Source organism: Monodelphis domestica, chromosome 1 (genome assembly GCF_027887165.1).
Source record: "Monodelphis domestica isolate mMonDom1 chromosome 1, mMonDom1.pri, whole genome shotgun sequence".
Classification (NCBI taxonomy): domain Eukaryota; kingdom Metazoa; phylum Chordata; class Mammalia; order Didelphimorphia; family Didelphidae; genus Monodelphis; species Monodelphis domestica.
In genome coordinates, this window is record NC_077227.1 from 392,861,896 (window position 1) to 393,006,074 (window position 144,179).

General features: G+C 40.8%; 2 protein-coding genes and 2 long non-coding RNA genes across 20 annotated transcripts; 1 reads left to right on the plus strand and 3 right to left on the minus strand.

Moving 5' to 3' along the window:
• The first annotated feature begins 6,898 nt into the window (after positions 1-6,898).
• On the plus strand, positions 6,899-86,090 carry LOC130456408 (uncharacterized). Of its 4 annotated transcripts, XR_008915204.1 has the most exons (9): positions 6,899-6,980; positions 8,651-19,862; positions 21,043-21,123; positions 25,558-25,685; positions 27,407-27,461; positions 28,878-28,966; positions 52,099-52,208; positions 81,769-81,820; positions 84,807-86,090. It is a non-coding gene; the product is annotated as an uncharacterized LOC130456408 (long non-coding RNA). The 4 variants fall into 4 exon arrangements; XR_008915205.1 differs by lacking the exon at positions 27,407-27,461; XR_008915206.1 differs by lacking the exons at positions 25,558-25,685; positions 27,407-27,461.
• Positions 13,716-89,307, minus strand: L3MBTL1 (L3MBTL histone methyl-lysine binding protein 1). 14 transcript variants are annotated; one of them, XM_056811738.1, is made up of 24 exons: positions 89,265-89,307; positions 86,086-86,181; positions 82,983-83,071; positions 82,720-82,873; positions 81,997-82,211; positions 81,089-81,200; positions 80,617-80,740; positions 80,041-80,164; positions 78,679-78,760; positions 52,161-52,252; positions 51,599-51,703; positions 48,027-48,162; positions 47,650-47,741; positions 46,076-46,227; positions 44,497-44,573; positions 43,672-43,757; positions 40,589-40,699; positions 37,264-37,378; positions 36,848-36,947; positions 35,086-35,283; positions 34,852-34,901; positions 25,100-25,206; positions 24,418-24,480; positions 13,716-18,596 (listed from the first exon to the last, which is right to left on the minus strand). In XM_056811738.1, the coding sequence occupies exons 3-24, from the start codon at positions 83,067-83,069 to the stop codon at positions 18,462-18,464; spliced, it is 2,517 nt and encodes an 838-aa protein (XP_056667716.1). In that variant the 5' UTR covers positions 83,070-83,071; positions 86,086-86,181; positions 89,265-89,307; the 3' UTR covers positions 13,716-18,461. The 14 variants fall into 14 exon arrangements, with proteins under 14 accessions (XP_056667716.1, XP_056667714.1, XP_056667715.1 ...); XM_056811736.1 differs by having other exon boundaries at positions 25,100-25,257; XM_056811737.1 differs by having other exon boundaries at positions 81,083-81,200.
• A 6,630-nt stretch (positions 89,308-95,937) lies between these two features.
• Positions 95,938-102,695, minus strand: LOC103101993 (uncharacterized). Its single transcript, XR_457954.2, has 3 exons — positions 102,614-102,695; positions 96,921-97,029; positions 95,938-96,041 (listed from the first exon to the last, which is right to left on the minus strand). It is a non-coding gene; the product is annotated as an uncharacterized LOC103101993 (long non-coding RNA).
• Positions 102,696-135,204: 32,509 nt separating this feature from the next.
• On the minus strand, positions 135,205-141,564 carry SRSF6 (serine and arginine rich splicing factor 6). Its single transcript, XM_007474192.3, has 6 exons — positions 141,208-141,564; positions 140,798-140,946; positions 139,209-139,336; positions 138,871-139,079; positions 138,338-138,421; positions 135,205-138,230 (listed from the first exon to the last, which is right to left on the minus strand). Exons 1-6 carry the CDS (start codon positions 141,312-141,314, stop codon positions 137,882-137,884), a joined length of 1,026 nt encoding a protein of 341 aa, XP_007474254.1. The 5' UTR covers positions 141,315-141,564; the 3' UTR covers positions 135,205-137,881.
• Between the last annotated feature and the right edge of the window lie 2,615 nt (positions 141,565-144,179).

The following is a 144,179-nucleotide window of genomic DNA, read 5'->3' on the forward strand; positions in this document are numbered from 1 at the left end:
ATCTTATGTTTTAATAAATATCAGGGCCAGATGGGAGGATTAATCCTAACTATTTCTTGTTATATGCTTAATTAAGATTTAAGAACATTAAGGCAGAAAAATGGTAGTGAATGAACTAAGGTCTATAAATGGAGAGGAGTTTGGACCAGAAGGATTCTATCTTGGCTTCGATCTTGAACCAAAAGAATAAGAATGTTGATACTGATTTTTTTTTTAAACTAATTTTATAAATTCCCCAAGGGGAAGTAACAACCCACATGAATTGAATCTAGCTCTCATAATTCCTTTGGGGTACAAATGTATTAGAGAAAGAAGTCTGGTGATCAAGAGAACACAAGCCAGATTCACATTCCCCCCTGCTCTGATGACCCAGTCCTACTCCTGAGTACAGCCCGCCATAGTACAAACATTGATGAAGGGCAGGTTGAAAAGAGAAGTTGGGAAAGGGAAGTTCTATATGCATGAGTCGGGGGAACACCAAGAGGGAGAGACTTGATTTCTGGTCATCTATATTAATTTAATTAAATTTACCAGAGATTTTGCTTATAACAGGATGATATTGTCCTATATATATCTTTCTACCTTTCCCCTAAACTCTTTGCGATGGCTATCTACAATCAATATCTTCCTCTACTTTCTTTCCTGTTACTCTTTTCTTAATTTTCTTATGTTTGTTTTCTAAACTCATTCAAATGAATTTGAGTTATACTCTGTGTTGTTCCTGTAGCAACTTCTATTAATATTTGACTCTTCATCATCATCATCATCATACTGATGATAGTATCATAATAATGAATGACAATAACTTTAAAGTTTAATTTACAAAACCCTTTATAGATATTATTTTATTTTAGTCTCATGATATCTTTAAAGATAGGTATTATGGGTTATTTTCTCATTCATTAAGAAAATGAGGTTCAAAGCCATCAATGAACTCCCAAGAAAAATTCCACAGAGAGCTAGATGGATTCACAAATGAATTCTATCAAACATTTAAAGAACAATTAATCCTAATACCATACAAATTATTTGACAAAATAAGCAAAGAAAAAGTCTGATCAAATTCTTTTTATGACCCAAATATGGTTCTGATAGATAAGCCAGGAAGACCAAAAACAGAGAAAGAAAATTATAGACCAATCTCCTTAATGAACATAAATGCAAAAATCTTAAATAAAATACTTAACAAAAAGACTAAGACTACAGCAATATATCACAATATATCACAAGGATGTGATGACTATGACTAGGTGGGATTTATACCAGGAATGCAAGGCTGGTTTAATATTAGGAAAACCATCAGCATAATTGACCACACCAATAATTAAACTAACAGAAATCACATGATTATCTCAATAGAAGCAGAAAATGTCTTTGACAAAATCCAACATCTATTTCCATTAAAAACACCAGAAAGGGAGGCAGCTGGGTAGCTCAATGGGTTGAGAGCCAGGCCCAGAGACAGGAGGTCCTGGGTTCAAATCTGGCCTCAGACATTTCCCAGCTGTGTGACCCTGGGCAAGTCACTTAATACCCATTCCCTTACCACTCTTCTGCCTTGGAACCAATACACAGTATTGATTCCAAGGTGGAAGGTAAGGGTTTATTTAAAAAAAACAAACAAACTAGAAAGCACTAGAATAAAAGGACCTTTCCTCAAAAGAATAAGTAGTATCTATTTAAAATCATCAGCAAGTATCATCTGTAATGGGGATAAATTAGAAGCCTTCTCAAAAAGAAAAGGAGTGAAGCAAGGATGTCCATTATCACCACTACTATTTAATATTGTACTAGAAATGCTAGTGGTAGCAATTGGAGAAGAAAAAGAAATTGAAGGAATTACAGTAGGCAATGAGGAAACGAAACTATCGTTATTTACAGATGATATGATGGTATGCTTAGAGGATCCTAGAAAATCAATTAAAAAGCTGGTGGAAATAATTTTAGCAAAGTTGCAGGATACAAAATAAACCCATATAAATAAGCATTTCTATATATTTCCAACAAAAATCAACAGCAAGAGTTAGAAAGAGAAACTGAGGGTCAGAGAGCTTAAGTGGTTAGCTCAAGATCACACAGATAGTATTAAGGGATTCTTAATCTGGAGTTTGTGGGAGCCTTGTGGGAAAATTTCATCCACCAGCTGGGTCTACAGGTAATTAATAATTTCAAAGATGGGCTGAAATATTCAAAGCTTAAAATATTTTAGGATTATATTTTCCTGAAAAATGACTCTTTGAACAAAGATTTGGTGTGGCTTTGCAGATCTTGTTCTCTAAGGCTCATCCTTTCCCCTATACAAAGATTATACAGCCAAAACTGCAAAAGACAGAAAACAATTAGGGCAAATGTAGCATACCAGGCATGTTAGCATCTTGGAAGTATGATTGATGTATTGATATTGTATCCTATATATTCATTTACCAGACTCATGGTCAGATCACTTAATGATCATTGTATGAAAAGCAACAGTCCAAAGGACAAGCGAATTCCTGGGCGGGGTGTTGCCAGCCACAGTGTCCTAGCTCATGCCTTGTGGGACCACATTCCTTTATAAAGCGCCTGTTGGATTAATCTCCTCCTCTTTGATTTCATGATTATCAAATCAACCAATGTTAAAACCTATGTCATGTCATGTATTCATTAATCGCCTCCCACTTCACATTCCTAAAATCTCCAATAAAAGTTGGGGAACATGTGTGAGCCTCTCTCTTAAATCTCTTGCCTTGCCTCTCTTGTCCTTGTTCTCGCTCTTACCTCTTACATCTCTTGATCTTGGTCTTGCCTATATTACTCCTCATGTCTGATTGATTCGCCCAACACAGTTGCCCCACATATCTCCCATTAATCTTTTGGCCGTCTGGTCCATGGGAGGTATCCAGGAGATGTCAGCTCCCCACATGTTCTCTTTTTTCTCGTACTTATAATTTCTTCACTTCTTATCTTCTTCTAGAGAGGTATTAACAGAGCTCACGACTCCCCAAGTGTTTTAACTTGTTATCTCTGAGTCTTTATTCCTACGTCTCTCCCTCTATCACCATTATCCATATTCCTCTACCCTCCATTCCCCTTCTCAGATCACCACCCGCAGGTTCATTATATAGGAACTGCTGGCAGTCCCTATAGTAAAGATATCCATCTAAAGGGATCCATAAGGCTCTCTATCCCTGGACCAATAGAGTAAAGGTTTTGACTGAGAGTGTTTTGATTTTCTTTTCTACGTTAGTGTTCCAGATAGGATTTGAACCCAAGTCCTGAACTCTACTGTGCTACAACAGGAATTTAAAAATATTTCTGTGAAGATTAAAATTAACTCTCCCCTGATTATGAAGATTAAAACTGTAATCCCTGCCTATTTTTAGAACACCCTACTTAAAGTTGAGTGGGAAGATCTGCCTATTTTTTATATCTAATCACCAAAAGTGTAAACATCCCCCTTATCATTAAGTGGGAGGTCTGTGAACCACGTGTGCCATAGTGGGTGACAAATCAGAATTAAACTAACTGCCCCTGGGCAGTCCTAAAGCAGGACTTCAACTATGATTGGTAGACATAGAATCAGGGGAAGGCACAGGAAGTAATGCAAGAGAACGAGTCTTTAAAAGTGAGTTACAACTTCCTGAATGTAGTTCCACTTGGAGTGGAGGCTGAAGAAAAATCTGCTGACTGGACCCAAGACCCTGTTCCTGGTGAGGCTGTTCTAAAATCTCTTCCTTTGAACTGACATGTAATGAGTGAAAAGTTGACTCTTAACTACTGGATTTTTATGAAAAAACTAACCTCAGGAGAGACTTACCTCTTGAGAGAGATGTCCCCAGGCCTAAGAGAGTAAATTACTTAGTGCTTAAGCTAGATATCTTACCCTATCCTCTCTCTGATTTTACTTCACTCTTTCTACATTATAAATAAATTGTAAATAAATCTCTTTCGAATAAATTAAATTCCTGGTGACCATACTCTTAAATAATCCAGTCCAACCCTTTAAAAATAACCCCTTTTCCCACTTACATTTCTTTACCTCTCTAAGTGTACCTTGTTTCCCCACTAGTTGCATATAAGCTCTTTGAGGGTGGAGTTGGAGACTTTTTTGTTGTTTATGCATTCTAAGCTCCTGGAATAATTGGGGATAGAGTAGAGATAACCTGGGCAGCTAGGTGACACAGCAGATAAGAGTGCCAGGACCTGATGTCAGGAAGACTCTTCCTGAGTTCAACTCTGGTCTCAGACATTTTGTTAGCTGTGTGATACTGGGCAGATCACCTATCCCTGTTTACCTCAGTTTCCTAACTTGCAAAATGAGTTAGAGAAGGAAATGGCAAATCACTCCAGTATCTTTGCCAAGAAAACTCTAAATGGAGTCACCAGGGGTCAGAAATGAACAAAAACCTGGATGGATTTATACTAGTCTGGTATAGAGTGGGAAACGGAGGCTTTGGTTGAGCAGAAAGAGTAGAAAAAAATAACTATAGCAACAGGGGAAAATCCTCAGTGTTGAGGGTGAGGGCTGAAGGCACAAAGAATGGAAAATTTTAAATAACCTTAAGGCATTCTTATTGCAGAAGCATTCCTCCTTCTTTAAGCAGTTTTCTGGCTGTGTTTTTCCCCCCCTGAGGGTTGAATGAATAGCAAACAGAATAGGCCCGAGCAAAATTTAAGAGGCTGCCCAAGGTATTAACAATATCAAGATAGACCTATTTCATTTGCCAATATCATTGGATCATAGACTTAGAACTAAAAGGACCCTTAAAAACCATCTAGGTCACCATTTTACAGATGAGCTAATGAGTCTCAGAGGTGTTAAATAATTTGTTAAGGTCCCATCACTAGTGTCAGAGGTGAGATTTGAACTCAGACTTCCTGATGTCAGCACTATCCACTGTGTTGTGCCCAAAACCCCTGTAAAGAGTGATTCAAACTTTCCTTGTCTATCAATCAGCAATTTTTAAATTAATCAGTCAAAAACTTAAACACCTCAACTTAACACTAAGTAAGATAGTTCACAAGTCACTTACTAAAGTGGGTGACAACTCCAGAGGCCACTGCTCTGCCCCTGGGCAGTGCTAGGCAAACTGAAAGACTGCAATTGGTCCCCACAATGTGGAGGAAGGGGACAGGAAGTGATGGGGAAAAGGACTATAAAAAGCCCTGAACTTTTGTCAACAAACCTTTAAGCTTTGAATTTGGATCTTAGACCTTGGATCTTCACCTTGGACCTTCGACCTTGCCACTGGGACTGCTTCTTGGAGGACTGCTCCGGGATCTTCTTTGGACTTCAGTGTTGGAGAACTTCACCTTGGGATTTGACCTTCTGTCTTCTCCTTTGGAGTTCATCTTGGGTGGGTAAATAGCTGACCTTCCTTTCCTGGCTTCTGGAGAGATTAGTTCTGGAGATTCCTGCTTTGGCTTTGGAGGGGGATGCCTTGGTAGAACTGTAGCTGAAGACACTACTGGATATGGGGTTGTGTGGGGCTGTGTGGGCTGAGCCTCACTTCACTGGAGAAGGAATAGTAGGCTTGTTAAAACCTGTCGCTTTAGCTACCTTTTCCCATTTTCACTCATTCTACATCTTTAAATAAAACTACTAAAAGCCATTTTTACCTTAAGTTATATCTTTAAATCAGAGACTACACTATTACTGTAGAATTCTCATATTTAACATAAAACCTAAATCTATATTCTTTTTTTTTAAATACTTACCTTCTGTCTTGGAGTCAATACTGTGTAATGGGGGGGTTAAGTGACTTGCCAAGGATCACACAGCTGGGAAGTATCTGAGGCCAGATTTGAACTTAGGACCTCCCTCTCTAGGCCTGGCTCTCAACCCACTGAACCACCCAGCTGCCCCCCTAAATTTATATTCTTACATACCTAAGAGACCTAGAGAAGGAAAGTAACTAAACAGCCAAAAGTGATACTGAAAGAGCCCAGATTTGATATAGACCTAGGTACCAATGCTACCTTATTCAACATCCAAGGGCTTTACTATAATAGTAGTGGATACCAGAGTGGGGGGAAATTAACCCCTCACTTCCCGAAAACCAGGGTAGTAGTACTGTCATATCAAATGAAAAAGCAAATGAGTCAGCTAAGAGTAGTGGCTACCATTGAAGGAGTCAAATTATCAAAGTTCCTAAATTTTGCATATGGGCAAATAAGATGTTTCCCAAACGAATTCAGGATTTTTAAGTCAAGAGGGAGCCTCTGACAAGGGCTACTATTATCTAGGTCTCTCTGGGAATGAGGAAGAGATTTTAACGGGAATTGTGTGGCTGGGTACACTTTATTGATCAGTGCGCTGGTCTTCAGACCTTAACTCTCCTCTCATTCGTTACATTTTGTCACAATCCTGTCTTAGGGTGGTAGGAATGATGCATTAAAGTCAAGAGATCACAATGACATCATATAATACCAAGTCATAAAAGCTAACCTGGGACGTTCAACCTTGGATATGGGGAGTCAGGGAGGAAATGGTTTCCTAGGATTTGTAGAGTCCTCTCTATCTAAAAGGGGTATCTTTTCGGTGGTGGTCGGGTGAGGGAAAGCGATCCTTTTATTTCTGGAGAAACAGAGACGTCTCCACCATATGACTTCCTCTCCATCCCATCATCCTCACATCTCTAGTCCTCTCTAGACATTTCTACTCCCTGTTTTTCTCTTCTTTGCGGCTACTTTGTGGTTTGTTTCCCTGCTTTGTAAAGGAGGAACGTTTTTTTTATGTTGTTCTTTTTTTGTCATTTTGATGGGATGATAAAATTCTCTTAATTTGTTTGATCCCAGGAAAGCTACTTTTCTACCCAGATCCACAACAAGGGGGTGTACGGAAAGGCGAGAGGTGTGGTCACATAAGCGGGAGGGGAAGAGAGACAGCAGGAAGGAAGAAAGGGAAGGCACCGGAATGGGCGGGGTCACAGCGAGGGGCGTGGCCATGGCCAGGGGACTGGGCAAATGCCTTGGAAGAGAGTGGGGAAACTCATAGAAAGGTGAGGAAGGGTCAAAACTAGAGGCGAGGCTTAGAGAGGAGGAGTAACCGGAAGGGGCAAGGAATAGAGAGAGAAGCTGAGAGGGAGGTATCGTAAAAAGGAATGGGAGGTTGGAGGGGAAAGGCTGGGCCACCGGAAAGGGCGGGGAAAAAAGGCCCGCAAAGAAGCGGGGAGGTTGTTGTGAAAAGGAGTCACAGGAAAGGGCGTGGTCACGACCGAGGTGGTGGTGGGGGTGCTGCTGAGGGGGAGGCCCCGCACCTCGAAGAAGTTTAGAGACTGGTTCGGTCCTCAGGAAAGGGCGGGGCCGGGGCTCATCTTAGCCTCTTTTCCAGGCAGAGCCCAGTGATTGGTAATTTTGCATCTGGTACCTTAGGACTCTGCCCAATTCTATGCATATGGAGAAAGGGAATATCAATCACTTTAATAAAAAAGAATAATCTTTTTTTCCTTATAAAAGAGAATAAAAAAAATCACAATGCCCTTATTTTTTTAATACTCAAGAAGAGAAGGGGAACCTCCAAACGTAAAAAAAAGACACCACTAATCAACTAACTGGGGTTGGGGTTCAAGGCAAAATTTGACAGAGGAAAGAGGGGCTCAATCATAAAAGCTTATAAAGTGCCTTGACATCCCAGTATGGGCTTCTCGTCTCTCAGAATGATAACAATAACTAGCATTTATAGAGCTCTTTAATGTTTGCAAAGTGTTTTACAAATATCCACAAAACAAACCTTTTAGGGGCAGCCAGGTGGCCCAGTGAATAGAAAGCCAGGCGTGGAGAGGGGAGATCCTGCCTTCAAATACGGGATCTGACACTTTCTAGCTGGGTGACCCTGGTCAAATCATTTAACCCCCATTGCCTAGCCCTTACTGCTTTTCTACCTTAGAACTGTTAACAGTACAGAAGGTAAAGGTAAAACAAATCCTGTAAGGTAGATACTATTATTATCACCATTTCACAGAAGAAGAAATAAGCTTAAAGAGGTTATATTTCTTCAGGGCTCCAGGGCTAGTGAGGTCATGTAACCTCAGGACTTTCATACTCCCAAGTCTAGGATTCTATCCACTATGTCTGTACCCCCAAAGAGAACATAGAAAGAGGAAAAGAATACACACACACACACACACACATATTTATAATAGCTCTTTTTGTGGTGGCAAAGAATTGGAAACTAAGAGGTTATCCATAAAATAGAAAATGGTTGAAGAAATTGTGGTATTTGAAGTTTTCCAATGATAATATCAGAGAAACCTATGAAGATTTGAAGGAATTGAGGCAGAGCAAAGGGAGAAAAACCAGGAGAATAATTTGTACAATAGCAACAAATTATAAAGATGAATAACTATGAAAGAATTAGTAACTAATAAACACAATGACTAACCATAATTCCAAGGGATTATTGATGAAAATGCTACCAGCTCATTACAGAGAGGTGATGATCTCGGAGTATAGATTAAGATGAATTTTTGGACACAGCCAATGAGGGAATTTATATTGTATGTATTTATATATATGAATAATGTATAAAAATATATACATACACATTATATATGCATACACACATTCTTGTTCCTATTCAGTTCTTTCAGTTGTGTCCCACACTTTGCCACTCCATTGTGGGTTTTCTTGGTAAAGATACTGTGGTGATTTTCCATTTCTTTCTTCTCAGCTCATTTTACAGATGAGAAAATTGAAGCAAACAGTTAAGTGACATGCCCAAGGTCACAGAGCTAGTAAGTATCTGAGGCTGGATTTGAACTTGGGTTTTCTTGATTCTAGATTTAGCAAAATATCTACTGAACCACCTAGTTACCCACATATACATATATATTTATGCATATTTGTTACAAGGGATTTGCCTTTCTTTTTCAATGGAGGGGTGAAGGTAGGGCAAATAGGAGAGGAAAAGATAGATTTTGGTTAATTTTTAAAAAATAGTTTCCAGGAGAATTATTTTCCATGATTCTAGACTCTACCTACTCTAACACATTCTAGAAGAGCTTTTTGGATAATTTGGTAAACACTGCCTTTATACACCATGCCCTTCAGGACTCAGTAGTGGCTTCCCATTGTCTAAAAGATGAACTCTAAACACTCATAGTGAATGAATATCCATCAAATGGCCTGACCCCATCTTCAAAACTCTTCTTTGAAAATTGAACCAAGATGTTTGTTTCTTTTACATCCTTTTCTTTTTTTTTTAAACCCTTACCTTCTGTCTTAGAACCAATACTTGGTTTGAACCAATACTGAGATTTGATTTGAACCCAGGTCTTTTTGACTCCAGGCCTGATGTTCTATCCACAGATCCACCAAGGTACCCCATTTCCTTTGTGTCTTGAAAGTTTGTAGAGCAGCCAGACCCTATAAGGGTTCTATGATTCTCTGAAGACCATTTCCAGGCAGTGATTGGACTGAAGTGGTGCCATAGTAAGTGATTTCCCCCTCCTCCACATTCTAAGTTAATCCAAATTCACTTTAAATATATATAGATATAAATGCTATGCCAAGTGCAAACCTGTTGTGTTATAATTTGAAATTCATGATGAAATAAGCATATTTGACAACGTTTCTCATGCTATTTTGGATAAGATAGGGAAATGTAGGCTGAATGAATGAATGTATGAATGAATGTTAAAGCATTTATTAAGTCCTTACTCTGTGCCAGGCACTGCACTAAACCCTGTGGATATAAAAACAAAAGCAAACAGTGCTTGCCCTCAAGGAGTTTAAATTCTATCAGGGGAAAACAATATATATGGGGAAGTAGTGGCCAGTGAAGGATATTTTAATTTGTAAAGTTATAGGAACACAAGTAAAGCCATTGAGAATAGATTGACATATATTTCCAAAAGCAATGGAAGTACTAATTTGATTATAACTCTAGAACTAGACAGTATAGGAGTGGGTAGGGCAGGTTTGTGGAAATCAGGAAGCTGTCAAGAAGATGGTGAAGGAATAAAGTGAATCGTGCCTCAAGTAGCAGGCCCGAATCACCCATATAGGACCTTGGGAGCTCCAGGGTAGGAATTTTAGAGCTAGAACAATGAAAATATTGTAAAGTATGTTTCTGACCTTAGTGGCAAAATGGCTGGACATAAGATGGCAGGGGAGTAAGTAAAATGATGGAGCAGCTATGTGGCACAGTAGATAGAATACCAAGCCTCAAGTCAGGAATATGCCTTTTCCTGAGTTCAAATATGTCCTCAGATACTTATTAGCTAAGGGACTCTGGGCAAGTCACTTAACCCTGTTTGCCTGAGTTTCCTCATCTGTAAAATGAGTTGAAGAAGGAAATGATTTGCCATTTGGGTAAAATGATAATACAGTTAACTAGATTTAGAATAAATTGAATGAGTGGTCCCAAAGACTAATCACAGATGATAAATTCTATTTGCCTTATCCTTAGCATAATGCCTGGTGCTTAGTAAGTTCTTAATAAATGTTTGGTGACTGACTGAAGGTCAACGTGGAAGGAAGTCTCTTTCCAGTGATGTACCTCAGGGATCTCTTTGGCTCTCTTTAATTAATGATCAGTCAATAGCATTTATCAAGTGCCTATTAAGTACCAAGCACTGTGTTAGGTTTTAAGGATATAAAGGAGGGGAAAATGAACCAATTCCTGTTAAAAATGTAGATTACATTCGATCAAAGGATACAATATATGAATAAAAATGTTCACAGAGCATACACAAAATCCATTCAAGGTAATTTGGGGGAACAAAGGCCCTAGGAGCTGGGAGCAATCAGGGAAGGTTTCATGTAGAAGGTGGTGCTTGATTTGAATCTTAAAGGAAATAAGGGAATCTAAGAGGCAGAGAAGAGGATGTGTGTACCAGGCAGGGGGTGCCACCTATACAAAAAGCCCAAAGATAGGAGATGGGGTGTTATGTGTAAAGAATAGCAAGAAGGTGTTTGGCTGAACTATAGAGGAGAGGAAGTAGAGTAGTTATAATAGAATAGAGACATAGATAGAGCCAGGTCACAGTAAACATAATAAGTAATAATTAATAATTGCCTATTGATTGCCTAATTTGTAATATAATATTTATATTGAGAGGCAATGTGGTATACTGGATGGGGAGATAGCCTCAGAGTCTGAGTTCAAGTCTGCATACTAGCTGTGTGACTCTGGACAAGGTATTCTTCTCTCTCTCTCTCTCTCTCTCTCTCTCTCTCTCTCTCTCTCTCTCTCTCTCTCTCTTTCTAAATTAGTATAATGTGTTTTCTTATAAGGACTCCTCTACATCAGTGGAAAAAAAGTCAAGATATGGTAAATGGTCAAATCGGCTTTATTGTGTACATCTAACAGCAATTGGAAACAGTATTTCATGGGACACAAGTTCATCTTATATTAAAGTTCTTACTTTAAATATTTAATTAATGAAAACAAAATAAATAAAACAATCCCATGAAAATAATTGCAACTTAAATGCTAACATCAAATGAGATATTTGTAGAGTACTTGCAGATTGTATATATTAGGAAGTAGGTGCTATATAAATGCTTATTTCTTTCTTTTCTCCCCAATACCACTTGCAGAAGATGAGGCAGTAGAGAGATTCTATGTAGAACTTGATAAGAGCCTACAAATTAAATCAGCCTATATTTAATAGAGGCAGATAGTTGGCTCATGGATTAGAGTGAAAGTCCTGGAGTCAGGACAGATCTGAGTTCAAATCCAGTTTCAGACACTTGCTTGCTGCGTTATCCTGGAAAAGTCACATAACTTCTGTTTGCCTTATTCCACTAGAAAATGAAATGCGAAATCACTCCAGTATCTTTGCCAAACAACTCCCCCCCACCCCAAGGGACAGTATTAGTGTGCTATGATCCATGGAGTTATGAAGAGTCAGATGTAACTGAACAATAATACTTTAATAATGGGTATAATATAATAATAATCCTAAGGTGGTTATGGGAATGACACTGAAGAACTTGTTGGGAAATAGAGTTTAGTTATAAGCAAATAGATACCAAAGGCTTATATATATTATATAGGAGCTTCACACCTATATATCATGAATACTTTCTTTGGGAAAAGAACCATTAGGTACTGTTAATGTTAAAAACTGTAAATGCCAAACTGTACAGGTTTTGGCCAAACTGTAAAGGATAATTTTAGTGTTTGACTTAAAATCTAAAAATAAGTGGTCGCCATGGGAAAATTCCCAAATATGAAAATACCCAAGTCAGCTGGGTTTTATGGAGATTTTAATTAATATAAATGAAGGAATTAAGGAAAGGGGAGAGAGAGAGACAATAGCCAAGCAGTAGAAAATAGCCTAGGCCAAAATGGCCTAGGCCTGAGCCTAAGGGAGAGCAAGTCATTCTTTATCACTCACCACAAGATTGTCTCCAAGCAAGTTCTTTCCCTCCGAACTGAAAATCTTCACCAAACTGAATTCATTTGTGAACTCAATTCAAATGCCCCTCACTTCAACTCCAAACTCCAACTCTGAACTCCCACTCAAATTCAATAAGCCCTTCCTTTTAAAGAAATTTTCTCTTATGTCACTTCCCCTAAAATTTCAGGTCTACCAATCACAGTAGACACTTTTTTCCAGGACTACCCATTCTTAGTTCTCATCTTCTTTGGTTCTCACCTTCTCTGGTTAGATAAAATGCTCTGAGTACTTCATACTTCTTTTGTTAAGCTTGCCTTTTGTAAGTTGCTTGACCTTTTAGATACTAATTTAACCTTTATAGGTGCTTAGCATCCTTTTGTATTAGCCAGCAGGGGTTCTCAAGAATGCTTTTTATCTTGATTAGTGACTAAGAAAGGGGTCATTCACTTTGATGGTTGTAACATGGTTGTTTCCAAGGAACTGATATCACTTTATCCATGGTCCACTTTGCTCTGCAAGGCTTTACTCATGGTTCACTCTGCCTGCTCAGGGGAACAAACCACAATGTAAACAGGATGCTAATGATATGTTAAATACCCTGGGGGAAACTTTTGATCAAGTTTTGCTTTTTTTCTGCATAGATGTAAGGAGGGGCAGTGAGTGTGGAAACTGAGCATTGTGACTGGGAAACTGACCATTCAGAGACCCCCAACCAAGGGCCTAGGTTATGTCTAAAGACTGATGTAAAGAATTTTCTCATAATTGTGAATCTAAGCAACCCATATGTCTTCTCTGAAAATGACCCTATGCTAATCAACTAGTTATTTTTGAATGTGTACAGCTACTTGGCAGCCACACTAGGGGGGAGGGCACTCTATCTAGGCATGGAGGGGATGGCCAGGGCCAAGATGATATTGAAGAATAACAAGTGACAAAGGAGGAACTTAGGGAATCATAAATCATAGGACCACAGATTTAGAAGAAAATTGGGGCCCAAAGAGGAAGTGACTTTTACATGGTCATCCTAGTCTTGGATTCCAGGTGTCCCATATTCTTTATGCAACATTAGAGCTGCCTCTGCTCTTATTAGCCAAGAACCTTTGACCCCAGAGTATCCTCCTTTCAGGCTGAGTTTTGAGGAAATGTACACAGAGCTAACTTCTCTGCTACACAGTCAGAACTTTCTCACTACCAAAGTAGTATGTAGTGCATGGTAGTAACATCTATCTCTTGGTCCCTCCCCTTTTTTCATTTAGAAAATTTTTGTCTCATGTAAGGATTATATAAAGTACCTCAAAGCCTTATGGGAAGCAGGTGAAGTGTGAATAAACATTGGGAAGCAAGTGGAATATGAATAAACATGGAGAGAATCAAGCCTAGGCATTATTTGATTCAGCTATTCACATTTATTTACTGGTAATTTCAAAACACTGACAAACACATCACACTTTGCTTGTAACTCCCCCCCACCCCACCCCCATTTAGACTTCTGTATACTTGGGACATAAAGCTTCAGATTTGCTGTATCCACTTGAACCAGAGTATTTTCTTCATGAAAACACAAAAAATGGTGCAAATATCAAAAACGTGCCCAAAAAATGTGCAAAAGAACAAAAGTGCAAAAGTTTCCTTTGTTGTTATCACCACAATCATCCCCACCACCCCCAAATGCCAAACTTAAACAGAAAGGGCCTCTCCCCTCTCCAGGCCAGGGCTAGGCTGGGGCCAAAGGGAGGCATCTCTCCATCCCTCAGGAACCACCAGCATGATGGTGGTGTGTGTGTGTGTGGTATGAGGAGAGGAGTAAAAGAAGCTAGGCCAGAAACAGTTTTCAAACTCCCTCCTGCCATTATCTCCATCCTCACCTCTGGTCCCCCATATCCAAGTGCAAAGATTTCATTCTGGAGGGATATAAGGCAATGACAGAATTTTCTCCCCTTCTGTGATTTTTCTTCTATTCCAAAGTGTTTGACATTGATGCAGAAAGTATGGATGCTTCCAGGTTTGAAGAGGCCTCTTCCTCCAAGAGTTCCTGGCCCCTCTTACTTTCTCCACAACCAAACAACACAAGTCTTTGTTGGCAGATTCATTCCTCCCAGGAAACAAAATACTGCCTTAGCACCTCACTTAGGGGGTCCTTGAAAGGCTAACCTAGCACCAGTCATTTTGTCTCATAGCAAAAGGTGAAAAAGCATTTCTCTCCATTTAACACAGAGGCATGACTAGGAAAAAAAATGCCAGGCCCAAGAAAGAGGATTAGAGGTGGGTCAGTCAGATGCCTTGCCTTCTTTGTGGCAGTTTGGCCTGGACAAACTCAACCCTATCAACCACCAAAGGACTTGCCAGCCATGCCCTCTTGAAATGAGTCACCTATCTTTCGGTTTTGGGTTTTGAGGTATCTCCTCACTAGATAATGTGGAGGCAAAGGGTATGATTAATTCAACTGGCACAAGCCCTAGATAGCTGAATGCAGAAAAGTGGGGGTGTAGAGCAGGCAGGACAATGAAAAAACAAGATACCCCCCCCAACAAGGCACCAAACTGCCTCATCAACAGGGGAGTAGCTTAACCACCAAAGAGGAAACCCCAGAAACAGGGACTCCTGCCAGGTCCTTTAAGTCCCAAGTCATTCTGGGAAAGCTGTTGCAGCTGGTTTTCCAGCCTTTTCACCTCATCCCCAAATGCCTTTGGCTTTAGAGTCCCTGGTCAAGAGAAGCAGTAGTCACTGTAGCACCATAGTCAAAGACAACAGCAAGTTCTCATCCTCCTGAGGGAGTGATATAGGTGGCACTAGGATACCCTTTCCCATAGTTCCCTAGGACTTGCTCCATTTGTACCGGGATACTTTCCTCCCAGCCCCAAGAAAGAGTCCTCGGTGACTCCAGAGGTTCTATTCCCAACCTTCCACCCTACACAGCCACTAGACTGTCTTCCTACCCTGTTCTGCTCAGTAGTTTTCAGACTGAGGACCCAGGGCTTCTCATTCCAGCTTCCTCAGATCCAAATGAACAGTAGCAGGGTCTACCTTGGTGGATCATGGGGTGGGAGTGGGCAGTGCTTTGGGTTTGTCTTTGTTTTGTTTTGAAAGAAAAAAAATGCAAATTGTAACAGTAAATAGCCCTTAACTTTCTCCCTAAGCCCTGACCTTGTCCTGGGCAAATGGCCTTTCAGGTCAGCACCTATGGTCAGGGCTCCCTACACCCAAGATATTCCTCAGCTCCACATGCTCCTAGTATTTTCTCCATACCACACACATGACCACAGCAGCCCCTCACACATACATCTCTCTTTGCTGTATCATATCTTGCTTTTTTCCTATACCACACACAGACTCGACACCTTCTTCATCCCCACAACATATCCCCAATTCATAAATTCCGCCTCTACCCATAGATGCATATGCCCTTCCATCATCCTCTTTGCCCCTCCCCTATATGCCATCCATTTTCACAATGCATTCTTCCATATGGCCTTCAAAGTACATCTGATCATGCACATTTCACATCCTTCCAAAGGCACGCTCACACTCGTAATGTATAGAGATAATAAATATTGCTCTCAAAGGTAGTCAACACTCATATACTTCTCCATCCACACATGAGCACTCACACGCACACAGGATGCCCAACTACCAGTCACATTTCAGCTAATGTGTTCACACCATGCAGACAGACTTAACTTCACAGATACTATATATAGGTACCTACACACAGACAGCACACCCCCAAGTCATATCCCCATCTCCCCCACATTCACATCATGCATAATTTCATACTCATATACTTCTCTTACACATACATGATCCTCCCTTCCCTACCCTCCCAACATGCTCATCACACACACACACACACACATCCACTTTCTCTGGACTACTTCATCTAGGCTTTAGTCCTGCAGAATTACACAGTGAACAAATTTATAGGGCAGAGCCTGAGCAGATCCAGGGGCCAGAGCAGAGCTGGTCTGCTTAAGTTGGGGCTTTTGCCACTGGGTGGGGAAATCAACCTAACTGAAACTCAGCCCTAGGACCTCTTCCCACTAGGCTACTAGCTCCAGACTAAAGCCTGTAAGCCGGGAAGGGACAAGGCTGGTGCTCTATGGACAAATTCATACCTTCTGGTCTTGGGTTTGCCTTTGTTCTTGGAGGCTGTGGGTTCTCAGAATGGAAGAAATGGTGTCCCTCCTCTACCTTTCCCATGAAGTACAAGGTAGATAGACACAGGGCTTTCTCTGTTCAGGGGTCTGTCTCCCTCGGCAAAGAGCTCCCAGTCCCTGAAGGGGTGGGACCACAAGGAGGATTCATGGTAAGGATTTGGACCCAAGAAGATCTTTCTTGCCCATTCTCTAAATTCCTCACCCATTGAGACAAAAGAATCCCACCACTTCAGCCCAGTCCCCTTCTCAGGAAGATGGTGGGTGCCACTTAGGTCTAAGGGCAGATTTGGCAGTGACTACTCAGGATGGGGGTCCTCCTCCTGTCCCCACTCCCCTACCCCCAAGCAGAGGTGGGCTAGGGTCCCAGGAGTCCCCACTCTTGTAGGAAACAGTTTGGCAGTGGCAGAGAGGAAGGATAGTTATGAGAAAGGGAGGGATGCCAGAGAACTCATTACAAAAGATAGAAAAGTTCACCTACATGCGCCCCCATACACACACACTCACAGCCTTCCCCCCACCCCAACATCTCTTATTTTTAAAAATTTCTCATGAAGAGCAAGCAGCAAACATGTAAATGACAGGTCAGATGTGACCTCACATACTCAGTAGTAAAGAGTCAAAAATGCAACATTTCCATGGGAAGCCTAGCATGAGTTTGACCCACACACCAAAGTGTATTGTAGACATGTAGCAGTGAAGACAGGTTGCTGGTGTTCCATGATGAGAGTGCCCATCCCCATCCTTGGGGGGCAGGGAGGGGCAGTGATTGCGGAAATGGGAACCTGACCCTTCCCCTGGCCCCATGAGCCGCTCAGGGATTTAGAAGAGATTGTCCTGCAGGAGCTGGGCCAACCTCTCTCTCACTAGCAGTCACTCCCAAGCTCCTTTGCTTGGGGGTGGGGGTGGGGTTGGGGGAGACTTTAGCCAATGAGAAGAGAGCATGTTGGAAAAGCAAAGGAGTGGTCTAAAAATATTACCCAAACCTTTGTTTGCCTTGAAAGAGACTTTAGACTGTCTCCCAAACCCTGGGGCTGGGACCTTGGCACTGGACTTTGGGACATCATATGGCCCAGGGTTGAAGCTCAAGGCATGTTCGAAGAAGGCATCTTGGCTCAAATTCTGACCTCCTCAGCAATGGGGAGGAAGGCAATGAGGAATTTGCCACAGATCCTCTAAAAACAAGTCTCCCTGTGGATTAGAATATCGGAGGGAATAAAAGAGGAGTTGGGTGGGGCCTGGATGGGCTCTACCAACAGAGGTGGTCTTGCCCAGGGAGCCAGGCCTGAGGTCAGGCAGGGTCACCAATGACAGAAAAGGAGCTTGAGCCTTCACCAAGGATAAGGGAGGAGAGGAAAACTGTAGTCTAAGGGTGAGCTAACGGAACAGAATAGGAAATCTGAAGAGGAGACAAAAATGGTTGAAGACTTCAGAAAAATTGTGTCAGAAGAAGATGCTTCCTCTTGGATGCTTCTCATTCTGCCAAGCTTTTAAAGCTTTTGAAAAGTTGCTCTTGACTGCTCTGAAAAAGTCCAGTTGCCAATAAAGTCCCCAGGAGGAGTTATTGTGAGATTTGAGGGACCCTACGATTACAGCCACTCCAGGTATTCCCTGATCTGAAATCCTGCCCCTACACCCCACCCCAGCACCCAATAATACCCACAACAATTTTAGAATGTGTGGGCACAAAGCTGGACCCAAGATACTATCTTGGAAGGAAGGCCTATCTCCAGGCCATGCTCTGCCTTTGCTGGGACCTCAGGAGAAAACTTGGCTTCTGGAGTTGGGGACTGCACTTTCTCCAAAGTCCCTCCATACCCACTCCCTAGGGACCAACCCCAGAAACATGGAGACCAAACCTGGGATGGAAACGAACAAGACAGAGAGAGGATGGGGATGTAGGTTTGGGGAGCTGGGGCCAGAAGATGTTAGCAGGAGGGGAAGGACCCCGATGATTGGGAGTCCTGGCCCAGGGAAACAGTCACTTTAAGGTATCGTCGGCATTTCTGAACATGAGAATGGCATTATAGATCTTCAGGGCTGGGCCCAGCTTAATACACATGATCTTCACGATGTCCGCCTGGGTCAGCAAAAGGAAGGCCTCGCCATCAATCTTCTGGGGTTGGGGTGATGGGGACAGGAAAAAGTGGTGAGGAGGGAAGGAAAGAGGGAAGAGAGGAAAATAGAAAAAAAAGAAAGGTAGAAAAGGGAAAACAAGGGGAGACAGAAAGAAAGGAGGAGGGAAGAGATGAAAATGGTAATCAGGAAAAAGACAAAAGGAGGAGAAAAGAAAGGAAGGAGGAAAATAGAGAAGAGAAAGAAATGAAAAGTAAGAAAGGAAAAGAGAAAAAGAAAGGAAAGAGTGACACAAGGGAAGGAAAAGGGGGAACAGGGAAGAAGGAGAAAAATAGGAAGCCAGAAAAGAGGAGGTTGGGGGGGATAAGGAATAAAGGAAGAGGAACAGAGAGATAGGGACCAAGAAGGAAAGAAAGATGTAGTAGCTTCTCTCTATATAAACACACAGGCATTTGCACAGGAACTGATGGTTTAGGTACAAAATGTCTTTGGATTCCATAATAATATCTAAGTTTGGAACACTGGCTTCTGTGGTTTAAAACAGAAATTACAATGAGCCTAAGATTTTTTTCCCCCTTTAGGAACAGTCACCAAAAACTTCCTAAGGAGGACAATGTTTGAGCAAGGGAAAATCTGAGCTGGCTGAAAGGTATGAATGATCCGAGTTTCCGAGCATAATCTTGCCTCTGGTAATTTTACCAAATGGATCAAGGAACCCCCTTGATCAGTCTCCTTTGCGTATACAGATTGGCAGCTATTAATGTGAGTAACAGAACAGGGATGGGAGTCACTGGGGCTGAGGGAGAAATGATGGGGAACTAGGGCTTTAGGATAGAAAGGGAAAAGCCAGAAAGATTCTTTGTGACTCAGGTTGCTTTGGGGCCCAAGGGACTATTGGGGGGTGGGGAGGAAAACAGGGCTTTATTAGATGGTTTCTAGGGTCCTTTCTAGCTCTAAAGCTATGATCTTATGACAGTCCTAGGGTCTTTGCCAAGAAAGCATCAAGGGAGTTGTTGGTACCATTGGGAAGTTAAATGAAGGTTATTAACCTCCTCTACTCCCACCCTTGGGTCCATGAACATCCCTTCTTAGAGGGAATGAATGGCTGAAAACAAAGGGAACCTTTAAGGGGGGAGGTTGCCTAGGCCTGAGGGTCTCATTGTTTATCATGGAAAAGAACAATGCTGTCTTGGTTCTTCCCTGGAATCACATGCTCTGTGGCCACTTATGCCTAGCAACTAGGGGAAAGCAAGCACCCTTTGGACATGGGTCTTTTTTAGACTCTTAAGTCAACAACCAGCAGAAGGTAATGTTAGCATCTCTCAAGATGGAAGATCATCTCTGATATTTGACCTCTTCCAGGTCAGGGTGTCTTCTGTCATATCAGTCTCAAAGAATAAGCCCTTCTCAAACCTGTGCATGCTATTCCCATCCTGTACTACCTTTGGGCTAGTGTGTCCTGGATGGCTACAACCAGTTTGAAAATAGTACAGGAAGTGCTGGGCCAGTTATATGCCCTTGTCACCAATTGGAAAGCTCCAGGGATAGGTGCATCTGTTAATATTGGCGGTCATATCTCTGGTCAGGTAACCAGAAAGGGTATCTGTAATCAAGAATGAAATTATTAAAAAAAAATGAAATTATCATCCCATTTGGCTAAGAATGCTTAGGAGCAGGGGACTCCCTCATCTGCATAATTTCAGTACTGCTTTGATCCACAGGCCTTACTAGTTTATTTTCTAAATTCAACGTTTATTTTTGAAGCAATGGGGCAGCTAGATGATGCAGAGATAGATGGAGTATCAAACCTGAAATCAGGAAGTTTTTGTTTTTTATTTCAAATCTGGCCTCAGACACTTCCTAGCTAGGTGGCTGTGGGCAAGTCTCTTTACTCTGTTTGCATCAGTTTCTTCATTTGTGAAATGAGCTGGAGAAGGAAATGGCAAAACACTCCAGTATTTTTGCCAAGAAAACCCCAAATGGGATCATGAAGAGTCAGACATGATGGAAAAATGTCTGAACAAACTTTGAAGTAAAGACTGAGAAGGCTTTTCTAGTTTAGGAAGTCTGGTTACAAAACGAAGTGGCTTTTCTTGGCACAAGTTCCCTCTCTTTAAGTTCTTTTCTTGCCCACCCTCTTAATTCTGAGACCAACCTTACAAATACCTGGTGTCCAAAATGTCTCTTAATAACATAAGCAGAATTAGTTATGAAATGGGAATATTAAATAGTACTTAATAACTTCAGTAGTTTATTTAATAGTCTAAACCTAAACTAACTTGCTTAGGATAGTCTATATCTATGTAATGGGGGCTGATCAAGGGAATTCCTTGATCCACCAGATAGAATTACTAGGAGGTAAAGCACTGCTTGGAAGCTTGGATTGTTCATATCTTTTTTTTCTTTTAAAATGTATATTTCTCTTTCTTATTTTAAAGCACAGAAACTTCTTAATCCCCCCTTTCCCTAAACCTTCTTCCCTATAGGCTATGGCCAGGCTGCCACAGACATGAAGGGACTCCCACTGAGCCAGAAGCCCTCCCACAAGACTATCTCATGCACTCGAGGTGTGGCAAACACTTTGATCTTTCTTCACTATAATTTCCCTATCTCCTTTTTAACTAAACTCCAGAACCAGAGATAGGGTCTCAGGCATCAGTATGCATCTCCCCAAAGAGCTAGAGAGAGCAAGTTCCACCCATTAGTAGATGCTAACAAATGACTGCTGAATGTTACTGAATTCATTCTTAAAGATGAAGAGACTAATCTCAGCAAGGAACAGTGGTCATATCTTAGCATTGGTAGTAGTGAGGAAAAGGAATCCTGGGATCAGAGATGTACCCAAGATTTGGGAAATGTGAGTTTTAAACACTCAGAAAAAATATAGACATGACCCAAGGACTAAGGATGAAACCATGAAGCAATGAGGTACATTACTGATGAGAATGCTCTTGTCTGGTCTTTAAAATGGAAGTGGAGCAGAAGTCACATATTCTACAGAATTCTCCCTCTCCCCAACCACAGGGATGCAGTGACTTGTACAAAGCTGGACTTTAAAAAAAAGGAATATAGCTTATGGGAGTCTTTTAAAAGGGCAATTTTAACCATAGAGTAGCAAATAGCTGCAATTTGGAAAACAAAGGGGAAGCCTGTAAAGAAACCAACATCTTTCTGATGAGCTCATGTTAAATGGATGTATTCAGAAGATGGAAGAAAGATTGAATGACTCAGGACAAGTACATACAATTAGGGGGATTACTAGTCTTACACACAATGCTAGTGTGTAAGACTAGCATTGTCTTACTACTGTAATGGTAGTACTGTAGGGTGAGCTGAGGTTTCCAAAAAAACTGCTAAGAAAAGGAACTTTTGAAGCCAAGCTTAAGACAAGTAATAGAAAGGGAAAAGTCTGTCACTTGCAGATGTTCACAATTTTAATTTATGGCACAGGAAAGAATGAAGTAGATAGCTATTCTTTTGTTCTGATCATCTCTAGCAATGAGAATGGTCTTCAAACTGGAAAGGGCAGGCCAAAATCAAGAAGAAATTTCATGACTCCTAAGACAATGGAGCATCAGATTGTAAGTTTCTTGAGGCCAAGGGCTGTCTTTTGCCTTCCTGGCTGCTTAGCATAGTGCCTGGCACATAGCCAATACTTAATAAATGTTTACCAATTGATTGATTATAATTGATCGATAATAAGAGAGTTCCTACTCCCTTTACATTAGGTCAGGTTTCCAGGTCCAGATGAATCACAGTTCAGGCTACTTGAAAGAATTTTCTGATATAATTCACCAACTATCCTCTAGTAATCTTTGAGAAATAATGGAGACCAGAAATCCTAGAAGATTAATGATGAGCAAGTGTCTGTTTTCAAAAGGGAAACAGGGTGGATCCTATAAACTACAGAGCACAACTAGCTAGGCAAGATATTAAGCCACAAAATAAAAAAAATGGAACATCAGCCACACAGTTTTTAAATATTTTTTTAAAACGCAATGAACATTAGGAGCTAATGATAGTTGACTCTAAATAAGTCATGCCAAATTAGTTGCCTTTCCTTTCTTTTGAGTAGATTTCCTTTGGGAGTAGGCCAGGGCAATATTGCAGGCATCAAGTGTCTTGATATTAATAGAGCACTTGGTAGAGTCTCTTGTGATATCCTCATGGATAAGATGGTGAAATAAGAATACTACCAGCTGGATTCAATAATTATACCCAAAGTACATGGATTAATGGTTGAATATCCTTTAGAGAAAACTTCAGCAGTTGCTACAGGGCTTCTATCTTTGGTTCTATCTTGTTTAACAATTTTACCAGTGCCTTGGATGAAGATATGGTAGATTTTCTCATCAAATCTGCTGATGAATAGCTAAGACCACTGATGATATAAACAAGATTCAAAGCAATCTCAGGGAAACATCAAATATAGTCTAATCAACTGTCCAAATAGAAGAATAGGGTGAGGGTAGTCCTGGGTAGAGATGACAACAGCTCTGGTGAAAAAGATCTGAGTAGAGGCCAGCTAGGTGGCTCAGAGGATAGTCAAGGCTACAGATGGGAGTTCCTGGGTTCAAATCTGGCCTCAGACACACCCTAGCTGTGTGACCTTGGACAAGTCACATAACCCCCATTGCCTAGCCCATATCACTCTTTTGTCTTAGAATCAATATTTATTTTAAGGCAAAAATAATGATTTTTTAAAAATGAAATAGATCTGGGTCTTTTAATAAAACAGGTCCAATGTGAAATAACAGTGTAATGCAGCTGCTTAAAAAAATTAATAAAGGTCACAATTAGGCTGCACTGGGTAAAAGTCTATTGCCAGAATGAAGTAATAACCCTGCCTTAGTCTACACTGGACAGACCGTATTATAAAAATATAATATATTTAGCTCTGTGTCATTTTTGGGACTCATTCTTTAGGAGGGACCTTGACAAATTAGGGGATGACCATAGGAATAAGGCCTGGATGATGAGACATCTGTAAACCATGCCACAGCAGGAACAGTTGAAGAACTGGTTATGTATAGACTGGTGAAAAGAAGATTTAGGGGATGTAGGATAACTATCTTCAGATATCTGAAGGGCTGACAACCCTGTTTATTCTGTATCAATCCAGAAGAGAACCTTGGACCAATGAGCTGATATTGCAGGAAGGCAGATTTTATCTTAACCTAAGAAAGGCCTTTCTAAAGAGTAAGAGCAACAGGATGGACTGTCTCTTGAGGCAGTGAGAGCTCTAACACTGGAGGTCCATAAGACCACAGAATTAAAAGTCAATAACCATTCGAGGGAGGGAGGGGGTGCTTGTGAAAGAGCTTCTCCACAGCTTGGGTAGTTAGACTACATGGTCTTTGAGGTCCTTTGCAATCCTCAGAGTTTAAATGAATAGTCATGGCTTAGAGATTGTTTTCTACTTCTTTTTAAAAATGATAACCACCTATTAGCTTAAATAAGATTCTGCTTCTTGATTTTAAACATTATGTTTGGGTAAATCTCTATTCTATGAAATGTCATAACTGTGAAATTCAAAAATGTTTCTACCAATTGACAGTTTAGTTCAAATAAACCAAGGCCTAGATTTACAACAGGAGAATAAACAGAACCTGAATTAACTTTATGAGTTTGTTAATTATTATCCTTCCCAAAATCTAGGCAGCATCTTCCTTCCTTCCTTTCTCTTACTAAGACAGAAGAGCAGTAAGGGCTTGGCAAATGGGGTTAAGGGACTAGGAAGTGACGGAGGCTAGATTTGAACCCAGAACCCCCCATCTCCAGGCCTAGTGCTCTATCCACTATGCTACTTAGCTGCCCCAGCCTCCCCATTGCTTTGAAAGCTTTGCCTGGGCGTTTCTTACCTCATCTCTGAAGAGTTTAGCTTGTTCATCACAACCTGTCAGAATCTGGACAAAGCTGAAGACCTTGGAAAACAGGGAAGGGAATTTTGATAAAAAGAGACAGAAGGAAGCAGAGGGGAGAGAAAGAAATGGGAAGTAAGAAAGTAGAATAAACAGGCCAGAAATACCTTCGGGCTTCCCATGAGGCATCCAGAGGACTCCTGTGCCCAAAGTCACCAGAGAAAGCTGACCCCAGGCATGATCTCTGAATGCTGTATTTAGTGACTGCCCTGGAAAGGCAGGCTAGGGAGCAGAGTCTTTGCACCTGAGTGTCCCTAGTGGGAGAATTCCCTCCCCTTGCTAGATTGTACTGGCACCTCCTCCTCTAAAAAGCCTCTAGAAGGCTTTTTAAAAAATTGAAAAATGTCTAGTATAAAAGATTTTCTATTAAAAAATAGAAAATTGAGGCAGCACCATCAGATGAAGGCATCTGAAAGGACCAGGCCTGAACAATTAAGAGTGAGAATATGGGCTGGGTCTTCTTGCAATTGTGACTGGTCACTGGCCTGGCTGAACCAGACTTGGGCAGGGAGAACCTAAAGTTGGGAGTGAGGTGCCTCTGCCAAGCTCTTTTACTAGTGTGGTGTGGAGGCAAGGTGGAGGAAGGCTTCCCATTCCCCAGACCCAAGCAGCACCCTCGTACCTCCTCGATAGTCCATTTGGTCACCGATGCTGCATTGACGCTTGCTATCCCCGGTAGCAGTTTGCAATGTTGCTCCCAGCATGTGGACAAAGAACGACCAGGGTGAGCTGGCAAGGCCGACATGAAGAAGGATTGGTGCGTGTTGTCGGGGGGCAAAGCTGGAAACCAAATGCAAAGCCTGACAGACAAATGGGATGGGGCGCCTGGCCCACTCTGGGCTGTGCATGATGCCCCCCAAGGGCATCTAGAAGCCAGCAGAGAAGTTGTGCCTGGGAGAGGAGAACATGCTTGGGAAGGAATAGGGGGTAGGGGAGTCAGCGGATGTCCGGTTCACCTTGTGGGTGAAGAATTAAGACAGTTCAGTTTCAACCTCTTCATTATCACAATCAAAATGAGTAAATAAATATTCCTGATTCCCAAGAGCCTAAGGAAAACCCCCACTTTTTCCTCTGACACAGGATATCCTCCAAAGGCTCATCCTGATCTCTGTTCCCCTCCCCACAAGATGCAATCCTATGTCTATCATTTATCTTCAGCCGCTTTGTGAGGAAGGCTGGACAGATTTTTCCCCCCAAAAAACCGCAAGGTAAATTTAATTTTAAAATATATATAATTGTCTACAAGATGAAGAGGCAAATAAAATCACTAAAAAAAATTCCTGCATTATGATGATGCTTATATTCATTAGTAGGTTTGATGTCAGAAATCTAAGAATGAACATATGCCAGTCAGATCAAGACTTGTCTGGAAATGAATGCATTTTAAGGGTGGAGCACTCCTTGATTGTTTCTAAATATCAAAAAATATCATGGACTGTTCTTTTGAACACTAGCTTTTCTCGTAGATGCTATTGTCTAGAGACTCCAATTTTCCACATAGGATAAAGCCTTGGCTTCCGCCAGCTCTCAGTGGAGGGGCAACTATCCTTCCAGGTTACACTTGGATGGATGGGTGTAAGCTCATCAATGTGAGTTCTCCCCATGATTGAGGCAGGGTAAGGTAAATGGGTCTTAAGCCAAGAAGATCTAGGTTTGATTCCTGCCTTAGACTCTTTGGCACCAGGAAGTCATTTAATCTTTCTAGATCTCAGTTTTCTCATCCATAAAATGAAGGTGTTAGACAAAATGACCTCAAAGGTATCTTCCAGCTCTAAATTGATGTTTTTATGAGATCCCTCCAGTGATGAGAATGGTAAACCATTCCTGCCTATGTGACTCTTGGCCATGGCCCACATGTTCTCATAAAACCCCCATGGGGCAGCCATTCAACACATCCTCTAAGGCAGTGATAGTCAACCTTTTAGAGATGGAGTGCTAGGGCTCTGCCCTGACCCCACCCCACAGATAGAGTGCCATGCCCATCCCCCTGCAGTGACCTAGTGCTGTCTCCTCTCCCACCAATTGCCAGGCATGCTCTGCCCCACCCTTACGCACACAGGAGAGGGAGGAAGCATTTCCATTGGGCTGCTGGGTGGAGGAGCAGGTGAAGTGAGGAATGTCCTCAATGAATGTAGAGAGGGGGAAGGGAGGGGCCAGAGCTCTCTGCTTCCCTCTAGCTCTGCTGCTGCTGAATGGCCCACCTTACCCTCTGTGTTCTCCCTTTGACTGATAGGCAGAGGGGTGGGGGATGTGAAAAATGTCATCAGGTTTGGTGGAGAGGGGGAGGGGAGCAGTTCTGCCCTAATCCCTCTGCCTTTATAGTAAGGGGGTAGGGTAAGGTAGAGAGTGGGGTGGCTGCATGCCCACAGAGTGCTCTGCGTGCCGTTTTTGGCACCCATGCCATAGGTTCGTCATCACTGCTCTAAGGAATCGTTCTCTAAGTTTCTTGACATTAGGAGGCTCCAAGCAGATTCATATGGATTTTCCGATGATTATCTGTATGAGGTGGGTAGTGTTGGTTGTGACAATTTGAGATAGGGATAAGGGGCTTGCTCAAGGTCACAAGGGTTAAGAAAAGATGGGAGGTGGAGGAGGGGGACAGAGGAAAAGCATTTATTAAGCACCTGCTTTAAGCAAGACACTATATGAAGCACTTTTACAAGTATCATCTCATTTGTGAGATATTTTTTTTAAACCCTTACTTTCTGCCTTAGTAACAACTCTAACTCTGATTCCTAGACAATCAAGGTTAAGTAATGTGCACACAGCTGGGAAGTATGAGGATCTAGATCTGAACCCAAGTCCTCCCAATTCCAGGCCTGGTGCTCTATCTACTATGCCATCTAGCTGCCCTGAAATAACTGGTTTTTATTTATCCTAATAACAACACTGGGAAGTAGGTGCTATTATTATCATTCTCATTTTACAGTTGAGGAAACTGATTGAGGCAGAAGTTAAGTGACTTGCCCAGAATCACAAAGCCAGTAAGTATATGAGGTTGGAATTGAACTCAGCTCTTCTTAACTCCAGGGCCAGTGCTCTATTATTGTGCCACCATTTGCCCTAGAAGAACCCTTCTGATCTAGAAGCACCACACTGCTTCTGGACAAGTAGAGAACACTTGTCCTAGAGGATTTTCTCATATTCTTTCTTCTATTTCAGTTAATTATTTTAAAAATAAAAATAGGACACAAGGTTACCATGTGCCAGGCACTGTGCTAAGTGCAGGGGATACAAAAACATATCCTAGTTCTTTATCAGATTATAAACTCTATGAGGGCAGGGCTCTTATTTAAATTTGAATCTGTGTCAGAAGTAGATTGTATAGTGCTTATAACATATGGCACTTTGGAAATGAACTGAATTTTTTTTGAAACTTACCTTTTCTGTCTTAGAATGAATTCAGACAGAAGAACAGTCAAGGCTAGGCAACTGGGGTTAAGTGACTTGCCCAGAGTCACACAGCTAGGAAGTGCCTGAAGTCATATTTGAACCCATATTCTCCTGACTCTAGGCCTGATGCTCTATCCACTGGGTAACCTAGTTTTCCCTCTCACATCTATAATTTCTATCAACCCTTTTTGAATCTTTATATTTTTTAGCTTTTACCACCCATTGAGGTAAAGTTTAATAAATTTATTAATCATGAAAAATAAATAGAAGATACGGTATAAATGCTTAAGTACTACCTTCTACATAAAGCCTTTCCTAATTACCCAAATGCTAGTGCTCTCCCTTCCAGACTATATTGTGTTCATATTTATCTGTTTGTGCAGGACTTCCCAAAAGTCTTACTGCAGTTTTACAGAAGAGAAACTGAAGCCAAGAGGATTAAGTGACTTGCCCAGGACAGATTTGAACCCATATCCTCTAGGCTCTAGATCTGGCTCTCTACACACTGAGCCACCTAGCTGCTCCTCATGCAGTTTTAATAGCTTAATTAGCTTAAAACAGCCCTATGACTTTTGGGACACTCTGTATCTATTCTGTATAGCCTTAGATATGTTACCCCAGGCAGTATCTAAGTACCTTGCTAGTAAGATTTGTTTCATTCTTTGTAATTTGAATCTCCAGCATCTACCAAATTGCCTAGGGAGTAGGAGCAAATTAATAAATAGTAGATGCTTAACACTTGTTCATGGGGCTTCTAGGTGTTTTAGTGGCTAGAGAGCCAGGCCTAGAGACTGGAAGTCATGGGTTCAAATCTGGCTTCAGAAACTTTCTAGCTGTGTGTCCCTGAGCAAGTCACTTAAGCCCAGTTGCCTAGCCCTGACTGCTCTTCTGCCTTGAAACCCATACTTAGTATTGAAAGTAAGAGTTTTGAAAAATAAATACTTGTTTATTGTTGGTTGATAGAGTGAAGCCCATGTCACATGTTACATTTCTGCTTGATTCACCAGACACCATCTTCCAAGTGAACAAATAATCACGAGTGCTTGTTGTGTGCCTAGCCCTGTGATAAGACAACCATCAGCCCAGAGTTCCTATTGTGAGTCCATTCTGAGTCCTGGCTATGTGTGTAGTGCTTATATGGCTAAGACATAGATGCTATTCTTTTTTTTTTTAAACCCCTACCATCTGTCTTAGAATCAGTACTGTGTATTGGTTCAAAGGCAGAAGAGCAGTAAGGGCTAGGCAAGACTTGCCCAGAGTCCCAAGCTAGGAAGAGTCTGAGGTCAAATTTGAACCCAGGACCTCCCATTTTCAGGCCTGGCTCTCAATTCATTGAGCTGCCCAGCTGCCCCCTATAACAGTCATTTTAAATAATTAGTGCCTACTTGATGCTTAGCAATGTGCTAGGCATTCATAGTCTCCTGTGCCCCAGCACTGTGCTCCATACTTATTTAGGGCCCACTGTTTGCTTGTAAGATCAGGAAGCCTTGGGGTCACATTCTGCCCCTGACACATGCTGGGTGTGAACTTTGGCAAGTTATTTCATTTTTATGTGCCTTCAGGCACCTGCCTAGGCTTTATCTGCTAAGCTAGAGGCTGCTGAGTCCTGCTGTTGGTGGGAGGATCCCCTATAAACTGAAAATCTCAGACCCTCTATGTATTCCTGTCCTGTGACCTCAGGACTGTGTTAAAGGCTGGGGTAAAGCACAACTGGCTCAGATTGGTACCAGCCAAGATTGGCAACTCCTTCCCCAAACCAGAATGTTTTCTCTACCTTGATCTCTGGGACACAGTATGGTATAGAGGAAAGAAGGTTGGAATTGGAGGGGGGACCTGGGTTCAAATACTGATCTGTCATTTATTATCTGTTCATCTTAGGTATGTTACTTCAACTCTCTAGGCCTCAGTTTCCCTGTAAAATGAGAGCATTGGACTAGATGGCCTTTAAGCTGCTTTTCACCTCCTAACCTCTAAATAAAAATAAATTTTATTCTTCTTTACTTTTTTCTGCTTCCTGTCTCCCTTAGCTAGCTAAAGAATTGAAATATGCTTTATATTATTTATTATAGTCTTTATTTCCTGAGCTGAGTTTTATGTTTGATCCTCTTAAGTTAAAAAGTGGAAGCCTAGGATGCTTTATTTTTCTTTTAAAAAAAAGTGACTTTTAAACATATATGGGTCTCTGTCAATTAAAAAAAAAATTGGGGGCAGCTGGGTAGCTCAGTGGATTGAGAATCAGCCCTAGAGACCGGAGGTCCTAGGTTCAAATCTGGCCTCAGACACTTCCTAGCTGTGTGACCCTGGGCAAGTCACTTGACCCCCATTGCCTAGCCCTTACCACTCTTCTGCCTTGGAGCCAATACCCAGTATTGATTCTAAGATGGAAGGTAAGGGTTTAAAAAAAATCCTTACCTTCTGTCTTAGAACCAATCCTATGTATTTGGTCCAAGGTAAAAGAGAAGTATGGGCTAGGCAATTGGGGTTTAAGTGACTTGCCCAGGGTTGCACAGCTATGCATCATCTGAAGTCACATTTGAACCCATGACCTCACTTCTCAGGGTCTAGTTCTCAATTGTTGATTTATTTTTGAGGGTGAATGATCCTAAAAAAAAGGCTCCTGACTTTTGCAGTTAAGGCTTGAGGACACCCCCCTTCTTTTTCTATTGCCAAGAAGCCGGCTTTGGATTCAATGACAGCCTTCTTTCCTTCCTCTTCTTCCCCCTCTGAAGTGCATGGTCTGTATCTCCTGCCTGCAGGATAATTTCTCCAAGCTTCCCATTCATTGCTCTCTCTCTCCTGACCAGGGCCCAACTTTTCCTACCTGCACTGCCTTGTTGCCAGGTCCCTAAGGACCTCCTTTTGGTCAAGCCTGAGGGAGGTAAAAAGTGCCCCTTTACAGATCAGGTTAGCAGGCTCCACTCCCTACAATTGAAAGGGCTTCTGCCTACAAGGTTCTACAGGTCGCCTTCTGTCCTGACAGCTTTGAGAAGTCATCACCTGAAGTGCTATTAGGAGACAGGGCACAGCCTCTTCTCCTAAAACACCACAGAAATGTTCTATCACTTTCTTTCTTCCTAGCAGAACCATAACTGAGAATTTTTCAGTGTGGACAAAGTGGGGAGGGAACAGAGTGGTTTAGGGGGAGCTCTCCTGGGATGTTGCTGCTGGGGGTGGGGGAAGGAAGAATGCCTAGGGCTTGTGCTGTTGGCACCCTCTAAATTTTGATGGCCTAGACAAAGCTCCACTCACTCCGTTCTCATTACAGCTCTGCTTCACAGTAACCCATGCCAGGATTTCACCCACCATAGCCAGCTTCTTCCTCATGTCTACTTGTCATCCCTCTAGTTGCATCTTAAGGCCACTTCTTCTTGCTCTGACCTCAGAGGAAATGGAAAACAGGGGGTCACCCAATTGCTTTCTTTCTAGGGCACCTTTCCAAAGGAAAAATTCTGGAGGTAAATCCATTATAAAAGCTCAATGAAGAATGGATAAGAAACATTGCAATTTGTTTGGACCTTGGAGTCAGGAGATCTGTGTTCTGTTCTCTACTCTTATATTTACTGTGACATGGACAAGTCACTTAAACTCTCTGAATCTCAAGCTTTCTCCTCAGTAAAATGGGGCAAATAACCCCCATACACTTACTCTGTAGGACTGTTGAAAAACAATGTGAATTTTAAAGCACAAGAGATATGGAAGCTTATCATTTACAGAAGATATTAAGAAACCCATTATCATTATCATCAATCGTTCAGCTGGGGAGTCAGAAGCCCTGGGCTCTGCCACTGACTAGTGATATGATGGGCAAATCACTTCACCCCTTGGATCTCTGCAAAATAAGGAGCTGTATCAATGGCGAAAGAAACTGGTAGTCGTGAGATATTCTATACTATATGAAACAATGAATATGAAGAATTCTTAAAAGATGGGGAGATTTCTTTGAACAGCATTAGAGTTAAATAAGCAGAACTGAGGAAACACAATATACACAATGACCACAAATAGGGAAACTAAAACAATAACAAAGAATAAATGGAATTGATTTCCTTGTTTGGAGAGAACTACAGATAAGTGACAGTGCATTAATTCTGGTGATGCAGTAGTTTTGTTCAACATTTTTAAAAAAAATCTTTTATTCTTTATTATGAGAGATTATTCACTGTATGGGTGAGAGGGGAATGGTATATTTGGAAATGTTTGTAGTTATTTCATGACATCAGTAGAGTCTGACTCTTTGTGACCCCATTTGGAGTTTTCTTGGTCAATATACTCTAGTAGTTTGCTATTTCTTTCCTTCTCCATTTCATTTTACAGATAAGGAAATGGAGGTAAATGGGGCTAAGTGACTTGCCCAAAGTCCCACAGCTATTAAGTATTTGGGGTCAGATTTGAGCTCATGAAGATTAGTCTTCCTGACTCCAGGGCTGGCACTCTATCCACATCTACATTTGGAAATGTGGATGATATAAAAATAAAAGAAATTCAATCAATTTAGATAATAAAAATAGTAAATCAAATTAAAGTTTTTTGAATGAAGAGGCTAGACTAGATGATGTTTTCAGAGATGTAATTTCATAAAGAATATATTATTTATTTATTTTTAAATCTTATGCTCTATCATGGAATCAATACTGTGTATTGGTTCCAAGGCAGAATAGTAAGGGCTAGGCCAGTGATGGTGAATCTTTTAGAAACCAAGTGCCCAAAGGACAACCCTCATGCTGCATGCACCCAACCCCCCCTTTAGCCCAGACAAGGGAGGAAGGAAGCACTCCCATTGGACTGCTGGGCAGAGGGGCGGGTCATGGGAGAAACATCCTCAGGCATAGTAGAGAGGGGGAGGGGAGCAGCCCCCTCCAGCATGCTCAGGCACATGAACCATAGCTTTGCTAACATGGAGCTAGGCAATTGGGGTTAAGTGAATTACCCAGGGATATACAACCAGGAAGTATCTGAAGCTAGATAGGAACCCAAGACCTATCCTCTCTAGGCCTGGTTGTCAATTCACTAAGCTACCTCAATGTCTCCAAGAATTAATTATTTATGTTGACCTGTTTCCTTCCCCTTAGTAACTAGAGCAACCTGGGAGGGTTCACCCAGAGCTGACTCCAGGCGAGGAGCTGCTCCCTTCCTATAGGTGCCCACTAAGAGGAATGGGATGAAAATGCAACAAGAGGGCATTAGGGCAGGCAACAAGAAAAACTGCTGGACAAATGGAGAAGGGCTATTCTCAACATATCACAACCTTACACAGTCATTGGGAGAGAAGGAAAGGCAGAAGTCAGATTGGGAGAAGCCCTGGAGAGCACATTACTTACATTGATGGGGAGAGTAAGGGCATAGGTGGGAACTGGGCCTTCATTTTCACTGAAACTCAACCTGAAGACATAACCTGCTTTCTGCATGTTTGGAGCTACGAGGGAAGGTCCTCAAAGGAACTACTCATTTTGGGTGCATTGATGAAGCCAGATGTTAGCTGTTGGCATTATACTTGGAGTCACCCTATCTTTCTGCTTCTTTACCCTATAGTTGTCCTCAGGCTGCTGTGTCTACCTCCTTTCTTCTTCATGCCTCTGTGAGCCTCCAACTTTATTTATTTTATTTTATTTTTTAAACCCTTACCTTCCGTCTTAGAATCAATACTGTGTATTGGCTCCAAGGCAGAAGAGCGGCAAGAGCTAGGCAATGGGGGTCAAGTGACTTGCCCAGGGTTACATAGCTGGGAAGTGTATGAGGCCAGATTGGAACCTAGGACCTCCCGTCTCTGGGCCTGACTCTCAATCCATTGAGCCACCCAGCTGCCCCCTGAGCCTCCAACTTTAACACCCAAAGAGTTGGAACCATGCACTGAAAGCCTTCACTATCCTGTTTCCCACATGGAAAAACATCTGTCTTACTGTCTCAGGCCCATCCTCCAAAAATCAGGCCTATTCTACTTTTCCAAATACATTTCTTGTTACTCCACCAAGAAGTCTTAGATATATAGCCTTTGCATTTTCCATTGAATATAACATATTTGTTTTCAAATTTGCTCATGCAATTAAAAAAATAACAAACCCTTACCTTCCATCTTAGAATGAATATTGTGTATTGGTTCCAAGGCAGAAGAGTTGTAAGAGCCAGTCAATGGAAGTTAAGTGACTTGCCCATGGTTACATAGCTAGGAAGTGTCTGAGGCCAAATTTGAAATTGGGACCTCCCATTTCTAGGCCTGGCTTTTAATCTACCCAGTCACCTGGCTGCCCCTGCTCATGCAATGATTGCCTTGCAAACATGCCCTGGTTTCTCTCCTTATTTCAAATCCTTCTTATCCCATGAGGTTCAGTTTATATCCTGTTTCCTTTGTGAAACCACCCCAAATACACAACTGACTCACAGTGATCACAATTTTATCTAACTCCTGCTGGAATTTATAGATTCTTTCACAGGATTAAAATTTTTTTTTAAATCTTCCTCTCTATCCATTGTTCCCCCTGTAACTATGTTCTGGTTATAGACCAAACAGTCCTCTCTGCCTTTTAGCATCGCTCATAGTCCCTCCATAATGATGAAGTAGGGTAAAACCAGGAAAAGCCCATGTCAGTGAATGGAAGTCTGCACTAGTAGGCTGTGCACTGAAGATCCAGGAGGGTAACAGCCCTAAGCAGCCCCTCTTTGGTTGAATAAATATGGCCTGAGACACCATCTCTCCCTCTCTCAGGAACACAGTGATGGAAAGATCGGAAAAGGGGAGACCATTTGGAAGGGGTTGCAGACAGGCTGAGCAGTTGCCCAGGAAAGAATCCCCCAGTTCCTTCCTGTTTGCTCTGGCTTCATTCACATTATTCATCTAGCAAACATTAATTTAGGGCCTACTGAATGCAGAGTCCTGGGCTAGGTTAAGCAGGGATGGAGGCATCAAGCTGTAGGACAAGCCAAGAAGCTGCTAGAATTGATGGAAAACATGGTCACTCTAGGCCAGGAAAACTCCTGGGCACTTACCCGGGAAGTCATCCTGCTGGATTTTCCGGTACTTTGGAGGACGCCCAATCCTAAGGAGAAACAGAGAAAGACCATGGAAGTTTGGGCCTCAATAGGCTTTTTTGTTTGTTTGTTTGTTTCTGATCTAGATCCCCGTGTTCCCCAGGGCCTTCTTCACTGGACCTGTGGCCCTCCCCCAGAGGAGACACCCCTCACCCAGCCCCCAGCCCTGGGAGCTGGGGGGCCTATTCCTACCGGCCGTGGTGACGGGATTTCTTCCTGGGGGCGAAGCCAATGAGGTTCCTCTTGCGTGCAGAGGCCTCGGTGTCCGACAGCTCCGTTTTCAGTCGGCCCTGGTTCCTCTCGGCCAGTGGGCAGCCAGAGAGGCAATGATGTGCTGTGAACTTTCCGGTGACGTGGCCAGAGCCATCACAGCCAGGTGTGGGGCACTTCCTGGGAAGGGAAAGGAGACACAACCAAAGTGACCGGCAGTCTTGGGACTGGATCCTGCTCTCTGGATGCCCAGGCCTGAGTACCCCTGTTTCCTCTGCGTAGACACAACTCCTGGAAGTCTCTGTGTCCCCTTCCTCTGATTGGTCTTTTCCTCCTGGGACCTCCATTTTTGGGAGGGAGGCCAGTCATGGTCAATCCTTCTTTCCTCTCTGGGCCCCAGGCCTGACTCTCCAGACTTCTTTCTCCAACATGTCCCCTTTCAACTTCTTTTTATGTGTTGCCTTCCCCATTAGGATATAAGTTCCTTGAGGGCAGGGGCAGGCTTTCTTTTTGCTTCTATTTGCATCCCCAGGGTTTAGTACATGTGGTATTTGGCACACAGTAAGCACTTAAATACTTCTTGACTTGATTTCTCATCTGTGGCATCTTCTAGTCCTCTGGAAGATTTCATGCCCATTCATCACTGTGCTCTTTCCCACTAGGCCTGCATGACTAACTCAAACTTCCCACTAGATCCAAATTAGCCAAGACAATCTGAAGAGACCATGGATACCCCGGGATAGATGCTTGGGAGGATAGATGGGTTGACAGAAAAATTTACATGGGCCTCATGCAAACATGTTTATGGCTATTTACAGAGCTCAAAATGACAAAATTTTAGTTAGAAGATTTGGAGAGTACCTAGGCCAACCTCCCATTCCCTATGAGAATCTCATCTACAAATGCCCTAAAAGCCAGTCATTTGGTCTTTGCTTTAATTCTTCTAGAGATGAGGTGCTTCCTCTTTCATGAAGCAGTCCATTTCATTGTTGGTCAGCACTGACTGTTACAAAGTTTTCCCTTAGAGTGAACCAAAATCTGCTTCCTGAAGATTTCTATCCATTGGTCTTAGTTCTAGTCTCAGGTCAAACAGAATTCATTTCATCTCTTTTCCACATGACAATCCTTCAGATATTTGAATACAACATTCTATTATATCTTCCCGAAGTCTCTTCTTCTTGTTAAACATCCCTAGTTCCTTTGATTAATCTTCTTATGTCATGATTTCCAGTCCTCTTTCCATTTTGGTCATCATCTCTGGAAGCTTTAGTTTGTTAATATCATTCATAAAATATGGAGCCCAGAACGAAATCTGACGAGTCTCCCTTCTATAATCTTGTTTTTCTCCAGTGTTTATTTTCAGTAGTTCCCTCTGAGCATTTTCCCCTTCCCCTTGGCTTTTTCAGTTTCAAATCCTCTTCAGGAGCTCATCAACTTCTCTGAAGTTCAAAACTTCTTCCCAATACCCAGGAGATGCCCTCTGTTCCTGGTAAGGGGCCCAGGGAGAAGCTAGCAGCAGGGTTGGGGGAAAAGGAAGACGGGATCACCGTACCCAGCTTAAGTCAGTCTCAGCTGCCCACCCAGTACCCTGGGCAAGCTTGGACTTCTCAGGGTCTATGTGTAGGTGTCCACCACAACTCAGGGAATGTGCCTTATGGCATCTCTCCAGCTGAGATGGTCATCTAGGGCAGGAGGAGGGGAGAAAGGCTTGTTTTCTCACTCATTCATTCACTCACCCACCCACCTGTGGTGAAAACTGTACTTGGAGGTCTTAACATGGGGTGGACTCTTACAGCTGAGTGGGGGGCAGCCCCCAGGAGAAGAAGAGTTGGGTTCTCTGGGTCCTAGAGAAGAGAGAACAGAAAGAGGTCAGCTCAGGTTCCTGGGGTTGCCTTCCCCAGTTTTAAGGTCTCTATGCAGAGGACATATGATTACTTAGTTCCTGAAAGTTCCTGTCCACTCACCCTCACCATTCCTACCACTGCTCCCCAAACCCAGGGAAGGTAAGACTATAGAAGAGAAAGGACTCAATGAAATGAGATCTTCACTAAAGGAGAAAGGTATAGGAGTATCTCGATGGTTTTTTTTCTGGGAAGGGGGATGCATGCACAGAGTTGAGGGTATGTGCCCAGGGGACCCAGGGGGAGGATAGGTACATACTGAGTGGGGGCTGTAGGGGATGGCCAGTCTTGGAGCACCAGCCCACAGGGTGTATGTCAGGATGGTCAGAATCAATCCAAAAGTCATAGGCATGACTCCAGCCATCAAAGTGGAGCTGAGGAAGCAAGATAATCAGACCACTGCCAGGTCCTTGCCCCTCCCCATCTCCCCTACCAGCCTAGATTACAAAGTGAGCAGGGAAAGATAGAGCTAGAAAGGGAGTTTTGCAGCAGGGTCCCAGGGGTCCAGGGGGCAAGCCCACCACCCCCACATGGTAAGAGAGGGTAATTGTAACCCATTTCTCCACATGATTCTTCATCTCCCCTACCAGGACTCACTTTGAGAAGGATGCAGATTATCTTTCTGGGCCTCTGACTTAACCCAGTCAATTTAATGGGAAGATCTGCACAAAGTGTTAGGATAGAGGAGCACCCTGACAAGAGGAGCCCAGAGGTTGAAGGGTCCCCAGGCTGCATCCTTGGCTCTCTCATCTTCTCTCCTTACACTCACTCCCTTGTTGACCTCATTCACTTCCATGCTTTGAACCATCACCTTTATGAAGATGACTTCTAAATCTTTTTCTCCAGCCCTGAACTCTTTTCTGAGCTGCAGAACCCACACCTTCAATTGCACAGAGGGTATCTCCACCTCAATGCCCCACTAGCACATCAAACTCAACCTAGCCCAAGCCAGTGCTATCTTTTCTTCCAAACCTTCTCCCTCTGACCTACCTAGTTCTCCCTGGGACTTCACATGTCTATCATGTTTAAAACCAACCCTCCCAAGGTCCAAACCTACCTTATTCACTGTGTCACTACTGCCTTGGGAGCCCAGGATCTCTGATTTCCTCAATCTCTGATCATCTCAACTATGCACTACCAACCCCACTCCCAATATTACACTATCTACCCAATCCTTCTATGATGCTCTCTGGAATTCCTGCTCTGTGATGAACCAATTCCTTCATTTTAGACTTTTCCCTCTCCTATTCCTTCCATATTCTGACTCACATCCCTGGCCTTACTTTCTAATGCTGGTTGGACCTTCTCACTGAAATCACTTTCTGATACCAATTGGACCTTGTACCTACTCATTGACCTGGAGGTGACATGTGAATATTCCTGGTTCCCCATTGCCACCATCTTACTCTTCCTTGAATGCCAAAATCTCTCAACAACCTCTCTTTTTTCAAGGTTCATTTTATTTAAATTTATCATCTGACTCCCATTTTGGTGACTATCTCTTCTGCCCAGGACATGCTTCCTCCTTTGTCAATGAGCTCAGTGCCTGGCTCCTGGTCTCTCTCTCCACCCCAACTTCCAACATACATACTGATTTCTGCTCAAATTTCCTTCCCTCTCAGTTCCTTGATTGGTCCTACTACCATGACCTTCTCTTCCATTCCACCTCACAGGTCATACTTTTGACTTTGTCATCACCCAAAAATGTTCTACTCAATGATCATGACCTTAGTAATACTTGGATCTGATCACATCTTATCATCCCATCTCTCCTTATGCCATATTCCTCCTAAACCTATCTTTATCCTCCCTATAAAGTGTGATCTCTCCATCCCTGCTCTGGCTACACTATCCTTCCTTCTCAGCTTGACCCACTGCTGATCCAGTTCACCTCTATACTGTCCTCCCTTCTCCAATCCCTTGTTCCCATATCTTATCATCAACCCTAGCTCATGCCCACCTTCTGTGTACTTTGTTCCTATCATAAAGGAAAAAGAAGAGAATAAACATTCACCAAGGGCCTATGATGTGCCAGGCACTGTGCTAAGCACTTTATAAATATTTAAATAAATGTTTGATCAAGCCTGGGAGGTAGGAACTGTTATCATCCCTACTTTACAGTTTAAGAAACTGATAGTCATAGGTTAAGTGGTTTGCCCAGGGTCACACAGACAAGTAAGCATGTGAACCTGGATTTGAACTCGGACCCTTCCTGACTCCAGGCCTGGTGCCCTAGGCACTGTGCCACTTAGCGATCAGACCAAGTAATAGAAAATCTCGTAACCCTGCTGACTGGGTCCACTACAAAATTATGTTATCTAATCTCAATGTAGCCCTTACTGCCCAAATTTCTCTCTTTCACAGTCCCCAATGGTTATTGCAAACCTTTTCTTTTCTCCTTGACAATACCCTCTACCTTCTCACCTGATATCCTTGCCTTATACTTTACCTTTCTCTCCCAAATTTGGGTCAGTCTCTTTGCTCTCCCTCTTTTCCCTTCCTCCTCATCTCATGACTCTTTGAATATCATCCCCGACTATTTCCCCCTTTACTCTAGTTTCCCATGAACCCACTTTCTTCTCATTGAGCCCAAACCCTCTAAATGTATCCTTGATCCCAAACCTTCCTATCTCCTCCAGCATTCTGCTCCAATTGTCACTTTCTCTCTTTAATCACTTCTCATCTTACTGGGTCCCTTCATCCCTGCTAAATTTTGACCTATGCTATCATAAGCCCAGCTCCTTGAAAAAGCTATCTATACTCACTGCTTCCACTTCCTTTTTCACTCTCTCCTAAACTTTCTATAACCTGGCTTCTGATCTCCCCAATGAACTGAAACTTCTCTCTCCAAAGTTACCAGTGAGGAATGGTCAAATCTAATGGCTTCTTCTGAATCTCCCCCTTCCTGAATGCTCTGCAGCATTTGACATTGCTGAGTTAGGAAATGAGAGGATTGTGAGATAATCCAGGTGAAATAAATTCATGATATGAATGAAGAATAAGCGCTTGTCATTCAAGGCCCTCCACAATCTAGATCCAACCTATCCATCCATAAGCTGCTATTTTCCTTCATATAATCTATATTCCAGTCATGTTGAATAAACTCTCTTTTCTTCTATTTGCTGTTCTCATTCTTCTCTTTCTCATACCATATATCTTCCATCTCTATCTGGTCAATCTCTTCTTTTACCTGAAATCCCAACTCAAGCACCATTTCTTTCATGAAGCCTTCCTTAGGCCACCAGATGAAAATTCTGTCTTTCCTCTAATTTCCCAGAATACCTTACTTGTAATTTTCCTTTTTCTGCCTCTCCCTTTCCCCTGATTCAGTTATTTCAGTATATGTCTTTTTTCTGATTCCCTCCTCCCCAAATAGCCTATAAACTATTTGAAAACAGGTCCTATGTTGAATCTTTGTATTTCTAGCATCGGGCACAGTGCCTTGCATATCAGACATTTAATAAATGTTTCTTGACTTTTCTTGTAGGGCGGGCCAAGACAGGGTCTGGGGAACGAAAGGGGGACAAGGTTGACAAAAGTCCCACCCAACCAGCCTATTCTCCTTTCCCAGTCCCTGGGGCCACCTTTATCCTGTGGTCTTCTACATCCTCCACACTGGCCACTCGAATCAGAGCTGGGCTTCTTCGGTCCACAGCTTCAAGCTTCATGTTGATGAGGAAGCCATGGGGTGGTCGCTGCAGGAGGACAGGCCATCAGGCTGAGAGCCCAGCTCGGAAGAGTTCGAGTATGGGGCTCTGATGGAGCTGCTAAACCTCAGGGTATCAGACTGCTCAGCCTGCTCTGCTGTTTCCCCTGATCCCATCCCACCCCTGCTGGTGCTCCAGGGAGACTAGCAAACACAGATGCTCTGAGCATCTCTGAGGATGGGTGCCTTCTCTGTAGTTCTAGGCATAGGCAGCAAGAGAGAGACTGCTGGAGAGGCTAAAGGGTAAATCCAATGCCTGAATCAGTGTCTCAGAACTGTAAAGTCACTCAGACCATATTTTGTCTAACATCCTATGGAGTGAAGGAATTTCTTCTTTAAAATTCTTCTTCTTCTTCTTTTTAATCCTTACTTTCTGTCTTAATTTCAATTCCAAGACAGAAGGGAAAGGGCTAGGCAAATGGAGGTTAAGTGACTTGCCAAAGGACACACAACTAGGAGGTGTCTAAGACACATTTGAACCCAGATCCTACCAACTCCAGTCTGGTACTCTATCCATTGTGCTACCTAGCTGTCCCTGTTTATAATGTTCTTGGCAGATAGTCATGAAGCCTCTGCTTCAACACCATCCTTGGCAAGGAGCCAGAACATTCTACTTTGGGGGCAATTCTAATTATAGGAATTTTTAAAAAATGAGGCAAAATCTGCCTCCCTCTAATTTCTACCCATCAATGCTTATTCCACTACTGGGAGCCAAGCAAGAGAAATATGATCCCTCTTTCGCATAAGAGTGTATATTTTGTGAATATCAGAGGCAATGTAAAAAAGCCTAGTCGAATTATTCTGATTTCTGAGATCATGAAAACATTTTGCTTGTTTTTGTTTTTTTTTAAATTTCTTTTATTTTTCTCTTGGTTGGAGGGTGAGTCATAGTTCGGTATTCCCTAATTAAATATGAATATGGGTGGAACACTTCATATCCCACTAAATAATGAGAAGGCTTCATGGTGGCCTAAGAATAAACCTGTGGTTCTAGAATGGATCATTGGGCTTGGGCTGGAGTACCTCAGTGGCCATGCCAAATGCGGGGGGCAGGGATTCTGAAATAAGAAACTCCATTTTCATGTAATCATTAAACTTGGATTTATAGATGGTCCAGAGAGGTTGTGACTTACTGAAGGCATTATTTATAATAACATTATAAATCAATTTTAAAAGTGAAATTTAAAATTAAACTTTATTTAAATTATTAACTTTAAAAATTAACTCATTTGAGTTTCATAATCATCCTGGGAGGTAAGAAACACAGGTATTACCACCCCATTTTACACAGGATGAAAGTAAAGTTTGGAGAGTTTAATGATTAGTTCATGACCATTCAGTTAATAAGGCTCAGAGATGGGACTCAAATTCAGGTATCTCCACTGCAAATCCAGTATTCCTTTCAGTACCCAGGACTAGGATTCAAACTTAGACCTCCTCACACCAAGACCAGGATCTTCCCCTCTCTTCTATCTTACTTCTCATTGGGATGAATGAATTCTCTAAGAGAGAGAATCCTGTTGGGCCAAGCAAGGCCTGGGGAATTGTCCCCCCAGAAAAGAATTTATTTATTTATTTAAACCCTTATCTTCTGTCTTAGATTCAATATTGTGTATTGGCTCCAAGGCAGAAGAGCAGTAAGGGCTAGGCAATGGGGGTTAAGTGACTTGCCCAGGGTCACACAGCTGGGAAGTGGCTGAGGCCAGATTTGAACCTAGGACTTCCCATCTCTAGGCCTGGCTCTCAATCCACTGAGCCACCCAGATGCATCCCCTGAAAAGAATTTAGAAGTTAAATATTATCAAGTTTGGGATTGGGTAGTTTTATTTACAGTTCTAGCCACCTTACTCTGGTATATTAATTCTGAATTTAGAGTTTTCTCTTTGCACTATTGTGTCTTGAGAGAGTGGAGGGCCAGGGGTAGAAGGGAAAGAAGTAGGTGCCAGAACTGGCCACTAAGATATCTTGGCAATCGCAGCAATATCAGAAGAGGGAGAAGGAGAAAATACAGCTGATCTTCCTTCAAGGTTAGGTGTCACTACATACAGGAAGCCCTCTCTGATCCTCCAACAGGTTAGTGCTGCTTCCCTCGTACTATCCTATATCCAAATTATATCAAGCACCTTATATTCCTTTCTCATTTTCTCACTTCTCACTTTCTCATTTTATATATTGCATCTCCCAGGAGAATGTAAGTTCCATGAGGGCAGGTCATTACCATCTTTGCATACCCGGTGCTTAGAACAATATGGTATACCTATTAAAGTTTTTAATAAGTTCTTGTTGAATTGAATTGGATTTGAATCCAGGTCTGGAAAAATGGAGAGACTAGGTGACCCTTGGATGGGGTTCATTAACTCATCCATTCATTTAACAAACATTTCTTAAGCACCTACTATGTATGGATCCATTAAACTATAAGCTTCTGGGGTGTAGGGACTGTTTTTTGCCTTTCTTCTACCAAGCATATAATAGGTGTTTAATACTTGTTCAGAGACATATTTTGGGTATTTGATGACAAAAATGAACCCCTCCACCTTACTTCTTATGGGAGGAAAATAATAGGTACTCAGAAAAATAGACAAAATATTTCAAAGAAATCCTGAGTGTTTAAAGGTCAAAGCCCTGGGGACAAATGTAAGGGTCACCTAGAACTACTCCAAGAGAATCAAAGATTTAGAGCTTTGAAGGCTGTCTGATCCAACCCTCTCATTTTACCAGTGAGGAAACTGAGGCCCAAAGAGGTTAACTGACTTGTCCAAGGTCACATAGCATTTGAACCCAGGTCTTCCAATTACAAATACAGTGCTCTTTCTGTTGCACCATACCAGGGTCATGGAAATAGTTCAGTTCAATGAGGCCCAACATTCCTCTGTGGAGCCTTCCCATGGCCCTTCAGATCAATGAAAATAGCAGCCATGCCCCTTTGTCAGGCCTTTACTGCTTTCCTATGGCACTCACCACTTTGAAGGCCCAGGAAGGGACGGCAGAGGTTCCAGTTTCTTCTAGGTACTTTTCCCAGCAAAAACTATCAGGATCTGGATAATCTAGAGGTCAAGATGGAGAGCAAGCCTATGGGGTTTGGGTATTGCTTCTTCTGTTTCAGGAGTCCCCAGTCACCAGGGATGAATGAATGAATGAATGAATGAATGAATGGGTCAGGGACTACAGTGAGTAACTCCTGCACAAGGTCATCTTGAGCTTAGCTTCCTTGAGTACCCAAATGAGAAAGGGCTGAAGAACCCCTAGCCAAAGGGGAGAGCAAGCCCCCCCCCAACTTCCATCTCTTGGTTCTAGGGCTCTGAAGCCTTCGGAATCCTGGCCATTGAGGCAGGTGGGCAGTCCTGGGTGGAAGGAGATTGGGAACAGCCTGTTTTATCTATTCAAAAAGCCCAGAGGGGTCATTTCCTTATTTCTTCTAATTTTGAGGCTCTCTCTACTATCCTACTTGTCTCTCTTTCTGGATTTTCCCCTGAAGATACTTGAAAAGCAATGGTGTCCAGGAAAGCCAGAACTACTTGCTCACTGGTAGAGTCAGAACCATGTCCTTTTGGCTGGACTCGTAGGGAGCTGGGAGTTCTGACTTTCCCAATAGTCTCAGAAGTTGCTGAAGGACTCCTGGCTTCTAGGCTGAGATACTTCTCCCGAAACACAAGGTAACAAAGTGGGCAGTGCCCATAGACTGAGAAAGGACATCTCTCCCACTAAGTGAATTGAAAGATGCTTGTTGGAGGAGGGGGATAGGAGGGAAGGAGAGAGCCTGGGGAAGGGGATCAGCCAGGTTACCTTGTGGAGGTGTGAGGGGTTTTCCTTGCTTCTGGCACCAGCCAACAGGGTGGATATAAGGACTGCTGGGGTCACACCTGCAAAACAAGGAGACCTTAATGTCCTGAGTGTAGATCCCAGACTCTGGGCTTCTTTATGATGAGCAAAACTTCTGAGATTAAACAATGCTGGTTTATTTTTTTTAAGTCTCTTTAATGTTAAAAATACTAATAACAGAGTTTTAAAAACAAAATAGATGGTTATGAAAATGAATAGTATAATCTTGTCTTGGTAGAAAGGATGTCTTAAATAATTCATCTTAGCTCGTGGTTCTTTTCAGATTAATTATCTGATTTATTGGGAGTTCTCCTAAATTTTAAAGTAACTTGCGGTGACATTTGATCATTTTTCTTCCTCTAAATTAAAGAAAATATTGATGATGCTCTCTTTTTAAAAAATGTTGGCCAGTAGAGGATGAGGAATATTGAGTTTTGTTTGTGGCCTGACTGGAATCCTAAATAGTGACCCCCTCCACCCTCTTATCCTAGGTTACAAGGTGGAACACCCCTCTCTCAGCCTCCACATTTTCTTCTTTCCATCTTTTTGCCTTGTTTCAGTGAATTTGCCCCTGCCTCCTGTTAGCCCAGCTCTTTTTCAGCCCCCAGGGCCTTGAGTCACTGTGAGAGGCCAGGTCTATTAGAAAAGAGTTAGAAGTCACCTTTGAAGAAAAACAAGAGAGGAACAAGGAGGAATGAGGAAAGAATGGGGTGGAGGAGAGGAAGAAGTAGGGATGAAGGAAAAAGACAAGGAACCTACAGTGGCTTGGCTTTAGAGAGTCTAGTCATCTCCTTGGGACTCTGAAATGAGGAGCAAAAAAAGGGAGGTTCAACACAGTTTGGTCCTGAGAGTATCTCCTTGCCAGCAGTGATCCCAGAGGTGTGATAACCTTGGTAGGAGGGATGATGGTTAGGCTGGAGGTCATAAAGGTGGTGCTGACACTGGTTAAAGGATCAGATTTAGAGCTGTGCAGCTAGATAGTGCAGTGGATAGTGTTAGGGCTGGAGTGAGGATGATCCATCTTCCCAAGTTCAAATCTGGCCTCAGACAATTATTAGCTGTATGACCACGGGCAAGTCACTTCACCCTATTTATCCTAGTTTCCTCATCTGTAAAATGAGCTGGAAAAGGAAATGGCAAACCACTCTAGCATCTCTGCCAAGAAACCCTGATTGGGGTCACAGAAAGTCAAACACAACTAAACAGATTTAGAGTTGGAGGGGATTCTGTATATTAAGATCATAAATTTCAAGCTGGAAGAGGCCTTGGAGTCCTCATTCCACAAGTGAAGAAATTGAGGCCTCAAAAGGACTTGCCCAAAGTCCATAGGTAGAATGTGGTACAGACAGATGGGATTTGAATTTGAGTCCTTTGACACCAGAATTAGCTTTCTCTCCACTTTTCTGAGGTGAACACTGACTGTTGACTTCAGAGTCCCAGACTAAGACTGCACCTGTTTCTTTGTTCTGTCCCCATCCACCCCAAATTCTTGAGTCCAAGGTCCCTGCTCCAACCCTTGCCACACCGGGTCTGCTCCCACTACCAGTAATCATAGGTGTCGTCCCAGTTGTCAAAGTGCACCAAGAAACGACCATTCACCACGTCGGTGACACTGGCCACGCAGATGAGGGAGGGGTTCATGCGGTCCACAGCCTCCAGCTTCATGCCCACCTGGAAGCCTGTGGGCACTGAGCTCTGTAGGGTGACATGTCACAGACCAAACTAAGGCTTCTGCCCTGCCCAAAGCCACTGCCCCACTCTTCAATCCAAAGACAAAAGAAGAGACAGTCACTCCTGGGGAGAGAAGGGGAAGGTTAGGGGAAATGGGGGCAAGTTTGACCCCAAGCCCTCAATCTAATGGAACTAAAAAAAGACCATTTATTGAGTATACTATATAGGGGCAGCTAAGTGGCTCAGTCGATAGAATGCAAGGCCTAGAGATGGGAGGGCCTGGGTTCAAAAATGGCCTCAGATACTTTCTGACCCTGGGCAAGTCACTTAACCCCAACTGCCTAGCCTTTAATTGCTCTTCTGCCTTAGAATGAATACTTAGTATTGATTTGAAGACAGAAAGTAAGGGGTTAAAAAACAAACAAAAAATGATAATGGAGTAACAGGCAAATTTGGCTTTGGCGTACAAAATGAAGTAGGGCAGAGACTAATAAGAATTTTGTCAAGATAACTCACTAGTCATAGATGGAAGGTAAGAGTTAAAAAAAAAAAAGAATCTACTCTATGCCTGGCTAAACTAGGCACTAAAGATATAAAACCCAACCCAGTTCCTGCCTTCAAAGAGCTTGCATTCTACTAGGTTTTTCAACTAGCTTTTTTTTTTTTTTTAAACTCAATTTCTGTCATAGTAACAACTCTAAGACAGAAGGTAAGGGCTCGGCAAATGGGGTTAAGAGACTTGCCCAGGCAATTTTTTTTTCAAATTAAAAACAAACAAACAAAAAACCCTTACCTTTCATCTTAAAATCAATACTGTGTATTGGTTCCAAAGCAGAAGAGTGGTAATGGCTAGGCAATGAGGGTTAAGTGATTTGCCCAGGGTCGTATAGCTAGAAAGTGTTGTCTGAGGCCAAATTTGAACCCAGAATCTCCTGACTTTCAATTCACTGAGTCACCTAACTTTACCTCTCACTTTCAGTCTTGCAAAGTTCCTTCAGAGGGAGCTGGCCTGAGGGACAGAGAGGGATGACCTCTTACATAGTATTCATTGGGGAAACAAGGAAGGATAGGAGAATGCCTAGGGAATGGAGCTAGGAATTTACGTCTGTCCTCCCTACCCAGAATCAGCACGTCTGGCCCCCATCATTTCCCTGAGATCAACAAGCCCACTCCCTGGGGCCGGATCAGGCCAGAGGGCATCCCTTTTGCCTATGTAGTGAGGAGGAATCACTCACTTCCCTGATTTAAGGGAAGGACAGGATTCTTGGCTCAAGAGTCTAGAGTTGGAAGGGCCCTTGAAGGCCATCTAGTCCAAGAAGCTCAGGGAGGGGAAATAACTGTTCAGTCACACAGACTTGGATGGAACTGCCATCTCCCTGGTCTGAAGGACAAGGAAGAGGGAGGCCCTCTCCCGACAGGAGGGGGGATGAGGACTTAGTCACTCACGTTGCTATGGCTGGCAAACAGGTGCTTGGGGGCAGCCTGGGCCTTGGTGCTCCGCAGGTAGTTGCTCCAGCTGAACTCCTCCTCCTTGTAACCTAGTCCCCTCAGGGGGAACAAACAGAGCAGGGTGTGGAAGCTGGGGCATGGCTTGGTCCTTGGGGGGCAGGGGAGCATGAAAGGGACAGACCCTGTGCTAGAGCAGCTGCCAAGTAGGACACCTCTCTCCAGCCCCAGGAGAAGTTCAGGGCCTTCTTCCTGCCCTCCCGCTTCTTCCAGGACTTGGTGGCCATGCAGGGAGTGGGGGGAAGGAGGTGGTGGTCTAAGGAAGGACTGGTGGGGGGGGAGGGCAGACAGATCTACCAGCCTCAGCCAAGCCTTACCTTTTGGGGGCTGTAGCCTGTGTCCAGTCTTCTCAAACCAGCCAGCCGGGTGGATGTTGGGGGAATCAGCATTGAGCCAGAAGTCATGGCACTCAGAGTAGCCATCAAAGTGCAGACGCATTCGGTACCCACAAACCTAGTAGGAAGGGAGACATGAGAGCTCAAGGAAAGAAAGTCTAGTACCAGGCCAGGGATTGAGCCAGGGCTAACACCTCCACCTTGATTTCTTTCCTGTCCCTCTCCTGCCCCATTCTTATATATATATATATATATATATATATATATATATATATATATATATATATATATATATATATATATATATATTTTAAACCCTCACCTTCCATCTTAGAATCAATACTGTGTATTGGTTCCAAGGTAGAAGAGTGGTAAGGGCTAGGCAATGGGAGTTAAGTGACTTGTACAGGGTCACACAGTCTCTCCATTCCTATACTTTTTAAACTTCATGTTCTCTTTGCCCTTCATTCATTCATTCAAGTATTTATTAAACACCTACCATGTGCCAGGCACCATGCTAGATACTGAGGAATACAAAGGCACAGGTATAGTGTTTGGATTGTGCCTGGGCTATGGGGAAATGGGAACAGGAGAACCCTGGGGAACTTGGCTCTGGCCTTCTGTTTTTAATCTTACTTTAAATTCTCTCCTTTGGCAGACTTCTACTCCCAGGGCTTCAAGTATCACCTCTACGGGGGTGATTCTCAACTTTAAATCCCTCTTCTTGACTTCCATCACCACCAGCCCAAGGATAACTCCCACTGGATGCCCACTTGGCATCTCAAGTTCATCATTTCCCAAAATGAGTACAGGATATTCCTCTTCATTCTTCCTGCTAAAAATCTGATCTTTTTCTTGACTCATCCCCATGGCCCGCACACCACTATTCTCCTGAAGAACCATGAAACCTCAAAGCCATCACTGACTCTGCTGGAAGAGGCACTGATTTGTCATTGGACTTGGGTTCAAATCTCACCTTGAATTGCCTCTGTAACCCTGAGCAAGTCACTAAAACTCCCTGGGCTCTTGATCCCATGATCTGATCCTATGAACCCTCTCATTCCTTTCCTTCTACAGCCAGTTAATCAGGCTCCAAGTCCCATGTTTTTCCTTTTCAATAACTCACACATTTAACCCAATTCTCCATCCCCAGTGCAAACCCCTTGGTTCAAGTCCACATTGTGTTTAATTGATATTATTGAAGTAGCCTCTTAGCCAGTTCTCTGTCTCTATCTCTTTCTCGTTCTAATTATTCTTCTAAGATTCTCTACTTCCCTTCAAAGTCAGCTCAAGAACTCCCCCTTCTATATGAAGTTTTTCTCGACTCCCCTAGCTGCCACTACCCTTCCCTCCCATTTGTTATTGTTCAGTTGTTTCAGGCTTGTGTGATTCTTTGTGACCCCATTAGGAGGTTTTTTTTGGCAAAGTTACTAATTTGCCATTTCCTTCTTCTGCTTATTTTACAGATGAGTAAACTGAGGCAAACAGGGTTAAGTGACCTGCCTAGGGGCACAGGCAGCCCCTTCGCATGAATTCCTTAGGACAGGGATTTAGAAGGTGTCCACAGGCCACCAGAGAGATATCAAATCTTTACTTTTCCATCCCTAAGCTACTCAGAAACCTTCCTTGGCTCCCCACCACCTGGAAAGCACATTTCATGGTCTTTCTTTAGCTTGGCTGTTAGGTACTCCCTGGATCCCCCTTTTCTACCTTTCCAGGGAAGGGGTACTATTTGCCTTCACTAGACAACTCAGGCCCTTCTCCTTTGAGGGCAGGTGGGGGCATGTCGAGGAGACTCAACCTCCTGGCCTATCTAAGCATTGTTGGGACATTTAAGAAAAAGCCAACAGGAAATGATGCTGCAGGAAAAATCAGGAGAGAGTGAGGGCTCCTCCTGGCCTCAGAGGGTGAGGCACCCCAGCAGGATCCCAGTGCTGGACCAGCCCCTCTTATTGCTCATTCTCTGCCTGGGGTCCCAACTCCCAGCTGCCCAGCTTCTGACCCAGTGTCTCAATCCACTGCTGTTTAGTCTCTGCCCGGGTTCCTGATCCCACTGTTTCCCACTTTCTGCCTTGCTCCCTAGTTCTCTATTGCCCAAACCCTGCTCTCTGCCTGGGTTTCTGACCCTCTCCCTCCAGTCTACTTATCCAAATGCTATAGCACACTGTCCATACTTTTCCTATGTGCTGGCTGGTCATCTGCTCTGTCATTGACTCTCACTTAATTAATTTATTTTTGACAGTCAAAAAATGTGCCACTTTGTACTAGACTGAGTCAGGTACCACAGAGGGCAGAACCTCTGCTCCTAGGAAGTTCACATTCTCAGCACAAATTCCACTTTTTTTTTTTTAAACCATTACATTCTGTCTTAGAATCAATACTATGCATTGGTTCTAAGGCAAATGAGTGGTAAGGGCTAGGCAATGGGGTTAAGTAACTTGCTCAGGGTCACACAGCCAGGAAGTGTCTGAGGCCTGATTCTTTATTCCATGAGTCACTAGCTGCCTCTACGAATTCCACCTTTTACAAAAGGCCTTTTGGGGGCAGCTGGGTAGCTCAGTGGATGGAGAGCCAGGCCTAGATAGGAGGTCCTGGGTTCAAATCTGATCTCAGACACTTTCTGGCTGTGTGACACTGGGCAAGTCACGTAACCCCCACTGCCTAGCCCTAACCACTCTTCTGCCTTAGAATCAATATGCACTATTATTCTAAGATGGAAGGTGAGGCCTGTCCCTTTTCTTCATGGCTAGAGCCTTTTTTTTCCCTCCTTCCTTGCCAGAACCTTCCCTCTGAAGATTGCTTCCTATTGCATTTTGTCATCCCCCACCATTGGCCTGGGAGTTCCTTGGGGGCAAGGACAATCTTTTGCCTTTCTTTGTATCTCTAGCACTAAGCACTTTGGCACACAGGAGACATCTAATAAATGCCATGAATTTAACTTGTGAATTACTAATAAATGTATGGATATTAATTTATCTGTGGGAAAGGCCAAGCATATACTTATTAGTATAAGTAGTGTCTCCATAAGACTTCAGCAAAAGCTGGAGGTCTGTCAGCAGAGGTAAAGGGAAGCTATGGAAAGGCTGCTTTACTCAGGACAAGCGGGGCCTGACATCCCTCCATGAAACGGATCTAGCCTCTGGGGTTTGGATGCTCCTACCAAGCTGAAAAGCCCCTTCCTTTAGGAACCTCCTTCTTCCCCTGGGCCAGGTCCTCTCGGCTTCACTTGTGTCCTTCTGGTGAGGAGAATGGCATTCAAAGTCCTCTCTGATCCAGCCCCGAATTATCCTTCCCACTTGTAGCTGCCCTGTGAGAACCCTGAACCAGACCATTTTATGCTTGCCCACCAAACTCTATTTCTCAGTGAAATCTTCCCAGATTAGTTGGAACCCAAAGGATGACATTCTTGTAAACTTATAGCACTTACACGTACTATTTGGCCTGAAAGCATCTCTATTGGGTGCCAGGCTCTGTGCTGAGGATACAAAGACTCCTCCCAAGCCCCCACCAGGAAGGCTGGGGGCCCTCCCCACTGTGTACTGTCCACAACTCACCTCCACCACAGTGAGGATGAAATACATGGATGGGTGCTGAGGGTCAATCCCTTCCAGCTTCATGCCCAGTTTGAAGCCATTCTTGTTATGAGGGAAAGCTTGGCACTGCAAGATAAAAGGAAGGGGCAAGCACAGCCCTGGTCCAGGGTAAGGGTCCTGGGAGGAGACCCAACCCCATGGCCTAGCTGAGCACTGTTGGGGCAGGGAGAGAACAATGCTCAGCTAGGGAAAAATCAGGAGAATGAGCTGGCTGCTTAGGAATAAGACTTTGAGGCCACTTAACTCTGGCAGGGGTGGTGGGCTAGAGCATGGGATTCATCTGTTACCTACCTTTTCCCCCACCAAACTTCTTCATAGAATAAGAAACAGACCCTAGGAGAGCCTTGTAATTTAAGGAACAGAAAGTCTGGAGGGGGACTGGGGAGTTGGCAGACACCTGAGGATCCTCCTCCTTCCAGCCTCCCTTTTCTAGCTTGGGCCTTTCTCTTTCCTCTATCAAGCTCTGGGCCAGGAAGGCAGGCAGGATCTCCCATTTGCCCCCAGTGGAAATGCCAGAACTTACATCATGGAAGAGATCCAGTGGTGCAGCAATGGCCTTCTGCTCCTCCAGGTAGGTGGCCCATGACCACCCATCCTTCTTCTCCTCTCCAGGGCCTGCAGGGATAGAATCCTTGCTGACTGTGGCCTGATGCCTGACTCGTTGCTCTCCTCAGAACTGCCTCTGAATTCCCTTTATTAGTGTGTGATTGTGAAAATATATTAGTTCTTCTATAATGGGAGATGCAGCATCTTGAAAACCTATTTGTATTGGATATGGCATTTAAGACATACAAGGGTTAAGCTTGTGATTTTAACTATGGCAAAGTTATGTAATAATTTTACTAATGCCTTATGAGAAAGTCATAAAGGTTATGGGATTGACTTGAAATTAATCTTAGGGGGTTTGATTCCTCCCTTTCTTAAATTAAGATTTAATTAAGATTTAATGAAAACTGGCTGTTCAAATGCAGATGCTCTACCTGGGACCTGATGGGATTCTGGGTTAGACAAATAGGAAATGAGAGGCTATGCACACTGGCCTCTGGTCAGCCTGTCCAGAACTGTGAGATGTAATAAGGCCTCTATTTGGCATCAAGGTACCTGGCTCTGACACTTAAATGATTAGTGTGACACTTAACTATACCAGGCCTTACTTATATTAACAATGAAGGAACTGGACTGGCTGATTCCTATTTTTCCTTCCAGCTTTCTATTTGTGATCAGAGGTTTTTAGGGAACTTTTATTTTAGATCCAGGACCTCAAGGCACTGAGAATCTGAAAGGGCTGAACAGTGCTAAAGTGTGGGTTAGCAGACTCCAGTCACAGGTAGAACAAAAAGAATAAAGGATTTTAGGGTTAGGGATAACAGAATAGGAAGGGAAAGGAAGGAGGAAAAAAAGTCAGTCAACAAGAATTTATTAAGCATCTACCATTTCCTATATATACACTAAGTACTGAGGATTAAAACAAAAGGGCAAGGGGGCAGCTGTGTGGTTCAGTGGATTGAGAGCCAGGCCCAGAGATGGGAGGTCCTGGGTTCAATTCTGGACTTAGACACTTCCTAGCTGTGTGACCCTGGGCAAGTCACTTGACCCCCATTGCCCAGTCCTTACCACTCTTCTGCCTTAGAACCAATACACAGTATTGATTCTAAGACAGAAGGTAAGGGTTAAAAAAAAAAAGGACAAAAAAACAGGTCTTTCTCTCAAAATTAGTTCACTGTCTAATGGAGGAGATAATATACAAACTGATATATAAGCAAGCTATATAAAGGATAGATAATCAACACTAGAGAGTATTGTGTTCCACTACAGAGAAGGAAAAGTCCCGGGCTAGGTGAATCACTGGGTAAATCATTTCCTCTCTCTGGACCTCAGTTTCCATAGCAGTGAAATGATGGACCAGATTGTTTCCATGGCCTTTTTATACCTAACATTCTACAGTTGTAAATCATGCCTGAATCACACCTGTATTTTATCCTTCTGTCCCTTTTTTTATACAAGTATCTTGGTCCTCACTGGGTGAGCCCATGGAATCTCCCTGTAATGTTTGTCTTCAATGTTCTAGCATTATACAATGTAAGGGATGATTTTGAATTTCATTCCCATTGAGCTTGGTCTCAATGGTCCTTTTGCTAGAGCAGTGATGGAGAACCTGGGCACATGGCCATCCTCCCCACCCCACCCCACTCCCACCCCCAGAGTATGATACTAGAAAGGCAGAGGGACTCAGGTGGAGCTGCTCCCCTTCCCCTCTCCAATGGGTCTGATGACATTTTTTTTCACATTCCCTACCCCTCTGCCCAGCAGCCAATGGGAATGCCCAGCTGGAAGGGAGCAGAGTGCTTGGGCCACTCCCCTCCCCTTCACCATGCCTGAGGACATTTCTCACATGACTCACCCCTTTGCTTAGCCCAATGAGAGTGCCTTCCACCCTCACCTGTGTGGGGTACCAAGGGGGCAGGGCACACCCAGCACTCATGGGAGAGAGGTGCAGGACATGGGGTCTGGGGGGGTAGGCATAGCACTCAGTATGGGTTGGGGGGGCTGGCACTCCATCTCTAAAAGGCTCACCATCATTGACCTAGAGTCTTGATGGAAAGGCCTGAGACAATCCCTCTTCTAGGATCCAGGGTCATACATAGTACAGACTCTGAGGAATTAACTGTCTGAAGCTGAAAATGCAGAATACCAAGATCCTACTGATAAAATCTTCACTGGGCAAAGCCTTATGACTGTACCAGCCCATTTTCCTTACCAAGACTGAAAAAATGAATTCTTACCAGAATTCTTACAAAAAATACCACTGCGAAAAAAAACCAAAACTGATCCCATATCTTTTCCATGGGTTGACTCAAGAACCAAGTCTCTGCTGTATAATCCAGCAATGGATTTTCTCTAGGTCAGCAGTTCTCAAAATTTTTGGTCTTAGGACTTTGTTATACTTTTTAAAATGATTGGGGTAGGGGCAGCTTAGTGGATTGAGAGTCAGTCCTAATGACAGGAGGTCCTGGGTTCAAATCTGACTCTAGATACTTCCTAGCCCCGTGACCATGGGCAAGTCACTTAACCCCCATGGCCTAGCCCAGTGATGGCAAACTTTTTAGAGACTGAATGCCCAAACTATAACACTCATGCCACATGTGAGCCCCCTGACTTACCCCAAGGTAGAGGATGGAGGAAGCACTCCCATTGGGCTGCTGGGCAGAGGGGAGGGTAATGTGAGAAATGTCCTCACATAGGGTGGAGAGAGGGAGGGGGGCAGCCCCCTCTGGCACATGTGCTATAGGTTCATCAATATGGCCTAGGCCATGGGGGTTAAGTGACTTTCCCATGACCACTACTCTTTTGCCTTAGAACCAATCCACAGTATTGATCCTAAGGCAAAAGGTAAGAGTTTAAAAAAGAATTAAAAATTTAAAACTATTGGAGAGCCTAAAGGATATTTGTTTATATGGATTTCATCTATATTTACCATATTAGAAATTAAAACTGACAAATTATTAAAATATTTATTAATAATTAAAATAACAATGAATCCATTGCCTAGGAATGTATCATTTTTGAAAAATTAGAAATAACTATACTTTTCAAAATAAAAAGAATTTAGTGAGATGAATGGCACCATTTTAAACATTTTTTACAAAATGTCCTTAATATCTGGCTAATAGAAGACACTTCTACATTCAATAAATCTATTGTGATATGTTCATTTGCCTGAAGTATATGAAGAAAATCTATACTCATGCAGCTATAACTTTTATGTCCCAAGAGGAATGTACAAGATTGCAATATGTTAAAAGAAGTATCTCTCTATTACTCTGATGCAATTTTGCCTCCAAGAGGGCTCGTTAGAATACTAATGACTGTTTGGGTTGTCTCTCAACCCATGATTGCACATAATAATAAAACCCAGGTTTTCATCTCCATAATTTCTGCATTGTGGTAAATTTATGTTGGTAGCAGTTTCCTACCACATGAATTCAGAGAGCTGAGATTTCTCCCAAAACAAGGGGTTCTGAAAGATTATGGCAGTATGGGGAATATTTGGTAAATATTATCACTATTATCATCTTGAAATATTCCCAAAGGCTTTAGTTCTATTTGTTAACAACCTCTCTTGGAAAATTAGGATTTTCAGTTCTTTTCTAAATCTATTTTATTTCTAATATGTACACAAACAATAAACTTGATTTTTCAGCCACAGTAATAAAAAAAAAAATCCTTACTTTTTGCCTTTAGAATCAATATTGTTTCTAAGGCAGAAGAGCAGTAAGGGCTAGGCCAGTGATGGTGAACTTGTGGCACATGTGCCAAAGATAGCACACAGAGTGCTCTCTGTGGGCACACAGCCATCCTCCTCACCCCACCCCACTCCCACCCCCAGAATTTGATACTAGAAAGGCAGAGGGACTCAGGTGGAGCTGCTCCCCTCCCCCTCTCCACTGGGCCTGATGACATTTTTTTCATATTCCCCACCCCTTTGCCTAGCAGTCACTGGAAATGCCCAGGGGGTAAGGTGGGTGATTCACAGGCAGCAGAGCTGGAAGGGAGCAGTGTTTGGGCCACTCCCCTCCCCTTCACCATGCCTGACGACATTTCTCACATGACTCACACCTCTGCCTAGCAGCCCAATGGAAGTGCCTTCCTCCCTCCCCTGTGTGGTATACCAGGGGGATAGGGCACACCCAGAACTCATGGGAGAGAGGGGCTGGGGGGGAGAGGGCAGGCATGGCACTCGGTCTTGGCGGTGGGGGTGGGGCCCAGTATAAAAGGTTCGCCATCACTGGGCTAGGCAATCGGTACTAAGTGATTTGTCTATCATGCAGGCAGAGCAGTGATTTTGTGCAGGCAAGAATGGGGAACACAGGGACCCACCCCATCACATACAGATAGGCCATTGACTGGCAGAGGGGAGTCCAGAGGTATTTTCTCACTCTAAGTTTCAATATAGCAACTTGTACTCCAAGAACAGCAGCTCAGACAGAATCAAAAGATGCACCTTAAATGTATAAAGGCTACTCCAACTGGCCAAGTGGGTAGAATCTGCGTCACAAAAGTGCTAAACTGAGCCCCACCAGGCAGACCTTTCCCTCCAGCTGGGGCAGGGGCTAGAGAAGCTGCGCTGAAGAGAGAGAGAGAAGCCATGCTATAGCTGAAGATAGGCACAGCGGCTCAGCAGTAGAGGAGCTCACCAATGGACACTGATGGTTCTGTAGCATTGAGATATGAGTTGTTAAGGCATGTAGTAGCACATATTCCCTGTCTTCTAGGTGAATGGAAGTGTTTAAGATTTATCATGTATTTTGCTCTGTTGATTAATTCTTCTTTTAAAATCTTAAACTAAAGTGTCTTTTGGTTGTTTTGGTAAAAGAAGCACATGATGGGAGCTCATGAGTTATAGCTTTCTCACTCTTTAACACAGTGTGTGGCATATGGTAGGTTCTAAAATAATTTTTTTTTTAACCTTTACCTTCTATCTTGGAATCAATACTCTGTATTGGTTCCAAGGCAGAAGAGCAGTAAGGGCTACACTATGGGGGTTAAGTGACTTGTCCAGGGTCACACAGCTAGGAAGTATCTGAAGTCAGATTTGAACCTAGGATCTCTCATCGCTAGGCCTGGCCCTCAATCCACTGAGCCACCCAGCTGCCCCCTAAAACTTTTTAAAATTATTATTTAAATTTATTTTAAATAGCCTTTTAATAAGTGTTTCCTGATTCAATGTATGCTAATCCACAAAGTGCCTCAAATTTTGGGTGGTTTTCTGGGGGCTTACATGTTGGGAAAGATGATGTTATTTGTTGTGTCTGACTCTTCATGGCCTCATTTGTAGTTTTCTTGGCAAAGATACTGGAGTGGTTTGCCATTTCCTTCTCCATATTATTTTATAGATGAGGAAACTGGGGCAAATAGGGTTAAGTGATTTGCCCAGAGTCAAATAGCTAGAAGTATCTGAGGACTGATTTGACCTGAGAGATGAGTTCTTTTGACTCTAGGCCCAGTGTTCTGTGCACCATAGGAAAGTTCTCAAATGGCACAATTTAAATACATTCATTTAGTGACCCCTTCAATCTCTCTCTCTCTTTCTCTTCTTCTCTCTTTTACATGTGTCATTGATCAAGACCTATTTCCATATTATTAATATTTGCATTAGAGTGATCAGTTAAAGTCAAAATCCCCAATCATATCCCCATCGAACCACATGATCTCTCCCTCTCTCTCTGTTTCTGTCTCTCTTTCCTACTTCTCTCTCCCTTTTTCTCCTTCTCTCTCTGACTGACTTAGTTAGTGTTCATGTTTAGATCAAATTTGCTTTTTTTTTCTCTCTCCAGGAGCCAAGGTCCTGTCCCCTCTTAAACTCCTCTTCAACTTGACCTGTCCTGATAATGGAGCCCCTTTTCTCTAACACAGGCAGTGGGTTATCTTAACTAATGAAACATGAGTCTTCCTTAACTTCAGGGGAGTCCTTCCTCCGTATGGGGTGAAGGGGACCAGTCCACCTGGGCTTCCTGTGGTACCAAGGCTGCAGACAAGCCCCACTAATAGCTGGTCCTCAGCAGACTCCTTACCTAGCCTCTTGGGCCAGGTGGTGGTGAGGTAGCCTCTGTTAGTAAAATGAGCCCTGGCTGTGGAGAGGGACAATCTAGGTTTGAAGACCAGCTGGGTAATTTATTTACTACCTGTGTGATCTTGAGCAAGTCACAAGCTCCCTGAGTCTCAGTTTCTTCATCTGTAAAATGAGAGGATTGGACTCAATGGTCTCTCAGACCCTTTCCAACACATACATCTATGATTCTCTGGTTTCTGCACATGCTCTGCTTTGCTTCTGTCCCTGCCCTCTCTGACCAGTCTTGGCTGTGTCTTGCTAAGACTGGCGTCTGAGGAACACCCACACACTGAGCTTGCCTTCTACAAGAGCTGTGGAAGACCCGAGACCAATGGCCCAACCTTTTTTGATCACTGTTTTGAGCACTGAGACCCAAACCACCACATCGGGAATTCCAGGACATCGATCACGGGCCAGGTGGGTCCGTAGCACACCCTCCTCTGCCAATGCACATTCTCAGGCGTAATATACTTCGATGCCCTCGCAGACATCCTATGCATACTGCCTTTCCCTCCAGCAAGCACAGGTAGAGTGCACATGTATATTTTTGCACACGTGCACAGCTACAATGATACCCAAATCACTCACACACACACAGACGGTGCATACACTGATTCCCATACACATCTACACATATCCCCTGCAATCCCAGGTACAGAAGGCACAGATACTCTTACAGACAGAAAAACACCCCTCCTTTGCCATACATATCTCCACATTCTCTCACACACACTCGCTCACTAGGGGGACCTCGCTATTGCTAGAGGCTGCTAAGTGATGGAGTGGAGAAAGTGCTGGTCTAGGAGCCAGAAAGCCCTCAGTTCAAATCTGGCTTCAGAAAATGACCAACTATTTAGTCACTTAATGGTTGTTTGCCTCAGTTTCCTCATCTGTAAAATGAGCTGAAGAAAGGAATGGCAAACCACTCCAGTATCTTTGTCAAGAAAATCCCAAACTCACACCCTACACCAAGATAAATTCAAAATGGGTGAGTGACTTAAACATAAAGAAGGAAACCATAAGTAAATTGGGTAAACACAGAATAGTATACATGTCAGACCTTTGGGAGGGGAAAGGCTTTAAAACCAAGCAAGATATAGAAAGAATCACAAAATGTAAAATAAATAATTTTGACTACATCAAACTAAAAAGCTTTTGTACAAACAAAACCAATATAACTAAAATCAGAAGGGAAACAACAAATTGGGAAAAAATCTTCATAGAAACCTCTGACAAAGGTTTAATTACTCATATTTATAATGAGCTAAATCAATTGTACAAAAAATCAAGCCATTCTCCAATTGATAAATGGGCAAGGGAAATGGATAGGCAGTTCTCAGATAAAGAAATCAAAACTATTAACAAGCACATGAAGAAGTGTTCTACATCTCTTATAATCAGAGAGATGCAAATCAAAACAACTCTGAGGTATCACCTCACACCTAGCAGATTGGCTAACATAACAGCAAAGGAAAGTAATGAATGCTGGAGGGGGTGTGGCAAAATAGGGACATTAATTCATTGCTGGTGGAGCTGTGAACTGATCCAACCATTCTGGAGGGCAATTTGGAACTATGCCCAAAGGGTGCTAAAAGAATATCTACCCTTTGACCCAGCCATAGCACTGCTGGGTCTGTACCCCAAAGAGATAATGGACACAAAGACTTGTACAAAAATATTCATAGCTGCGCTCTTTGTGGTGGCCCAAAACTGGAAAATGAGGGGATGCCCATCAATTGGGGAATGGCTGAACAAACTGTGGTATATGTTGGTGATGGAGTACTATTGTGCTCAAAGGAATAATAAAGTGGAGAAGTTCCATGGAGACTGGAACAACCTCCAGGAAGTGATGCAGAGCGAGAGGAGCAGAACCAGGAGAACATTGTACACAGAGACTAATACACTGTGGTATAATCGAACGTAATGGACTTCTCCATTAGTGGTGGTGTAATGTCCCTGAACAACTTACAGGGATCCAGGAGAAAAAAACACCATTCATAAGCAAAGGATAAACTATGGGAGTGGAAACACCAAGAAAAAGCAACTGCCTGAATACAGAGGTTGAGGGGACATGACAGAGGATAGACTCTAAATGAACACTCTAATGCAAATACTATCAACAAAGCAATGGGTTCAAATCAAGAAAACATCTAATGCCCAGTGGACTTACGCGTCGGCTATGGGGGGTGGGGGGGGGAGGAAAAGAAAATGATCTATGTCTTTAACGAATAATGCTTGGAAATGATCAAATAAAATATATTTAAAAAAAAAAAAAAGAAAATCCCAAACGGACTTATGAGAAAGAACACTATCCACGTTCAGAGGAAGAACTGTGGGAGCAGAAACACAAACAAAAACAACTGTTTGATCACATGGGTCAATGGGAATATGATTGGGGATATAAACCCTAAATGATCACCCCATGCAAATATCAATAATATGGAAATAGGTCTCGATCAATGACACATGTAAAACCCTGTGGAATTGCGTGTTGGCTACAGGAGGGAGGGGGGAAGAACATGAATCTTGTAACCATGGAAAAATATTCTAAGTTAATTAATTAAATAAAAATGTTCAATTCCCCCCCCAAAAAAACCCCAAATGAGGTCATGAAGAGTAGACATGATTGAAATGATTGAACAGAGTATCTTTAACAAATGGAGCGTTAGGGCAACAAGGTGGTGTCAGTGCACAGAGTGCTGGGGCCTAGAGTCAGGAAGGCTCATCTTCCTGAGTTCAAATTTGACCCACTACTAACTGGGTGACCCCAGGGAAAGTCATTTAACCCTTGTTTGCCTCAGTTTCCTCATCTGTAAAATGAGCTAGAGAAAGAAATGGCAAACCATTCTGTTTTAAAAAAAGAAAAGAAAAAGGGGCAGGTAAGTGACTCAGTGAATAGAGAGCCAAGCCTAGAGATGGGAAGTCCTGGGTTCAAATTTGGCCTCAGATACTTGCTAGCTGTGTGACCCTGGGCAAATCACTTAAATTCCAATTGCCTAGTCCTTACTGCTTGGAACCAATGCTAAGTATTAATTTTAAGACAAGAGGGTAAGGGTTAAACAAAACAAAACAAATGAAGTGTTAGGTTTTGACCCTTTTCTGGACACTGGCACGGCTAGCTTCAGTTGGTAGGTGATTTTTAACCTCCCTTTCCAGCTCTAGTTCTAGGTCCTGCAATTTCAGGGAGAGCCTTTCCCGTTCAGGGCCCTGGGGCAATTTGAGGCTGGAGATGCCTGCAGAGAGGATGTGCCTTAGGAACAAGCAGAAGAGAAGGAAGAAAGGGAGTAGGCGAGTACACAGAGAAGCCATGTGGAGGCAGTGTTGCAAGGAGGCCACCAATCCTAGAGGGAAATATGCTTCACTAGGAATTAGGAACTTAGTCAAGCTTTGTTAACTCAAAATGTAAGCTTCTGGAAAGCAGGCTGTGTTCTTAATAATAATAATAAACGACAGCTAGCATTTATATAGTGCTTCAAGGCTTGCACAGAATTTTACATTTGACATTTGATTCTCACAACAACTGTGAGGGAGGTGCTATTATTATCCCCATTTTATAGAAGAGGCGCAGGCCAAGGCAGATTAAGTAACTTGGACCCAACCCCTCTGCACTGTGCCATCTCACTGCCTAGATCTAACGGCCCAGATGCCCATAGGAAAATACAGCATTAAAAAAACTTTATCTCACTGCTACCAAAGAAGTAGCCCTCCTGAGTCAACACTTCTCACAACAGAGTCCAGGAAGTAGCCACAATATAGCAGCATGGTGTCAGGGGGATCTGGATTTAAAACCTGCCTCTGACTCATATAGACTGTACCCCATGTATGGTGTACCCTGACAGCTCTGTCCGGATTGAAGTCCCAAAGCAAGGGCAGATCTGCTTTGGTAGACAGTTTCCTATCTTAATAAAATCACAGGCATGGTTTTTAAAATAATGATGCTGAGAATAGTAGTTCACGTTTCAATGGCTTTAAAGTTTCCAAAGCACTTCCCTCATTACAGTTTTGTATAAATATTATCATTCCCTCTTTATAAAAGAAGAAACTGAGAATCATTAAGGGATTTGCCCAATTACACAACAGGAAAGCAGTATATGTATATATAATATGTAATATATGTGGATCCACAGTTGTCATTCTGTTAGTTTAAACTCCTTGCAAGTAGAATTTAAACTCTTTTGAGATCTTAAACTCCTTGTTTCATTCTTTTACTTGGTTGTTTAAGTTTAAAGTTTTTTTTTAATTTTATTATTTATTTTTAACATTCTCTTCTTTTTAAATTGAGTTCCAAATTCTCTCTCTTCTTACCTTCCATCCCTCCCCCACCCACTGATATTTGTTTATTTTTATAGGCTCTGTCTCCCTATTTGACCCAGGCTGAAAATTCAGGGATGACTCATGGGCTTGATTCCACTATTAATGGCCACAGGAGTTCTGACTTGCTCCATTTCTGACCTGGCCCAATTGCTGGCCCTTCCTTAGGCAATTCCCACTTCTAGAACCTAACCATATGAGTGTCCATCTCTGTTCCGATAGCAGAATCCACTGCAGCTTAGAAGTCCTGAGCTCAAGAGATCCATCAGCCTCAGGCTCCCCTGTACTGGTAGGAAATACACGTGGGCACCACCATACCTGACTATTCTTTTACTAGTATCTCAGTATCTAGCACAGTGCCTGGCATGGAACAGGTGTTTAATAAAATGCCTTTTGACTAATTGGTTAAGTAAATTGAAATCTCTTGCCTTAGACTTAACTAATGCTCTTTCCACTATAACACACTGTCTAAAGTCAAGGAAGGTTCAGAGCAGAACATGGTCATACTATGGATGGAGGAGGAAGCTGACAGCATGGGCAAAAAGTCATGCAGAATGCTTAGACAGTTAGTAAAATGTAATTCAAGGAAGGTACTTAGGGAGAAAGCAAGAGAAGCAGAGGAAATTGTCAGACTGCGAAATGCCATGTAATCTTTTGATTTAATCATCTTTTTTGGAAGAGAAAATTAAGGCCCAAGAAATAATGGGAAAGGGGAGAAGGGAGTAGAAAAAGGGAAGAAAGGTTAAAAATCCTTGAACCAAACTAGACAAAGGTTCATTAATTCTGCTGCAGATGCGTCTGGTGATGAGATGCTGTAATGATCAATAGTGCATAGGAACCTGGAATGTAAAATCTATGAACCAAGGTAACAATGTGGTCAGATAGGAGGTGGAAAAGTTAAACACTGACCTCTTGGGTGTTAGTGAACTTAAATGGATGGGAATGAGTGAATTTAATTAAAATGATTGTTATATATATACTACTATGGGCAAGAATCCCTCAGAAGAAATGGAGTAGTCCTCATGGTCAATAAAGGAGTGGGAAAAGCAGTACTAGGTATAATCTCAAAAATTACAGAATCATATATATTTGAATCCAAGGCAAAATGTTCAATGTCATAGAATACAAGTTTATGCTCCAACTACTGAGGCTGAAGAGGCCAAAGTCAATCATTTTATAGACGTATAACATCTTCTAGAAATAGCACCCAAAAAAGATGTCGCATTCATCACAGGGGATAGGAATGCTAAAGTAGGACATCAAAAGATAATTGGAAAGGGGCAGCTAGGTGGCTCAATGGATAGAGAGCCACCCTTGGAGATGGGAGGTCCTGTATTCAAATCTAGCCTCAGACATGTCATAGCTGTGTGACCCCAGGCAAGTCACTTAATCCCCATTGCCTAGCCTTTACTGCTCTTCAGCCTTGGAACCAATGCAAAGTATTGATTCTAACATGGAAGGTAAGGGTTTAACAAACAAACAAACAAACAAAAAATGACCATTGGAATAACAGGCAAGTTTGGCCTTGGAGTACAAAATGAAGTAGGGCAGAGACTAATAAGAGTTTTGGGCACATCTAGGTGGCTCAGTGGATAAAGAAAGTAAGGGTTATAAAAAAAAGAAAAGAATTTTGTCAAGAAATCTTTTCAACAATCTCAAAGGTGACTATATGTAGGCATTTTTAGATAGGTAATACTGAAATCATATTAATTTTATATTTTGCAACCAAATGTGGAGAAGTTAAAATACAGTCAATTAAAATAAGATATGGAGTTGATTGGATCAGATCATGAACTTCTTATTGCAAAATTCAGACTTAAATTGAAGAAAGTAAGAAAAGGTTTATATATATATATATATATATATATATATATATATATATATATATACTAAAAACTAGAGGAAAGCAGTAGAATGGGAAAGACAAGAGATCTCTTCAAGAAAATTAGAGATATCAAGGGAACATTTCATATAAAAATAGGCATAATAAGATTAAAATGTAAGAACTTAGAAGAAGAAGAGATTAAGAAAAGGAATCAAGAATACTCAGAACTATACAAGAAATCTCTTAACCGGCCACTAAGGTGTGGTTACTAATATAGAATCAGACATTCCAGGGAATGAGGTCAAGTGGGCATTGCCAACCATAAGCTAATGGGGATAATGGAATTATAGCTGAGCTATTAAAAACCCTAAAAGACCATGCAATCACTCACTACGGCAATGTATGGCAATGTATGACTGTGAGAGTTGGACTGAAGGAAAGCTAAATTCTGCAGAGGGAAGGCAAAAAGAAGGAGAAGCAGAGATGAGATGGCTAGATAGTGTCACAGAAGCAATGAACATGAGCTTGGACAAACTTTGGGAGATAGTAGAGGACAGAAGGACCTGCATGGCTTTTTGCTCATACTGCCAGCTTCATTCTCAGTCTATATTATTAACATATTCTGCTATGAAGTCTTCTTGACTTTAATCAGAGTGGTGTCATAGTGGAAAGAACACTGGACTTGGAGACAGGAGGTCACAAAGAACTGAACATGATTGAGAGACAGAATAATAGCAACAATTCTGGGAAAGGTCACAGCCAGGCTTTGGAATAACTTCAGCCCTAAGCCTTCTACAATTTGGTTGTTTTCCATTTACTAAGGCCAGAGCCTCCCCCACCCCATTATGTCCCTAATGACTACATCTTCAGAATAGAGAAAAGATGATAAGACCAATCCAGAGGTCTGACAACTGTTGACAATATCCTGTAATGGGAGTTTTTGATTTTTTATTTCCTGTAACTAATTTTTACTATTTAATGCTCAGGGCTATTTCTTCTGCAATGTCTGGCTAGCTAAAAGCCTGTCTTCTGTTAATATTAGCCTCACCTGTTAAGGAAAGATATTTGACATTCCTGAGATAAGAAACCAAAAGAGACGAAGAAAGGAATAAAGCATCCCTCAAATATTTTATTTGTTGGAGAATTTCCCTAGTGCCAAATCTTTGTAACATACAAATCTCTTCCTCTCAATTAGCCCACTGAAACTTCTTCAAAATGTAACCTTGTAGTTCTGTAAATGTAGGATTCTGTAAATATAGTATTTAATATAAAACCTGACTTAGTTTATCTATTTGTTGTTGTTACTGAATGTCTGACTCTTCAAAACTCTATGGAGCATATAATTATGCCAGGTCCTCCATTATCTTTTGAAGTCTAAGTTCATATTTGTTGCTTCCATGACACTGTCTATCCATCACAACCTCTGGTGCCCCCTTCTTTTTACCTAGGTTTGTTTCTTTAGGGAATATATGAGATTATGGCTATTTTAACCAAGTTTCTTTGATTTTTGTGACAGAAGTAAGCATGAGATTATGAATCAGTCTTTTTAACTCTTATGGTCTAAGTAGAATGTACAAGATTGAAATATAGAAAAAAATTTCTCTATCACTTTGACATAATTTTGTTTATAAGAAGTCTTGTTAAAATCCTAGTTTTTGTTCAGGTGTATTTATTTATTTTTTGGCTAAGAGGTAAACCTGTGCTTAAACATAATAAAAACCAAGTTTTTACTTCTATAATTTCTGCATTGTGACAGATTTATTCTGGCAGCAGACACCTACACATGGTTTCAAAAAAGAGTTATTTATTCAGTTATTATTCAGTAACCCTAAGACATTATTAATCAAAGAGAAGGTTTGGCCATTCAACTGATAGAGTAGATTTCTTGCTATATTCCTGGCTGAGTTTTGTTTTTTTGAAATACAACTCAAAGTAAGGCGAAGGCTGTTTTAACTTAAGCCAGGAATCAGAATGCAGATCAAAGCATACCATTTTTCACTTGTTTATTTGGGTTTATGCTTTGGATTTTGGGTTTTATAAGATTACTCACAAAACCAAACAATATGGAAATATGTTTTGCATGATAATACATGTATAACCAATATAGAATCATCTGCCAGTATTGGGAGGGAGAAGGGAAGGGAGAGAGGGAGGAAAATAAGTTTGATCATATGACTAAGGAAAACTTGTGTGGAAATTCGATATTAAATGTAAATGGTAAAAAATAAAAATATGTACCTAGAGGTCTCAAAGGAAACATAGAGAAGGAGGTCAAGCAGGCCTGGGACCCAAAGACTTTGTTTTAAAAAGGGAAAAATAATAGGTAGTGAGTCAGGCTCATGGGGGACATAAAGATCATAATAGCATTGATTAATCACCAAAGCTAGAATAATATAATAGGTAATATTTAAATTACACTTGAAAGTTTATAAAGCATTTCATTTGATCCTCAAAACAAACTATGAGGCTGGTGCTATTATTTCCATTTTGTAGATGAAGACAAGATAGCTGAGAGAAGTGCCCTATAACACCCAGCTAGTCCTAACTAAGGCAGGATTTGAATTCAGGCCTTCCTGACCCAGATCCAATACTCTATCCACCATGACACCTAGTTACCCAATATCTGGGACAGGTTTCATTTAAGACAGGGACTGTGACTGGCAAGGAAAAGAGACTCAGAATTTCAGAGTTAAGAATAGAGATTCATAGAAGCTCAGTTAGAATGAGTCTTAGAAGTCATCCATCTCCTCTAAGACAGACCTGGGCAGAAAGTCTTTCTACAACATCCTTGACAAACAATCAATCATCTAGCCTTTATATAAAGCTTTCCTTAAGAGTAAAGCCACTACCCACTGAAGCTGCCCATTCCACTTTGGCTAATTCAAATAGTTAGGAAGGGGGCAGTCAGGTGGCTCAGTGGATAAAGTGCCAGGTCTAGAGCCACAAAGACTCATATTCCCGAGTTAAAATCTAGCCTCAGGCACTTACTAGCTGTGTGACCTTGGACAAGCCACTTAATTCTGTTTGCCTCAGTTTCCTCATCTATAAAATGAACTGGATAAAATCTAGACTCTTTGCCAAGAAAATACCAAATGAAGTCATGAGGAGTCAGACACAACTAAAAAACAAATGAACAACAGGAAGCTTTTCCTTGAATGAATTTGAAATCTCTCTCCCTAAAACTTCTACCATTGGTCCCAGTTGCCCTTAAACAGAATGACTCTAAACTTTATTCTATATGAATAGCCCTTTAAAAATCTGAAGACAGACAATAAGTGCCCTCTAAGTCTCTCCAGGCTAAAACATCTCCAATTCTTTCAACCTGGCCTTCATAAGGCACAATCTCTAGTCCCTTCACCATCCTTGCCTTCCTCTAGACCAGAGGATGCAAACTATAAGCCAAAGGTCAAATCTCACCAGCCACATGAGAGACTCACAAGTTAAGAATTGTTTTTACATTTAATTTTTTTAAACCCTTACCTTCTGTCTTAGAATTGACATGAAATATCAGTTCCAAGGCAGAAGAGTGGGAAGGGTTAGGCAGTTGGGGTTAAGGGACTTGCTTAGGGTCTCCCAGCTAGGAGGTGTCTGAGGCTGGATTTGAACTCGTGAAGATGAATCTTCCTGACTCCAGGCCCAGTGCTCTATCCACTGTGCCATCTAGTTGCCTATGCTATGTGCCAGGCAATGTGCTTAGTGCTGGGGATGGCAGGCCAAAGATGGTCCCTGCCCTCAAGAAGGTTACAATCAAATAGATGTTAACTGTTTTGAAGTTTTTATCCCATCAAATTTAAAACTGTCTTTTTTTTCTCAATTTTACTTATTGCCACTAATTTTGTCCTCTAGAGCTAATTCTTTGTTAATAATTCCCCTGCTCCCCAATATTTCCTGGCCTGAAAATAATTCTCCTCAACAGGGAAAAGAGAAGCAAAATAAAGTTTCAGAAGTTGGCTCTTCTTACCCTTGTCCTTTGTCATGACCCACCCATCCTAAGCAACTATCACAGATCTTTTAAGTCCTTCTTTATCCCTCCAATAATTTAAACTGCTCTTTTTTTGTTCTTTTCATTTAGTAGAATCTTCATTTGAAGAATTAAGTTATCATTAAGGAAAGGAAAAAAATTGTCAGATACCATATTTTTGGCACAGTCTCCTTAGATGGCCAGATAGTTGAAATAAGTTCCCACCATTACTTTCTCTGTGTATATACACATTTATTAATATGTGATATATGTACACCTATTGAATCATTGCTATATTGTGCCTCCATTTACCAAGTTTGTAATCCATTCTCTGTACTTAACTATTTCCAACTTTCAGGCTATTCCTCGATTGGGGAATGGCTGAACAAATTGTGATATATGATGGTGATGGAATACTATTGTGCTGTAAGGAATGATGAACTGGAGTAATTCCATGGGAACTGGAATGACCTCTAGGAATTGATGCAGAGTGAAATGAGAAGAACCAGAGGAACATTGTAAACAGTAACTGAAACATTATAGAACAACACAATGTAATGGACTTTGCTACTAGTAGCAATGCAACAAACCAGGACTCTCCTGAAGGACTTATGGGAAAGAATGCTAACCACACTGAGAGAAGGAACTGTGGGAGTAGAAATGCAAAAATATGTATGTATATGTATATGATATCACTTATCACATGCATATATGGATATATGATTTGGGGTTTTGGCTTTAAAAGATTGCTCTATAGCAAAGATGAATAATATGGAAATAGGTATCAAGTGACAACATTTGTACAACCCAGTGGAATTGCTTATCAGTTCTGGGAGGGGAGAGGGAAAGAAAATGAATCATGGAAACAGGGAAAAATATTTAAAAATAAAAATATTTTTAAAAAAAAGCAAAACAAAAAACAAAAAACAATGATTTCCTCCTTCAGTCTAAGTGATCTATAATCCATACCAGCAACAATATCACTTCTATTTCTCTCTCAACTGATCCTTATTCAAATGTCCTCCACTGTTCTTCTTCCTCTGGCCTCGCACAAGATGCTTCATCTCTGGGCATTTTCTTTGGCTGTTCTCCACTCCTGGAATGTTCTCCTTCTTTATCTGTCTCCTGGTTTTTTTCAAGCCCCAGCTTAAACCCCTACCTTCTCAAAAGCCTTCTCAATTCCCCTTAATTCTAGTGCATTCCTTCTGTTGATTGTCTGTTTGTCCAGTTGTTTGCATGTTGTCTCCTCCATTAGACTATGAGCTCCTTGAAGACAGGAATCATCTTTTATATCTTAGCACAGTGCCAGGTGCTTAGTAAGGGCTTACTATCTAATGAAGATGGGTAAAATAATGGACTGTACACTCCCACAGCACCATCTAGTGATTTATATATGAGAGTTCATTGGATTTATCTTTTTTTCCCCCTAAATCCATAACTTTCTATATTAGTATCAATTCTAAGATTCTAAGAGGAGTATTAGTATCAATTCTAAGATCTAGGCAATAGGGGTTGAGTGACTTGCCCAAGGTCACACAGCTAGTTAGTATTTGAATCCAGGCCCTCCCAACTCCAAGGCCTGATTCTCTATCCACCGAGCTTCACCAATTTCCTCATTTATTCTCTTTAAACCATATTAAAAAAAAGTTTTGTTTTGTTTTTTCTTTCAAAATCTGTTTGGTACAGCTTCGGGTTATTCCCATTTGACTAAAACAATTTTTTGGTGCTTTCTTTTTCCTAATTTCCAGGCCTCACTGATAATTTGAAAATTTTCTTGTTACTATAGGGCAGTGATGATGAACCTGTGGCATGGGTGCCAAAGATGATACACAGAGTGCTCCCTGTTATAAAAATGGAGATTTGAACCCCGGACTTCAATCCCCAGAAGTCCTTGGCCACTTCCCAGAATGCTTTGTAATCTCACTGAGATCCTCACCTGGGCGAGATCAAAATTTCTATTTAACTGGCTTTAAAAGCCTGCTAAGCGCTCTTCCTACTTCCGCTTCCAAGCAGACGTGTCTCTCATGACGTAAGTGAAATTGAATGGGCCTTTCCGCCCTCCTAGGCACGTGCTTTCTTGTACTTTCTTAAATTCTTAATCTTTAATAAACCTCATAAAATATAATACTTCTAGGAGATAAATTAAATTTTAACTGCTACACTGTGGGCATGCAGCCACCTTCCTCCCCAACCCATTCCCAGAGTTCTGTTACTAGAAAGGCAGAGTGACTCAGGTAGAGCTGCTCCCCTCCCCCTCTCCACCAGGCCTAATGATATTTTTTTCACATCCCCTGCCCCTCTGCCTAGCAGCCCAATGGGCGCACACAGAGTTGGGTGGCTCACAGGTGGCAGAGCTTGAGGGGAGCAGAGCACTTGGGCCACTCCCCTCCTCTTGTCAACACTTGCTGAGGCTGTTTGTCACTTCACCCAGCCTTCCACCTATCAGCCCAATAGGAGTGCTTTCTTCCTTCCCATTTGTGTGTGTATGTGGTGGGCATGGCATGCTTGGCACTCATGGTGGGGAGGGGCACAGCACTTGGTCTTGGGGGGCGTGCCTGGTACTCTGTCTCTAAAAGATTTGCCATCACTGCTATAGGGACTCCATTCCTTAAAAGAACAGCTATTTCATTTGTCTCTTCTTTTATACTTTTGTTTTTAATTTCATACTATTATTGTGATGCATTGCTTGTTACTTACATGGATGTGTGAACAAGTATTCCCATTGATCACAGTACTCTGTGTGATTTAAGCAGAGATACCAGCAGAATGGTTGTAATATTCTTAGAATGTTGGCAAAAGCCTTAGTTTTAGGGGTACCCGATTGATGCTGCTGACACAAAGGCCCTGAAAGCAGCATATATGGTTCTGTGAACAACTGAGAGAGAAGAGGAAGACTTATTAAAGGGTGTATGGATGCAGATAAAATGCTGTCTGTGTTCTATAAATTAGTGGAAATAGTGATGCATTCCAGCATCCCTGGAGAGAGAGCTTGTTGGAAATACCTAGGTATCACTAGGTCTTCCACTGAGGATAGGAAGTTGCTTAAAAGTCTGAAACCTGTGGGAAGAGAAGGATTGTCTGTAGATAAAACTGTAATGCTTTCTGGGGTAGGGTGAGGGTTGGGAAGACTGACACCTCTATTCATAGCAGTCAGAAATGGAGATTAGATGGTAGGCTTACTGGTGCTGCTCACTACCTCTAAGCTAAGAGGCTTCTTAGGGGAAACCCCACACCTACCTGAGGAGGAATCATCTGAGGCCTGGATTAGATAAATCAGTGAGATATTGTAGTGCCCACAGGGGACGGATGTGGATGAGACTAATGGAAAGTCTCAGGGGTCCAGAATTTGATCTCATACTAAGTCTGAATCATAGGCCACAACACTGGAACCCTTGCAAAGATTAGAAAGGCAATTTGGTGTAGCAGTGACCCTGTTAGGAAGCCTATGGCCAGTTCATTAATACCTAACAACACAAGCCTTAGACATTGTGCTATTGATGGACAGGCTGCTCTGGGAACTGGGAGTAAAAGACCAGAAAGGTGGATGCTGTCAGTCTGACTCAAGTGTACTCTCACCTGATGGGTGAGAATTGATCAATGCACCCAGTTTGCCCTGAAGGAAAAGAGCGATTACATGTGACCAGAGGCTGCAGAGATTAGAAGGAAGAGAAGTCAGAGAATGGTGAAAAAGGTCTACAATGAAGAAAAATACCTTCAACTGGCTCAAAAACACCTTCTACTGTACAAGCCCTGGAGGCCAAGTGAAGGTCCACCCCCATCACCCAGCTACAAGGCACATGTACACAGGCAGTCTGCTGATCCACAGAATGAGGAGTAGAATACCCTGTCCTGTAAGAGCAAAGGGTGGAGGGGACAGAGGACACGGCAGTCTGTCTGAAGATGGACCACTAGCAAGAAGCCAGGTGCTACTGAAGGCAAGCAGAACTGTATCCTTCTACGCTGACAAACTCAGATAGAAAAGGATCTCTGCTCACAGCACACTGACTTCGAAAACCACGAATTAGCATTATCTAGGTCAGATTGTATTTAATTAATTTATTTTGATAAACGCTTTCCAATTATATTTTTTAAACCTTACTTTGTGTCCGAGTAACAACTCTAAGAAGAATAAAAGCTAGGCAAACAGGATTAAATGACTTGTTCTGGTTCACACAGCTAGAAAATGTCTGAGTTCAGATTTGAACCCAGCCCTTCCTGGCACTCTCTCTAATGTGCCACCTAGCTGCCCCTCTCAATTATATTTAAATTTTTTTTTAATCTTTACCTTCCATTTTAGAATCAATACTGGGTATTGGTTCTAAGGCAGAAGAGTGGTAAAGGCTGGGCAATGGGGGTTAAGTGACTTGCCCAGGGTCACACAGCTAGGAAGTGTCTGAGGTCAAATTTGAACCCAGGACCTCCCATCTCTGGGTCTGACTCTCAATCCACTGAGCCACCTAGCTGCTCCTCTCAATTACATTTTAATATGATTCTGCCCTGGAAGTTCTGGAGGCTACCCGAGAGCCTGAGTTTGACATCTCTCATCTAGACGGACATGAGCAAGCTGAATTCACTCAAGGGACAAATGAAGCCCTGATTTAGCAGAAGCTGATGAAATGGCAATGGAGTTGGGAACAGGGTGCTACCCAGATCCCAAAGAACCCAGGAGAGTTTCCCCAAGGCCATCTCTGAGTTCATTCCTCGTAGATGGGATGTTGGACTTCAACAAGTGCTTCATCTTCCTCAGCTGTATGATGAAGGGGACGTACTCACTTCCAGCTCTAACTCTATGATCTTATGACTTAATTCAGTAGTGCTTGAGATGACAGACGACAGAGAGCATCCTGCTGGGCTAACGAGTGGATTCCAAATGAAGCATGTCATTTAATTAACGATGGACATTTGCAACATAGCAAACATTGCTGCAATAGCCTATGGAGGAGTTATTCCCCTGTGGGCCAAGTGAGAAGGATTATCCCTATTTGGAACAGACTAATAGGAATCTGAAGGTTACTAAGTCACAGGTGTCACCAAGAAGGTGGACATCTTGGCTCTGGTATGTTCTGATGTGGTGAACATTTCCAAAATGTTATAGCAGGTGGCAGGTAGGTGGCTCAGTGGGTCAAGAGCCAGGCCTAGAAATTAGAGGTCCAGGGTTCAAATCTGGCCACGGCAAGTCACAACCCCTATTACCTAGTCTTTCCTGATCTGACTTGGAACCAATACTCTAGAGAGGAGGTAAGGTGTTTTTTTTTTAAAGCCAACTATAGCACATTCAAATATTAACTGAAGAATACTAGTAAAGAGCTGACAATCCATGGGTCCCCTTCACCTCGGCAGCAGTGCATCCTGGGGAATCTGATTTTGATGACTCTTCAGGGCCTGAGGAGTAAGGGGATTATTTGAGGAAGAAAGAGCATGGTGTGTTCTCATTTCAGGAGTAGAATGTGGTGTATGCTCCTGGAGCACAGATCCTAATTTATTCTTCCAAGAGCCATCTCAGAAGGTTGCCTGACCATGGTCATCAATAGCATGTTAGTCAACTGCATCACTAGAGTCCTGTAATTCATATGCTTCTTCCAACATGGTGGCACAGAAGAAGTCTGGGGAGATCCAGATGTGTAAATTCCTGGTCCTCCTTTTTTAAATTCTTCCCTTTTGTCCTAGAATTGATACTAAGTATCATTTCTAAGGCAGAAGAGCAGCAAGAGCTGGACAATGGGGGCTAAGTGACTTGCCAAGAGTCACACAACTAGGAAGTGACTGAGGTCACATTTGAACCTAGGACTTCCTCTCTCTAGGCCTCTCAATCCACTGAGCCAGCTAGTTTCCCTGACTCCTGGACTTTGGAATCAGAGAAGCAAACTGGACTGGTATGCAATGCCATAAATTTAAGATACCTTAAGCCACTGGTTTTTAGCTATGGGCAAAGGATGTATTATTAGATCACAATGGTAGAAGACAGCTATTATATGGATAATAAGACTTTTTTCATTTGAGCATATGTCCCCAGGAATTTTTAAATTATTGACCACTTCTCTCTCTCTCTTTTTAAAAAAATTTACCTTCTGTCTTAGCATTAACTCTAAGACAAAAGAGCAGTAAGGGTTAGGCAATTGGGTTTAAGTGATTTGCACGGGGTCACCCAGCTAGAAGATATCTGAGGCCAAATTTGAATCCAGGTCTTCCCAACACCAGGACTGGCTCTTAATCCACTGTACCATCTCACTGCCCCAACCACTTTTCAATAACTTGTGGAGAAGATAGTTGAGAACATGACCTACTTGAAGATACTTCCCAGAGGATAGCATTCTCTTTGGGAAGATTTTTGGAATAATGGGAAAAAAATGGGACCAAAGTGTCACATTGGCTGGAAGATGTTGGCCTGAAGCTATCAACGAACAAAAATCAGCTTGCACCTTCTGTCAAAAACATGGGTCACCTGGTATCCTCCCCACGGAGTGAATTCTGACCCACATTAGATGGAACCACTCATTAGCTGGCTATGTCCAAAAAATCTTCAAGAGCTAAAGGCTGTTCTAGGCCTTGGTTACTATCCAAAAATCTGTGAACAAGATACAGAGGTCTATGTACAGGTACAGAGATGTGTGCTGGGGACGGAGGCCCAAGCAAAAGTCTCAGTGGAGTCAACATTCAGCATTTCTTAGCTACCTATTGATATTTGTATATGTCAGTTGCCTATTGACCTGAGCTTTGGAATCTCAGAAGATGGAGAAGAAATAAGCCCAACTTGGCTGAAGGAGGCCTCAACTCAGAACATTTCTGATGGTGAGAAATCTCAAGTTCCCTTTTGTGTACTTCAATAAGGGGTATTTAATTAATTAAGAAATTAAGATAATTAAGATAATAAAGGTAATTAAGAAATCAAGATTTAAGACCCATAGAAAGCTTCCCCATATCAAGGCAGATCGGTGTCACAATGGATAAAGTACTTTAGAGTCAGGGAGACCTGAGTTGGAATTCTGCTTTTGATACTTGCTAGCTGTGTGACTTAACCTCTCTTAGTCCCAGTTTCTCATTTGTAAAATAGGGATGATAATAGACCTACCTCCCAAGATTGTTATGAAGAAAGAATGAGATAATAATGATAATAATAATATATGTGTATATGTGTGTTATATAAATGTCATCAATTATTATTAGCTACTAAACCAAGAAGAAAGAAGATTGGATTACATGTCAGTCAACAGAATAGTTCCAAAGAGTGGTTGGACCCCATAAAGAATCATGACTATCTCCATAGGTATAGAAAAGGTCTTTGACAAAGTACAACACTCATTTATGCTAAAAATCCTACAAAGTAGAGACAAAGGACCTTTTAAAATATCACTAAAAAATCTAAAACCAAAAGCAAGCATCATATGCAATAGGGACACACTAGAACTTTTTAAAAATAAACATAGGAGGGAAGCAAGGATGCCTACTCTTTTCACTATTATTTAATATAGTTCTAGAAATGCTAACAACATGTAATTGATAAATGCTTATAATGTATATTTATAGATGTCTCAAATGTATTCCAGGAAATTTGTAGAAACTATAATTTTTTCATTGAAAGCAGGGAAAAGACTATAAGAGAAGGTAGTTTAGCCCTTTGTCAGGCCACTGCCTATTAGACTGAAATCTGGAGGGCAGGGTCTGTCTTTTGCCTTTTTTTTTCTATCTTAGCAGTGTCTGCAACATAGTAGATGCTGAATAAAGGCTCACTGACATAACTTCCTCTGCCTAATTTGCTTTCTATCTGTAAGGAAAGTAGATGACTGGCGCCAACATTGAGTGCAGGATCATGAATGGACTTTATAAGGTGGAGAGAAGAGAGACGTGGCCACATATACCACAGGTTCCAAGCCAAAAGAAAAATTCTACTGGTCCTGGTAATCTTAGAAACCTTTAAATATCAACATTTTCCAATGAAGATAGGCTTCAAGGGTAGATAAATACTCAAATACCAGAAAATAAAAAACATGAAAGTGGAAAACAACATTGAATTTGGGAGTTACAGAATCCAAGTTCCAATCTTAGTTCTGCCACTTTCTTAACTGTGTGAGTTTGGGCAAATTGCTCCAGCTTGAGCTTGTGGTGGTTCCTCATTCATAAAATGAGGGGGTTAGACTGGATGACTTTTTTTAATCCTTTCTTTTCATCTTAGAATCAATATAGTGTATTAGTCCCAAAACTGAAGAGTGGTAAGGGCTAGGCAATGGAGCTTAAGAGACTTGCCCACAGCCACACAACTAGGAAGTGTCTGAGACCAGATCTGAATCCAAGACTTCCCATAACTAGACCTGGCTCTCAATCCAATGAGCCATCTTGCTGTTGCTGAACTGGATCATCATGACTTCTAAGGCTCCTTCTTTTCAGGTCTAGTTTATTCCAGGTTATTGGCCCTATGAATTAGAAACAGAGAGACAGAATAGGCAAGCTACTGTTTGCTAGCACAGGTATTCCCTGGCATCAAATAAAGGCTTAAATAGCCTTTCATGTACCTGAATGACTAACAAATGGCCGAAGTCTCAGCAAAAAGGCAAGGTATCTGCTAGATTTCAAGCTTCTGTACTTATGGCAAGTCAAAACTCAGTGACTTCCCACACCTTGTGCTGCATCTGGGAGCTGAGATATTTAGGCCAGATACTGTTTCCTATATGTTAGAAATGAAGACTAGGGCTGGGGAAGAAATAGGTACTAACCTGAATTTTATGCCAGAAAGAGCTGGACACGTTATTTAATAGAATGAACATGTCATCTATGTTTTAAGTGAATAGCATTTCTGTTTTTGGTGTTCTTTTTTCTACTTCAATTAAACTGCTTACTAAATTAGTGAACTTTTGTGGGTGAAAGCAAGGGGAATGGCCAGTGTATGAGAACGAGGGCTTAAAGATGTATTCCTCATTATGTTAAGGACCTTGGAGAGGGAATACAGAGGGTGGAATCAGTAGGTATGGACAGTCAGCACAGACATGGCTACTGCTGACAGCCTTGGAGGACCAGGAGGTCATCCTAACACTATTTTTCTCTTCTGTTTTCTGTTTCAAATGAATCAAATATACCTCTACAGAGCCATATTCAAATCATGAAACCTATCCCACCAAACTGCAATGACACCTAGAAGATTGAATTTGCCTCCTTGTATGAATTTTTCTAGTTTTCCATATTTATTATCCATAGTTTTTCCACAGATATCTAAGACCAGATGTTTTAGTGCTAACTTCTGTCCAAATATTATTTACCACAAATTATGGTTCTCTGTAGATATTTTTTCCTTTGTTATACTAATTCTAGTATAGCTTAGCAGATTACATATCCATACATATATATATACTATATAATGTAATCTCTTTTTTTTCCATTTTCAAATATATGCTTTATTGGCTCCATTGGGAATACTCTAATCCTGGCCAAACATCCATATCATTCCTAATGGTTTAAGCTATGGGGAAAAAAATCTAGATTCTATCCTCAGATATCATCTCCTTTACCAGTTATTTCACTTCCCAAAGTGCCCCTCCCTTGAAGTCCCCACCATCAATCTAGCCGCCATGATGAAGATACTACCAATGACCCTAAGACTTTCTACTTCTTACTTAGGACTTGATAATTCTAAAAATTGAACAAACATTAAACGTTCCTTCTTCCCCTGTTCAGATTACCTTCATTTATTCTGTATATACCATCTCTGGACCTTATTTACATGTTGTTTCCCCATTAGACTGTAAGCTTCTTGAGGGCAGAGACTGTCTTTTACCTTTCTTTGTATCCCAGCATCTGGTACAAAGTCAGCACTTAAAAAACGCTTGTTGAAGGGGCAGCTAGGTGGCGCAGTGGATGGAGCATCAGGTCTGGAGGTGGGAGGTCCTGGATTCAAATATGACCTCAGACACTTCCTAGCTGTGTGATCCTGGCCTAGCCCTTACTGCTCTTCTGCCTTGGAAAAGATACTTGGTTTCAGTTCTAAGACAGAAGGTAAGGCTTTTATTTAAAAAAAAAAAATCCCATACAACTAGGACATAGTTGTCATTATTATCTCCATATATTATCCCTGCTTGAGGAAACTGAGGCAGACAGAGGTTAAATAACTTGCCCATGGTCACATTGTTAGGACAGGTCAGAAGCTGAATTTGAACTCAAGTCTTGTTGACTCCATGCCCAGTGCTCTATCCATGGTGCTACCTAGCTAAGGCTCTGCAGCCCTGCATAGTTTCACAATAAATAAATCTACTCTACATTTAGGACAAATATTTTTATCTACAGACTGACAGTACGGACACAGCAGCACCCCGGTGACCTCACTGCTCCCACACACACAGGTACCATACCAGGCTGGCTACTCCATTCCTCACTCTCGGGGGTGTCAGCGTTAGGCTCAGCTTCCAGGCTCTTCCGTTCTTCTTGCTTCTCCTGTGGAAGACAAGCCCGTTCCCTCTCTTCCAGGCCACCTGCCCAGAAAGGAGCCTCGGCTCCAAGGGAGATTTGCCAGCAAAGGCCTCTGGTTGCTCTTCCAGACAGGCACCCCCTTTTCCATCCAGAGAGTCCTCCCAAGTGGGCAGTCACAGATGGAAAACTGAGGTCCCAAACACACTCAGTGTGCTGGGCTCAGACCAGGCTCCTAGTGGCTCCCATGGGAACAAACTCAACAATGTTCACCCCTCTTCCCCAGGCCGTTCCCATCCCCTTCACCTGAACTCCAGCCCTCAGAACCCTCAAACCACAGTGCAAGTGTCTCCCACACTCACTTCTCTCCCCCCTCCAGGACGAGGATGTGACTGAGCAGCCATTGCTCTCCAGGCCCTTCATGTCCTTTTCCTACAGACCTTGTGGCTACTGAGGCTTAGATGAGCCCATGGACCCAGAGGATGCCATTCCCCATCGTCTTTCCAAATCAGGCTCCCTGGCAACTAGGATGGGTCTAGTTCAGTTGTGTCCCCCAGCCCATGGCCCTACATACAGCAAAGGACTTTAATAAGCATCTTAACAAGGGGCAGTGAAGGTGGCTCAATGGATTAAGTGCTAGGTCTTGGAGGTCCTGGGTTCAATATGACCTCAGACACTTCCTAGCTATGAGACCCTGGGCAAGTCACTTAGCCCCAGATGCCTAGCCCTTAACTGCTCCACTGCCTTGGAACTGATACTTCATATTGATTCTAAGATAGGAGGATTGAGAATCAGGCCTAGAAATAGGTCTTGGGTTCAAATATGATCTCAGATACTTCCTAGCTGTGTGACCCTGGGCAAGTCACTTAACCCCCATTGCCTAGCCCTTACCACTCTTCTGGCTTGGAAATAATACATAGTATTGATTCTAAGGTAGAAGATCAGGATTTAAAAAATAAGTATATATAAATGGAGATTTTGAACCTTTGGGCGTCATTCCCCAGAAGTCCCTTAGTATTTCCCAAAATTCCCTTTAATCTCTTCTGCATCTCCATGTTTGCATGGTCACATTATTGTTTTATAAGTGCTGTAGCTCCTCCCTCTTCCTCTTTTTTTTCTCATGACCAGGCTGGGTTCAGGTAGTTCTTTTATTTTAGTTATTACCAATAAAACTTTTAAAATATAATACTTAGTTATTGAATATTAATTTAAAAACCCACAAGTAACTTAATAAATAGGCACTTGTGGCCCTGTGAGCCACCAGCCCCTGGTGACTCGTCTTCCTCTCCCAAGGCCTCTCTCCTTACCAGAGGTTCAGGCTCGGATTCTTCCTCAGAGGGACTCTGGTATTCCTTCCTTTTCCTCTTCTTCACAGGCTTCAGGAGCTCGGATGTGTTGGTGCTGCCCCCCGAGTTCTCCACAATCACAGACCTGGTGGAGGAAAGAAGAAACAAGGAGACCTGAGGGAAATGAGGGCCTTCTCTCTCTCCATGGGACCCACCCCAGATCCCTTATTCCCATCCCTTGGGCTGCCTCCCTGCGCATCTCTGACAGGAAATGAATGGGAAACATTTATTTAAGAATTCCCTATTTGCCAAGCGCTGGGGATACAAATACAAAAGTTAAGACTGTCCCTTTGCTTGAGAAGCTTACATTCTAAGGAGGAAGTCCTCACATGAGAGGGAATGCAGGCCAGAGAGGGGCCCTGCTATCCTAACTGCAGAGCTGGGCTCTGGCTGATGGTCTGAATGTTTAAAAGGTTCTCTGGTGGCCCTAGAAAGCCCTCTCAAAGAGGGGCTACAGGCCAAGGGATCTCTCTTATCCTGCAGCCCGAGAAGAGGGAGCCTCTTTCCCCAACCCCACCAGGTCCCCATTCCTCTTACCGTTCTTTGAATTGTCGATGGCACTGCTCGCTACAGAAACCCCTGATTTGCCCTGATACATTCTGTCGCCCACACATGTGGCAATGGCCCAAAGTTTCCTCATCTTGGCGCCCCGGAGGGCATTCTGCATCAGGACCAAAGGAGGTGAGGTGATTAGTCTCCCAGAACTTCTCCCTTCCTTCCTGGTCCCTCAGCCCATCACCACAGGCCTCTTTGTCTCCCTCTGTCCTCCAGGAATGAAGCTGAACCTGGAGAGTTCTCCATTCAGCACCCCAATCCCCTTCCTGGTCCCAAGAAATGCTGATTTAAGCCCAGGGGAATGCCCAGCACAAAGGATCCCAGGAAAAGGGAATCTGGCTTTAGCAGCCAGGCCACAGAAGCCTCCTTCTTAGGCAGCCAGAGCCTCTGTCCTCGCCTCTGGCCCCCAGGCCAAGCCCCCTCCCCTGCCTCTGGGAGGCAATCTCACCACCACCTGTTGGGGCTGGAGGGGCTCTGTCTGGGTCCGAGTCTTCTCGGAGCAGCTCCTGGGCGGTTATCTTGTCTGTCCCCACCACCTTCAGGGTTCCATAGTCACTGATCCGCAGCTGGGGAGAGAGGGGAAGGTAAGCCAGCTCGGATTGGTCCTCTTCTTTCTTCTTGTTCCAGGCCTAACGGGGCTAACAAGTCCCTTCTCCCACCTTCATCCTACCAGGGGTCTTCATGCAATGGAAGGGTCTTGGGTAGGATGGGGAGAAAAAGGCCTAGCAGATACTCCCTCACCCCAAAAGAGTCCAAAATTTAGAAACTAGGCTTATCAAAGGCCTTGCACGTCGACTATGAGAGGGGGGTTGGGAGAGGGGAGGGAAAGAACATGAGTCTTGTAACCATGGAAAAATATTCTAAATCAATGATTAATTAAATCAATCAATTAATTAAAATTAAATTAATTAAATAAAAATTAAATAAAAATTTCCAAAACTTAAAAAAAACAACAACTAGGTTTATTTGGAGGGAATGGCTAGGCTCGATGGAGAATGTCCTAGAAGTCCTTCTGGGTCATTTAGAAGAGCATTCCTTTATCTTTCTCTCTTTACTTTCATGGGTTCATCAGTCATGGGCTGAGGCCTGCAAAGGCTTTTAGAAATCATCTGGCTCAACCCTTTCATTTTACAGATGAGGAAACAGAAAACCAGGGAGCTCGGGTGACCTGCGCCCTGTGATACAGGTATGAAGGGTCACAGAGTCGCTCTGAACCCAGCGCCTCTGATTCCAAAGCCAGCCTTCTTTGCACTGTACCCCATTCCTTAGTCACCATAGTGAGCTTAGCCACCTCCCTCAGCCCGGACTCCAGGCTTCCCGCCACCTGGATGCTGAGGATACCTTCCTCACATCCTGACTGACCCGTAGGTTGCTCCCAGGCAGGGAGGTGGCCCCATCCTTCCACTCTAGCACGCGGACGGTGTTGCCAGGCGGGCCCGAGCTGAGCTGTGGGAGCACCGTGGCGGTGACGGGCTCGCTCCCCGGGGCCCTCTCGGATCCTCCTGCTCTGGTAGACTCCCTGGGGAAGCGCGGGATCTCTAAGGTATTGCTGGGGAGGCTGATGGTGGTGGTGTTGGCTGAGAGAAGAATATAGGGTGAGAGTGAACAAGCCCCCAAAGAACCTTGTCATTCCCTAACCCGTCGTCCCGAGCCCCGGCTCCTCTGTGCTCCACAGTCCTTGCAATGGGAGCTGGAGAGACTGTCACACAGGACTGAAATACTATCCTCTTGCCCCCTGGACAAAGTCTGGGAAGAAAAGGTTCTCCACACACAGCCTGGGGATTTCTGACCAGGCCAGGGACTCCAGGAGCTCAAAGAGGGGGAGCTTGGTCATCCCAGGCCAGGGCCAGCCTCTCGGCTCCCTAGCCCTTATGGTAGAGATGGGGAGACCTCAGAGGCAGAGGCCAGTTTCCAGGAGCTCTGGGGTCCCAGGTAGAGTCAGGGATGCAAGAAGACATGTGTGGCTTGTTGGGTGACTAGTGGGAGGTTCTTTCTAAGCCTCCACTCTGCTGTGAGTTGTTGGAGGGCAGAGGAGAGGCAGGGATGGGTCCCCTGGCTGGCTGAGGACTTGGGGCCCAGGGGCACCTGGGATGATGAAGGTGGTGGCAGGCAGGTGGCCAGTGCTGTCGTTGGCAACCAGGTGGACGCTGACCTCCCCAGCAGCAGTGCCCTTCAGGGTCCTCAACATCTCCATCTCCACTCTCCCATCCATGGGCCACTGAAGGGCCCCACCAACCACCTGCACACAAGCCCCCCAATAGAAAAGCAACTGTCAGCTCTGTGGAAATCGGGCTCCAGGAAATGAGCTCCCCCAAACCTGGGCCTGACTCATCCCTATTGACTCTTACCGTAGGTATATTTACTACAGCATGCGGGGGGTTAAGAAAAGCTCGTTCGGTCGGTTGGTGTCCTGGCCCAAGAAGATCCCCTGGCATGCCTAGGGAAAATCCACACAAGCCAGTTTTCTAGTTCTCAGTCCTATCCAGCTCAAGGATCAGGAAAGGAGGCAAAGGGGTTTGTGGGAGCCTTCAAAGTGGTTTCAAGACCCCAAATCTTGGCAAAGAGGGAGAGGGTGGGAATCCATACCCATCTATCTTATAAGCATAGATCTAGCACTAGAGAGGACCTAAGAGGTCATTGTGGAGTCTAAATGATTTGTCCTACACAGGAAAAAGAGAGGTAGGATTTCAACTCAGTTCCTCTCACTCTAGTGAGAGTTCTTTCCTCCACATTAGGAAAGAAGCACTAAACACTTTTCAATATTACCCTCTACTGGAACAAAGACACAGGAAGTGTCTGACTAGGTGTGCTTAGCCACCAGGGAATTAGGAACACAGCACCCTGCTTGGACACTACATTTTAGGAGGGACACTGGGGAGCTGTGGCCAATCTAAAGGAGAATGATCAGGATGGAGGGGCAGAGGACCATATTATATTAAGGACTGACTGGTTGAAGCAATTAGAAATGTTTGCCTTGATTTGGAATTATGCCCAAAGGGCTTTAAAAGAATGGCTACCCTTTGATCCAGCCATACTATTACTAGGTTTATACTCCAAAGAGATAATAAGGAAAAATGTTTGTACAAAAATATTCATAGCCATGCTGTTTGTGGTGGCAAAAAATTGGAAAATGAGGGGATGCCCTTCAATTGGGGAATGGCTGAACAAATTGTGGTATCTATTGGTGATGGAATATTATTGTGCTCAAAGGAATAATAAAGTGGAGGAATTCCAAAAAGATTGGAATGACCTCCAGGAAGTGATGCAGAGCGAGAGGAGCAGAACCAGGAGAACATTGTACACAGAGACTGATACACTGTGGCACAATCCAATGTAATGGACTTCTCCATTAGTGGCAATGCAGTGACCCAGGACAATTCTGAGGGACTTATGAGAAAGAACACTATCCACATTCAGAGGAAGAACTGTGGGAGCAGAAACACAGAAGAAAACTTATGACATCACTTTTTTATATGGATATATAATTTGAGGTTTTAGTTCTATGGTAAAAATGAGTAATATGGAAATAGGTATCAAGTGATAACATTTGTACATGCCAGTGGAATTGCTTGCCAGCTCTGGGAAGGAAAAGGAGAAAGAAAGAAAATGAATCTTGTAAACATGGAAAAACATTTTTAAAAACAAAATTTAAGTTAAAAAAAAGTTTGCCTTGTAGAAGACAAGACATAGGAGGCAAATGGGGTAATAGTGTTAGCTCAAGGACTATTAAGACAAACAGGGTGGGGGCAGCTGGGTAGCTCAGTGGATTGAGAACCAGGCCTAGAGACAGGAGGTCCTGGGTTCAAATGTGGCCTCAGACACTTCTCAGCTGTGTGACCCTGGGCAAGTCACTTAACCACCTTTGCCCAGCCCTTACTGCTCTTCTGCAATGATTCCAAGACAGAAGGTAAGGGTTTATTAAAGAAAAAAAAAAAGACAAATAGGGATTCAACTTGTTCTACATGGTCACAAAGGTCAGAATGAGGACCAGTAAAGAAAATTAAAGAGGCAAGTGTACATAAAGAAAAAAATTTTTTTTAAACAATTAGAGCTGCTTAGCAGCAGAACTGGGCTGCTTCATGTTACTACTTGTGTGAGTCATTGTAGCTCTGTTTCCTTAAGCAGCAAATGTGGAGGTTGCATTAAATGAGTTTCCAACTCTAACTCTATAGGCCCATGCATCTTCCATCACTGACAATCCTCAAGAAGAGGCTGCATGACAAGGAAAGGGAGGCGCACTTTGGATCAGATATCCTCAGAGGCCTTCTCCAGGTGGAAGATTCCAGTGTGGCAGAAGGGACGGAGAGCCTCAAAGCCAAGCAGCTCTTTCGGGTCTCACCTTGGACACATCTTGGTTGTGTGACCTTCATCCAGTCACTGAACCTTTAGGTACTCCAGACAACTTATAAAGACTCTATAAGGTGCAGAGAAGGTACTGACCTGTTTTGGGAGAAGGAGTTTCCTTGCCTGGGAGTTCCTTATACCAATGTTTACGCTAGGTCTGATTTCTATGAAGTAACCCACTCAGGGCTACAGGATAAAGCTAGGATTGGAGCCAAGACCTTTTGACTTGGAGATCTTCCAATGACCATACCCACCCCATCCCTTTATCCCCAACCATACCTGTCTAGGTGAGTATAAGTTAACAGACACTGGAAAGAGAGTAACAAGTTTCCAATTATGGCAACAGACCATATTTGCCTCTATGATGGCTTGGGCCAAGTAAAATTAAGCTCACCCTGCAGGGAGTGTCAGGAATAGGAAGCCAAGGCCTTGCCATATGTGGTTAAAAAATAACCCTCTAATAGGGCAACTGGGTGGCTCAGTGGATTAAGAGCCAGACCTAGAGATAGGAGGTCCTGAGTTCAAATTTGACTTCAGACACTTTCTAGCTGTATGACCCTGGGTAGTCACTTAGCCCCCATTGCCTACCTCTGACTGTTCTTCTGTCTTAGAACCAATGCTCAGTATTGATTCTTGGATGGAAGATAAGGGTTTAAAATTAAAAAATAATAATAAAAATGAAAAATAACCCCCAACAACCTCAAATCACTAACCCCAAACCAAAAGAAATGCAAAGAGACTGAAGTTTCTTCCTCAAGAAAGGAAAGGCAGGACAGTGGATAGAGCTCTGGACTTGTGAGATAGGAAAACTGCAATTTAAATCCTATCTCAGTCACTTGCTCTCTAGATGCTCCTTGGGCAAGTCACTAAAACGTTCTTAGCCTCAGTTTTCTCATGTGTAAAATGGGGATGATACTAATAACATGGCTTTTCTAGGGGTCTGATGAGGATCAAACAAGATAACAGGTATAAAGCCCTTTATAGATTGCATTGGCTATATCTAATTCTGATCTCTAAGCAGCTGCAGCTTAGCTCTTGGGCCACAAAGGTCCCAGCAGGGAAGAAGGTCTTTCCATGGCTGTTGAATGTTCCTGATTCAACTCTAACCTGGTCTCTAGGATTCTAGTAGAAGCAGCAGCAGCAGCAGCAGCATCCCTGGGGATGAGCCTTATCAGACTCAAGCAGCCACAATCAGCAGGGACACTGTGTAGGAAAGAATAGGAGAATAATCACCCTCTGGGAGAAAACTGTTCATTTTTGGAAGTGAATGGATTTAAAAAAAAATTTTTAAGGCACTTTGAAAAGGCGCTAGCTAACATTCTAGCAAGGCATTCAAGTATAAATGGTATTGGGGTATCTGGAAAAGTAATTTGCTTCCCTAAATAAAACAGTTTAGATAAGTATTTTGTAAACAAATTCTTAGGGGGCAGAGTGGAGAGAGTGGCCAGGTTTGGAGTGAGAAGGCCTGAGTTAAAATCCCAGTTATGCCACTAACTCAGGAGGTGACCTGGGAAGTGACTTTCCTTTTCTGGGTGCTCATCTATAAAATGACTGTATATATATATAAATAAATATATATAAAATGACTATATATATATATATATATATATATATATATAAAGTAACTGGGGGTGTGTGTGAAGGGGAATTTATGAAGGAAGAGACTTAATAAACAGGGTCAGAAGGAACACAGGTCATCAGCACTAAGCCAGGTCCCTTAAAGGAGCTTCCAACGAGCAGAGAATGTCCAACAGAATCATCCAAGGGATAGAGCCTTTTCATCCAAGATGAAAGGAGGCAGGCCTTTACCATTGGGGAGGGGCAGCCAAGACTCTAGAGCCTTGAAAGGGTGGCCAGGGAGAAGAGAAATGGATTTGTTCACTACCTCCCAGGTTTTTCAAGGGGGCTTGACAGAAACTTGAAAGAGGCAAATTTAGGACAAAGCACAGGAAGCCTGACTGTCCACAGTATGGAATCAATTTATGGGATGTGTTATCTCAAGAGGTAGGATAGGCTGTAAGACATAATTAGGTTTAAATAAATTCAGAGGACAGATGAAAAATAATAGGAAGTTAAGAATCTTTGGGCCATCTATCTAAGGAAATAAGTAAGCTCTTTTCTGCCAAACATCAAAGCTCTGATAGAGAGAATACAGAATTCAGGGGTTCAGGTATCTAAAGCCTGATCCCACGTAACAATTCGGATATGCCTAGTAAGGACCCGGTAAATAATCACTAAAACAAATTCATATTTATCTTTAATTCAAATCAATTACAGAATCTTGGGGTATAGGAAATCAGGGAAGTCTTCAAGGAGGAAGTATTGTCACATTTGGGTCTGGAGGAATGCAAAAATTACAAACAGTGAGATGGGGTGGAGTTGGCTACCCTTAGTTCACAATTCTCTTCTCCCAGGTACTCTAAGCCCCAGACTTGAAGTTCCCCTTTACTTTCCCATTTTCTTGTTCCCAGTTCTCTAAGTCTAGCATGGCCTTTCCCAAAGTACTCTAAAGCTGGGAATTCCTTTAAAGCCCAACTCAAATGTCACCTCCACTAGGAAGTATTCTCTGGAACCTCAGGAAATATTTTGCTTGCACCTCCCACACCTTTATCTATCTTATTTGCTGTTATTTTGCATGCTAGTTAATAAGGTCATAGATCAGGGCTAAACAGACCTTAGGGGACACACAATTCCAACTACTCTTTTTACAATGGTGGAAACTAAGGCTCTGAGGTTAAATGACACTAATCAAGGTCACAGAGTAAAACAGCAGACCCAAGATATGAACCCAGACTGTCTGAATCCAAATTTAGTATCCCCCCACCCCCACTGAATCCAGTCTGCCATATTTGTGTATTTATAACATATGACCATGGTTTACAAGTCACAACCTCTGAGAGCCTCAGTTTCTCCATCTGTAAAATGGTAATAACAGCATTCCCTCAACCACTGTTGTGAAATATTGTATATGATGGACTTCTAAGGCTGAAGGAACTATTGTGATTATTATGGAAAATAGGAGCTCCAAAGGCATAGTCGTGTCCCTGTATTGTCTAAGCTTTGTTTCTCCTCCAGAACCTGCTTAATAAATGTTTTAATGAATTGAATTGTCTTCCCCAGTAGGTTTGGGCACCCACAGTGTGAGGACAGTGTCCAAACACAGGTGGAGACTATAGCTCCCACGGTTTCTGGGACAGTCCGGATTTGAAAAAAATTAAGTTCACTTTGATCTTCTTACAGAGGAGAAATACATGTGTCGAGATTTGACTGGGAAAATACGGTCCCTTTACCTTCTCCTTCCCCTTCAGCCAAGGCCAAGACTCAGCACCCAGGAGAGCTTGGGAAAGATTTTTTTTTTTTTTTGGATGGGGGGCGGGAGGTCGAACCTGGCTGCGGACAGGCCCAGAACCTTGGCTCTTCTCTCTCGGCATGCATCTATCTGGTCCTCTCCTAGGCTTCCCCCTCCCCCCATTTCTCTCCCCTCTCTCCTGCAAACATCAGCTACTCCATTCCCCCCTCCCCCACTCTAGAAAAAAAGGTAAATCCTTGCAAACTTCCCCTCCCGAAGGCTCCCGGCACCCCTGGCCAGGCTCGGCCCAAGCGCACTCAGCGGGGACAGCTCCCAAGCCCGCGCCGGCGCCCCAGGCACCGCTCCAGGCTCGCCAGCCCGCGCCCACCCCGAGCCGCCGCCCCCGCCCCGCCTTTGCAGCCCTGGCGCGGAGCCGTAGTCATCCCGAAACCACTTTACTTTTTTTTAAAACATCAAAATGGCGGAATTCTTTTTATTCCTGTCCCCCCGACACAGATTTCATCTTCCTTTGCCAGTAAAAAATAAATTAATGAAAGGGGAAAAAAAGTAAGTTTAGGAAATGACCCATTTTCCAGAAAAGGAAAAATCTGCCCTCTCCTTCCCCCTCCTCCTCTGCATTAATTAAAACTCTTTAATTGGTTGCATTAAAACACACACACACTTACATATAAACTCTCCCAGGTTAGCCAAAAAACGAGCCCAGCCCCCACCCCCTTCCCGCTCCGCAAGGCAGCCAAACCCACTTCCACCCGGGATTTTCTCGAACATCTTCATTCCTTCCCCCCCTACCCCCCTTGCAAAAGACGTGCCCACGGAAGGCGGTCCACTTGGCCGAGGCCGGAGCGGGGGCTGCCCAAAAACCCCTGCCCCATACGTAAAAAAGGAGCCAGGCCCCAGAGCCCGAGAAGCCCCTCGGCGAGCTGCATTTTGATGATTTAAAGAGGTTTATAAATTACTTTCTTATCTGATTCCTTACCTACAATAACCAGCCTGTGGTCACTGAACGTTGAGCCTGCGGCTTCCCAGGATGGGCGCGCGCCTGCGCGCACGGGAGGCGGACCCGCCTCCTCTGCAGAAACGTACGGGCGAGAAATTGACAAGCGAAGCATATTTAATATACTTGAGCTGGGGCGGGGGCCCAGCGCTGCGCGGAACCCCCGCCCCCAACCTGGGCTGCTTGCAAAATGTAAACCTTCCATTAGAACGAAGGGGTCTGTGGGGAAGACGAGCATCGTTCAGGTGTCCGGGTGGCAAGACTAGTGAAAATGCAAAACGTATTCCAACCCGGATTAGGAATACGGGTGGGCGCTGGGGGCGACCACCTGGAGTGCACGTTAAAGGAGCCTCCAAACCTGCGTCACGGCCTGCTAGCCAGGACCGCCAGTGGTCTAAGGCGCAGAGGAGGCAGCCGCCTGGATGTGCACGGAGGCCAGGCGCCCAGAGTGGTGATCTGAGTCTGGGCTGCTCCAAACCCATCTTATTACACCACACTAGAAAAGGCCGAACGCCCAATGCCAGATTTAGCTAGACAACGTACCGTGATTCCCCCAACCCAGGGAGGAATAACTGGGGGGAGGTGTGGAAGGGGGAGGGGATTGTGGCCTTCCCTTCCTTGTCCCTCCAGCTTGAGGAGACTAACCAAGCTGCCCAGCTCAAAAGCCCAGGATAAAGTAGTTAACTCTAGAGTCTGTTACTACACGCTCCACTGGAGAGGGAAGGTCCTGAAAATTGTACCCTAATAGGGTCAAGTTGGGGGTATCCAATCTGGAGGCGAAAGACTTGGGATGAAGGCAGGACGGGTGGGAGAGGATCACCGTCTCCAGGATCACCTATCTGAAGGTTTCTTTTGTGAAAGAAGCCCTGGATTCCCCCCAGCCCCCATCCACAGGGAAAGACGGAGAAGTAAAATTTGTCATTTTTCAGATCTTGCCGCAGTACACTCAAAACACCTTGTCCTAGCTCGGACCTCACCTTAGCTGATCCGCTGACCCAGGGGCTGCTGCTCTGTTCCCCTGGGCCAGTTCTGACCCTTGTGGGCCTTCCCTCTCTGATTCTCTTGGCCATGCTCTGCATGGCTGTCTCTTTCCTTCTCCTACAGGGCCATAGCATCCTGAACACCCTGCAAAATGGCACAGTTAGCCACCGTTACTAACCCTTGAGAATCTGGAACCTCTTTGGGAAGGCCAATTACCAGCTGAGCCAATAACTTAAACTTACATTGACATAGTCTCTTTCCCCATGAGGCTTTCTCTCCCTGGAAATGGTCCATCCCTCACCTGACTTCCATAGCTCTTTCTTTGACTAGAATGGCTTTCCCCTTTGTTCTTTTTGTATCTGTGTACCTGCTCCCTGTCTGATCTCCCCAGCGAGTCTCAAGTTCTGTGAAGGAAGAGCCTGATTTAGTAGAAAGGATACTAGATTTGGGGTAGGAAGGCTTCAGTTTGAGTGAAGTTCTATTGCTTATCATTTTTGCGACTTTATACAAGTCCATTCACCACTAAACCTCAGTTTCCACATCTGCAAAATGAGACAATAACCTTTGTCCAAAGATCATTGTGAGTTTCAAATGAGTCCGTTTATAAAAAGCATTTTCTATCCATAAAGTGGTATATGAAATGAGATCATTATTTACCCTTGTGTATCCTATAGTACCAGACACACTGACTTATACATAAGTTCTCAATAGATATTTATGGAGTGAATGAGTGATAGTTATAGGATAACAGAGCAGGAAGATGCCTTCAAGAACATCTAGTCCAATTCTATTCCCATTGCTAGACTGGAGGAGAAACAAAGCTAAAGAAAGCATTTGCCTAAAGTCACATATTGATGGCAGAATTAGGGCAAGAACCTATGATTCCCAATCCAAATAGTCTTTTCTATTGTAGCTTGGATGAGAGCAGCCTTTTAATAACAGGATCATAGCTGGGCATGGTAACCTGTTCCTGTAGCCCTTATTTCTTGGGAAGCTAAAGCTATAATCGCTTGAGTTCTGGAGTTCTGAATTAGGGCTAAGACTGGGATGTCTGCACTGAGTCCAGAATCAATATGGTGAGCTTCCAGCAGCAGAGGATCACCAGGTTTCCCAAGGACTGGCATAATGAGCAGTTAGTGGAAATGGCTCAAATTAAAGCTTCTCTGTTAATCAGTATAAGAATCAGGCCTTCCAGACAGGATGGGAAGAATCAGTGTCATTATCACTATCATCTCATCATTGATTTAGAGCAGGAAGGGATCGTCCAACCTCTCATTTTCTAGACAAGGAAACTGATGCCCAGGGACATTAAACGCCATGTTTCAAGCCACAAAGATAGTAAATGGCAAAGAAGGAATTTGAACTCAGGACCTCTGACTCTAAAATCTAGCACTTTTGGTTTCATGATGTGCACTAGAAGTACTTTTTTATTTATTATACAATAAAGAACATTGTGATTAAGAAAACAGATTGCTGTTTCCACTGTTTGCATATTTACCAGCTCCAAGAAAGCATTGCAGTAGATACTAGAGACACACATCCCAGTAAAGTGAGAGGCACTTGGAGAATATTTTTGTTCAGTCCTCACCAAAGACCTTTAGGAGACACAGTCTCATAGTTCCCAGAAGTGGGAACTGATTTCATGGCTGACTATAGGGAACACCTGTAGTGTCTTATATTCTATTCAGATGTCCATCCAAAAGGTCAATTTCTGACCTGGAAACCATTATTTGGTTCAGAGTCAATGCATTAGTGCCGGCACCCTCTTTCAGCCAGAAAGGCAGGCAGTTAGCATTCTACTGGACCATAGTACCTCATTTCATTTTGCTGGGGCAGGATCCCTCAAATTGCTAAGTTTCACTCTGCAGAATTTGTGTTCTGACTAAATTCCACCCAAACTGGCCTCTTTGTTGCTTCCTGGGCTTGATATTTCCAAACTCTCTTTCTCCCTTCCTTCCTTCCTTCCTTCCTTCCTTCCTTCCTTCCTTTCTTTCTTTCTTTCTTTCTTTCTTTCTTTCTTTCTTTCTTTCTTTCTTTCTTTCTCTCTTTCTTTCTTTCTTTCTTTCTTTCTTTCTTTCTTTCTTTCTTTCTCTCTTTCTTTCTCTCTCTCTTTCTTTCTCTCTCTCTCTCTCTTTCTCTCTTTCTTTCTTTCTCTCTTTCTTTCTTTCTCTCTCTCTTTCTTTCTTTCTTTCTTTCTCTCTTTCTCTCTCTCTCTCTCTTTCTTTCTTTCTTTCTTTCTTTCTTTCTTTCTTTCTCTCTTTCTCTCTCTCTCTCTCTCTTTCTTTCTTTCTTTCTTTCTTTCTTTCTTTCTTTCTTTCTTTCTTTCTTTCTTTCTTTCTTTCTTTCTTTCTTTCTTTCTTTCTTTCTTTCTTTCTTTCTTTCTTTCTCTTCTCTTAACTTCTGTCTTAGAAACACCGCTGTGTATTGATTCAGAGGCAGAAGAGCAGTAAGGGCTAGGCAATGGGGATTTAGTGTCTTGCCCAGGGTCACCTAGCTAGGAAGTGTCTGAGGCCAGATTTAAACCTAGGATTTACCATTTCTAGGCCTGGTATTCTAGCCACTGAGCCCACCTAGTCTTTTCAATGATTTCAATGATTGTTCAACAAGCTTTGATTGTTCAGCCTCCTTGGTTCCACTTTCTGGAATCCCTTGTTCCCTTCAAGGCTCAATTTAGATGCCTCCTTCCTCCATAACATTCCTGATCCTCATCCCTCAACCTTGATATTATTTTTCACTTATTTTACATATATCTTGCATCTTCTTATCTGTACATATGCGCCTTCTGCTCTTTAGAATTTGGGCTCATTGAGAGCAGGGTTTGTTTTGAGTTTGTATCTATAGTCCTAGGTCTTAGGATGATGCCTTTCAGAGGGCTTGTTGCTACTTCAAAGATGCTTGTTGAGTTGAATGATTGTGACACTGATGAAATTTTTGATCCTTCATTGCTCAGTGCTAATCACATCATATTATTGGGAATGAGATTGCATTGGTTGAGAACTTTCATTGCCAAAGCAATGGAAATAGGCATCTCTCTCCACACACAAATTCAAAGCTATCTGCTTATTTTTACATCCTATCTTTGCCAAGACTAGGCTTTTTATTTTTCTTGACTGAAATAATTTTAAAAGAAGTATTCAGAGAAGCAGGAAGAAATGGTAAATCTGCACACATATTATTAGATTTTCTAAAAAAATCTATGAGACCAGTTGAGAATGGAAATAAAGGCAGAAAAGTGAAGAAAGAATATGAATGAACATTGAACTTACTGTGATACCCGCCCCGCCCTCCCCAACCCAAGAGAGCAGGGGTGGTTTCATTTTGTCTTAATAAATGTATCTTGAATGTTTTTCATTACTTCATACTTCATATTGTTTTTCTTCTCAAATGGGTTGTACAGGCTGGAGGGAAAGAGATAATTTGGAATTCAAAATTTTAAAAAAGGGAATTATAGGAAATATTTCTTGCATCATTGATTTAAATAGTGAATGATTATTTCAGGTGTTAGAACATAACTTGTGTTCTGTTATGATAGTTTCAGGGGTACATGGTCAACCTGATGAAGGAGATTCTCATTATCATAGCCAAATTCCCATGAGAATCGCTGTAAACTTATTGCAGAGTGATACATTCAGGCCACAGTGGGGAAAAAATTTCCCAGCATTTAGCATTCTACCCATAAGTTCCAAGTTCTAGGAATTGGGTTGTTCATTTTTTGGCAATACCAAAGTACCCCCTTCCCCCCACCCCCCCAAGAAAGACCAGTGAGACTGCTGGTGCAGTCAGTTCTAGGATTCAAATTCATCCTCTGCTATTCTCTGTACTGGTGTCCTTTGTCCACTTATCCTGTTGCTGCTAATCATACCTTGCCAAATACTACTGCCACCATCTTCCTTATTTATTCCTATTCGCATTTTGTAGAATGGAGCTAGAGAAAATCACTGAGCCATATTATTATAAATTTATGTTACATGATCTCAACTGGGTCCTTCCTGAGAGCTTTTTTGATCCCCCAAAACCAATTTGCTGTTTCACTCATTCACTCACTCACCATAGTGGCAATTGTAAACCTTTTCATTCTTCCCCAAGTTTCCTCATAGCATCCTTTCCCATCACCCTCTTAGCGGAGAAACTTGCTTCATGCTTCACAGAAACAATTGAAATGATTATCTGAGCGCTTCCTCTTCTGCCTTCCGTTTCATCTCATATCACTTAGATGTCTTCCCCCTGTATCTCCTTCGCGATCCTTGTCTCACATGAAGAGGTGACTCTTCTCCTTGCCAAAGCAAATCCTTGATCTCATTCCATCTGTCTTCTCTAGCTGATTGCTCCCTTTGTCATTCTCATGCTCTCATTAATCTTCAGTCTGGTTCCTTCCCTGATGCCTATGAAGATGCCCATGTCTCTCCCATCCTAAAACAAAATCAAACCAAACCTCCCTTGATCTGACAATTCCCACTAGCTATCATCTTCTCTCTCTTCTCTCCTTCCTAACTAACTTGCTAGAGAAAGCCACCAGTGAGGGCTCATTTGACTCTGTGTCCACTCCTCTTACTGTCATAACTAACTGCAGTCAGGCTTTCAAATACACCACTTAACTGAAAACAATTTTCCCACAGTTCCCAATAATCTCTTAATCTCTCCTTCCCTCCCTCCCTCCTTCCCTCCATCTCTCTCTCTCTCTCTCTCTCTCTCTCTCTCTCTCTCTCTCTCTCTCTCTCTCTCTCTCTCTCTCTCTCTCTCTCTCTCTCTCTCTCTTTCTCTCTCTCTCTCTCCCCATATTTCCCATTTTAGAATCAATACTGTGTATTGGTTCCAAAGCAGAAGAATTAATGATAAGGGCTAGGCAATGGGGGTTAAACAACTTGCCCAGGATTAGGCTAGGAAGATTCCCAGCCTAAATCTAAACCCAAGACCTCTCATCTCTAGGCCTGGCTCCCAATCCATTGAACCAACCAGCTGTTTCCTCCCTTTCCCCCAGTAATCTATTAATTGCCAAATTTCATGTCCTTTTCCCTCAGTATTCATGCTTAATGTCTTGGCAGCCCTTGACACCACTGATAATATATCCCCTCTCGCTTTTCATGCCCCTGCTCTCTCCTGGTTTTTTTACTACCTTGCCTAATCCTTAGTTTCCCACCCCAAAATTCAACCTAACCTACCTAGCCTTTCTGTGGTATCCTCTGGGGTGCCTGTTCCATTGTCAGCAAACTTCCTTTTGTCTTAAATCTTTTCTTCTACTCCTTCCATCTACTAGCTCTTATTGAAACTTGGCTCTCCCATTAATGCATTGCTGGTGGAATTGTGAATTGATCCAACCATTCTGGAGGGCAACTTGGAACTATGCCCAAAGGACGCTAAAAGACTGCCTGCCCTTTGATCCAGCCATAGCACTGCTGGGTTTGTACCCCAAAGAGATAATAAGGAAAAAGACTTGTACAAGAATATTCATAGCTGCACTCTTTGTGGTAGCTAAAAATTGGAAAATGAGGGGATGCCCATCAATTGGGGAATGGCTGAACAAATTGTGGTATCTGTTGGTGATGGAATATTATTGTGCTCAAAGGAATAATAAACTGGAGGAATTCCATGGGAAATGGAATGACCTCTAGCGATTGATATAGAGCAAAAGGAGCAGAACCAGGAGAACATTGTACACAGAGACTGATAAACTGTGGTATAATCGATTGTAATGGACTTCTCTACTAGTAGCAATGCAGTGATCCAGGACAATCTTGAGGGACTTATGAGAAAGAACACTATCCACATCCAGAGGAAGAACTGTGGGAAAAGAAACAGAAGAAAAACAACTGCTTGATCACATGGGTCGAGGGAGATATGGTTGGGGATGTAAACTCTAAACAATCACTCTAGTGCAAATATCAATAATATGGAAATAGGTCTTGATCAAGGATACAAGTAAAACCCAGTGGAATTGTGCATTGGTTATAGGAAGGAGGTTGGGGGAGGGGAGGAAAGAACATTAATCATGTAATCATGGAAAAATATTCTAATCAATTAATTAAATAAAAATGTTTAAATAAAAAATTAAAATTAAAATAAAAAAAGAAACTTGACTCCCCACAGATGATACAACCCTTCTGACCACTTTTCCCAATACTGGCTGCACCTTCATTCATACTCCTCTGCTCACTGGTTGAGGTGGGAGAGTTGGAATAAATCTTACTCCCCATTCTTCTCACTTTACCTCTTTCACTTCCAGGTTCTTACCTTACCTCTATCACTCAGTAACCCCTCTTCCTTTGAGGTTCATGCTCTTCATATTTACCATTCAGTCAAAATCCTTCATTTCCCTTCCTTTCTCAATGAATTTGGTACCTGATACAATGTTTCTCTCTTCCCCAACTTTGGCCTTCCTACTACAAGACTTTAACATTGTAAAGGATAATTTAGTGTTGTGACATAAAGTCTAAATTAATTATTGGTTGCCATGGGATATCCCAAATAAAAATACCCAAGTCTGCTGGAAATTATGGTGATTTTAATTTATATAGAGAGAAGGAATTAAGAAGAAGAGAGAGAGGAAAGAGTTAATTTAAATTGCTCCGGCTCAGGCTGAGCCAGGCAGGAGTTAAAGGCCTTGGCCACAGGGGCCTCCCCTGAGAGACAAGGGAAAGGAAAGTCAGTCTTATAACTCACCACGAGACCATCTCAAGGAAGCTGTCTGAGGGAGCGCCTCCAGGCTAAGTTCCAGGATCGAAATGGTACCCAGGATGCTCACAGTAAATCACTAGCCAGATCCATCTCTCTGGGAAAAAAAAAGACCGGAGAGAGGAAGTGACGTGCCCTATATAGACGGTTTTACGTCACTTTCCTGTGTCTTATCTATACCAATGGTAGCTTAACTTGACTTAGGACAGCCCAGGGGTCTGTCAGCTGTTTCTGCACATGTCTATCAAAGGCCATCCTCCTAGATACTTAATCCTTAAGTATGGGTGCAGACATTCCTGACCTTGTTAGACTAAGTAGGGTGGAGCAATGTAAAGTTCCCAAGACATTCCTGATTAGACCAAGTATCTCCATTGTTACAATCAGGAAATAGCTAAATCAAATCTTCTAAAGCATGGTCTGAATATGGTGGAGTAGTTTTAAAGTTCACAACATAAATATTGACTTTCCCTGAAATAAAACTCAGCCACACACAAAGATGGCCCTAGCACAGTGCCTGGTACACAGTAAAAAAAAAAAAGTGTTAATGTCTGTTGACTTTATTTGACTTGGGCTAATCTTTAGAACTCACAGAATCAGAGTCTGAGCCCCCTAAGTCAAGAACAAACACCTTCAGCTGGCTCCAACAGCAGGATGCAGTAGTTTCCCATTGCTGGAAGTCTTCAAGGAGATGCTGAATAGCAACTTGCCAAGGATATTGTGGAGTAGTCCTTTTCAGGTAAGGATTGGACTAGTTGCCCTCTGACATCCTGTTCCAATTTGTGATTTTGTGATACTGTAAAGTTATGGAGCCTGAGGGAGACATTTCTGTCCCTTTTGGTCCAGACAGAGAAACAATGCCACAAATCTGAGTTAAGGGTTAGGTGAATCCTGACAAATACTCATAAAATGTTGGGTGGCTAACAGAACCCTAAGTAGGAATTCCTATACCTGGGAAAACTTTATTTGTGTAGGGGTTGGCTGTACGGAGTAGTTCTAAGGTGTGATCATTTGTGTGCGTAGTTGAAGTAAACTGAAGAGAGTCATGAGAGTTGAACATAATGAAGGCCATTGATGACAGCAACAAGAATCTGGACAGGATAGAATGAATGTTAAAGGAGAAGGAAATGACTCAGTGGTAGTGGCAGAGGAAGGATCTGAAAGTGGCAATGGGAAGGGAGTAAATAATATGCCAGTTTTTCATCCTGGCCTTCATAAATGGGTTGTGAAAAAGGGTGCAGCCAGTCATGGGGAGAGTGACAAGAGAGGAAGTAGCTTCAGGGGAAAGCTAGATTTCACTAAGTTCCAGAAGATGGAGGGAATGGGAAGGAAAGAAATCTAATATAAAGTTAACAACTTTGTCAGAGAATACAAAGAGGAGTACCCCAGAGGGTAAAGTGGAGAATCTAGAAGATAGAGAAAAGGAAAGGGCTAAGGTTGAGTTTACTTTTGGGGTGAGATTGCATCTGGAGATCTTTGCCTTCATTTTTTTAAACACTCACCTTCCATCTTGGAATCAATACTGAGCATTGGTTCCAAGGCAGAAGAGTGGTAAGGGCTAGACAGTGGGGGTTAAGTGACTTGCCCAGGGTCACACAGCTGGCAAGTGTCTGAGGTTAGATTTGAACCCAGGACCTCTTGTTTCTAGACCTGGCTCTCAATCCACTGAGCCACCCCGCTGCCCCCTTTGCCTTCCTTTGTAATCCCCTACTGAGGTTGTACTGACCTGAAAGGTTCAGTTCCATTTGGTAGAGGTTCACAAGTGGCATTCTACTCCCATGGAATGGCAGCCCTAGGAGAAAGGCAGGATGGCCATAGGATCTTGGGAATTGATAGCTCAAAAGAAGAGAAAGGGAACAGACTAGACTGGAAGATAGTCTTGGGAGGAACAAAGCATGCTTGGGACAAAGCCTTGGCCACCCTGTGCTGGATTCAACTATGGCCTCAATAATAGTTTTTATATTTAAATGAAGCGTCACACCTAGAACATGGGTGTAACCAAAGTCTGGTTATTTCTAATAAAGGAAAATGGCAATGGTGTGCACCGATGCAGCCCCAGAGAATGATGGCAAATGGAGTGATTGCTCTGGGCTGGTGTAAGGAAGCCACATTTCTGGCATATTTGGAGAAGAAGAATTATTTGCTGTAGATATAAGCTAATTTGGTATCATTTTTACACTTTGGACATGTGCAGTGGAATCGGAGCTCAAAGCTTAGAAGGAAAGAATGGCTGAATGAGCTTCTCACTGCTATAATCTCACAGGCACGGGGCCTTTGCTTGATTTCCAGGTGAAACTAGCTAAGATTAGGAAGCTTATCGTTAGCTGCAGACATTTCTATTGATAACTCTCCAGTAGTTTTGTATAGAGGTTTGCTCTGCCTTAAAAATAAATCCTCTATTAGAATCCATCCAGAGGAGGCTTAGAGTTTGAACGGATCCACAGCTACAGAGATATCATCTGTAAAATGGGAAGATGAGACTAGATGACTGCTAAGATCCTTTATAGCTCTGAACCAATTATCCTATTTTCTTAATGACATATTACTCTCCTTCTCACGATCGCCATTCTCCCCTAATAAGATGATTAGCTTTTTCCTAAACTTGACAATTCAGCTCCCACAACCAGAAGCCTTCCTCATCCTCTGAGACTCAGCTCAGGTACCTCTTTTTTTGTTGTTGTTGCATTAAATGTTTTAATCTTTACTAACAAAGTAGCTGACAGACTGTCAAAGAAAACAAAGAGCAAGAGGACCTGAGTTTTAAGTGTGGAAGACATTTTTGCATCTGTACTTACCCATGTGCAATAATATAGCACAAATATGTTCTGAACATTGAGGAAAGGCATGCATTTTCCTTAATGTTTTCTTTTTCTTTGTCTCCTATTTTCTGTTTTGTATTTTTTCTCTTCATATCACCTTCTATCTCATTAATATTACTGCATTCACCAATAGAAGGCAAACTCCATGAAGGCAGAGAGTTTCATTTTTATCTTTCTGTCCCCAGGACTTTGTAGCAGTTGTTTAATGATACATGTAAAACCCAGTGGAATTGCTTGTTGGCCACACAATGGAGGAGGGAGGAGAGGAGGGAAAGAACATGAATCACGTAAACATGGAAAAATATTCTAAATTAAATAAATAAATATTAAAAAAAAAAAAAGAAGTTGTTGTTCAGTTGAGTCTGATTCTCCATTAACCCAATTTGGTGGCAAAGATACTGTAGTGATTTGCTATTTTCTTTAGTTTATTTTACAGTTCAGGAAACTGAGGCCAACAGAGCTAAGTGACTTGATCAGGGTCATACATAAGTATCTGAGGCTGGATTTGAACTCCTGTCTTCTTGACTCTAAGCCTGGTACTCTATCTACTGCAACACTTAGCTGTCCTTGCATACACACAGCATGTTGCCAATTAAAGGTTGGTTGGATTGAATTGATCTTGGTCTTCAAATATAGTTGTTTCTGATGATCTAAGAATATGCTTGAAATCAGATTACAGAACCACACTTCACAGCATTTCACAGTTATAAGGAGCTTCAGCAATTATGTAGTTTGACCTGTACTTGGATAGGAATTACCCTCTTGTTTATCCAGCCACCACTCAAAAGTCTCAAATAAAGGACCCACCACTTTTCATGGCAGCCAATTACACTTCTGGATAGATCCAATTACAAGGAAGTCTTTTCTTATATCAGAGTACGCATAGACCTCATGTAGAAGGAAAGAATGACTGAGTGAGCGTCTCACTGCTATAATCTCACAGGCATGGGGCCTTTGCCTGATTTCCAAGTGAAACTAGCTAAGATTAGGAAGCTTATTGCTGACTGCAGATATTTCCCTTGATAACTCTGTTTGATAACCTAGGGATTGGCACCAAATCAACTCATCACATTAGAAGACATTCTTATGGAACTAGACCTCAAAGAGAAGTCTGTGGGTGGGCTCCATCCAGAGTATGGCAATGCCACTTCATTTTTTTTGTTTTGTTCTGGAAAAGTTTATTTAATTAATTAATTTAGACTATTTTCCCATGCTTACAAGATTCATGTTCTATGCCACTTAGTTTGTACTCTGATTGGGTAGGGTTGCCATTAATTCAGCGTAGAGCTGGAGAAAAGAGTTCAGCTGTGGAGAGTCTCTGAAATGGTGGCAGCCATGTCCAGACCATGGATGCCAGGCAAGTTATCACGGGGAGCAGAGATAACAGAGACATGGAGAGATGTAACCAAAACAGTCCCTTCCGATTCCCAAGAGAAGCTGACAGGTCTCCTGGGATTGCTGCTGGGATTGCAAAAAAACACTATAATAGAATTGCTATGCCAAGAAGTCACTGTTCCCAACACTACTACTGGGGAGAATTCAAAGGAAAAGTAACTAAGGAAAGCCTACTGGGCACTCTAGTCACTTTCCCCTTGCTGTGTGTAGACGGGTCCCTCTCCTGCCATTTTGGGAGTTGCCTAGCACTCTCAGGAGACATTTGGGGAGGGCAGCTATTTGGGATGAATGCCAAGAGAATTTCATACTTGATCCAAAGTGCTTGTTATTACCTCATCGTTCTGGTTTAATTAAGTGCACTTGCTTTGAATTCATGTATCATCTGCTTTGGACTGGTATAGAGGTAATATCAGTGAGAAGCTTGGAGCTATGGACCTGAATCTGTGGAGAATTGAAGAACTTAAATGTATGGCAAATCAAGGGGGATTTGGTCAGCACTATGTGGAATGGAAATCTGTCTTCGTAAATTCTGCTCTCTGTTCCTAGTTTTTGACTTCTGGAGTCAACTCTAACAAGTTTATTTTCTTCTATAAGAAATCCTTTCACTTGAATTAGCTCCTGATTATTTATGCCTTCTCTAGGCAAAAACATTCCTACTTACCTTGATTGATTTTCATATGGAATGATTTCCACTCTCCTGTCCATGATACTAATAGTTAGCATTTTAAGGTTTATGAAGCACTTTATGCAGAATTTCATTTGATCTACACAACAACCCTGTCACTTAAGTTCTACTATTACATTCATTTTACAGATGAAGAACTTGAAACTGAGAAAGGCTGAAAAGATTTGCCCAGCGTCATCCAAATGGCAAGTATAATAGACAAGATGATGAACTCTGTTCTTTCTGATTCCAAGTCCGATATCCTACTACATCACTTAGCTTGTCAATTTCCTTCCTAAAACATACTACCCAGAATTTATCACAGAATGTCAAATGTGGCCCAAACGGAGAAGAGTACAAGGAGACTCTTACTTCATTCTGGACAATACAGTGCAATAAACATTTATCAGACAGCTACTATATGCTTCACACTGTGCTAAGAGATGGGGATTCAAATAAGAAAGACAGTGCTTGCCCTCAAGGAGCTTGTAATCTAATGAAGGAAGACAATAATCAAAAGGAACCTGGGAAAGAAGAGGTACAGAGGATACCCAGCACAGGAATATGATGAAGTTGAGTCGAAACCAAACTATAGCTGGTAGTAAATGAAAAAGTAGCTAGACACTCATTCCCCTTTAAAGGAATGCTGTTGGGGTGGGGCAGGGTTAGCTTCACCCTCCAATAAGAGGGGCAGAGTGTAAAAAAATAAAATTAATATACAATAATTTCAAGTATTATATTTTATAAGTTTATTAATAATCACTAGAAATAAAGGAATAAAAAGATAACAAAATAAAACCACATACCCATGGCTAATCTACCTGTTCAAACAGCTTCCTCCACCAATGTACTGACCCAGGAAGGAAAGAGGCCTAGACATGGAACTCTCCACCCCCAATTTATCTTCTGTCTATGTCAGCACATAATGGCAGGAAGTCAGTGGCCCCTGGGAAATGTAGTTCAAAGGCATGAGATTTCCAATTACACAAGTCTACTGAAAGTACTGATGAGGTGTGAATACCAAAACTGAAGCAATCTCTGGGGTGATGAGTTTCCTGTTAATGAATGAGTTTTTCCTGGGGGAGCATGATAATGGAGAAGTCAAATCCAGAGAATGCAGCTGGTAGAAAATGAGGATATTGTACTTCTTTTAATACAACCCAAGAGATCATTCGAGTTTCTTGAGATGTTAAAATTGGTCCATTACTAGGCTCTGACTGACAGAAGTTCCTCCAATGTTTGACCACTGATTCACCCACTTATGCACCAGGAAATTCCTACTGGGGAAACTGAGGGGATTAGAACAGCAAGTGGCAGTAAGAATTGAGTGAACTACACTGATTTCATCTTGTGACTCAATTGGATCTAGCTCAGTTTCCTTTCTATTCAATTATGAGTCTAGTCCAATTTCTTACTTGTGAGAAAACTTTATTCAGTTGTGGGAATTATGAGAAGATTTTATTGCATTGTTTGAACCTATTCCAGAGTGGCTGGGCAGTTAAACCACCTTCACCTCCGGCTTAGAGACCCTTACCCTAAGGACCTAGGTTATGTTGACCAGAAACCTGGTCAGATCTGAAGATGATGAAAGGAGTTTTCTCACAATTATGCATCTTAAGCAACCCATATGTCTTAGCTAAAAACTGGTCCCGTACTGATCAGTTATTGTTTCCATGTTCCTTTGATTTTTTTATAGAGAACTTGGGGTGGGGGAAGTGAGACTCCTCTTTTTAATATTTCAGGAAATTGCACCTGTTTACTTTTCCCCTGAAAATTCCATATTTTTCACCCAAATAGAAATCAGATTACCTAATGTTGTATCCTGGTTGTTGCCTTTTAATTAATTGGTCTTACTTGATTATTTTTAATGAATAAAAATCAGTCTCCCTCTGTATTCAGGGTCCAGTGCCAAACTGAGAAAGGTGACTGGTCCCAATTGGTTGGGCAATTATCATGCATTGTTTAATAAATCAATATGCCCCAAAGCTCAAACCTCTGTTTCTACAGTTATTTCATCTTTTATCTGCCACACTATATATCTAATGACTCATTAGTCAGATTCTTCTAAGCCAGATATTCAAGGCTCTCCTGATCAGTCAGATTAGCAAATTTTCCTAATGTAAATGCCTTTGTGATCAATGAGGATTGAGGTGGGAAGGACTGCTGTTCCTGTTCCTCCTCCCACCTGGTGCCTGTGAATCTGCCTAGAAACAGCAATCATATATGGAATGACAATAAACTCCATGCTTACTGATTCTGCCAATCCACAGAAAACCACAGTATTTCAAGGCTCCTAGAGAGATACAAGTGTGGCTGGAAACAACAGGAGTCACGTTGGAAGCAATCAACAATTCTAGTGTTTTTCCCATTGCCCTTAAAAAAAAAAGTCTAAACTCCTTAGTCTAAAATGTAATGAACTCATCTTCCCAAGTTCAAATCTGGCCTCAGACACTTACTAGTTGTATGTTATAATAGGAATTTGGTGAGGAATAAACAAGAGGGAAACATATTTTAAAAATTCAGATTTATTGGTTGGGAAGGGGTGGAAGGAACAGGGGTTAGGAGAATTATTACAAGTTATCTTAAACATCAATTTCTATAAATATATCTAAAACTATCTTATTCTAAGCTAAGCAGTAACTTTCCCCAATAACAAAGTCTCACAAAAGGAGTCCAATCAAATGGGCCAGGATTTTCAGTTGATAACTATCCAAACAGGTCCATTGGTGAAATGTGTCCTCAATCTTCTTTACTCAAGTTGCCATCAGCCAGTTCAAAGATTCCTCTCTTCAATTGGTATCAGGAGAAGCAGAAACCTGTTTTTCCAAGCCTCCAACCTCAGGTCCTTTCAGGAGAGAAGTGCCCTTCAAGAAGGGACTTTAGAACCTTCTCCAGATCTTGATCTTTAGACTTCCATGTGACTCTCAGTCACATGCTCCTGTCAACCACTCTGACATATGCATTACACAGTTTGTTTGTAAAACATCCTTTCCCTATCACATTCCCCCCTTTTCCACAATCTAAAATAGTTACCAATTACCTAAATTAAGAAATCTACCCAAAATAGCAAATAACCTACACTCGACTATTGTGGTCTAACTAATACTAACCTATTCTAGGGAATTTTAACAAAGAAAAAGGAAAAGAAAAGGAATTAAATAATGAACAAGTACAAATGTCAAACAAGCAAAATCAAAACAGCAAATAACATCAGACAAAAGATGAACATAACTTCCATGAAAACATCAAACTTAAAATTCTCTTATTAGCTAATACAGAAAATTGTACTACTATAGCAGTACATTAACATTAAACTTAGATAAAAATTTTTTGAAAATTACAATAAACACAACATTGCATAAGTTTTACACAGAAAATCAAACCAAACATTAAACTCACTTATGCAAATACATATAACAATAAATATAAGTGAGCTATGTACATAATTTACATATATAGTATACACATAATATATACATACATGCTATACACATGCACATATATATACTTATGTACACTTCATATTTGCACATATTTTACATATATACATACACTATAATACAATTAATTTACAATTGTATTATTTACCGTATTTACATATATATTTAACAATTGTGTTTTATATGTGATGTCATATGTTGTTTGTGTTGTGTAATGTATGATGTAGTGCAAGTCGGTATCTAATTTTCTTATCTTATCTTACTTAATCCTACCTAATTAATCCCTATCTTTAAAATACTTCTAACTAGATTTCTATACCTAAACTAAATCTAAGTATGTAACTATATTTTGTTAGTAAATAACATATCTATAACTAATCATAACATGATTAGTACCCTAACTATACATTGTTTCACTCATTTAAGTAGTGATTCAATTTAACCTAACCATGTCTATGTTTTGTGTTTATGTTTTATTATGTTGTTACTTTTGCTATGTCATGTTGTTTTGCTATTTTAATGTCAGTGTTACTGTATGCAAGTTTTATGTTACTGTTGTATGCAACATATCCCTACTTAGGATCTTTCTTACTCTTCTCACCTCCTCTTGAATATTCTTCTGCAATTCCACAATAGTAAATATATTTGTGTTTGTATAAGAATAAATACTGTTATTTTGACCTATAATACATTACCCCAAATTATTAATTCATTAGTCCATTTATCCTGTAATCTTCTTCATTGCAAATTTCACAAAGTTTTTTAAATTTATAAATTTTCAGTCTTTTAACTATGTCCATTAATTCCCGAATTCTCCTCTTCATCTGCATTGTCCTCTTCTATCCTCTTCCACAGGAATGGTCTTCTCCTTCCTGATCTTTTTGATTGCAGACTCAATTTGACTTATGATTCTATTTTTCTGCAATCTCTTCTTCATTTTCTTCTTTTTCGATGATTTGTACATGTTCATTATTAATACCATGTGCTAATTTTACATGTGAACAATGATACCAGGATTCTTTACTCAAAACATTTACTGAAGATGAAGAAACTAACACAATAGTGTAAGGATCTAAACAACTTTCTTGTGTTGCTGATGTTTTAGCAAATTTTTTTACATATACCATATCTCCTGGTTCGTAATTATGAAGAGAATAATCCAAAGGACCAGTTTGAATTAATATTCCCATATCATGTAATTCTTTTAGTCTTTGTTGTAAAGCACTTTAGTAAGAAGCAAGTTGACAGTCTCCTCCTAAGAGAGATGTATAGACTGTCTTACGTTTTGCTTGTAGTGGAGCATTTTGTAGCTCCAAAGAGCATTTCATAGGATGATATATGTAAATCTGCTCTTGGTCTCATACGCAGGTAAAACAAAGCTATGGGAAGAATCTCTGGCCATTTGAGATGAGTTTCAGCACAGAGCTTCCCCACCATAGTCTTTATTTCCTTATTTACATACTCCACTTGCCCTGAACTTTGTGGATGATAAGGAACATGATATTTTGGTGTTATTCCTAGATTCTCATAGACTCTTTTCAGGATGTTATGAGTGAAATGCAATCCTTTATCAGAGTCTATAGTTAGTGGTACTCCAAATCTAGGTATAATTTCCTTACTCAACACTTTCACCACAAGGCTAGCTATATTTGTATTTGATGGAAACGCTTCAGGCCATTTGGTTAATCTATCAACAATTACCAAGAAAAACGTGTATCTTCTAGCTTTTGGCATGCTGATGTAATCAATCTGCAGACTCTCAAATGGACAATATGCTAAAGGTCTACCACCTAAACCTTTCTGTCTGAATGCCCCTTGATTGAATTTTTGGCAAACAGAACAGTTTGAGCAGATCTTATTTGCTATAGTACTTATTCCAGGAGCAACCCATTGTCTCTTTATGGTGTCAATTACATCTTGAGTGCCAAAATGACCTTTGTGTGAATGGCTTGACACAAATAAGTATACAGATCTTTTGGTAACAGAGGCTTTCCAATATCTGTTAACCATATACCATGTTCTTTTCTTGATCCAAACTTCTCTTTCAATTTTTGTATTTCTGAGTCTACATAAGCTTTTCCTAGATCATCAGATTCTATAGTTAAAAAGTTCATAACATACACTGGAGCATTTCTGGCAGCAAATTTTGAAGTTATATCAGCTCTGTGATTTCCTTTAGCAACTGAAACTCTTCTATTAGTATGACATCTACAATGGATTACCACTAGCTGTTTAGGCTTCTGGATAGCATTCAACATCTCAGTCATTATTTTTGCATGAACAATGTTTCCAGATATTTCCTGCAGCATGACACACTGAAAAAGCATAATGGGAGTCTGTGTACACACACTGTTGCACTTTTACCATCAACCAGAAGACATGCTTGCTTTAATGCGGCCAACTCTGCACCTTGAGCACTAAGATTACTAGGTAATGATCCATACCACAGTGTCTCAAATTCAGTGACAACTGCAGCACCTGTGCATTGAATTCCATTACACAAATATGAAGAACCATGTAAGATTTAAATTAGTTTTGAGCGTTAAATAGTTGTAGATAAGAGAGTGGGAGCCATAAAATGTGATAATTAAAATGTTTGGGAGCAAGGGAAATATATAACAATTATGACCACTGAAATATGTTTTCTACTGTGTCTTGGTTTATATAAATATAAGATGGTTGCCAGGGAATATATTCCCAATTTATGAATATGCCCAAGCCAACTGGGTTTTATAGAGAAATTTAATTTATAATACACTGATTAATCAATAGAAAAAGAGAGAAAGTAAGAAAGGAATAAGAATGAAGGGCCTCAAGCCAATAAGGCCTAGACCTCAGTCCTAAGAGATAAATCAGTCAGTTGGTTTTATCACTCACCCAAGATCTCTCTAGGTAAGGCTTCTCATGCCAACCTCAGGCTCCACCTTCAAGAGAGCCTCCTTTCAAGAAATGTTTCCAGAGAAATCTCCTCCTGACTCCTCCTGAGTTCTCCTTCCACAGCCTCCTTCAAGATCTTGCCAGGAGCTCTCCCTCCAGGATCTCTCTCCTCTCAGACCTCCTCTCAGACCTCCCCCACCCCCTAGTCCTCAGACCCCGCTATCTTTAAGCCAAAAATCTAAGTTCCCTCCCCTCAGTTCTCCCATCTACCAATCACTGTCGATCTCTCCCCTCTGCTTAATGTGGCTCTAGCTTAACCCAGGACCTCCCAGAGGTCTTCCCCCTTTGCACATGTCTGTTGAAGGTCATATTCTCAAATAATTAAATCTTGATCTTTGCTGCAGCCCTTCCTAAATCCTGTTACTCTGAGTAGAGTGGAGATTGTAGTTTCCAAGATCTGGTTCTGTCATTCCAAGTATCTCTATTGTATCAATTCTAAAATCAATCATGACTCAAAGAACTTCCTGTTCTATGCTTAAGCATAGGTCAAAGCCCTTTCCATTGTTTAGCAAAAGGTTTCTGTCCTAAAGTAGTCTTAAGTAGGGAGGAGAAGGATCCTCCCATGCCAAGGAGTTTCATATTCCAATAGAGTTCTTACTATCAGTAGGAGATTTTTTCAAGTATGAAATTTCCCAATGGGGAAATTTCTAACATTCATAAGTCTAAGAAATTTTAAGGTTTACAACCATCTGTAAACAAAAGCAAATCTGGATTTTCTATTGGAGTGTCTTTTAAATCCATCCTCGGCATATCGACTAGATCTACATGTAATGGTTCACCATTCTTTGGCAAATCAGAAAGAAGTGGAGCTGGATTTAATACACTACACCTTTTCAATGTGATATTTTAACTACCTGGATGTTTTCAATACTCAAGTATAATTTCATACTTAGATATTTGTTGGTCTGAATATGCTTGAGTACAAAATTTCCTCATTAGTGCTTCTATTTGATGTGAACAAAATACCATCAATGGACATCCCAAAACTATGTCTGATGACTTCTGAACTAACACAGCTGCAGCAGCTATACCCCTTAAACAAGGACCTGTATCTGCAGTAATTGGATCTAGCTGATAACTATAGTATCCAGTTGGATGATAACTTTGTCCTAAAGTTTCTGTCAGTACACCAGATGCAATTCCTTTTGTCTCATTCAAAAATAATTGAAAAGGTCTAGTATAGTCTGGGATTCCAAGAGCTGGCTCAGATAAAATCACTTCCTTAAGCTTACTTAAGGCTTGCAGATGTTCAGGTTTGAGTTTCAGAGGTTCTGGTTCTGTATTCCTGGTTAAATCTATTAAACATTTAATAATTTCACTATACCTAGGTATCCATTGTCTACAGAAACCAGTTGTTCCAAGAATAGCTCTGAGTTGCTTCTTTCTTGATACTTCTGGATACTTCTGGAACCCTCTGCCAACACGAAGCCAAGATATTCAATGTGAGGCAAAACCCACTAAAGTTTTGCTTTAGAGATTTTATGTCCACGTTTATGTAATTCCAATCAAAAGAATCTTGCTATTTCTTAAACATACTTTAGCAGATGGAGATGCTAGGAGGGCATTATCTACAAAATGTACTATTTTACTTTCCTTGAATGTTATTGTTTTAAGGCCTCTATTCAAAATTTGAGGGAATTTACTCAGGCTATCACAATACCGCTGTGGAAGAGAAGTCCATGTCCATAATCTCCCATATGAAAGCAAAGATCTTTTGAGAATCCTCATGAATTGATATTGAGAAAAACACTGAACATAAATCTACCATGGTGAAATATCTTGCTTCACTTGGAATGGATGAGATTATAGCTGCTGGGCCTTGAACTATAGGATATGTCTTTATTACATGATCGTATACAGCTCTCAAATCCTGTATGAATCTATAGACAATTTTGCCATCTTGATCCCTTGTTGGATTAGGGACTCAATAATAGGTCTTATCCTATCTATAGCTTCTTTACTCAAAGGGTATTGAGGAACACAAGGAACTGGCCCTTCCTTAGTTCTCACTTCCATAGTACCAACAGCCTTACAATCTTTAGGAAGTGTGAACCTTAAAAATTCCCAGACTCTACTTCATAAGATTGGATTAAGACCATTCCCCATTTGGGCAGTGAACTCTACTTAGATCAGGAATGTGAGAACTCTACTTCACCTACTTAAGTATGCCCTAGGGGAAGATAAAGTTGTAAACTCTTTTCTGAACAATGAAAAGTACTTAAACCCATACTTATAATAAGGCAAAAAGTTCTTAAGATAAGTACCTATAAAGGTCAAACAACTTGTGAATTTACAAGGAACAAAGAGCTAAGAAACTTACTCAGAGCTTTCCTGGTGTGAATTACTAAAAAATTTACACCTTCTTAGGTGTGGACTAAGAATGGTCTGTCCTTTGAAAAACATCTACTGTGATTGGTAGATGGAAGAACTTAGGGGAGGTGACATAGGAGAAAATTCCCTATATAAGGACAGAACCAGTCTCTTGAAAAAACAGTCTCTAAGGAGGCTGTTGGAAAACAGTCTCTAAGGAGGCTGTTGGGAGAGAGCTCTGGAAACAGGCTCTTAGGAAAGTCTCTGGCTGGAACTCCCTTTGAGGAGGACTCTGGCTGGAACTCCCTCTGAGGAGACTCTGTCTCTCTTGGGTCTCTCTCAGGACAGTCAGCTGGAAAGTCTGAATTGCAGCTGGTGCCTCTCTGATCACTAGAATTCTTGCTTGGACAGATCTTGTGGTGAGTGATTAAGAACTGACTGATCTCTCTCTTAAGACTCAGGTCTAGGCCATGTTGGCTTAAGGCCCTTCATACTTATTCCTTTCTTACTCTTTCTCTCTTTCTTTAATTCCTCATTGTATTAATTAATTAAAATCCCTATAAAACCTAGTTGACTTGGGTATATATTTAATAATTGGGAATATTTCCCTGGAAACCACCTTATATTTGATTTAAAAACAAAAACACTGTAGTGAAAACAGATTTCCTGCGGTCACAACTTACTCATCCACTCTTTTATCTACAACAATTTAAGTCTTCCACTATTTTAATCACTACAGTCATGACCTCAACTATTTTAACTCTTACAATTTAAGACAATCAACTATTTTAATTATTACAGAAGACTTTGCAAAACTCATTTACTGGCTCCAGTTCCACCAAAAGATCATATATCTGATCCCCTATAGTTACAGAAACATAGAGTTCAGTGCTATTTGGAAGTTGGAAGGTTTTAAGAATTGGTGCAAGCACAGTAACATTAGTACAAAGCTCAGTCATTTCCTGTCCATTCAAGTCAAATCTGCTTGAATTACATGACTTTCCCAGGATTTTGTATCATCAGCCTTTATATTACTCTCATTGGTCCTTAAATTCTCCATCTCAGTATCATTGTTCTCATTTATAATTTCATTATTATTATTTAGTTTATATTCTCCATTAATTTCTCTTATTCTACATTCATTAGTATTTTCTATTAAATTTATATTACAATGTTCTTTCTCTGTACAATTATTTATACTAATTATATCCTCCTTTTATTCCAATTTTGGGAGCAACGGGGTTTTGTATACAATGGATTCCTTGCTATGGGGAAATTACTAAACCCCTTATAGCACTAACAAGGGATTTGGTCCCTGAACCCCTCAAATTAGAACCAGAATACCTGTCAGCTCTATCAGATCTAAAAAAGGCTATCCTGTCTGCCCCCACTCTAGGCATCCCAGATTACAACAAGCCATTTACTTTGTATGTGATTGGAGCTACTGGAAAACCAGAGAGAGTAACAAAAATTACAACCTAAAATGATAACTGTAGGTCCTTTATCTGTGGAATGCACATTTCTTTGTATGCCATAATGTCCAATGAACCTTCTTGGGAGGGACTTGCTTTGTAAATTACAAGCAACAATTCAATGCACTGACACTGGGGATATATCATTACAACTCCCAGAAGAATCTCTGAAAGCTTCTACATTGCTGTTCTTAGATTCATTCAGTGCAGAGAATGAGTTGGATTCCATCTATCCTATTCCTGAGGATATACCAGTCTTCCACAGATGTAGGCCTATTGAAATCAGCTACTCCAGTAACAGTGAGAACTAAGGAAGGACAAGTTCCTTGTGTTCCTCAATACCAAGGCTGTTTTTAAATTTTATATTATCTGTATCTTGGCTCAAAATTTGCACAAATAAGCTCAGGCTGTCTACGAAACCTTGTGGCAAATGATTCCAGGAGTGTTTATAGCTCTGCCAGGTGAAAGCAAAGATATGCCTGGAGTTCTCATGTATGGATATGGAAAAGAAGGCTCAGCACAAGTCTACTACTGTAAATTATGTAGCTATGCTAGGAATAGAAGAAATAATAGTATTGATATTGGAAATTACTGAGTGTCTCTTTATAATGTGATTGTTCACAGCCCTCAAATCCTGCACAAATCTATAGAGGTGTTTGCCATTGGGCCATCTTTTTGTTTTTTTAAGGGGCAGGATGGACATGTTATATTCAGATTTACAAGGGATTATTATTCCCTGTGCAATTAATAAGTTAATTACTGGGGTAATCCCCTCAATTGCCTCTTTTGAGAGGGGATACTGAGGAATAGAAGGAGGTGGGCTAGATTTAGTTTTTATCTGCACAGGAATAGCCGACTTAAATAAGCCTACATTGGAAGAAGATTTGGCCCAAATAGACTCTGGTATATCTTCAGGTATTGTAAAGGTGGGATGCTCTTTTCCCTCCTGGCTGAGAGATACAGGGAGTAAATTTAAAGATTCCTCTGGTACTTCCAATGATAAGGAACCATCTGGGGAGAAAGTTATTGTGGCTCTGAGTTTGCATAGAAGTTCCCTCCCCAGCAAATTTAAAGGGGAGTCAGGCATCAAAAGGAAGGAATGTTGTACCTCTAGGGGTCCTACAGACACCATTCTAGGGGGAAGTCTTTTAACTCTTTGGGGTATTCCTGATACTCCCATTACATTCTCTGAGCCAACAGAATAAATAACACTGTAAATCAGGTGTTCTCTTTAATACAGACCAGGAAGCTCCAGTGTCTAATAGACAATCATAATGGGTGTTACCCACCTTTAAAGTAACATGGGGTTCATTAGTATGGGGGGGCAGTGGATAGGGACAATGGGTAGTAGGACATCAGGGTCTGGAAAATCAAAGGTTGTATCCTCTGATTCCTGTGCCCCAGCTCCCGCCTCAACACCTTTATTGTGTTTGGGAAGTTCCTTGGGCACCCCCTTGAAAGGCACCCCCCCCCCAAAGGACATTAGCATCTCGAGTATTTTTTGGACAAGCACCATTTTTTATATATTGTTGTGGAGTTATATGATTTATCATTTTCCTAATATCTATTCCTATAGTTATCATTCCTAAAGTTGTGGTTTGCATTGTCATAATTATATTTATTTCTATAATTACCACTTCTGTAGTTGTTATTAAACTGCGTATTCCTTCCTATAATCTTGAGGAAAGCTCTACACTCTACTGTATTGTGGCCCTTCTTCCCACAGAAGTGGCAGGTAATGGATTGATAATTAGATTTCTGGAGAGGGGAAAGTGTCATTGGTTCATTATCATGCCCACTTTCTAATTTAGCTATCTTATCTTTTAAACATCTTATTTCTTTCTTCATTTCCTCCATGGCATCATTATTTTCTTCCTCCTTTACTTTGTTTTCCTTTAAAACATATATAGCTCTTTTTTGCAATTCTTCAAGGTCCATCTCTGACCATCTTAGACAAATGTGTTCTAAAATAATTCTTAATCACTTTGCAAGAGTTATTGACAAAGATCGTTCTAACTTGTCTTAAGCTATTCTCTTTAGTTAGGTCCCAATCCAGGTATCTGTCCCCAAACTTGATTATTCTATCCATGAATCTGGAGGGTGTTTCTTCCTCCTTTTGCTTAATTTTTTCAAGTTCCATCCACTTATCTGTATTTTCTGCACATACCCTCATTGCTATAAGGATGGCCTCTCTACAACGGTATAGTTGTAGATAATCCTCAGGGTTGTTATAGTCCCATTTGGGATCCTGAGATGGCCAATGTGCTGCATTACACCCCCAAGTTTTGTTGACATGAGCAATTATTTTTTTTTTCTCACATTGAGTTAAAAAAGCCTGTAGCAAATTCTCAACATCCTTGTAAGATGGATTATACTGAAAAAATATGTCTCCCATCTTTTTTGTTACTAGAAAGGGATCTTGTTCATATGTGGGGATATTTCGTATAAATTCATTTATTTCTTGGGGAGTAAACGGTATCCCGTGTCTTAAAGTCACCACATTCCCATTCCATCTTATTTCAGGTACTTCTCTTAGAGGAAACAGGTCTCTAGTTGAATTTTGTACCTGTGGGTCAGTTTGACTAGGACAAGTTTCTCTATCTCCTTTGGGCTGGAATTTGGTTTTCTGTAGGAGAGGGAACATGAGAAACTGGGATTGCAGGGGAAGGGTTTTGGGGATTAAATTCAGTCAAAATTTGCACTACATGAGAGAAGCAGTCTGTTAACTGAGATATAAGGAAGGTGTTTTCCATCTCTATTTCAGGGAAGGAAATTTCCTCATTCAAAGGTTCTGAAGCAGGTCTGTTTCTGGTAGGGTGGATGTTTGCCAATTGATCCTGTAAGAAACATTTTAATTTTTCTAATTGGGCTTTCATGTTCTCTTGCATCTTTTTTATGTCCTCAATTTTTTAGTGTTTTTCTGAATTTCAGCTTCAATTAATTTTTTTATGTTAGCAGCTCTAAACACAGTGCTGAGGAGTACAAAAATGACATTACCTATTAATATAAAAAATTGGAGGTATGCTGTATTCCTCAATGTCCCTAATTCTTCAACCACCATATAAATGTCAAAGAATGCAGTATTCATTTATATATAAATATATGTGTATATATATATATGCATATATATATAGTAATTATTTTTCTAATAGTCTTCACAAAACACATGGGGAGCAGGACAAAGCCAAAACTTTCTACAGTTTTTTTTTTCCACTCCTAATCTAGGCAGTTGTTCCCTAAGGGAAAGGAGATTTAGAAATAGTTCTCACAGCCAGGACCTTAGGACCCTGTTGCTAAGATTTAAAACAGCTGTGTTCTATCTAATTTAAGGAGGGAGGCCCGAAAGCAGGAAAATGGGCTTTGTACTCTGGTGGTCTAGCTGTTTTTGTTGTGAGAGATCGAAGCAAGGGCTCCGGTTTCCAGAGTTTCCTTGCTGCTAATCAATAAGGGTCAGCTAACTATATTTAGCTATCTATCTAGATATCAGAGTCACACAGCTGGGAAATATCTCAGGTCAGATTTGAACCTAGGACCTTCTGTCTCTAGGCCTGGCTCTCAATCCACTGAGCCACCCAGCTGCTCCTTAAGATTAAAAGGGGAAAAAGAACTGCTGATTCCAATTTAACTTAAGGAGAAAAGAGAAGAGAGAAGTGTTTTATACTCACCTGTTCTAGCAGCTGTGTCTTTAAGATGAGTTAGCTGTTAAAAAGGACTGACTGAATGAGGAGAAAGTAGAGTAAAAGGCAAGAAAATTCAGGAAATTTATTGAGGGGACTCGTTAAACTTTTGTGGTTGCCAAACTGTGATATTGAAATCACTTTAAAAGACAGATATATATTAATTTAAGGTCACCAAGGAATTCACTTATGTAATTCCTAAATGAAACACTCAAGTCAGCTGCCAAATTTTTTATGGTATTTTAATTACAACAGGAGGAAGAAAATATTAGAGGGGGGGAGGGAGGGAGGGAGGGAGGGAGAGAGAGAGAGAGAGAGAGAGAGAGAGAGAGAGAGAGAGAGAGAGAGAGAGAGAGAGAGAGAGAGAGAGAGAAGGAAAAGAGAGAGAGAGAGAGAGAGAGAGAGAGAGAGAAGGAAAAGAGAGAGAAGGAAAGAAGTTTAACTCAGACCCACTCAGGCTCAGGCTGAGCCAAAGCAGGCTTTAAGGCCTTGGATAGCCAAGGCAGGGAAAGGGATCAGTCCTTATCACTCACGTGACCAATCTGAAGGAAAGCAGTTTGCAGAGCTCCTCCAACTCCAAGCACCAGCCTCAAACTGACTCTAGCCCTCTTCACAGGAAGTCCCGAGAACTCCAGAGGCTGTTCTGTACCTTACTTCCTGCATCTCACATGTGCCAATGGTGGCTCTAGATTGACCTAGGACTGCCTAGAGTTCTGTCCTTTTTTTGCACATGTCTGTTGAAGGCCATATTCTCAAATAATTAAATCTTCAGTTTGCTGCAGCCCTTCCTAATCTTGTTACACTGAGTAGGGTGGAGAATGTAGTTTCCAAGATTGATTCTGTTATTCCAAGTATCTCTATTGTTATTGATCAGGAAATAGCTAAATCGGATCTGCTAAAGAATGGTCTGATTAGGGTGGAGTAGTTTTGAAATTCACAGGTCATGGACACATCCTGGTTGACAACTGTTTTGTTCAATGAGACATCCACAGACTATCTTGTAGGCATGAGGTAGTTATAATCATAAACTTTCACACAGCTCTTGATTTGTATTTCTCGACAATATTCTTTTTGCCCATTGCTATGGTCACTTTTTGAGGGTATTGGTCGATACCTGCCACTAAAGCATGGCTGTAAGGCCTGTTGGAGGTCCTATCATCATATGAGCTTGGTGCCAAGAATAAAAACAGGAAATAGTCCTTTCCTGATGAAATGCACACTGTATTGGGGGAATATCAACATATATTTAGGTAAGCTTATAAAAAATGTATTTAAAGCAAAGAAGTTTGGAAAGGAAACTACTATTACTACTAAAAGTGCTCTACTATTAGTGTTATTAGAGATGCCACCTAAGCTGTTGTTATCAAAAACAACAAGCTAGGGATTCTATCACGCACAGGTGAAGAAGAGCATTCCTGGCGTGGGAGACAATTTGTGCAAAGACAAAGGGCAGAAGATAGAAATGTATATTATGGTGAACAGTTATTAGGCAAGTAGTTCTATATCTATATGAAGATGATAGAAAAGGAGAGAGTGGAGACAGGAAGACTAATGAGGAGACAGTAATCTCATTACTCTTATTAGTTCAGGAGAGAGATGATGAGCACTTGAACTAAGAGTGGTTTAGTGAAGAGAAAAGAGAACACATATCAGGTATTGCATAGATCAAATTGACAGGATTTGGCAACTGATTGGATATGTGAGAGGTGGGGGATTAAAGAGAGGAAAGAGGGGGGTGATTGTAGTTTTGAACCAGGGTCATTAGTTAGGAATAGGGAATTTAGGCAGAGTTATAAAAGACAGAAGACAGAAAGTGGAGGCACTGAGTGTAGACAGATTTCTCGAGATGTTTAATAGAGAATGGGATGAGAAATATTAGACAATATATAGTGGGGAATAAAGCAAAAAATTTTTTTTTTAGATGGAGGAGACATGTATGCAGGCAGAAGAGAAGGAAACAATAGAGTTCATGTAGAGGGGTTGGCCTTGGAAAGAAGAACCACTTCTCATATGAGAAAGGAAGGAAAAGATAGGGGGAAAACATTTCTGAGTGATGTGAGATGAGGAAGAAGCAAGAAAACTGAGCTCTAGGAAAATAGCCTTAGATTTTTCAGTGATGTATAAGGCAAGGTAAGCAGAGTCCATAACAGGAGAGTGTTCCTTGGGAGATTTGAGGAAGGATGAAAAGCTTTAAGAAAAGTCATTGTGTTAAATGGGAAAATAAATCAACTAAGGGGAAATAAAAGGAATGCCTTGCAATGAGAAACAAGTTGAGCTTCTGTGACACAAATTTCTATGATACCTAGTTTTATGATCTCTGTTCAGTAGCATGAGCATAGGAATGGATGAAGTAGATAGTGGAAGTGATCCAAGGTTGGAATTTGGCAAGGAGTAGTCATCAATAGGACAATGGGACAAGTAGCAGGATATGAAATATACCCAACTCCCCAAATCATCAGATGTATATATGTGTATATATGAAAACACATGGGACTCACACATACACATATTCCCTAATATAATGAACATATCTATCATGATATATGTATATATTATATTTTATTTAATATTTCTATGATGTTATATATATATGTGTGTGTGTGTGTGTGTGTGTGTGTGTGTGTGTGTGTGTGTGTGTGTAGATGTCCCTAATTTTTGCATAGATATTCATTATGGATATATTCATAGGAAGTAATTAGCAGATTGGCAAATTGAATTGAAGATTATTATGAGGAAGAAGTTGGAACTAGAGAGCATGATTTGGGGAACAGGGAAATTTCTACTTCTAATCTCATCTTCCTCATTAATTGATACTTCTAAGAATTAGACACAACATATAAAAAGGAGTGAGGACAAAATTTACAAAGGTAATTAGAGTTACCAGTTAGAAGAGGAAACTTAAGCTTGACACTTTAGAGCTTTAACTCTATAATTAACAAAATAAAGATTAATAAATAGGTATACAGACCATGAATTAAAAAATAAAAGTTTCAGAGAGCTATTAGAAAGATAATTAATGAAGAGAACAAGGTAAAGAAATCCTTCCTGAAATTTTTAAAGAAAAATCCTTAATAAGTAAAAGAAGTTGGAAGGAATGAGTTTGGGGATTTTGAATTAACCATTTAACTGAGAGGGGGAAAGGAGGACAAAAGAGAAAATGTACATAACCAAATAAAAGCAAGCAAGAAAAAGAAATCAGTAAGCAAAACTCCAAAACCAATTATAGGAGCAAAAAGGGTTTGAAGGTGAGGGGAAGAGAACCTGTGCGAATAGTTTCCTTGAAGTATAGAGTAAGTAAAAGTAATAATAGGGACAAAATAGTGGTTTAAAAGAGGAAGAAAATTAAAAACAAAACAAAACATACTAGAGACACAAGTAGAAGAAAATTCCAGGATCAAATGGAGAATGGCTGAAAGTTGTGTAAATGAGTGTAATGGAATATATATTATGCTATAAGAAATTATGAAAAGGATGATTTCAGAAAGACTTATGTGAACTGATGCAAAGTGAGGTGAGCAGTACCAGAAGTACATTGTACATAGTAACATTTTTTTGCTGAACAACTGTGAATGGCCTAGTAATTTTTAGTAATACACTAATCCCAGACAATCCCAGAGACTCATCATGAAAAATGCCATCTGCCTTCAGAGAAAGAACTGATGGAATCTAGATGAAGATGAAAGCATATCATATTGTTATTTCTTGTTCTTGTTCTTCTTCCTCTTCTTTTTTTTCTTCTTCAAATGACTAATATGGAAAAATGTTTTACATGATTGTCCATGTAAAATCTCTATCAGATTGCTTACAGTCTCATGGAGGGGTTAAGAGGGAGTGACAGTGGAAAAGGAAGAGAGAATTTGGAATTCAAAATTGAAATAAAAGAATGTTAAAAATTGCTTTTACATGTAAGTGGGGGAAAATAAAATATCATATATAAAAAAAATATATCTAGAAAGCAAAGACATTTATAGAATAAACATAAAAGCTAGAACAAAATTTACCATCCAACAGGTAAATCCAAAAAAGCCACAGTTGTGATCATGTTTTCAAATAAAGCAAAAAGAAAAATTCACACTATAGAGATAAATAAGGAAATTACAGTATGGACCTATAAGACAACAATCTCTTTGCTCTGTGACTTCTTCCTTCTTTCCTTCCTTCCTTTCTTTTGAGTTTCCATATCTCACTCAAGCTGGAAGTGCATTGGTCTCACATGGACTCTATTCCAATATTGATTGTCATGGAAGCTTTGACCTGCTGTTTTTCCAACCTAGGCCCATTTGCTCCACTTTAGGAAGCCTCATAATCCTCCAAACCAAGAGGGTTCAATATTTTGGTGCCAGATTCAGTATAGACACCCAATCAGCTTTAGCAATATTGTACCTCAGATCTCCCACATTCAAGGGATCCATAGCCCTAGCCTTCCTAGTAGTAAGGACTATGGGCCTGAACTAACCCACTCAGTTTGCTTCTATGTATTTTCACCGTGTTTTTTTTTCCCCTATGTCTGGAATTTTCTCCCTTCTTATAGCTATCTCATTTTGACTTCTTTCAATTTCTTTAATTCTCAGCTAAAATTAAACCTTAGACATAGGTCTAAATGGAGACAATAATTAAGTCGTAAATAACAAGTGGACCAAAGAAAAAAATCAAAGAAATGATTAATAATTATGGTAAAGACAGTGATAACAATGGGACAAAATACCAAAACTTCTAGGCTATAGTTAAAGCAGGCTTCAGAAGAAAAAAAATCCTTAAAAATTTGGATTCACAAAACAGAAAAAGAAAGGATTAATGAATTGGATATTTATTTTAAAAACTTAGAAATACAACAAATGATCCCAAAATAAATATAAAAAGAGAAGTTTTGAAAAAGAGGAGAAATAGATAAATTGGAAACCAAAAGGCTCTGAAGATGATTAACAAAACTAAAAGATGTTGTTTTGAAAAGACTAATAAAACTCATAAAGTTTTAGCCAATTTGATTTTTAAGAAGAGGGCAGAAAACCAAAAAGTCAAAATAAAACATTGCCACAATGAAATTACAACAAAATCAGAAGGAAAAAAATGATTATTAGAAACGACTATGCATAGATGTGCTTACAAGTCTGAGAATACAAAAGATTACCTAAAAAAATAGAAATTACCCAGCTAATGGAACACTAAATAGAAATCTCAAATAACCAGATCTCAGAAAAAAGAAATTGTGCACTAATTGTAAAGGAACTAACAACAACTCCTAGTCTTCATGGGTTTACAGGAGAATATTATCAAACTTTTAAAGAACAATTCATGACAATCCTAAAAATTATTCTTAAGAATGTGAAATAAAACTATTAAATTCCTTTCTGATAGCTAAATAAGGGAACAATAAAGAACAGATGGAGAACTATAGGCTAATAGAATTAATTAATCATAGATTCAAATGTTTTCAGTAAAATCCTATCAAAAAGACTACAGAAAATTATTCCAAGAAATTTTTCATTATAATCAAGTTGGATTTTTGTCAGGAATGTGGATGGTTAAACATTTGGGAAAAGTCAATATAATTATATTAAGAACAAAAACAAGCAAAACCACATGTTTATTTCATTAGATAATAGAAAAAAGCTTTTGACAAAATACAACACTCATTTTGACTATATTTTGTAGGCCTGTTAGTCTGAGGCCTTTTTTTTTTTTAGTATAATAAACACTCTTTAACCAAAATAAGAAGCAGATATCATATGCAATGTGGATCTATCAGAAGCCTTCTCAATGAGTAAAGCAATGATTTCTACTCTTTCCACTATTATTTAGTATAGTGCTAAAAATGTTAGCAATAAGAGAAAAGAATTAAAAAGCAAAGAAATAGGCAAAGAAGAAATAATAAAATTATTTCTATTTTTTGATGACATAATGGTGTACTTTGCAAATCCAAAGCAATTACCAAAGAAATGGAGACAACTGCTTTAGCAAGGTTGCAGACTACAAAATAAACCCATGAAAATCAAGATTTCTATATTATAATAGCACAACTAGGTGGCTACTAGGTGGCTCAGTGGATTGAGAGTAGGCATAGAGACAGGAGGTCCCGGGTTCAAATTTGAATTCAGACACTTCCCAGCTGTGTGACCCTGGGCAAGTCACTTAACCCCCATTGCCTATCCCTTACCACTCTTCTGCCTTGGAGCCAATACACAGTATTAAAAAAAAAAATAGAATAGCACAACTGAAGAGGCAATAATAGAAAGGGAAATAACATTTTTTTAAACCCCACAAAATGCATAATATTTGGGTGTCATTTTGCCAAAGCACACTAAATATTCATATCAATTCAATTATGAAATGTCCCTTATGAAAATTAAAACTAAAGTGGCTGGAGAAATATTTAGTGATTACAGCCAGGTCATGCCAATATAATAAAAATACTACCAAAGTTAATTTATAGGTTTTATACTATACCATTCAGACTACTAAAAGAATACTGAGCTAGATAAATTAATAATAAAGTTCATTTGAAGGAAAAATGATCTAGAACTGTGGTGGTGAGCCTATGGCACACACACCAAAGGCAGTATGCAGAGCCCTCTTTGTGGGCATACATGTAGTTATCCCAGCACAGAGTTTGCCAGAGTTCATTACTAGAAAGACAGAGGGACACTGGGCTGGGCTGCTCCCCTCCCCCTCTCCACAGGTACCTGAGGACATTTCTCATAGTACCTGCCCCTCTATAAGGTTTGCCATCACTGATCTAGAATATCAAAAGAAATCATGAAAAAAACAACTAAGAATGAAGAATGTATAGAAATTGCAGACCTCAAAATAAGTTATAAAGCAACAATCATTGAAAACAGTTGATACTGTTAAAAAAAATAGAAAAGTAGAGCAATGAAATTATCTTACCAAGGGGGAATCAAGAATCAAGAATAATGGAATTCAATTATGTAGTGTTTGATAAACCAAAAAATGAAATTACTTAGGAAAGAACTTCCTAATTCATAACAATTGCTTGGAAAACAGGAAAGCAATTTGAAAGAAATTATATATAATGTGTAATGAAATCAAAATGGATAAGACCTGAATAGTAAAGATCACATCATAAAAAATTAGAAGAGAAGTGATATTATACCTTTCATAGCTATGAGTAAGAGATAAATATTTAAGAGAGGCAAAAAAACCCCTATAAAAATAAATACATGTAAATATAAAAATAAACATACATGTAAATTAAAAATTATAAAAAAGACAAAATTTGCATTGTATTAAATTCAAAAGTCTTTGCATAAACTTGTACAAAAAAATATACTCACTATCCAAGCAAAACATACTGATCATGAAGATAGTATGCATAGAGACAATTTAAAGATCATAAGTCTCTCATAAAAACATGATAAGACGAAAAACTAAACCCTATAATTGCAAGAAATAGCACATGAAAACTGTCCAGGATTTCTGAATGCAAAAATCAATTGAAAAATCAATTGAAAAATTTCAGGAAAAAACAGACTACAAATTCCAAGATACACAGTGATTAAGTTCAACAATTAAATTCAGAAATAAGTTCTGCAAGCAACACACACAAAAAGAAAATTTAAAAAACACAAGACTATTCTTCAACCACCAGAAAATTCAGGAAAGAATGGAATAATGTGTTTTGAAAAGTAACAGAGCTCAGGATATAACCCAGCGTGACCTACTTTGCATATCTGAGCTTAATCACAAATGAAAAAATAAAGGACTTTCATTAACAAAGAGATATTTGAATCATTCTTGGGAAAACTGATTCAGAGATATTATTTGTTTCTTAAATACCCCAGAAGACAGAAATGCAAGAGGGGTGAATTAATGCAGCAGCTGAGGATGGTAACAAGAAAGTGACAGCAGAGAGCAGTAAAAGATTCTTTTCTAAATGAACCCAAAGAGACATAGATGATGAAGGTAAAGGTTAGGAGGCAATAATGCCTGTAGTGTCAGGAAGAGAAGATTTTGCAGGGAAGCAAGTAGAGGAGGGAGGGAAGACTTCTAAAGCGGGAAAAAGGCCTTCTGATGAATGCTCCTACATGTGAAAAAAGTAGTTCTGTGAAGAGAGATGAGAGCTTTGTTCTGTGCAGGTGAATCTGTGGAGGTCCTTCTCTGGGACACTCTCTCCACTCTCTGTCACATGCAGGATGAAAAGCACAATGGAAAAGAGAAACCTCTTGGGGCATAAACCACTTAGAAGAGAAAATCCAAAATGGATACAACGGAACTTTTGATTCCATGGAGTACAGAGATTAGAGGAAGACTATATAATTATACGATCATGAATCAGCAGTGTAGAGTAGATCAAAAGGATGAATTATTAGAGAAACCCTCTCTGGAAAGGGGGTGCAAAAATGAATTTTAAAAACTAAGGAATGGGACTAATTGAAGGGGAGAAGATGAGAGAGGAAAAATGGGGGGAGAGGAAAGAAATAATTAGAAAAAAATAGGAAAGAAAAAGGAATTAATTAGCAAAACCCCAAAGGGAAAGAGATAACAAATAGAAGAGGGAATAAGGAGAAGAGAGACAATAGAAATAAGGACCTTTTAAAAAGATTAATCTAAAATAACTGAAGGAACATAGTATTGTGTTTATAGAATAAGAAGGGGGAAAATAATATTTTGAAAAATATTACCAATAAATGGAAGAAAATATGAAAATAATTCATAACTTTAAATGTGAATGGATTGAACAATCCAATGAAACAAAAAAAAAGAGTGAAAGATTGGTTAGGAAAACAGAACTCTACAATCTGTTGCTTAAAAGTGACAAATTAAAAAACCAAAAACATACAAAATAAAAATGAGGGGATGGAGAAAAATCACCAGGCATCAAATTAATCCAAAAAAAAGCAAGATTTGCAATCATGCTGTCTGATAAAGCAAAAACAAAATGCTCAAAAAATAAAAAGGGATAAACAAGGAAACCACATTATATTGAAAAGAACCATAGATACAAACTAGTATCAGTGATAAACTTATAATTTCCAAATGTCTTAGCATCAAAATTCATAAGAGAAATATTAATTGAGCTATAAGACAAAAGCAGTGACAGTACACAGTAGTGAGAGAAAACATTAATATTTATCTCTGTTTTAGATCAGTTGAACAGAAAGACAAAAGGAAAAATATAGAGCTGAATAAATTTCTGGAAAAACTAGTCATAAATCTTATGGCATCTTCTAAATGAGACTGCAAAAGAATATGAAAATTTCTTATTGCCACATGAGACATTTACAAAAATTGACTACATATTGAGGCACAGAGATATCACAGACAAATAAAAAAAAGCAGAAGAATTTAGTTAGTCATTTATAGACCATCACATGGCTACTGTGACATATAATAATATTTACGTCATTGGTTCAGAGCCCACAAACAAAAGTCACAGATCCAAATAGAGACTTAACAATGAAATACTAAATAATGAGTGGATGAAAGAACAAATCATAGTACCAATGACTTATTATGTAAAAAAATGGTGAAACAATATGCCAACATTTCTGGGATAGAGCTAATGCAATCCTCAGGGGGGAAATCATATAAGATTTATAAACATGCATTAACAAAATAGAAAAAGAAAGGATTAATGAATTGAATATGCATTTTAGAAAATCAACAAACCTAAAATAAGCACCAGAGGAAATATTAAAAACTAGAGGAGAAATCGATAAATTATAAATGAAAACCCAATAGAAATGAAAAAAGCTAAAAGTTGGTTCTTTGAAAATTTTATTTAACTAATTAATTTAGAATACTTTTCCATGGTTACAAGATTCATGTTCTTTCCCTCCCCTCCTCCCACCGCCCTCCGATTCCAAAGGGTTTTACATATGTAAAGACCTATTTCCAAAAGTTGGTTCTTTGAAAAGACTGATACATTTAATAAATCTTAAAAAATCAATTCAATAAAATAGCAAATGAACAAGATGAAATACTAGCAAAACCAGAAGAAATAAAAAGAATAATCAGAACATATTGTGCATAGTTATAAACTAGCAAAACTGAGAACTCTAAAGGAATAGAGGAAGAGCTTAAAAAATTCAAAATACCCAAACTATCAGAAAAGGAAATAGATCTTTATGGATTCATAGGAAAATTTTATCAAACTTTTAAGGAACAATTAGTACCTATATATCACAATTTGTTCTCAAAAATTGAGAAAGAAAATCCCCTCCCAGAATCCTTTTATGAGACAAGTAGAATCTTAATACCTAAACCAGAGAAGCATAAAACATGGAAGGAAAATTATAGGCTAATATCATTAATGAATATTGACTAAAAACCTTTTAAAAAATCTTAAGGAAAATTATAGGCTAATATCATTAATGAATATTGACTAAAAACCTTTTAAAAAATCTTGTCACACCATAGCCAGATAAGACGAGAATTATAGACAAGAATTCATTCATTATGACCAAGTAAGATTCATAGCAATAATGCAAATATGATTCAGCATTAGTAAAACAATCAACATAATTAATCATATTCAAAATAAAAACATTCCAAACCATGTCAATAGATGCAGAGAAAAAGCTTTTTATAGTCTGATTCTTTTTTATGCTAAAAATTCTTACAAAATATAGGCACAGCTGAAATATATTTTCAAAATCCATTTATCTAAAACCAAAAGCAAGAACCAAATGTATTGGGGATATCTAGAATCTTTACCATAAATATGGGAATATAGCAAGAATGTCCACTCCCCTCACTATTATCTGGCATAGTTCTAGAAATGTAATAGCAATAAGAAAAGAGAAAATGAAAAACAAATAGGTAAAGTATTGATAAAACCATCCCTATTTGCTGCTGATGTGATGGAATACTTGGAAAATCCTATAGAATCAACAAAAATCCTATATTTCATGCTTTTAAATTTAGTTTTAATTTTAGATAAGTTTTATTGATATCTTCTGTTTCTTACATCATCACAGTAATCCCCAGGAATGGAGTCTCTGGTTTAAAGGAGCAAATGTATTAATTGAGATAATCAATATCTTCAGTAACATTGTAGGCTACAAAATAAACACTAAAAAATCAATCATATTTCTACTTAATAATAATAAAAAACTAAGAAGCAAAAATAAAAAAGGAATTCTCATTCCTAATAAGTATAAAATATATAAGTTATCTAGGTTCAATCTATCAAAGTATATAAAAGTCTTGTATAGATTCAATTACAAAGTGGTCCTTAAAGAACTTAAATAGCCGGAGGAATATTCAGTGCTAGAGGCTAGGCTGTGCCAGTATAAAAAATGACAATGCTACCAAAGTTAATTTACATTTTAATAATGTCGCAATCAAATTACCAAGGGGATACTTTATAGAACTTGATAAAACAATAACAAAATTCCACTTGGAAAACAAAAGATAGAGAATATGAAGGAAAATGATGAAAAGAAACAGGGATAAAGGGAGAATGGCACTACTAGATCTGAGATTATATTATAAAGCTGGAGTTATCAAAACTATCTAGCCTAGATCAGGAAGAATCTGAGATAATAGTACTCAGTAACTCAGTATTTGATTAAGTGGAGAACATAAATTACCTAGGAAAAAACTCCTCATGTGATTAAAAACTAGGAAAATTGGAAAGCAGTCTAACATAAATCAGGCTTATACCAACATCTTATAACATATTTCACAATATATTCTAAATGGATGTGACCTTTATATGAAAGATTATATTATTAAAAAATTGGAAGATAAGCAGATCTTTGTGATGAAATACTACTGCTTTGCAAGAAATAATGAGCAGGTCAATTTTTTTAAAATTTGGAAAGATCAATTTGAAATTATGAAGAGCAAATAGAACCAAGTAAACATTAATAGCTACAGAATTAATATTTGAAGAATAACTTGTGAATGTCCACCTCTAGAGAAAGAACTGATAAACAGAAACGAGACAAAATATATATATATATATATATATTTTTGGTCTTCTATGTGTGGGAAGAGGGAGGAAGGGGATAAGATACCTGGGAATTTTAATATATCAACAAACAATTAATTTTAAAAAAAGAAAAAAAGAGAAGCAGACCATATTAATCTCAAAGCTATGGGTAAGTGATGTATTTTTAACCAAATGAGACAGAGGCCATCACAAAAACAAAATTAGATAACTTTGATAACATGAAACTGAAAAGCTTCTCCATAGAAAAAATTAATGCACCTTTCTTTGATAAGGAAGTTGTCAAATAGGAAAAAAACTATATCAAAAAAGGAATTGTTATCCAAAATACAGAAATAATTTTTGTATATATGTATAAATATATAAAAGTAGCCATTCTCCAAAAGACATATGGTCAAGGATTTGAACAATTTTCAAAAGAAAAAATGAAAAGAATTAACCACATGAAATGCCTCAAATCACTAATAGTAAGAGAAACACAAACCAAAGCAACCCTGAGGTTTCATCACACATCCTGAAAATTGGCAAAGATGACAAAAAATGGCAATACTTAATGTTAGAGGATTTATGGAAGGACAGGTTGGTGGAGTTGTGAAATAGTATGGCCATTTTGGAAGGCAATTTGGAATTATGCAAATAAAGTGCCTAAAATTTCCATTCTCTTTGAACTCTTCGAATAAGAAAATCCCCAAATAAATATAAAATCACTTTTTGTAATAGCAAAGAATTAGGAAACAAAGTAAATGCCAATCAATTGTGGAATAGTTAAACAAAGTGTGGTACATGAATATAATGGAATATTATTGTGCTGAAAGAAATTAAATATGTGATGAATATAGAGCACAGAAAAATCTGTATGAACTGATACACAGTGAAGTAAGCTAAAGCCAAGAAACAATATATATCATAACTATAACAATATAAACAGAAAGAACTAGAAATTAAAAAGTAATGTAAGGAAATGATTAAGAACATCTTCAATGAAGAAATGAGAGGACATCTACAAATTGCCCCTTAGTGGAGGTGGTAGATCCAGAAGGGTTTTCCTCCTTAAAAAAAATACTATTGTTATACAAGGTGATTCTGAGAGGGAATGGAAAGTGATACTTAGGATAATTATTATGTCAGAAAGAGAAAAGTTAATAATTTTTTTAATAAAAAGAAAACAAAGTGGCTAAAATACACATAACCTTTGATCCAGTGATTCTACTGCTGGATACATACCTCAAGAGAGTTATATCTATATGTGTGTGTGGTGTTGTTGTTTTTGTTCAGTCGTTTCAGTTGTGTCTAATTCTCATTGGGGTTTTCTCAGTGAAGATACTAGAGTGATTTTGCCATTTCCTTCTTTTGCTCAGTGTGGAAACTGAGGCCCACAGGGTTTAGGGACTTGCTCAGGGACACATAGATAGTTAAGTATCTATGACTGCATCTGAACTTGGGTCTTCTTGTCTCTAGGCCTAGCAGTCTATCTATTGCACCACATACACTACTATACACATATGTACATGGGTATACCAAAAAATTTACAGCAAAATTTTTTGTGGTAATAAAAAACTGAAAATAAAGTAGATATTACCATCAATTGCTGAATGGCTAAATAAACTGATTCATGAATGGAATGGGATGTTAACTGTACTGTGAGAAAAGGTGCTTGTGATAAATATAGAGAAACATGGAAAGTTTATGTAAATTGATGGAAAATTAAGTAGAATAAAGAAGAAAACAACTACATAAATGGATACAATAACTGTAACAAAGCGAAAGAAAAAAAGTAACCACAAAGTATTGAAACTTTCAATAAAGTTGAAAAAATTACAAAGAAAAAGCTTGACCCCAAAGAAGGAATATGAGGAACACTTCTTTCCACTTACATAGTAGTAGAGGTTCCCAGGTGTGGATCATTACATGTAATGTCAGATTTTTTAAAAATAATTGATTGGTTTTGCTGAAAAATTTTCTCTCCTTTTCCTTTTTTTTTTTAAGTAAAGGTGATGTGAGGGAGAAGGGAAAGCTAGATGATATGAAAACAAAAGATATCAAAAGATCTACTAAAATTATGTGCAAGTGGTTAAAAAACCCAAAAGCTATTCAGTAGCTGGGGTCTTTCAATTTAACTGAACATAACATATATAAGCTTGCAAATTTAGTAATGTGTTTAATAAACCCAAAGACCCAAGTGGTAAGGACTCATCATTTGACAAAAACTGTTGGGAAAACTGATGAGTCTAGCAGAAACTTTTTATGGACAATACTTCACTGTTGTGGTTAGCAAGATAAACTCAAAATGCGTATATGATTTAAACATAAATGGTGGCATCATAAGTAAATTAGTAGAGGAAGAAATAACCTTTCAGATCAATGGACTTAGGAAAGGTTCATGACTAAGCAAGTGATGGAGACTATCACATAAAACAGGCAATTTTGATTATATAAAGTTAAAAAAGGTTTTGCACAAGCAAATCCAAATATAGCTAGAATTAGGAAGGAAACAATTTATTGGAAAAAACCAAAACTTTACATTACGTTTCTCTAATTAAGGACTCAGTTCTAAGATATATAAGGCAAAGGCTCAAATGTATAAGATTAAGAGCCATTCTGAAATTGACAAAAGGTCAAAGTTCATGATTTAGCAGTTTTCAAAGGAAGAAATCTTAAATTCTTTGTCCTCATACAAAAAGTGCTACAAATCACTAATGGAGATGCAAATTAAAACAGCTCTGGTGGGGGCTTTACTCTCACTCCCATCAGATTGGTAAAGTTGACAAAAGAGGAAAATGACAAATGTTGGAGTGGCTATGGAAAAATAGACTCAGATATACAAGACCAATGGAGCTGTGCATTAGTTCAACTATTCTTGAAAGCAATTTGGAATTATGCTGCCAAAGTTACTAAAATGTGCAAACCTTTTCACTCACTGATACAATCTATATCCCAAAGAGAACAAATAAGAAAAGGATGTATATATTAAAAAAATGTTTGTAGCAACTTTTTTTTTTAACCATACCTTCTACCTTAGAATCAATATTGGGTATTGGTTGTAAGGCAGAAGAGTGGTAAGGGCTAGGCAATGGGGGTTAAGTGACTTGCTCAGGGTCACACAGCTAGGAAGTAGCTGAGGTCAGATTTGTATCCAGGACTTCCTGTCTCTGGGCCTGGTTCTCAATGCACTGAGCCACCCAGCTGCCCCCTATAGCAACTCTTTTTGTGATGGCAAAGGACTAGAAATTAAAAGGATGCCCATCAATTGAAAAATGGCTGAAAATGAATATAATGGAACATTATTGTGATGTAAGAAATGATGAGAGAGACAGTTTCAGAGAAACCTGGGATTATCTGTATGAATTAATGTAGAATGAAACGAGCAGAACCAGAAGACAATTTATAATACAAGATTGTAAAGACAAAAAGCTTTGAAAGGCTTAAGTACTCTGATCAACATTAGGTCCAAGAATGATTCCAAAGGACTGATAAATGCTACCCACTTCCTGGATTTGAGTGTAGACTATGAGTTTTCTGCAGATGGCCAATGCAAAAATTTGTTTTACCTGACAATGAATGAATGTTACAAGGATTTTTGTTGTTGTTCAAATAGATAGGGAAGATGTGGGATAGAAAATAAATGCTTGTTCATTAAAGTAAATAATTGGAAAGATAAATCAAATAAGTGGAAGCCTATGGGGTTCTGAAAAAGTATTTCCTTCTTGATTAAATCGTTCATGAATACAAAATTTTGTGGAACTGAACTTGGTTTTAATGGAATTACTATTATTTTGACAGTCTACCAGCTAAATAAAAAATTGTGGCTTTTTTGTTCAATACTAAAAGTTTAAAATTAAGGAACTCTACTCTGTGGAGTGGGTGGTACAGGCTGAAAATATAAGTATAGTCATCTGTCAAAAGCATGCATTTGAACAGCATGCTTGCCATGAATTCTGACAAAGGTAGATGTAGATTGTACTGAGGAGGTCGGATTCAATGGCTTCTAAACATCCTTCTGTTTTTTTTTTTTAAACCCTTACCTTCCGTCTTGGAGTCAATACTGTGTATTGGCTCCAAGGCAGAAGAGTGGTAAGGGCTAGGCAATGGGGGTCAAGTGACTTGCCCAGGTCACAAAGCTGGGAAGTGTCTGAGGCCAGATTTGAACCCAGGACCTTCCATCTCTAGGCCTGGCTCTCAATCCACTGAGCCATCCAGCTGCCCCCCATCCTTCTGGTTTTAAATCTGTGATTCTTATAAACAGGGATACTTAGAATGTCCAATAATGAGACTCACAGTATAAAAAAATTTACAACTTCAGATATGTTGGTTAAACGCCAAGCATTTGAGTTTTAGAGCAGAGGAAGAAGAGGGGCTGAATTGGGCTATGGTTGGAAGGAACAAGACCCTAGACATAAATGATACAGGGGAGACAGGTTCTTTTAGTTTCAACAATTTCTTGGGTTAGGCTCTCAGATATGAAACTAGTCCCTTTCACCTTTCATGAAGCAAAGGTGGTACAAAAAAAGGCAATTTCCTTTCCTCTTTTGCAAACAAACAACAAAAACCAGCTGGTTACTCAGTTGGTTGTTTGCTGATACACTAATGATTACATGGCTCTCTAAGGCTGAGTAAGCCGTCTTATGATTTAACACATTTATTAAAGCTCTATCTCAATAATGCACATTAATATGGTACTTTATTACTTACAAAGTATATCAACTTACTTGAGAAATAAATGTTGACATTTGAAATAAAAAGTAGTTTTAAGCACAGAAAAAAATATCTTCCTTTATTTCTTGAGTTAATATTATGGTAGTTCCTTAATTAAATTCAGTATTCACAAAACGAATTTTAGTTTACTAAATCCAAATTTCTACTCATCAGTTTCATTCTACCCACTTCTTTTAAAAATTTTTTTAAACCTTTACCTTCCATCTTGGAATCAATACTGTGTATTGGTTCCAAGGCAGAAGAATGGTAAGGGCTAGGTAATGGGGGTCAAGTGACTTGCCCAGGGTCACATAGCTAGGAAGTGTCTGAGACCAGATTTGAACCTAGGACCTCCCATCTCTAGGCCTGGCTCTCAATCCACTGAGTCACCCAGCTGCCCCCCTCCCTGCCATTCTTCTGCTTTTTACCAGTCCCAGATACAAATAATTTTTATCTTACTGGTTTTGTCAAACTTGCTAAATCAAATATATTACAGAGCTTAGGAATTCAAAAAGTTATTTGGCATATTTATACTTCCTGCTAACTTTAAATTAAATAAAAGGTTTATATTCTCTCCTCTCATTCTAATCAATTTAGGTTGCTTTTTATTACAGTATCTTGGGGGGGGGGGGTTGAGCCACTGGTTTGAAAAAGCTCCTGTCAGATTAAATTCAAATGTTTAAGTAACTTCTTATATGCAAGGTACTAGAAAATAAAAGGATGCAAAAACAATACAAATTTCATTTTCTAAGAGCCAGTTGAAATTGAAGATGTATACCAAATTATGATCTACAAAAGTGTGAGATGTTAGTATGGCTTCACAGAGGAAGTTAGCACCTACTACCTCAAAGTACTCCAGTTTGGGGTAAAAGAGTCTTCATGCATGCCAGAGTACCAGGAAAGCTCACTGAATAGTTTGTACTGGACTATATATGACATATAGAAATAAATCTGGCAAGTTTATAGAGATGGAATGATTTGGAGGGTCTTGGATTTTGTCAAAGCTGAGTTTTTCTCATCCTCATTTACACAATCCCTTAAAGATATCCAACAGAAAACACCATGACCTCTATTACTTGCTGACATAGTACTGTTACCCCACTCAAAAAAATACTTTGGGCCAAATAATTGAGGAATACCAAGAGAAACAGTTAATCTTAGCTATTTTGGGTACAGTTAAGAATGCCAAGATCATCATTTCTAGGTATGAAGTAACAGGAGTTTAGGCTAAAGCAGTAGCAGATTTAGAGCTGAAAGGTTATCTAATCTAACTGATATATTAAAAATAGGGAAACCAAGGCCAGAGAAGGAAAAAATGACTTGTCCAAAGGTAGATCAAATTGTGGGATTTGAATCCAGGTCCTCTTAACTCTATAAGCCCATTACTTAAACAAAAGGCAGGATATACCTAGTTTCCAGCCCAATTAATGAGAATGATTAAAAGAAATTAAGCCCAGGAGAGCTGGGCAAATTAAATCACATGAAAATGTTTTTTACATACCTACCTTACAAGGTGAGGGCTCAAATGAAATGTTGGAAGTGAGAAGACTAGAATCTAAATATAAGAAACAATTGGGCAGCTCTTCTATTTCACCATTTGAAGTTATGGATATAAATTACCTTCATATGATAAACTGACATTTAAAAGCAGATCATGCAGGTCAATCAATCCTCAAACTCCACAGCTTAAATCCATTTCTTCCTGCCTTCTCTAAACCAAGAAACTGGTTTTTCTCTTGATTTTTAATGAGGAAATAAAATTACTCTGCCTTTTTGAAGCTAATCCACTCCAATTTCCTATAATCATTCTTATTCCTCTCACTTAGATATGCTCCATTATGCAGACCAACATGTATGATGGGATGTTAATGAAAACAATAGGACAGCAATTTTGTGACCTTTTAGACTACTTAGTTCAAACTCAGTGTGTAAAAAAATCAATTTAATTACTTGTAAAAAAACAAGTATACCATGGACAACTGGGGCAATTTTGTGTGTATTGATTACTTTTGTAGCCTAGCACTGCAGAGAAACAAAATGCACTGGTTTGACCTTAAAGTTATTAGTTTTCCCCTCCTTCCTTTCAGCTACCTTGGCTTAATTACAACTTTGGAAGGAGAATGGGGCCATTTTATTAAGTTGGAAGAAATCTTTTGACTTTAAATCCCTAGTCCAGTTGGTGTCCAGTGGAAGTGGGGGCTACTAAACTGTTCATGAGGATTCTTATTCTTGCTGGCCCCGTATTGACATTGATCTATTGTATTTTTGTTAAATATTTTCCTTTTACATTTTAATGTAGCTCTAGGTGCATTTGGGACCTTTTCAATGGAGCCTATGTTTGACACCTCAGAGCTAGTACAATTCTCTTATCTTGTAAACTGAGAATCTGAGATCAAAGTGGAGACCCCTCCTGGTCCTCACAGAAATAACAAATCCAGACTTGAGGGAAGTAGGAAACTGGATCTCGAATACCCCAGCTTTTCCATTCTACTGTCTTAGTAAGCATTTTACAACAAAGTATGTAAACATTTATTCTTTTTCAGGAGACCCATTAGCAGTTCATTTAGTCCAAATCCCTCACCTTTCAGTTAACATTAAGATTTATCAGGTTTGAGGATAGAGCTAGGCCTGGAGACTGGAGGTCCTGTGTTCAAACTTGGCCTCAGATACTTTCTAGCTATGTGACCCTGAGCAAGTATTTAACCCCAAATGCCTAGCCCATACCAGTTTCCTACTTTGGAACTGACAGTTTCAATTTTAAGATTTTAAAAAGATTTACCAGGCTTCTAAGTTTTGTTTCAGGTGGTGGAATGGCATTCAGTTTAGAAGGTTGGTTTTCCACAATAACATTTTCTGAAGAAAAATTCCCTTAGCACCCACTCCAAAAACTAACCTAATCAGAACCATTAAACACGTATGTAATGTGACCAGATAAATTCAATAAATGCAGTAGGCTTTGTAGTTACTGAAAAAATTTTATTCAATAATACAGCTAAACAATTATCTATATAGCCAAGGCAGTAGTCAACAATGTCCAAACATGCTAATATTGCTATATAGTGTAACTTAAATTTAAGAGTAAAGCCCAAATAAAGGACCACCTTGCCTTGGAAATTTTTAAAAGCCAATTTCATCCCCCACCAAACTACTCTTAGCTTGAAAAAAAAAATACTAGCCAAGTTCCTTAAAGAACAAATCCATGAAGGCCAAAGGTGAGCTATTTTATGGTTTTTATTTTAGCTTTAATTTAGTGTCCAAGAAACAGTACACTTAACCATTTATTTCTGGTCACTAGTATGGGTAAAAATAGTAGACTGCCACTACTTTCTAATCTTATAGTACCTAGATCTTCTATAAATGAAAAAGCACATCCTCTGTTGTAAACATCTTAAAAAATCAACCAAAAAGTTATCAGAACAGCAAGCTTGTTTTTATAACTTACAGGAAAACTTAGTTATCACGAAGTATCAATATTTTTGCACCTTATTGTGTCTTGGCAACAAGTTAAATGATCTCTATTATGATTTCTAATGCAGTTCCTTGAGAATGTGACTCCTAAAGTGAGGTTTTAAAAGCCCAACTCCTAGACCTTTAGACAACTGAATTGGACTGGTCATACTCTCCTAGTCTCTGCCACCTTTTTAAATTAGAAGTTTGAGGCAATTTTTTGTCAGGTCTTTTAATATCAACCTTGCAAATTATTCCAATGTGATAAAAATGGATTTTAGGATTTTTAGACTGACTTGAGATTTTCTTTTGATCTAGGTCTGACAAACAACTAGAAGTAAAATAAATGCCCCATTAATATCTTGCTAGCAAGAGAGCTAGAATCTTGATGGCTCTTTTAACTACTTATTTGATTATCCCCATTTTACTTTGTACAAATTTGAAATGAACCATTAAAAAAAAATTAAGTCCTAACATTTAAGTCTACATTCATTTCTACACTAGTGAACCTTTGTCCTATGAACTCTTAGAAGCTACCAAAACCAGTATTCTGCTGACTGGCGAATATATGAGCCAAGGCTTCATGTATGAGCGCCAAAGTAATGAAAACTTTAAACGTATACATACTAGAAATTACCAATTTCAAAATCCCCATACTCAACAGAAATTAGCTACTCTCAAATTCTTATCTTTGCACCAGAAAGTCAAGTATTTATGGGCATTTAAGATGTGGATACACTGAATTAATCTTTTATTAAGTTATCACAAATGCAAATTCAAGTTTCATGTTAACTAGGAGTGAAATTTAAGTTTGTAAAGAAAGTTTGTAATTACCACTAAAAAATAAAAACAATTATACTTCATAAAATTTATAAGGAATTCTAATTGCATGTCATTAAATTTTCTCTTCTAAAGGGGGTGATTGGATGGGATTTTTCTTTACAACTTAATAAAATCAGAGGCAGCATAGCTAAGCAAAGACAGCCAACTTTAAACACAAGAACTTGCTGTGCAACCCTGGACATTGTCACTTAATCTTAGCATTCAAGAGGATCATCTAACACTTAAGTTGCAAAGATGTCTACCTACATCAATAGAGGAAGTTTCCTTATCTAGAAATTCCTATTAACCAGTGAAAATAATAAGTCTAGTCGCTATCCTCTAATGTAATAAGTATGATTTTTCTAACTAGTTTTACAAAACTAATTGTTATTACTACCTCAAAAAGATAACCTCATGTTCACACATCCCATTCTGAATAAAGAGGAAGACTTAAGGAGTAGCTGTTGCTCCTCTTCAAGTTGCAAATTCTGCAACTAAGTATTAGATGTTAATGACACTGACCACTACCAGAAAATGGAGGTAATCAAGACAGTAATCCAAATATATTGGAATGTCATTTACCTGGTGCACCAGCAAATCTCAAGTTAGAAAATTTCCATCTTTACCACATTTCCTCATTATGCAAGACTGCCTACAAAGACCTTTTGTTTCTGATGTGGAAAAACAAAACGGGAGTGGGAAGACTTACTTTAGCAAGTTTTAATTAATAACATGGAAATACAATGGTATACCAAATTGAATTTATTGCTGATTTGAGGTTTGCCTAATTTTACACTCAACCATACACAACACAGTTCGTATTTTTTAAAAAAAATAGATACGAGACAAAACTGCTCAAAAGCCATTTAATATTGACCTGTGGCTTTCATTCCCTTCGTAGCAAACCTTTAATACAACTCAAGTTTATTTGTAACTTGAACATAATTGAAAAAAAAAACAAAAAAAAACACCAAAAACCAAAAAAACTGAGTTCTCTCTAAAGCTTTAAAAGTTTAAAGCTTTTTTGAGTTTAATACTTTAAAAAGAAAACTTCATTCAACAGCAGGCCCTGCTGAAATACTAAAAATCATAAGTAAGCCTAATCTCTACAAAAGTTATTACTGCTGAAATACTATAAAATCAAAGAGCTTAATTTCTACAAAAGGGGGGTCTTTGCTTGCTTTGTGTCACCATTTCTCTAGAGCCTCATTTTTTCCCCATTAATTTTGCTTCCAAATCAAACCTTTATGCCCCTGGTTCAGGCTTTCTCCTGAGAAGAGGCCAACATTGGAAGTACTAACATCACAGAATTGCCTGGCAAGTAAGAAAGTGTTCCGTAAGTGTGCAAAGGAGTTCAGGACTTTTAATCTCTTGAACTAGATCTTGACCGTGACCGAGATCTAGAGTGAGATACTGATGTAGCCCTTTTAACTGGAGGAGACTCAGAACGAGCCTTTGATGGTGGTGGAGGTTGTGGAGAATTGGAGTGAGACTGGCTTCTTGATCTTGATTTTGACTTTGTTTCTCCTTTTCCATTTTCTTTGGGAGATGGAGACCTGGACCTACTACGTGATTTCTCCGACTTTGCCTTGGATCTGCTACGAGATCTAGAGCCTCGATCAGACTTGGCCTTAGATTTGCTCTTTGATCTAGACTTCCTGCCTTTTGATCGGGAACGTGAATGATCTTTGCTTCGAGACCTAGATTTGGATCTTGAAAAGAGATAAATTATAAAAGTTTACCATATCATCTAATGATCATACCTTATACAGCCAGGGCTTAAAAACAAACTTAAGCCAACTAACCAAAAAACCCTTACCTGGAACGACTTTTTGAGGCACTACGGGATCTACTTCGGCTGCTTCTTCGACTCCTACTTCGAGACCTTCGCCTAGACCTGGATCTAGAAAGTAAAAAAGATACTGTTTTTCACCTCTCAGGATCACATGCATGTGCATACAATAAGCGCTTTTCCATTCATTTATACAATGAAACCTCACTTAGATTTTATTTTACATTCAAATTATAATTGAAGATTATCCCCCAAATCTTCACCAATAATTATTTTGAAAATGTACTCTCTATTATAGATGTAAAACCTAGTTTCAGGCAGCCTTTTCTATGCCGTGGCATTGCTGAGAGCTGGAAGGGATCCTTATTTGTTTAATCTAATGCTAACATTTTGCAGATGAAAAAAATATAAGCCACAATGGACTTCACATAGCAAAGAGGGCAAGGTATGAACCTCAGTTGTGACTTCAAAAAACTAGCACACTTTTACAGTTGTACATGAAACCCTAATTGACTGCATATGAAAGTTTGTCTTAATGGTAACCAATAATTTAAAATTACCTAGATCTGCTTCCAGAATAGGATCTCCTATGGCTTGTCCGTGGTTTATCTTCAATTAGTCTTATATTTCTGCCATTTATTTCTGTGCCATCCAATTTATCTAAAGCACGTTTCATGTCAGAATAGGAACGAAATTCAATTACACCTTCATTTGTACGTTCTTTGTGAGCATCTGCATATGTTACTTCTCCAGCTTGTCTCATGAAATCCTATGTAGCAAGAAGAGTCAAGTTAATTCCTGAAATCTAATATATGTAAGGCTTAATTTGTAATTATTCCATGAAAAAAATAACTTCTATCACAACACTTTAGATTACCTTCAAACCAACTACACATACCTTTAAATCTTGCCAACTGCAACGACTAGAAAGATTTTCTACAATCAGTCTGTACTCTGTACGAACAGGTGGTCCATATTTATCTCTGCCAGTGGCTCTTCGACTGCTGTATCCTCCTCCACCACCACCTTTATCACATAAATGAATAGTCAGGTGTTTCATAATGCTAAGAACACAAAATGTTTTGAAAGTTAGTACAAACAAAGTAATTTACTGGAGTAGGACTTTGCTTTTATCTTGCTAAACCTCCAACACATATGTGATTTGCCATACATTATATTAAGGGCAAGTCAAATAACTAAAATCCTACTAAATTTCTCCTACAATCTGTTAGAAAGTGACTGCTCCTTTATTCAATTTACCTCGCTAAGTTTTATTTTACAGAACATTGTAAAATATAAAACTTAACTGATTACATGCATTTCTACATTTTACAAAAATGTTTACTAGTTACACTAAGTACTTACATCACAGTGTGAGGTTTTTGGTGGTGGTTTGGCCACAAAACACGCAAGGTAACAGTCACCTAGTTCAGATTAACCAGTTTTGTCTAACCCTTGGAATCCTCACCATCACCCTGCGTCTAATGGCAAAAGGCTGCTGTCGTCATGGCTTCCGGTAAGGTCAGCCAAAGGGTCATAGGGCAAGGGTCACACAATGTATGGAAAAGCCAAGGCCAATCAGGAAAGGCAGTCATCTTAGCCTCAGTGGACACAGCCTCAGCCCCATTGGTCACTTTCAAATTGAAACATCAAGGACTTGTTAAAAAGTTTGAATTCAACATGCAACAATTTCAACATTTAACATTTTAATTAAGTAGTAAATAACTACCACCTCCCCCCCATAACATGCCCCAACCACACTTCAGTTACAGCAGGACACTAGCTCTAATTCCCATCTGAATAAACTAAAGCAACATTAAGTTGATTCTAGAGAAGCTACTAATTGTCAGGTGCAATAGTCTCAATGGCTGCCCAGCATTTCCACCTCCCCGTAACCCCCCAACCTAAGATTCTCAAATTCTACTACTCTGAAGAGCATCTGCCTGTAGACATTTGCATCTAGTATACTAAAATTCAGGGAGCGAACCTCTGCGGGTGTTAACACCCCCAATAATGGAACTGGTTCCAGTGGTACCCTTTTGGGGGCAGCTCTGAGCTCTTACAAATTACCACAAGCGAAAATGCAGAGGTCCAATTTCTATAAAGCACCCGATCTACTCAGGATTCCACCCCCCCCACCCCCCGCCCCTCAAATAATCCGAGACTCCTCTTTAGGGAGGCTTCCTCGGTGCAAGAGCTAGGGCAGAGTGCTCTGGGCCAGCCCCACACCCCAAGGCACTTCTCCATCACTCTGGTCCCCGCAGCCCTCGCCGCCCCTGCACGCAGCGCACCTGCCCTAATAGACCCGGGTGACTAAGAGCGCCTGGCTCCTTTGTGCTGAGTCCCCGCCCCACCACCCCTCCCCGCCAGGGGGAGCCACCGCGGTCTGCCTAAGCCTCACTACCGCCTGCCTACCTGCCTGCCCCTCCCCCCAGATCTCCCCGCACTATCCCCGAGGCGTCGCGGCACGCGCGGAACTGGACTCACTGCGGCTGCCGTAGCTATAGCCGTCGCGGTCCCGGCGGGGGCCCCGGGCGTGCTCCACGATCACTCGTTCTCCGCACAAGTCCTTGCCGTTCAGCTCGTAAACGGCATCATCCGCGTCGCGGGAGTCCTCGAACTCCACAAAGCCGTACCTGGATGAAGGGGGCGGGGACACCCGGCGGCAGTCAGGCCCCAGGCAACGCGCGCCAAGCCCCCTACCCAGCCAGGCACGTGCAGCCCCGCCCCCCCGGCCTCCCCCGCCCCCTGTCAGTCGGGCGGCCGCCATTTTGAGAGCGAGCTCCGCCACGCGGCGGCGCGGACGCTCCTTTCCACCCCCCCCATACACACACACTCCGCCCCACCTCACCCCAAGAGACACCGCGAGAGCCAGGGCGCCCAGGCCGCGCGCTCACCCGTTTTTCAGGTCGACTTCCAGCAGGCGCCCGTAGCCACTGAAAAAACGCTGGATGTCTTTCTCGCGGACATGGTAGCTGAGGCGCCCAATGTAGACGCGCGGCATTTCCGCTGGTGGGCGGGGGAGGGGGAAAAAAAGGCGGTCGCAGGTGTGAGATAGTTAGGAAGGCAAGGACAGAAAAGGGAGGAGAGAAGGGGGGAAAGGAAAGGAAAAAAGAACAAGAGAACACGCACAGACGAAGAAGGAACAACGGCGGCCGAATCCCAGCCACACAATGGCGCGCGCGCTTTGAGGCCGTGGCTATAAGGGCGGAGCGGGGTGGGGCTTCCCTGCACGCTGCCTACGTCACGGCGCAGGTGCGGGAGACCGCACGCATGCGCGAAACTCGCGCACCCTGCATCAACAGACGGCGATTGGCATCCATACCCTCTTTTATTCCCTTCCCCCAATTCCCTCCCACAGCCTCCGTCTATGTGACGGTAGGAGAAGTCTCCTCGCAGGGCCCTTTTAACTGCTGTGACTGCAACCTGAAGTAACCACCCACTCTGCCTTGCCTTAGGATTGGTCCCGAAGAAGGGAGGCGGGGTACGTCTTCTAGACCATTGGCCACAGTAGAGCGCTGTGCCTCGGGATTGGTCCCTTGCGCCCGGTCTTAGCGTGCTCTCCGTATCGTCCCACGCCTTTCTCCCTACTAATGCCTTGTTTAAGCAGGAGGTGCCAGTGGATTGGTTCGGAACGTAGGAGGGAGGCTCGGGAGACGCCATGCGCCTCTATTGGCCCTTTGGAGTCTTGGTAGATTCATCTTCCTTCCCTGCTGATAGGGAGTTCCCTGTTAAGAGGACCGCGTAGTCCGATTTCACTTTTCTTCCTTCCAAGCCCGGCACTGATTGCAGTTTTCCAGTGCCTGGTCCCTCTGTCATTTCATTGTTTATGCCTTGTGAATCTCTACTCAGGCTTCCTCCTGCCACCGCCTCAGGTGCTAAGGAACAGGTATAGAGGAAGGCGCACAATTTGTTTTTCCTGGATTCACTGTAAATTTAAATGATCTAATTAATTCAACCCTGCTGGCTGCACAAGTAATTCTTTTGTTGTTGTCCAGTCGTTTTAGTGGAGACCAACCCTTCATTTCACTATTTAGAGTTTTCTTGGCAAAAATATTGAAGTAACTTGCCATTTCCTTTTCCAGCTCATTTTACAGTTGAGGAAACTGAGGCCAATAGGGTTAAGTACTTTGCCCAGGGTCACAGAGCTGATGAGTATCTGAGGCTGAATTTGAACTCGGGTCTTCCTGGTTTCACCACCTGGCTGTCCAAATCCTTTTAATCTTCTCTGTTTCTGTATTACAGTCCCCTTGTGGATGTGACTATTCCAAACGTTTTCATTTCTGCAGACTTTTATACCATTCTTTCTCTCAGCAGAAGACCTTTCCTCCAGTTTTACTGAGCAAATAGGATTCATCTGTTGTGAGCTCCTTCTCTCCTAGTTTAAACCTCAAAATCCCTCAGCATCATTCTTCATTCTTTCCTTTGCTCCCTTCCCTTCCATAGAACTCCTCTTTGTGTTCCTTGATCCTCTATATTCTCCACCCAAGATCTCGTTTTCCTAATTTTCCATCTCCTTCTAGCTGCTTTCTTTCCTATTATCTACAAACGCATCTTCCTGTTAAAAACAAAACAAAAACAAAATTAAAAAAAAAAAAACCCTTTTCACTTCCTGTTACCTCTCATCATATATCTCCTCTTTCATAGCTTTCCTCCACTTCCTCCTGCCTTCCACTCATTTCTTAATCCCTTGTAGTTTGGTTTTCAACCTCACAACTCAACTGAAATTGTTCTCTTCAAGGTTGCCAGTAATTTCCCTCATTTCTAATTCTAGTCTCCCATTCTCAGGCCTTATCCTTTTTAACCTTTTGTTAGCATTTATATTGGTTTGATTTTTTTTTTAATTTTTTCCATGATTCTTGTCTCCTTTTCTTCCCTCCCCCCTCCCAGAGTTAACAAGGAAAACCACTGGGTGTATATTGTCACTCAAAACTTATTTCCATATTATTCATTTTTGTAATAGAGTTATCTTTAAAACCAAACACCCAAATCTTATATGCATATAAACAAATGATAAATCATATGTTTTCTTCTGGATTTCTACTACCACAGTTATATGGATAGCACTTTTTCTCCTAAGTCCCACAGAATTGCCCTGGATCATTGTATGGGCTATTAGTAGCAAAGTCAATTACATTTGATTGTCCCACAATGTTTCAGTTAACTGTGTACAATGTTTTCTTGGGTCAGCTTATTTCATTTCATATCAGTTCAGGTAGGTCTTTCCAGTTCTTATAGAAATCAAGAAGTTCATCATTCCTGATAGCACAATAATATTTCATCATGGTCATATGCCACAGTTTGTGCAACCATTCCCCAATCGAGGGACATCCCCTCATATTCCAATTTTTTTCCCACCACATAAAGTGCTATAAATATTTTTGTACAAACAGATCCTTTCCCATTTTAAAAAATCTCTTTTGGGATACAAATCTAGTGGTGGTATTGCTGGATCAAAGAACACTGCATTTATATTTGAGGGGCAGCTAGGTGGCTCAGTGGGCAGAGAACTGGTATGGAGAACCTGGAATCAAATCTGATCTCAGATACTTCTTAGTTGTTTGAACTGGGGGAAAATTCTTAACCCAGTTTGCCTTGCCCTTGTCCAGTCTTAGAGCTGTTACTAAGACAGAAAGTGAGAATTAAAAAAAAAAAAATATATATATATATACATACATATATATATATATATATTTGTTTAAGATTGTTGAACACTACTTCCTGTAACCTCTCTTTCCCTTGAGTTTTTGTTTCTTTTTCAGATAACTCCCCACTGTCCTGCACCTAATTATGGATGTCCCCTAAAGCTCTTTTGTTTCCATGTGTCCATCTCAAAGATGATACAGCTTCCATGATCTAAAATATACTG

What these genes read in the sequence shown, in the direction of transcription:
- L3MBTL1 (XM_056811731.1), bottom strand. Translation starts at nt 83,069, where the DNA reads ATGCCAGGGGATCTTCTTGGGCCAGGACACCAACCGACCGAACGAGCT. An exon ending in GACGACACCTATGATTACTG is followed by an intron (nt 44,574 to 46,075) that starts GTAGTGGGAGCA and finishes CTTGTTTTGCAG; the next exon opens with GTGTGACCCCAGCAGTCCTT. An exon ending in TAGAAGACCACAGGATAAAG is followed by an intron (nt 37,379 to 40,588) that starts GTGGCCCCAGGG and finishes TTGCTTCCTCAG; the next exon opens with CTCCACTTTGATGGCTGGAG.
- SRSF6 (XM_007474192.3), bottom strand. Translation starts at nt 141,314, where the DNA reads ATGCCGCGCGTCTACATTGGGCGCCTCAGCTACCATGTCCGCGAGAAA. An exon ending in CTATAGCTACGGCAGCCGCA is followed by an intron (nt 139,337 to 140,797) that starts GTGAGTCCAGTT and finishes TATGTGATAAAG; the next exon opens with GTGGTGGTGGAGGAGGATAC. An exon ending in GCAGTTGGCAAGATTTAAAG is followed by an intron (nt 139,080 to 139,208) that starts GTATGTGTAGTT and finishes CTTGCTACATAG; the next exon opens with GATTTCATGAGACAAGCTGG.